The sequence below is a fragment of the Trachurus trachurus genome (genome assembly GCF_905171665.1).
Source record: "Trachurus trachurus genome assembly, chromosome: 12".
Taxonomy (NCBI): domain Eukaryota; kingdom Metazoa; phylum Chordata; class Actinopteri; order Carangiformes; family Carangidae; genus Trachurus; species Trachurus trachurus.
In genome coordinates, this window is record NC_139908.1 from 27886587 (window position 1) to 28030765 (window position 144179).

General features: G+C 43.0%; 4 protein-coding genes across 6 annotated transcripts in view; 2 read left to right on the forward strand and 2 right to left on the reverse strand.

Moving 5' to 3' along the window:
* The window catches only part of LOC310994877 (uncharacterized protein), a 21649-nt gene extending 6451 nt beyond the window's left edge, over positions 1–15198 (forward strand). The window contains exons 2-8 of one of the 2 annotated variants that reach the window (XM_083983760.1): positions 6590–7014; positions 11982–12198; positions 12302–13305; positions 13585–13654; positions 14192–14372; positions 14498–14664; positions 14770–15198. In XM_083983760.1, coding sequence (XP_083839886.1) covers positions 6590–7014; positions 11982–12198; positions 12302–13305; positions 13585–13654; positions 14192–14372; positions 14498–14660 — 2060 coding nt within the window. In that variant the 3' untranslated portion in view covers positions 14661–14664; positions 14770–15198. Of the gene's footprint in view, positions 1–6589; positions 7015–11981; positions 12199–12301; positions 13306–13584; positions 13655–14191; positions 14373–14497 lie in introns of both variants that reach the window. The other variant, XM_083983759.1, reaches the window with a different exon arrangement.
* Positions 15199–27476: 12278 nt separating this feature from the next.
* On the reverse strand, positions 27477–29385 carry LOC310994313 (E3 SUMO-protein ligase ZBED1; the record flags this gene model as incomplete). Its single annotated transcript, XM_083982955.1, has 2 exons — positions 27477–28379; positions 28966–29385. 2 exons carry the CDS (start codon positions 29383–29385, stop codon positions 27477–27479), a joined length of 1323 nt encoding a protein of 440 aa, XP_083839081.1.
* A 12914-nt stretch (positions 29386–42299) lies between these two features.
* Positions 42300–108460, forward strand: LOC310994891 (uncharacterized protein). Of its 2 annotated transcripts, XM_083983784.1 has the most exons (3): positions 42300–42540; positions 51436–51699; positions 108333–108460. In XM_083983784.1, coding segments are annotated over exons 1-3 (459 nt in total). In that variant the 5' UTR covers positions 42300–42347; the 3' UTR covers positions 108335–108460. The 2 variants fall into 2 exon arrangements, with proteins under 2 accessions (XP_083839910.1, XP_083839909.1); XM_083983783.1 differs by lacking the exon at positions 108333–108460 and having other exon boundaries at positions 51436–53070.
* A 4027-nt stretch (positions 108461–112487) lies between these two features.
* On the reverse strand, positions 112488–117381 carry spp1 (secreted phosphoprotein 1; the record flags this gene model as incomplete). The annotated part of the gene is made up of 6 exons (XM_083982956.1): positions 112488–112913; positions 113658–113996; positions 115004–115105; positions 115224–115283; positions 116591–116659; positions 117328–117381. 6 exons carry the CDS (start codon positions 117379–117381, stop codon positions 112488–112490), a joined length of 1050 nt encoding a protein of 349 aa, XP_083839082.1.
* Between the last annotated feature and the right edge of the window lie 26798 nt (positions 117382–144179).

A 144179-nucleotide genomic window follows, 5' to 3' on the forward strand; every position in this document is an offset into this window, starting at 1 on the left:
TATCGAAAATGGGCCCATTAACAAGTGTGGGTAGCGGAGATTCATCCACATTAACGTGAGACTTTTTTATAACCGAATAGAAACTCCTCGTTGTCCCTTTAAAAGAAAAAATAATACAAAATTAAAGCCGCAAGCGGCGATGACGGGCCCTCGCTCACCCATGCGACCGCGGGGCCTGAGGCATGCCTGGGCTGCAATGTTTTGTTCATCCACCAGGTGGCGCTAAGCAGTTGTGGGCGGGTGCGTTCAGGGGCGGCCCCTCATCACTCATGTGAAGTTTGGAGTGAATCGGACAAAGCATGAGGGAGTTATGAGCAGTTAATGGTTCGTCCACTAGGGGGCAGTAATGGGATGCGTGCAGGTGTGTTCAGGGTCAGCCCCTCATCACTCATGTGAAGTTTCGTGGATATCGGACAATGTTGATGTAAAATATGCCACTTCCTGTTTCCACTAGGGGGCGAATGAGTGAGATCGCCTATGAGCATATGGAGACGTTGAGGTCGTGACCCTGGACCTGTGTACCAATTTTCATGTTGATACGAGTTCATTAAAGCCATCAAAAAGCCAAACGTATGTTCATGGCGAGGAATCGTAGCCACGCCCCCACACGGACGCCATTACTCGTAGCTTCACAGCGTTCATGATGTAGCTTCACCACCTTAGTCTGCATGTTTTAGAAGTGGAATGAAGTTGATGGGGTCAACTATGTGCCATCAGTACACGTTAAGGTAAAACCTGGCCACTTCCTGTTACCACCGGGGGGCGCTATGAGTGACGTAGGAAATTAATATATGGGGACGTTCAGGGCGGAGCCGTCATCATGTCCAGCAAGTTTGAAGTTGATCAGATAAAGTATGTGGGCGTGAGAGCTGTTCGAAGGTGAAATGGCGAGCAAACGAAAAGTCGCCAAAATCCTCAAGGCCCCAGAAGCCACGCCCTTTGACCTAGAGACCTGCGGAGCACAACTTTTGATCAGAGTGGCATCTCGGTGGTCTCTAGCCAATTTGAAGTCAATCGGACAAAATCCCTAGGAGGAGATAGATCAAACAGGTCAAAAATTCAAATCAAAATGGCCGACTTCCTGTTGTGATTTCACCATGACATAAGAGGCTTTTTTGTGCGTCTTGCCATGTTCTATAAGCCCACCAAATTTCATGCGTCTAGGTGACACACAAAGGCGGGGCTGATGTTTTGAAATTTTCTAGGGGGCGCTATTTAGCCATTTGGCCACGCCCATTTCCAACGACTTTAAAATATCAAATTTTTCGCCAGTCCTGATGTGCATGCCAAAATTTACGCGTTTTGGGGCATGTTGAAGCCTCCAAAAATGCGATCCTTTTGAGAGAAAAAGAATGAAAGAAAGAAAGAAAGAATAATAATAAACATAGCAGAAACAATAGGGCTTTCGCTGGGCGACAGCAGTCGCCGCTCGGGCCCTAATAAAACAAGTGCATTAGGAGTGTTATAATGCCATTCATTAATTCTAGAGGAAAAAAAACGTGCACTTGACAACTGGCAACTATTATTCGAATTATTAAATTATTATTATTAAAAAATATTATTAAAAAAACAAAACAATAAACTGACATCAATGTTGGTTTACACAGTTAAATTAGACTAGCAGTTACTTTGGTGATGTTTCTGGTCCTGCCTGTGTTCATAAAACATATTAGGCAGCTACACGCACATCCCCCAAAAAACTGAAGACTAGGTGCTGGACCACCAAGAAAGACACAGGTAAGGAAAAAAGGAGACCGCACACTAGTTAAAAGCTCCCGTGACAGTTTAATGTCACTCACGTTTCAGGCGTCAGCCCTTCATCAGACAATGTGTCTGATTATATATAGTGTGCGGTCTCCTTTTCTCCTCACCTGTCTGTGTTCATGTCAAGAGGCTTAAAAGCTGCGGGATAAGTTGTTGCACACAACTAGTCTTTTTACTTGCACCAGTGATTGACATATCAGGGTGAACATGCGCTACGTGTTTGATGCGTTTCTAGCGACGCACCGCGCATCCGTGAAACATCGCCGACGGACTTTGTCCGGTGGACCAGTCGCGAGCATGGATGTATTAAGGGCCTTTCACACCGAACGCGGCAGGCGGCGGAAGGCGGCAGCAAACCCATTCATTGTGTACGTGCTACCGCGGCGCACGGGCGAATGGCTCTGCGCCGAGCTGAGCGGCACGCAAGGTGGGCGCGTGCCGCGGCGGCACGCTGCGCCCGAATTAAAAAAATTTTAATCCGGGCGCAGCGCGCTGTGACGACATCTCGGCGCGTCCAATAGGAGAGGATGTAGTGGAGTCTGAAAAAAAATCAGCCGCTTGCAGAGTGAAAACAAACGGCCAGACGTTCAGTTAAAGTGACGGATGCATGAAGTGAGTTGTCATCCTCCTGAGGATCAGACCAACTCTCTCTAACAGGCTGTTAAACTGCTCCCTGCTCAGCCTGACGCTAAAGTTCACCTGGAAGCAGTCGTTTTGTAGCTCCTGGCGAACATATCTTTGTATATACCCCCCCAAATCCTGTCTTGTTTGTTCGGTCGCTTAGCAACCTGCGCCATATGTGTGAGCGCTGCCGCCCTGCTCTGGGCGCAGCGCATACCGCGCTCGGTGTGAAAGGCCCTTTATGGTCGCGAGCCGCCGCCGTTTGTTTCATTGAGAAGCCACAGTGACATGAATGAAGCAGACAGCTCTCCTCCTCTATCATCACTTCTCTTCTTCGTCTGCTATGACGGCTGCAGGCAGCTTCGAGGCTCATTACCGCCACCTGGATTCGAGTGAGGACTCGACTTTTTTTTTTTAATATTCATTCAGACGTATTCGTCGTGTCACTGTGTGCACCGAACCGTGACCCCCGTACTGTGACGGCACGGGATGAATACATATACCGTTACACCCCTAGTGTTGCCCAAACGCAAATCTTGAATAAGTCTCCGCTGTTTTCACATTTAAAAAGGTCTTTGTTTATGAGATTTGCTTGTAGCTACAGCACCTAAAAAAACCCTCACTGTAACCTATCCAGCCTTGCTTCTAATAAAACACACACTCGCGTTATAATTGCGATCAGTGAAATATATAACAATAGGCTATAAAACCCAATTTAAAATGACAGTTGATGTTGCTCTAGTTTATATGGATAAAGCTTCATATTTAAAAGTAGCGCAAGAGCTGTCAGAAAAATTAAAAGCAGCCTCCTCTCTTGTCATATTTGCAGCAACACTGTTGCTTCAGGCTGTGATCGTGCTTTTTTTAAATATCGCTCATACTCTCTCCATTAAAACAATTGCACTCGTCTTGGCTGAAATCAGCCCGTTGTGGATCAATTTTGTGCGGAAGTAGAATAATATGACGTCAAATGCCCCCTTTTATGTGAACACGCGCAGAGCACAAAGCTGAGAACCAGACTTGACTGATTAAGTTGATAACCACCGTCACAGTACCGTTTAGCTCTGATTGCGGACTTGAGGGTTTGTTGAGCTGCATCTTGAGCACAAAGCCTAGGTATGTTGAGCCTCCTTCGCAGTACAGGCCTCTGGTCCCCATGTTATTATTTGGCAGACTCAAGAAATACTGGCTAGACATTTCTTATCGTACATTCACAGGCTAGCTACCTAACGCTGTCACTGTAACCGGATGTTTAGACTGTTGAAACAGTCTATAGCAGGGCTGCCCAATTTGGGGCCCACGAGACGATTATTTTTGGCCTGCGGCCCATGCTCGAATTATACATTTTTTAAATTTCTATAATTGTCCCACCGTGATGTATGTTGCATGTATAACTCTGAACACTAGGTGGAGTCTGTCACCAACGTGCTGGGAGTGTTCATAGAAGAAGAGACAGGAAGTAAACACACAAGTTATTCTGACTGTGTCCAGCCCAGAGCTACGAGCTCCAAAGAGATTTAGCACAGAGAGGTGGCGGCAACGGCAATGGTAGCAGCAACGACGACGGGGCTGTTGCCCCCATCGTCATCATTGCCGGTAACGCTACCCTTGCCGCCATTGGTACCATGCCGTTGCCGCTTTAGAACTTTCTCCAGAGCTCCGGCGGGCTCTGGAGGGGAGGCTGGCTGGCCGTGCAGCCCAGCACATGGCGCTGCGTGTGGGTGAGAGGAGCAGGGAGACTGGGCATTAGCAACGGCAACAAATTCACAGGCTACTGCTTTTCTGGGGACGGCACAGATAGCAGACAATGCCCTTCTCAACCAGAGTACCAGTGCCTTTGCTTTGTTTTAACAGCAGGGCTCCAGTCTATTATTTTTCACTAGGAGCACAGTGGGCCCGAACTTAAAATTTCAGGAGAGCAAGCATAAAATTTAGGGGCACACACTTGTAAATTGACTTAAATGAATAGTGTTATTTAGATTAGATTAGATTGTCTTTATTGTCATTGAAAAAAGAATTCCAACGAAATTCACGTTGCTTCTCCGCTGTGATACCACACAACACACACAAGACAGAATAAATACAAAACATAAAACCTATAAAAACATCATGAAATATTAGTATAAAAGCATATGGGAACATTAGTCCACACACAAAAAAAGAGATATTGCATATTGCCCGCAGGGGATTGCACAACCCATTGTTGCCTATCTGTTCTTTAGGCTGCTATTTAGTTCTTTAATGGCACAAGAATAAAAACTGTTCTGGAGTCTTGATGTGCGACTCTTCAGGCATCTGTAGCGCTTTCCAGACGGCAAAAGTGTGAAGTGGTGGTTTCCTGGATGTGAGGAGTCTTTTATTATGTTATTTGACCTGTAGATGTCTTCGAGGGCGGGGAGTTGTGTGTTGGTGATGGACTGTGCCGTCTTTATTACCCTCTGTAGCGCCTTCCTCTCGGCTTTCGTGCAGCTCCAGAACCACACAAGGATGCCATGGCAGAGGATGCTCTCCACAGAGCAGCGGTAGAAGGACAGCAGCAGCTCTTTTGAGAGGTGGACTTTCCTCAGAGTCCTCAGGAAATAGAGCCGCTGCTGAGCCTTCTTCACGAGGGCAGTGGTGTTGGTAGCCCATGAGAGGTCCTGTGACATGTATGTGCCCAGGAACCTGTATTCACCGACCCTCTCGACCTCCACACCCTTGAGGTACAGAGGTGCTGGTTCTGCCCTCCTCCTCCTGAAGTCCACAATCATTTCTTTTGTTTTGTTGGGGTTTAGTGCCAAGTTGTTGTTTGTGCACCAAACTATCAGATTGTGGACCTCGTCCCTGTATGCTGTCTCGTCACCGTTTTGAATCAGCCCCACCACTGTTGTATCATCAGCAAATTTTATTATTCTGTTTGTGTCATGGATTGTTGTACAGTCCGAAGTGTAGAGTGTGAAGAGGACAGGAGAAAGCACACACCCCTGGGGAACTCCAGTGCTGAGCGTCAGGACCGGGGAGTGGTAAGACCCCATCTTAACAGTCTGGGGGCGGTCTGTCAGGAAGTCTTTGATCCATCTGCACATGCTCTCAGCAACTCCAAGTTCAAGCAGTTTGTCTATTAGCCTGCTAGGGATGACAGTATTAAAGGCAGAGCTAAAATCCACAAACAAAATTCTTGCATATGAGCCTGGGTGTTCTAGGTGGGTCAAAACAGAGTGCAAGGTGGTGTTTGTGGCATCCTCTGTTGACCTGTTTGCTCTATATGTGAATTGATGCTGATCGAGGGAGGGTGGGAGTAATGATTTAATGTGTGCCAGGACCAGCTTCTCAAAACACTTCATCACTGTTGAAGTAAGAGCTATTGGTCTGTAATCATTTAGATTACTGATATATGTTTTCTTGGGGATGGGTACAACAGTGGTGGATTTGAGACATTTAGGGACAGTGCATGTTGCCAGGGAGAGGTTAAAGATGTTTGAAAATACCTCGGCCAGCTGGTTACTTTGTATGAGTGTTTATTTTGCACAATTATATTCAATCATATTTAATTTTAATGTTTAGTTTCGGCCCGTGACCATCCACCCCGATTCATTTTGGCCCTTCACTGAGAAGAATTTGGGCACCCCTGGTCTATAGCCTGTTTTATACAAACATCTGCACAGGAGTGATTAATCTGTCCATGAGGTACCTCCTCCTGGTGGGGGGTTAACAGATACTTCTAGAAGTAGATATTGTTACGTTGATGAAAAAAAAAAAAAAAAAAAGTAAAAGTACTGGTGTAGAAATTGAATTGAATTAAATTGAATTGAATACCTTTTTATTGTCACTCATACCAAGGTATAAACAATATTCAAATTGCAAACCTCCATGTGGTTTAAAACATCAGTGAAGATTAAAAAAAAGAAAAAGAAAGACACACAAGCAAAGTCAAAGTGTTCGCTGTCACAAAAGACACAGAAGAGAAGACGAACAAGACAAACACAAACCACCACGGGGAAAGCAAAGCCGCTGCATGCGTCTGCGCCGCCATCCACTCAAATCCAAAGTAAAAGTAATAAGTAGCTGCGAGACTCCTGACCAATCAGAGGCTCATAGCAGGAGCAAAATTCCTTGATCTCAGACTAGCGTCCACTGAGAAGGTCACTGGGGTTCATAGAGACAGCAGTTATGAGTGACAGTATGAAGACACTGTTGTTCATGATGTGTTTCATTGTTTCTGCAGGTGATCAGCAGCTGTTGGAGATTGAAGCAGAGGATCCACCTGAGTTGACCTCTAGTCTGGATCAGGAAAACCCAGAGAGTCTACATGTTAAAGAAGAAAAAGAGGAACTACCGACCACTCCAGAGTTCCCCCTCACTTCTGTTCATGTAAAGAGTGAAGATGAGGAGGAGAAACCTCAGTCCCTACAACCTCATCAAAGACAAACTGAGGCAGAGCCTCCATCCAGCAGCTCAGCTGAACAGATAGAGGCCGATGGAGACGACTGTGGAGGATCTGAACCAGCCAGGAACTCAGATCAACATGAAGATCTTCAACCAGATACAGATGATGAGGTCTCAGAGTCGATCTCTGAGACTGAAAACAGTGATGATGACTGGAGAGAAACCAGAGCACCTGAGTCCGGTTTGAACAGTGGAGTTGCTCATGTAAGTGATGAAGAATGTAACACTGGTAAGAAGTCTCATTGTAAAAAGTCTCGCCGCTGCGCAGAGTGTGGGAAAACATTTAGCAGAACCTCAGCTTTGAAGAAACACATGAGGATCCATACAGGAGAGAAACCATTTGACTGTGCTACCTGTGGTAAACAATTTAGTCAAAGATGGAATCTTAAAGAACACATGAGGATCCATACAGGAGAGAAACCATTTGACTGTGCTACTTGTGGGAAACAATTTAGTCACAGATGTCATCTTAAAGAACACATGAGAATCCATACAGGAGAGAAAACATTTGCCTGTGCTACATGTGCTAAACAATTTAGTTCAAGAGGGAGTCTTAAAGAACACATGAGGATCCATACAGGAGAAAAACCATTTGCCTGTGCTACCTGTGGTAAACAATTTAGTCAAAGAGGGAGTCTTAAAGACCACATGAGGATCCATACAGGAGAGAAACCATTTGACTGTGCTACCTGTGGTAAACAATTTGGTCAAAGAGGGAGTTTTAATTATCACTTGAGAATCCACACACAGGAGAAACCATTTGACTGTGCTACCTGTGGTAAACAATTTAGTCAAAGACGGTATCTTAAAGAACACATGAAAGTCCATACAGGAGATAAACCATTTGACTGTGCTACCTGTGGTAAAACATTTAGTTTAAGAGGGAGTCTTAGAGAGCACATGAGGATCCATACAGGAGAGAAACCATTTGAATGCCCTACATGTGGGAAACGTTTTTCACATCGAGCGTGTTTCAATAAGCACTTGAGACTCCACACACAGGAAGAAACCATTTAGTTATGCTATTTGTGGGAAAGGATATTTCACATTGAGGCACATGAAGTCTATACAAAAGTTAAACCTTTTTCTTGTAGTGTGTGTGGAGTACATGTAAGACAGTAGGTAGTCTTAAAGCCCCAGTATGTAACTTATTTGGCTTTTTATTAGCAAAATTCAAATATTGCTTTATACGTATTTCACTGAAGTCGAATCACACCCGCATACAAATGAAAGCTTTCTGGTACCTTAGAATGAGTTGTTACAAGTTGTTACAAATATACAAGGGGGGGTGCACCGAACCGCGGCCGCCATGTTGCATCGCCATTTTCACGTTCAGTGCCAGTGTGACCGTAGGTAACCACAGAAACTCACCGGAGCTGTCGGCTCGGGGAGAAAGTTTTCCAGGTAGCGCCTGTTAAAACTGTCACCACTGTGTAGTGTGAGGAAGGACGGAGGCACTGATGTTGCATTCAGGTGCAGTCAGACACCTGAATGGTGCCGTCGACAAACCAACCGGATGTCATTTTACTCAACGAGAGAAAGACGGTAAAACGTGGGTCAGGTAAACAATACGACATCACCATGACAACATATTCTCACGCCTGTATTGTTTTGCCTTGTGCTGGCGGACCACTTCTTTACATAGACGCTTGTTTATCCTGTTACGTGCAGCGTCTGTTGTCTGTCTGACGTCTGCCCGATTTCACGTGAACGCAACATCAAGAATACGTTCCGATATGCAACCGCACCACTAGATGGGGGTAATTCCTACATACTGGGGCTTTAAGACACCTTAAAACATTAGTTTTAACCCAGTTTCTTGTTTTTATATGATTAATCACTTGCTCCCAGCTTTTATTGTGTACACCTTTTAAAACATGGACTAAAGCTTTTAGTCATCGGGCTTGTGGTTGACTCATATTACACCGGAGATGTGAAGTGAACACAGAAGTTGTGACGCCAAACCGCATTAGCGAGGCGCCAATTAAAAAAAAGACTTTTAACTGTGTGGGATCTGCAACCAACGGGTGAAGTGGACTGTCTGCCCAGGAGTGGGGAAGGTCTCCCTGGACACTTCGGCACCAGGGCCAAAATCCTACTCACCTCACTGTTGTTGTAGCACTGTGTTGGGTGACTGATCCCCAGCACAGGCTGCAGGTATGATGGCAGTGTGCGAGTCCTGTCTCCCCACCCTCTCAAAACTGAGGGAGAGCGTCTCTGGCCTGAAGGCTGACCTCAAGGAGAGGGACAAAATCCTCATGGATTTCTCCACCGTCGCCACGACCCAGTCCAAGCTCATCGCCCACCTGAAAGCATGACCGAAGCATGACGACCACGGACAACACCACCCTGCCGTGGACTGGCTCCATCACCACTGGATCTCCGGCACCAGCACTTGCCGAGTCCCGCTGGCACCACCAGGGAGCCAAGCCCAAGGACCTTCTGCCGCCCTGAAGCCTGCGTCACTGAGGTGGAGTCCTCCGCCTGGAGGCCGGCATCAACAACATCAAAAACCAACAGTCGGAGGTCCTCAAGCAGGACTTCAGGTCCATGGTGGACCAGCCTGCTTCCCCCGCCGCGCTATGGTGACGTCACAACCAGTCGCCTTCACCAGCTGCACCTGTGGCTTAAGGGATACTGCCTGGGAAAAAGTATTCCATATGTGGACAATTTTATGGCTTTTTTAAACAGACCCCACCTTTTTAAACAAGGCGGCCTACACCCAAACCAGGAGGGGTCAAGGCTTTTATCAGTCAACATTGACATGACAGTCTGGTCCTGCACCACAACCACCTCCTGACTCACTGTTAACACACATGCACACAGACCCATCACCCCTCACTCACCCCCACCTTCCCCCACAACATGTTACACCCACACCATACACACCTTTCCCCTCCCTGCCACCAGAATCTCTGGGCTTTCATACCATCAAAACCATCATTTCTCACAGACAGTTGAAATCCAGGAATGTTTTTCAGGTGTGATGTGATTTTTAGACATGAAAATGCTACCTGCCTTTTTAGATCCAATTCCCACACCATTTTTTAAAACACTCTATGGATTCTTTGAGGAACAGCTCTTATGGTGAATTGCTCTCTTCAGACAGGTGTCTTCCCCACCTCCTTTAAAACGGCAGTGGTGAAGCCATAGTGCGAATTACAGGGGGTTTGGGGGGGTTTGACCCCCCTAATTACGACTTCAACCCCCCTAAAAGAGGTACAAATAACAGATAGGGGTGTTGAAACATTTATATTTCTTATTAGTAATCATAATTACTACAATATACAGTATTTCCATAGTCACGCCTGGAAGATGCTTGTAGTAAAATTTCAGACACCCCTAGTGGACTATACCATTTCATTGCCTGAATCTGCGTGTCACTGACTGGCTCACATCCAAGTTGGCGTGTACATTTAAAAAAAAAAAAAAAAAAAGACTTCACGCCGTGTCATGGAGTACTGTAAATTAATGTAAGTAGCTACCAAGCTATTTAATATACTTACTTACTAACTTTGAGAGTTTCAGAATTATATTGTGTCAGGTGTCTACAGCTCATCTTGTAGTATACCTCCTACCTTTAGTTTTTTGCTAGGAACAGCTGGCCCTTGCCTGCTCGTCCCTCTCTGGCGTCTTCCATGTTGATTTTCATATGCTGCTTCCTCTGACTCTTTAACGTCACTATTCCTTACCACGTCGCGTGTCTGTCCGTTTGATTAGAAATCGATCCATTTTGTGCCCTGTGCACGTCACTCTGGTTAGCGGAGCTATCGTAACCTGCTAGTCAGGTTGTAAACAAAGCCGCATGCTGCGTTGCCAAGTTTGACAGTTGCCCCCTTTTGGAAACAACCTAATTTAAGTGAATGAGAAGTTTAATGTGGATGTTTGCGTGTTTGTAGTGCAGTGTTAGGCTATTTGTGTAGCCTATATTTATGTAGCACATTTAAAAAAAATCTTTTATAATTTCATTTTAATAATCTTTGAGAGGTTTTAACACTGAAAAACATTGGTGACCTCAAAATCAAACTTTGTGAGCTGTTTTCTTAAAATAGTCTGATATGTTTCTCACTTGGTAAAGATAAGAGTCACTCTAGCTCAGGCTTTTGAGCCTATAGACTATAGGGTCCTATCTTATCCATTTGTTCCAATATTGGGACCAGTACAGGATGTGAATCTGTCTAGAGCATGTATGGTAACACATCTGCCATCATGTAGATCGATCCACACAATGCTGAACCAGAACCAAGTGTGTTTGGTTCTGGTTTAGCATTGTGTGGATCTCCAGAAATGAGGGTTTGCTAGGGTGTGTGTGCGTGGGTCTGAATTTCGGCAGTTTAGATCTAGAATATTTTGTTGGTGACTACAAAAGTTGTTTGTGTGGTACATTATGTGCCGCATGAACTGTAAAATTGTGTAAAATATGGTTTATCATCATCTACAGACTGTAGACATTTCATTGAACAAGCAAGATACCTGTTAACTCAAGCGCCAGTGCGGTACTGCGCTGTACTGCGCTGTACTTCAGAAAACAAGCATTTCCTGATAAACCACTGAAGCCAAAGCACCATTATGCCAGCCACTATCCAGAGCTCATAATCCACTTCGGACCACTTATTCATTAGTGGACATTGAGATTTGAGAACAAACACACTTTAAACAATGTGCGAGAAAACTGCACAATTTTAAAAACTTGTGCTCAACTCTTGCAGAGAGGCATCAGCTCCTCCAGGCATATCTTACGGCTGGAGATCTCTTCCCACCAACTGTTGTTGTGTAAAACGCAGCTGCATTTTTTCCAAACGACTACAATGATGCCATCAGGTAATTGGTATCGAGCTATGATTTTGGCCCTGAAAATACTTTGATTGCTCATGAGGCAACTGTGAAAGGAACAAAATACAAGAAAAACATGCATATCATCATAGATGAGAGTTCTAGGGGCCTTATGATTGGGAAGACCATTGTGATTCTTATCCACAATAATTCAGAGGTCTATTTTATCACTGAAAAATGTGAGGCCCTGCTTCTCCATGATTTAGGGGTTTATAGCTTCACGCCAATTCAGGGATGTTACTGTTGTGTTAACCAAGACAATCTGGCTTGCCCATTACCAGAGTACATTTTCTGTGACATGACAATAATTGTTCCACACCATTCTTTCCTCTCCATAGAGAGCAATGGAGGAGACAACCTTGGAAGGGGAGCTGAAGGAGACCCTCTCCAGTGCATTGCCAACCGTCTCTGAAGCAGTCCAACAGCTTGTGATTGGCAAGCTGATAAACTCTGGTGTAGAGTCCAAAGATGACCTCAAGTATATCAGGGTGGAGGACATTGAAGACGTACTTCCTGTCATTCAACAGCGTAAACTTTTGAATGCATTCAAACTGGGTATGTTTATTTACATTCACAATATTAGTATTTCACTACATAATATACTAATGCATTGATTAATTAAAATCTATGGCCTAATATCTCATATTTGTTTTGTCAGTTTTAGAGACAGAGACAGTTACATTAGACCTCCAGTTCCTCCCCTCTTCCATCACTGCAAACAACAGCAACTCTACACCATTCTCCAGTCCATCCAGCTCATCTTTGCTGTCCTGCTTGGCATCTAGTGGAAATGAAGACAGCCAGCCCTCCTCCCACACAAATAAGTCATGGCCAGAATCCTTTCAGGTACCATGGGACCTCATGCCTGTGGAGATTCGTTCAGCCATCTCAGATGGTAAGAGGCCTTCACCTGCCGCACGACGACAGATGGTGAGAGTGCTAGCGGATGAGATGAGGAAGCATGAGCCAAACCCGACACGCTCACAGTGCCTCACAGTTTGCCGGAACCTTGCTCTCCAATACCCAAATAGTTTTGCCGATCAACTTGACAACGGTCAACTTCTGGATAGCGGATATACATCACTCCTAATGCAAGTAAAAAATCGGATCGAAAACCTGAACCGCACCAGCAGCTTTCGACCACACCGTTCATCTGGCCATGGACAAAAGAGAGGACCTACAGACATGTATGGCTGTTCCAGGTTTCAGCCCAGCCTCCCACCAGATGAGACTGAAGACACAGTGGAGAGCAAACGTCAAAAACTGGAAGCGATTTACAGTCGGAATGGTATAAATGGGGCTGAGAGAGCAGAGGTTAAGCAGCTAATGGAAAAAACTTTCTATCTGCAGCGGTGCCACATAAATGTTCTACCAGCACCAAACATTGAGGATATAAGATCCAAGTGGCCATTCCTGCTCACCCAGAAAGGGCTTAGTTCTCACTTTGAGCTTCTCACTGATATCCCTCTGCTGCATACACTTGAGCTAGCCATGGAGGACTGTGGCAGAACCATTATGGAATTCTTCAAGACTAAACCCACCAATGCAGGAGTCAAGGAAATTCTCTGTCTGGATGAAGATGTCGAGCCGTCCTTTTTTGTCACCCAGCTTCTGATGGCTCATTTCTCAGAGAACATCTCAGGACTAGTTCTTCTTGCAAGTGTACGTTTCCATTAAAAAATACATTGTATGGGGAGGTGAGTGGCGCAGTGGGTGGAGCGGCCGCCCCATGTGGAGGCTGCGGGCGGTTCCGGTTTGAGTCCTGTGACGGGCGGCCCTTTCCTGCATGTCATTCCCCTTCTCTCTGCCTCCCCCTTTCCTGTCTATCTCTATTGTGTGCTATCAAATAAAGGCAAAAAAGCCACACAAAAAATACACTATATATATGCCATGTCACAATTTATCAAGAGTAAACTTTGTATTTTGCTTTCTTTGTGCCAGGCATCTGCCACTGCAGCTGACATTGAGAGGACAATCTCCATTCCTGCTACTCCTCGTCTGATACTGCTTGGTATGTTTACATCACTGAATAAGCAAGCAACAACATTCTCTGATTTCTTTTGTTATATGAATGCATTGTTTACATTTTTTTTTTTACACTTTCTCTTGGTTGGAGTAATAGTCAATACATTTTCACATTTGCTTAAAAAAAATAAATTAAAAAAAAGTTGCCTTTAGAGACATGTTTAGAATAATTAGCACAATTGGAGATACCTATTGTTTTATCAAAAGCACATCTGACTGTAACGTGGGTATAGGACCATAAAAAACAAAGCTTATCCTTTTGACAAAATGCACACATTTATATCACAATTACTGTTTTGTAACAATAAAGATTGTGCTACTATTGATATCGGGGGCAGTTTAAATGAGAGGCAGTAACTGTAACTAATCAATTATGAACAGAATGTAAAATGATTTTTTTTTCATCCAGTACTACACATGAAATTCTATTTTGCAACTCAACACAAATCATTTCAAACATGGACTGAAAATCTGTAAAGAAAAAAAAAGAAAAAGAAATTTAACAGGAGAATTCTTCGTCAAGTTTCAGGTGAAACAGCGGGAAGCTGTATTCAGCGCTGGATGGTCAGCCTCGAGGGCCGTGTCATATGTGAGGGAACCCAACCCACCTTCTTGACAGGGCTTGCTGCCTTATTTTCCACCTTCTACATCTTCAATCTCCGATACCAAGAAGAGGCGTCATGCACTCTTGAATTCATCCAAAGGTTAGGCTTTCTTATCTTTTCAATGGCATGCTAATTGTGAACTAAACATTTGCTGCTTTTTATTTTGTTGTTAATGTAAGTGAGTTACACAACTTGATTTTTACACTTTCACTATTATTTTTCAGGCGATTCATTGGTATAAACCCTGAGCGAGGCACCAAAGCTGCACGGGGCAAAGTCTTGTCAAAAAAAACTGGCAAAGCCACAAGCAAGAAGTTGACAGCGTTCAATCCGCATGTATCCACTCTGCTGAGGAGACTCATGGATTTTCAGTGGGACTTCATTTAAGATGGTGAGATTATTCAATCCCATCACACACACACACATAAAGACACCAGCTTGTTTCGTTGCTTTAATTCTCCCTCTCAATCACACCCTCTTTCTCTCTCCCTTACAGGGTTGAATGTCTGAATCCTTGTTATTCTCACTGAGTTATTTGTGTCCTGTTTCTGAACGTACACATACAACTGTTTGAATGTTTCATGCTGACATGATTTGACTGTCTCAGGGGTTAGGTCAGGACTTTAGATATTTTTTCAGGGCTTGTGATACCTTTCTTTGGATTTTTATGTTCATAGACCACATTACAATATATAGCAGATTGCAAGAAGATGGTTACAAGGGGTTTGTGAATTTATGATTTATTAATTGCTCAACTGTCTGCAACTGCCAGTACTGCACAAAGAAAGCAGTTTTCCAGGTGCTATAATTTCTGAAATGTATCTCGTTATTATGAACCTGAATTGTGAATCATATTCACTGAATTTTTTTTTCTTTTCACAAACACACAACCATGATTATGCAAAATGTTTACACTTATCTGGCTAACTTTCTAATCTGCTTTGTGGAACAGTCTCTTAGAGACGGCTTTACAGCAAATTATTTAAACAGTCCCATCCTGTTTTTTTCATTAACAGTAAAAAGCTGTAAAAAATGTTAATTTTAGATAGAATAGTAATGGTCTTTTTTATAAGCAACATGTTTCTTGAACAGTGATGTCACAGACAAAATGAGACTGCAGCATGTCATCTGCTGATGGGCTGCTTGTGGTTTTACCATAGACTGTAAAAAAATATGGACGTAGCATCCGTGACATCACCCATTGGTTTTGGGGAGTCGTTTTTGTGACTCAAATATGGCGGGCCTGAACAGCGCCATGTTGGATTTACCGGCCGAGAACCCGCCCACTGGCCTCGAAGCAGCTGTTCACGGACCGCTCCGGACCTGTCACTCAACGTTTCCGCGCCCTAATTGGCGAGAATTTTATGATAGTAAAATGGTAGAGTTAAAAATAAAATTCACCCCCCTCAGAGTGTGTGCGGGGGTAGAAACTATCGGTTGAGACCAAAATATGTGATGGCACCATGTAAAGTCGGCGATTTTAACATGGGGGTCTATGGAGATTGCTGCTTTCTGACACCAGCCCTCAGAGGAAGCCGAGGGGATTGCAGTTTTTTGACGCGGAAGTGAGCTTCACTTCTCAGACCGACAATATCTGACTTTTCAATAAAGTTTGCTTTAAAAATCATTTTTTCCCAGCCAACTATAATGGGAAAGCGAGGCATTTAAACATTTGTCTAAATGCTTGTCCGCTGTCTTGTTTTAGATTGATTCACTTGTCTGCTGACTAAGAGCTATATGACTCGGTACAGTCAGGGTCAACTGTTGTCCATACATTTAAAATACTGGGTCAATGATCTGCGTAGGTTGCCCCCTGGTGTGGGACTTTCTAGATACAGGCAGGCACATGCACAATATCCAGAAACAGGTTAGTGCTGGGAGGGGAGTCAGCAGAAGTGGGAGAGAAGAGGCAGTTATTACCCGACACACATGGCTAAATAAAACATTACATATGATAGGGAAATATCCCACAGGAGTTTGCAGAGATGGACAGAGCACTCGACCCCAGTACTTGAGTAAGAGTACAAATACTACTGGTCAAAATTTACTCCATTACAAGTAAAAGTAGCTCAGTCGACATGTTACTCGAGTAAGAGTAAAAAAGTACTTACTTTTAGGGGCGGTGCGTGGCGCAGTGGTTAAAGCGGCCGCCCCATGTAGAGGCTACAGTCCTCAACGCAGGCGTCCCCGGTTCGAATCCCGCGTCGGGCGGACCTTTCCTGCATGTCATTCCCCCTCTCTCTGCCTACCCCTTTCCTGTCTATCTCACTGTGCTATAATAAAAAAAAAGGCAAAATGGCCAAAAAATATACAAAAAAAAAAAAAAAAGTACTTGCTTTTAAAGGTACTTACGTATCCAAAAGTAGGCATGAAGAGTTAATTTGCAAAAGCAGATAACTCCGTTTTTAAAAAATTCTAGAATCTTCATTTTTAATTTACATAAGGTTATATCAGTCAAACCAAAGTTGAGTGACTTTGAGATGTTACAAAACAGACATATCTCAAAAAAATAAAATTTTATTGAAAAGAACACTATGCAAAGAATAATTACAAAGCCTCAGCTCATTTTTTTTCAAAATGGCACTTATCTGCTTTTGCAAATGAACTCTTCACATGCTTTTAAATGTAATTTCTTATTTTTCACATCAATGAATTACTATAATTTTTCCTCAATGAATTTAAGGACCTTTTAACTCTTGTTTCTGAGAATGAACTCTTTGAAAGCAGCTGCACTGATGTGCTGCCTTTAGGGGTTAGGGTTTCCTTCTTTGACAAACACAGCTTGTGTTCAATAGGATTTTAGAAAAAGCAAAGAGCAGACCTGAAAGTAACAAGTACTTTTCAGCCTTCCTACAAATTAACTCGAGTAAAAGTAAAAATATTTGTCTTGGAAATGTATTCAAGTAAGAGTAATAAGTACCAAAGAAATCTAATACTCGAGTAAAGTACAAATCCTCTGGATATGTAGCCTACTTAAGTACAGTACTCAAGTAAATTTACTCCGTTACTGTCCACCACTGGGAGTTTGTGAGTTTTGTGTGGAAAAAGAGTCAGTAGAACATAGCTATTAATTTTGTGTCCAGCCTATGAGGAGGAGAGGAAGAAAATAAGAGGCTGAGTGAGGCAAGCAAGGATATGTTCCTCTTTAGAGAGCATCCTGAGGCATCATCAAGAGAAAGGTATTGTTATTTCTAAAAGAGACAGGGCTGGAACAAAGGATTGAAACGGTATGGGGAGCCAGTGAGTTTGTGGGGCTGTCCCATTCCTCCACACTTGGCTCAGTGCGCTTGGTTACGCACACACTTTGGTGACGTTTTGCCGGCGGAACGTATATTTACATATAGTGTGCAAGCATGGATTAAGTGGCCAAGCGTGTGGGGGGATATTTAAAAGCAATCGGGACACACTTGACAAGTGCAGTCTGTGCCATTAGCACAACTAAGACACACACACACAGCACAGCAACAGTTTTAATAACCAGTGCTGCTGGATCAGTCTCATCTACTCCTAAAGTGTCTCCATGCGCAAGATTCAAATCATAAACATGTAAGCCCAACTCCGTGAGTAAATAAAACAAACAAGAAAAACGAAAAAAATAAAAACATGAACAGAGCATGATGAATATAAAATATGACATTAAAAAGTCATAATTATGAGATAGAAAGTTAATTTCATTTTATTGAGATTAATTCAATCGCATTTCCTGAACGTGACTTGTGGCTGCCGGTGACGGCGGACTTCACCGTGGTGCATTGTGGGATTTATACTTGGCCAAATACCGCTCGGATGCGGTCTTACCATAAGTGTGGGTAAAGTGCAAATCAAGCGCGCTGCACTTTCGGTCGTTGGAGAAATGGGACACACTTGCGCACTGACACTAAGAACATGAACGCGCACGCCAAGTGCCCAAGTGTGTAAGTGTGATCAAGTGTGCGTATTGGGACAGGCCCAGTGTCTGAGTGTGTAGCTGTAGATAGAAAGGCGAGACCTCCTTTACCTTTTCATATATTTTATTTCCTGTCATTCAGAGGGTGGCGACATGCTTCTGTAAGTTGGTTGCCAAACACCGTAAAACGAAACAGAAGAAGAAGAACCAGGAAACGGTTTGGCTCCTACCATGGATCTCATGGCTCTTACACGGATCCAGAGCGATAGATATAACATAGATATATGTTATATCTATCGCTCTGCACGGATCTATTAGCAAAGACGGTTTATAAACCATTTATTGAATATCTTTGCTATTAGTAGGGACAAGAGTTTGAGTCAAATGTCTGAGGTGGAGTTTCTGAGAGGATTCGTTACCGAGAGACTCACCGCCGTCTCCCAGGAAATCTTAGCGGCCGTGGACAGAGTCGTAGCCGGCTACGAGGCGGAGGCTTCGGGCTTCAGACAGGAGATCGAGCGGCAGAGGAACCTGCTGGATGTTCTCCTGCAGCCTCGAGTCGTTCTCAACAAAACCGGTTGGTGATTCACTTTTAAATCCATGGACCTCAAAGTTGTGGTTTGTAGAGTTTGGTTTTAGTTTACATTATTAATAGCAGGACAGCGTGCAGTGACATTATTCAAAGAAATATGTGCAGTCTGTGTCTGATGCTAGTTAAAGGCCTGGGTCATTCCAGAATTGGAGGACATTTAAGGACTGAAACACCTCAAAATTTTACTATTTATTTGATCATTTTCTGCTATATATTTAAGAAATACAGGTAATTAATCATCAAATAATTATGTTTGGCCAGCTCAGGACTCAAAGTGACACTTTTTATTAGATATTTTATATATTGTGTGTGCTGCTTGGTGCAACCCTGTTACCAATACTCAGGAACCTGTAAAGGTATTATATAAGTATTTATCTATAAATATTTGCCAAAATACATAATGAATATAATCATACACACTACCAAAATGACAATAGGATAAACCCTCATGAGCTGATACAGTCATTTAAGATAATTTTAAGATAAATTACACAGTAACAGGGTTGAAATTAGAGTAACAGGGTTGAACAAAGTAACAGGGTTGAATAGATTAATTACTTTTGATTGTAGATTATGACATAACAGGGTTGCAAATCAATGCTTATGTCAGCTGTTTAGCAGAAGAAAGATGCTAGCTATGGAATGTAATGTTACTGTAAGGTTGAGAACAAACTTAGTTATTTAAAGGAACAAAGAAAACTTTGAAAATATTTTTGCCTTATTCTGGTAATATGAGTAACAGGGTTGCATTGGTTAGAGTGACGCACTCAATCAGGGCAGACGAAATATGAAAAATATGAAAAATGGAAGAGAGGACTTACCTTGTGTCTACCCATGCTATTATCTAACAGTTTGATAATACAAATTATTTTGTGTCATGTGTCTCATACTTCTTTTTCTTCTTCTTCTCTGCTAAAAAGGTTTTGGTAACAGGGTTGCGTGGATGTTGTGGGACACAACTTTAGTGCAAAATTACTTTTATTTAAAATATGTTTATGATTAAACTAAGTGTTTTTACACTTACAAAAGACATAAATCAACAAAATCATACAAAAAAAATAAAATTTTAAACTTATTTTAACCGCTTTATTTGACATGCATGTTGGCCATCAAGAGGGTGGGACAAGAGAAAAAGGCCATTTTAGGGGGTGCTTAGAGTTATTTTGTATTTTAAATAATATTTTGGAACCAGTTTTTGTATAACTATATTTATATTTTGTCTCAGAGTAATTATAATTTTCACCACAAATGCAAGTTTTGGAATTTCATGCATGATTTATTGAAAATGAATGGGTGGGACATGAAATGTCCTCCAATTCAGAGTGAATAACACATGGTTTGTTATTACTGCAGGGCTCTCAAGTTTTGAAGTGAGTTCAGAGTGAGATTTTACCAGCGGCAGCGGGGATTTGGTTGAGCTGGGGATGGATGTCTGACAAATGACGCATAAATTCATTCAAATTCAAATTCAAAAATATTTATTGACTTCAGATTAAACTTTGTGAGCATTTTACTGCGTGTGTGTGTGTGTGTGTGTGTGTGTGTGTGTGTGTGTGTGTGTGTGTGTGTGTGTGTGTGTGTGTGTGTGTGTGTGTGTGTGTGTGTGTGTGTGTGTGTGTGTGTGTGTGTGTGTGTGTGTGTGTGTGTGTGTGTGTGTGTGTTACAGGGATGTCACGGTTATAAATCTTCTTGGCACACTTATTGTCAAAGAAATAATCACGGTGTTAAGATTATCACAATTATTATGCATTAATTAATTTCACAACAGTATGAATGCGTAAAATCAAATATAGCCTTACATTAGCCTACTATGACCAATTCTTAATCCCCAGGGGAAATGTTTGAAATATTCAGATCATAAATTGTCATCTATACCAAATGTTTGCATTTATTTTAATCGTTTTTTGTTTTGCTTTTTTTTAAATTAATAAATGACACGTTAACATTTAAATTCCCACCAATTCAATGCTACGTTAGTTAAATGGACCAGTATCTGTCAGATATTGTGCATTTACCTTTATTTTTGCACACATCTGCCGATATGGTTCCAACATCATCTTTTTGTGAAAGTAACAGTATTTCCCTATCTTTACGATTAATTAATTGTGACGTTTAATACCACAATTAATTGTGAAGACAAGTAATCGTGACATCTCTAGTGTGTTATTTTAGTGCATGTGTGCGTGTGTGTGTTGTTTATTGTATGTGTTTGTGGCTTTCTTTGAGGCCTTCAGGACGGGGGTTGGTGGCTCCCACTTGAAACATTGTGGTTCCAAACCAGCCATTTTTACTGTCATGATTGATGACAGAGTGCCATCAAGTGCCAGACTGTTTCTTGTTTTGGTCTTGTTTAGTCCAACCATGGAAAACACCCTCTCAGCGTCAGCGTTTGAATGTGGGAGCACAAGCACTAATGCAGCTATCGTTGACAGCCTCCCAAACTGCCTCAAACCGGTCACCTTTGAAAAAAGAAACCGAGAGTGTCTATTACTCTAATGCTTAGCTTTTATTATTTCATATTAATTATATATGTCATGTGGTGCAAACTATTTCTTACCTTGCTCTTTGTTGAGGACATACTCCCCCAAAACTCCTCAACATTAAAGGTGGTGGGATCTTGGGGCATGGGGATGTCCATGAGTTGGTAGTCCAGGAACTCTTCACTTACTTTATCCTGTTCCTGCGGCCCATGGAATGGAAGTAGTTCCTGAAATCTAAAAAAAAAAAAAGCACCATGTGTGAAGAACAAATTAAGGATTTGTTTTGTGACCATGATCAAAACTGAACTTAATACTTAAAGTATTGAATATGTGAAATCCTGGAAAATGTGGAAACCCTTGCCTGTCTACAAAGTATAGGGCGTCTTCCACCCCACACTCAGCCCTCTGCTGGACATCCACAAATCTAGCCCGTTTCAGAAGGGCCTCATTGAAGGGGAGGGTCTTGAGCCCATACTCCACTGCCCTGACCAGAAATGCCCATGCTGCCTGCTGGAATAGCTCCACCTCCTGAGCTGTGATGTCTCCAGCCTCAAGGAACCTGTTGAGGGTACCTCTGGTTGTGAAGCCAACATTTAGCCTTTCTTCTACCAGACAGAAAACAGAAAGAGATAAAGATAATTAAGTACATAAAACAATATCCCAGAAACAAAATCACATTTTATTCATTAAATGCATCAGGGTAGACACAAAGGAATTTGACTTTGCAATCAGCATTTTAATGCAAGACTAGACAGACATACAGTGAGGGCACAGATTCAGCAAGATATGCACAATAAGTGCAAGTGATTCCTCTGTAAGCATGCAATTTTACCCATCGACTATATACATTTTATGGCTTTTCCATCACATCAGATATATCACCCAACTCATAACAACAGTCTTCCCAAAAAGTATTTGAGGTCAATGAAACATTTATCTCCTAATTTCTTCTCGGCCCTGGAGTGCTGCTGGCTTCAGGAACCTCGCACACAGTTTTTTGATGAACTTTGTCATCTGCAAATTTGTAGTTAATGACTTACATGAATTACTGAAAAGGGGACTTATCAGCCAATCAAACATAAGCAGACATATTTGGCAGCAGAGTATGCCAACCCTTGCATTTTACCTCTCCGTGGAGAAGGAAGATAGAAGACCTTTCTCTCTGGAGAAGGAGGTTCAGTGTGGAGAACACAGGCAGCACTGATTGGAAGAAGAGGAGGTAGACTTCCGTCATCGGGCTCGAGAATGCATCCACCAGTCTTCTAAACCTTGGTTGACTCTGATCTGTAAATAAAAAGAGGTTTTGCTTAAAATTATGTATTTAGTCTGCTGTAATGCAGCTGCACTACTGTCAATGAAATAAACAACATACTTAAAGACTTAAAATAGCTGGTAAGTGGCCCAAACTGCCGCAGAATCCGTGTGATGCACATCTCTAGGCTTAACCATCGCACTGAAATGTGCAGCAGAATCTCCATATACTCGCTCCCATGGAAGTCACAAAATTCTGGAATAGATAAGATATATATATATACATAACATCAATAGCAAGGCAAGGCAATTTTATTTGTATAGCCAATTTTTACAAACAGTTTGTCTCAAAGGGCTTTACATGGCATCGTAGCAACATCCTCTGTCCTTAGACCCTCACATCGACTGAGGAAAAACTCCATGGAAAACCCTTTTAACAGGGAAAACCAGGAGAAACCTCAGGGTGAGCAACAGAGGAGGGATCCCTCACCCAGGACGGACAGACGTGCAATAGATGTTGTTACAGACAAGACAGTTTACAGCAAATAAATAAAAAAATGTTTGTATTTGTTGTACAACAATAGAGCTGGTTGAATCACAAACCTGCAAGGTAACCTTTACGGTTGGTGCTTCCCTTAAACCAGTACCCCACATCCACAATCAGATCCTCTGGATCAAATCCGGATATCTGCAATATATTAAAGATTTATTACAACACTATACAGCAAACAGTTTCACTTGGCATTGGGCTTGACAGACTGGGAATGTAAAGAGTAGATATTTGAACTTACCTCCAAAAACTTCTGCCCTGCATGCTTGGCAGTGTTGTGTACAATATGACAGGGGCATCCATGTATGTAAATGCTGCCATTTTCTCTCAGCATTCGGGCTGCAATTGAATATTTTGCGCCTGTGTTTACAGGAGCATTGTCGATGGAGAGACATACACAATTTATCCAAGGGATATTATTTTCCTGCAAGGTGTCATTGATTTTTTTATAAATCACTTCTGCAGTGCCACAGCTCTTTCCACTGGTGGTGCACATATCCAGGAATCTGTGCACAACGTTGTTGTTGTCGAATATTCTCACTGTGAGGGGATTCATCTTCTCTAGACCTGTAACAATAACGTGCATAACTAAACTTACATCTTGTTCGAAACTTGTATGAGTGTGCATGAAGAAATGGATACAAACTTAAAGGTACAGTATGTAAGAAATCTAAAGCAACTGGCTGTAAAATCGTCCTAATATGTAACAGAGACTCAGGAATAATGTTCATATAACATACTGAACTCACCAACAACAATCCTACAGCCAAGATATTCACATTAAAAAATTTGTTTTGCAGACCGCAAATCATATTTATGTTTTAAATTTCTATGGTTGGCTTGTGTCGCCACCCAGCGCTCTCTCCCTGTCACAGCGTATGTGGCATTTCAGACTCCGGGTTGCCAGTTAGCTTCCACTGAGCTGCAAATACGGCTGGGAGATAAAACGAGATTGTGAATAAAAAGATTGTGTTCTATTATCGGTTATTATGGTCATATTTGCTTGATATCACACGGTAGAAATAAGCGGCTTGTCGTTTAATAGGCTACAGCTTGCTGTTGTGAGCATTAGCCTAGTTAGTTTGAGCTGCTGCTGAAGCTAAAGCTAAAGGGAAGAATTACAAAGTTACTGTGTGTGTGTGTGTGTGTGTGTGTGTGTGTGTGTGTGTGTGTGTGTGTGTGTGTGTGTGTGTGTGTGTGTGTGTGTGTGTGTGTGTGTGTGTGTGTGTGTGTGTGTGCGCTGCACACAGAGACACAGCGTCGGAGCAGTGAATGTAACAATAACTTGCAGATCACAGAGTGACATGAACTCCGCTCGTAGTTACTGTGAGTCAGAGCAATAATAATAATGTTGATGAATATTTAGCTTTTTACTCTGCTTTGAGACTGACTGAGTGAGCAGAGCAGGTTAGTGCGTTGCTGTCTGGCAACCTGGAGTCTGGTGGGTAGGGGAGGGGGGACAACGCGCTGCTGTGTTTTGAATTTGACTGCAGCAACAATTTTGGCCACATTCTTACATATCGTACCTTTAAATTACTGCTAGTTGTTAAACTCTTACCAGTATCGTTTGAGCCATCTGTGACAAGTGTGAAAGGTTTCTCTCTCATCTTCATCACCAGTTCCTTCTTGAAATGTGGTGCCACTGCTTCATTTATGATGCACGTTGTTTTGGTACTTGCGCTCTTAAAGCTCTGAGCCGTGGGGGAGTCTCCAAAACATTCCTTGTACAAGGGGCTGAAATGGTCAGCAACAGAAAATTGAATATTGTGCTGCACCATTGCAACAGCAACCTTCACCTCAGCTCTCCTTGTCTGCAGTAGTAACAACTGATTAATAATCATACACATTAGATACGTTTTTATGGAAATACAACAATTTGATGGACACTGCAATTAATCAAACATCAGCCATTTGGTTTTCCTGTGCTATGTACCTTGGCCTCTTGTACACTCATGCCTCCAACAGAAGTTGCTGATGTGTAGAACTGTTTAACACTGCTGGCTGAGTTAGAGCCTGTTTTTTGGCACGATGTCCCTTGCCTTCTACATGCCTGCTTATGTCCCTCACGCCTTGATGGGCACAGGAGTTTTCTTGTCTGCAGACTGAGCACCAGTAGAAGGAGCTAGTGGTTCCCATTGTGATGAATGGCCATCGGGTTGACCATTCCTTCTTAAAGGTACACCTATAGGTGGCTGCTCCACTTAATCCTCTGTTCTTTCTTGTTTCCAGTGGCTTTTCCACTGTCTCATCTATGGTGTCCTCCACAGTTTCTTCCACTGACTCATTCTCTACTGACACCATAGCTGTCTTCTTCACTGCCTCCTCTACAGCCTCTTCTACAGTGTCCTCCTCAGTTTCTTCCACTGACTCATTCTCTACTGACACCATAGCTGTCTTCTTCACTGCCTCCTCTACAGCCTCTTCTACAGTGTCCTCCTCAGTTTCTTCCACTGACTCATTCTCTACTGACACCATAGCTGTCTTCTTCACTGCCTCCTCTACAGCCTCTTCTACAGTGTCCTCCACTACTTCCCTCTCCACAGTCTCCTTTTCTTGGCCTAATCTGGCCACCTTTTTAGGGAGCTGGGAGAAGCATGAAAGGATGCTTTTTTGCCTCTTCCCTGACATCTTTGAAGGCAAATGCAATACTTACTACTATGCATTGTCTGGATAAAATACAATGAAATATTTGTGTCACACACACACACACACACACACACACACACACACACACACACACACACACACACACACACACACACACACACACACACACACACACACACACACACACACACACCAGAGATGGAAATTAACTTGTTTGTAAATTTAAAAATCTACCTTCCACTACCAGCCACTTTTATACTCAAGGATTGATGTGTGCATAACAACCTAGAAACTTTTTTTTGTGCAAGACATGAACATAGTATTCCCCCATCAGTACTTGTTACCATAACGTTAGCTCATTATTATGCCATACCAATAAGGCTAGGGGGGATCTTAATCTTGCCTTGACTTTAGTTCATGTAAACTCCGACAAAAAACTAGCTCCTGCCTATCTTTCTTCTTGCACCAGAAAAATACTTTGACTGGATCTAAATAGATTTGTAGAACCCAGATCTGACTGGAATAAGTTAACCTAATCTGCTGCTAGCTGCTAACTGCTAACTTCCATCCCTGACACACACACACACACACACACACACTCGCTCCCACTGCTCTGGAACAGAATATTCATAGACAGTATAAAAGAGACTAATCCACAGCAACAAATAAATGATGACGTGACTTACTGTAATCATTGGGTCTTTCTGTCCTTATGAAACCACCTGCTTCATTTCGGCGAGTGTCTGGATGTGTTTAGTCCGTCTCTCTTTTTTTTTTACCGCGGAATATCAAAATACAGCAGTGCTACTTTCTGATTGGCTGTTCCGTAGATATACTTTATTTGATTGGCTTGCGCGTGGCACGCAGCTTCTGATCTCTCGGGGGAACCATAGACTGTGGGGGGGGGGGAGCTTGGTTCCTACCTGTTCCACTGTTAAAGCGGTGCAACTTGGTGGACGTCACCGTGATAATTTAAATGCGTGAGAAATACAATGTGTGGCGTGTGAGCATGTGAACTGGTGGGAATGCGTGTGTCACACGCCAAATGCGTGAGACTTGAGAGCCCTGTTACTGATGAGAATGCGCACAACGTGTGGATATGTTTTGTACTGTTGTTGGAAGAAAGGGAGATGCATTCTTTTGAATGTTTGTGGAGGTGTAACGGTCAGTTTGTTGAAAATAAATTTGGCACACCCAGTCTTTGCTGGTGCACACCCAATGTCTTTTTTCTGGCTATGCCACTGGTACTGTTGTCAGAGTTTCAATTGGATCATGTTAGGCCTGGGACGATAACAAATTTTGCTGGACGATATATTGTCCCACAAATAATTGACGATAAACGATATTATTGTCGACATTATCGAGACCAAAATAAGCACTTATGTAATGTTAATATATCATAATAATGCAAGTACACCCTTTCAAATGCAACAATTAAACCTTTATTTCACATTGGAATGTCCAGAACCAGAACTTTTAAATATCCTCAATAAATAAAACAAACAAAAAACTATAAAAATAAAATAAAAAAAAGGACTCTCAGTCTCTGTTAGCAAAAATTGCACCAAAAACAAAAAAATAGACCCTGTCTCTCCAAAACAATAAATAAAATGGCCTATCCAGTCTCAACAAACAAACCTGCACTTCAATAATGATAATAAATAATAATAATAATAATAATAATAACAGAGTTGTAACTTGTACATTCCTTATCCTTCCTTCCTTTCCTTACCTTAACATGTAACACTGCAAATCCAGTTAAAAGAGGTAGAGGTAACAACATAAACACTTCCATATTTAGATGTCTTAACAGACAATATGCAAATCTGTAGCTACTTTAGTTTGGCAGATTCCGAGCAAGGAACACCAACATGTTGACCTTGTGTGGCTTAAGGCAGGATCTCTCTGGAGTAGCAATGTTGCCAGCTGTGCTAAACATTCTCTCTGAGCTGGTGCTTGTTGCACATATGCACATGTATTTTTGTGCCAACTTGGCCATCAGAGGGTATCTTCTTTGATTGTCACGCCACCATATTAAGGGATCAGAGGATGCATCAAGTGTATCTTCCTGGAAGAACTTGGTCAGTTCTGCATCAGCCCGCACTCTTTTTGGAACTGCAGCCTGGGACTGACCTGTGAGGTGAGCTCGTCTGTTTTGAAGAAGGTCACTCAGCTTCTTCTTCTTAGTGTGTGCAGGAGGTTCATCCTCATTTCCTCCAGCAGCAGCTGTGCTGCAGCTCTCACCACTGGTACCTTCTCCACTTACTTCTGGCTCTTTTAAGTCCAGCAGCTCTTGCACAAGCTGATGTTTGACATCATCCAATGCCTCTGCCTCCTCCATGGTGCCACGGTATCTTGGATCCAAGACAGTGGCCTTTCTCAGGAGGACTTGGATAGTAGGTGAGTTGTATTTTTCAGTCAGTACCCTGCACATGTTTTGTTTAACATTGACTGTCAGTGCAGTGTCATTGGGCCCTGGAGAGAGAAGGTCTCCTTTAAGCAGTTCCAGTACAGGCTTAACTGAGGACACTGTGACGTATTTTTCCCCTGAGAGGACGTCTGTGAAGTCGGCCAGTGGCTTCATTGCTGCGTTGATGGATTCCAACACAGAAACATCCTGCCAGGTTGGGTTGAGGTGGCCATGCTTTCTGTCCTGAACCAGGACACGTCTAATGGCTGGGAGCTGCTCCAGCACCCTCTCTACCATCTTCTGCTTAGTGCCCCATCGTGTGGCGACATCCTGTGGGAAATATAATATTTGTAATTTTTCATTAGTTTGTCTATATCAACAGTCTTCAACTACTTTTTACATCTCCATTATTTATCATTAATAATTTGTACATTTTATTAATATGCAACACTATGTGCTCTGCACTATACATAGAGAGAGAGAGAGAGCTTTAGAAGCAGCAAAATATGTTTGTGCCTGTCACAAAAAGAGAGAAGAGCTGCTCAACATGAGCTCCTCTATATGAGCAGCTGCTGCTGCTCCTGTTGAGTTTTACCTGCTAAATGATATCTACACTGTTTGTTCATTAGTATCATCTGTATTATTATATTATCTGTTTATTTATTTATATTGTATGTGTTATTTTACCATTTTTGTAATGCTTTGGCAATATTGTAATGACAGTCATGCCAATAAAGCTTGGAGAGAGAAAGAAAGCGAATTTGAATTTGAGAGAGAGAGAGAGAGTGAGAGAGAGAGAGAGAGAGAGAGAGAGAGAGAGAGAGAGCGCCACTAGACTATGTTGGGGGAGACTGGCCTCATTCTGTGCCTTCCTGAGGTCCCTCTTTTTGATCCAGCTCAGGTGAAATATGTTCACCAATCCTCTGCAGAGTCCTATGGCACGAGCTGTCCGATCTTTCTCACTGTCCAGACCATGGGACACAGCCAGGTGGAGATTGTGGCCAAAGCAATTAAGCCATGGCCAGCCAAGATTTCTTATTGCAGCCACAATGTTTGGACCATTGTCCGTCGTGATGCAGGCGAGTTTATTCTCATCTAGTCCCCAGTCTGCTAACGCTGCCTGCAGGTTTTCCTCCAGGGTGGCAGCAGTATGATTGTCAGGGACATACCTGGTCTCTAAACATTTCGAGTTGAGGGTCCAGTCGTCTGTGATGTAGTGTATGGTCAGGCTCATGTAGGGGGTCATGTTTGAACTGGACCACATGTCTGTGGTGGCGGCGTAAAATTTGATGTCTTTTATTTCTTTTAGTATGACATCTTTCACCCCGTTGTACATCTCGGGAATTGCCGTTTGTGAAATATATTTTCGGGAGGGCAATTCGTATTGCCGGTCAAAAGTTTTTATCATTTCTCGAAATGCTGGCTTTTCAACCGTACTAAATGGGAGCATTTCTTTGGCAATGTAGCGAACTACACTTTCAGTGAGCGCACCCCATTTTACGCTGCTCCGACTGTACTTGCTTTGTCGACCAAACGCTTCAGCAAGCGTTGACTGTCGAGCCGGCGGCTCTGCATCTCGGGGTGCAGTTTTTTTCCCCAGCTGGGAAAACTCGACCGGGTGATTGTGTTTGAGGTGGGCATGCAAGTTCGTTGTGTTGGCTTTTTTTGTCGCTACCATTTTTAAACAAAGTCGGCATACTGGCTTGTCTGTGTTGATGTTCCCACCTTGCTCACTGGGCTTGAAGCCAAAATATTCCCACACCGGGGCTGTAGCATTTGGCTTTGCAACAAGATCTTCCATGCTCTTCACTTGCTGCGGTCTGTGTGTGTGTGCTTGCGGCTCCGCCTCCTCCCACAGGTACAAAGATCCTGAATGACTGACAAGATGGTTCACTCCTTTCATTTCATTCCGCTAAGCCACAAATGCGCCCAGGTGCTGAGACCAATGTACAGAGTGAACCCTCTTGTCATCCAGCGTGTTTAGAGGCGAGAGACGAGGAAAACCCTTTACAGTCTATGAGGAAAACAAATACACGCATGCACATAGCGATTTATCGAGGCCGGAAAAGTTACCGACTTCATTTTTATTTATCGTGCGATTAATTGATTTATTGATTATCGTCCCAGGACTAGATCATGTAAACAGGACGCACCACGCATCTTTTCCTGGTCAGTTATTCGAGTTCTCCTTCACATTTTCTTCCGAGGCAAAACTCTTTTTTTTTTTTTTTTTGTACCAGTGGTGTCCCTCTGCTGATGTGCACCGCTGCAGCAGCCCAAACATAGCCACGTGTTGACATGTTGTGGCCCATTGTCTAAAAGGTATAGTACACTGCACAGTGCTTAAAGGGATAGTTCACCCAAAATTGAAACATGAAACCCTCATGTGGACTAAGGGCTGGGAGAAGTTTCAGAGTCCTCCGTGGCTTCTCTGAGTTACAGGGGGTCTCGGCATAGCAGTGTCCATATAACAGTTGCAAATGGATACCAACTGTCTTCGTAACAAAAAGACACACCAAAAAACATCCAAATATCCTACCTCCATGCTGCTCATGTCCGTCTTGTATTGAAGCCCCGAAATGCGAAATTCCATCCATCCATCCATCCATTGTCCGCCGCATTATCCGAGTCCGGGTCGCGGGGGCAGCAGTCGGAGCAGGGATCCCCAGACTTCCCTCTCCCCCGGACACTTCCTCCAGCTCTTCCGGGGGGACCCCAAGGCGTTCCCAGGCCAGCCGAGTGACGTAGTCACTCCAGCGTGTCCTGGGTCTTCCTCGGGGCCTCCTCCCGGTGGGACATGCCCGGAACACCTCACAAGGGAGGCGTCCAGGGGGCATCCTATACAGGTGCCCGAGCCACCTCAGCTGGCTCCTCTCGATGTGGAGGAGCAGCGGCTCTACTCCGAGCTCCTCCCGGGTGACAGAGCTCCTCACCCTATCTCTAAGGGAGCGCCCCGCCACCCTGCGGAGGAAACTCATTTCGGCCGCTTGTATCCGGGATCCCGTTCTTTCGGTCATGACCCAGAGTTCATGACCATAGGTGAGGGTGGGAACGTAGATCGACCGGTAAATCGAGAGCTTTGCCTTTCGGCTCAGCTCCTTCTTCACCACGACGGACCGATACAATGACCGCATTACTGCGGCCGCCGCACCGATCCGCCTGTCGATCTCGCGCTCCGTTCTCCCCTCACTCGTGAACAAGACCCCAAGATACTTAAACTCCTCCACCTGAGGCAGGAACTCTCCCCCGACCTGGAGGGTGCAAGCCACCTTTTTCCGGTCGAGAACCATGGCCTCGGACTTAGAGGTGCTGATTCTCATCCCAGCTGCTTCACACTCGGCTGCAAACCGCCCCAGTGCATGCTGAAGGTCCTGGCTCGAGGGAGCCAACAAGACCACATCATCTGCAAAAAGCAGAGATGAAATCAAGTGGCTCCCAAACCGTACCCCCTCCGGCACTTGGCTGCGCCTAGAAATTCTGTCCATAAAAATAATGAACAGAACCGGTGACAAAGGGCAGCCCTGCCGGAGTCCAACACGCACCGGGAACAGGTCTGATTTACTGCCGGCAATGCGAACCAAGCTCCTGCTCCGGTCATACAGGGACCGTACAGCCCTCAGCAGAGGGCCTCCGACCCCATAATCTCGGAGCACCTCCCACAGGATGCCACGTGGGACACGGTCGAAAGCCTTCTCCAAGTCCACAAAACACATGTGGACTGGTTGGGCAAATTCCCATGCGCCCTCGAGCACCCTGCGGAGGGTGTAGAGCTGGTCCAGTGTTCCACGGCCAGGGCGAAAACCGCATTGTTCCTCCTGAATCCGAGGTTCGACTATCGGCCGAATTCTCCTCTCCAGCACCCTGGAATAGACTTTCCCCGGGAGGCTGAGGAGTGTGATCCCCCGGTAGTTGGAACACACCCTCCGGTCCCCCTTTTTGAAGAGAGGGACCACCACCCCGGTCTGCCAGTCCAGAGGCACTGTCCCCGACCGCCACGCGATGCTGCAGAGGCGTGTCAGCCACGACAGCCCCGCAACATCCAGAGACTTGAGGTACTCAGGGCGGATCTCATCCACCCCCGGTGCCTTGCCACTGAGGAGCTTCCGGACTACCTCAGTGACTTCAGCTTGGGTGATGAATGAATCAACCTCTGAATCCTCAGCCTCTGCTTCCTCGACGGAAGGCGTTTCAGTGGGATTGAGGAGATCCTCGAAGTATTCCTTCCACCGCCCGACGATATCCCCAGTCGAGGTCAACAGCTCCCGTCCTCCACTGTAAACAGTGTTGGCGGAGCACTGCTTCCCCCTCCTGAGGGGCCGGATGGTTTGCCAGAATTCCCTCGAGGCTGACCGGTAGTCCTCCTCCATGGCCTCCCCGAACTTTTCCCAGACCCGAGTTTTTGATTCCGTGACCGCCTGGGCTGCAGTCCGCTTGGCCTGCCGGTACCCGTCAGCTGCCTCGGGGGTCCCCCGAGGTAGGACTCCTTCTTCAGCTTGACGGCATCCCTTACTTCCAGTGTCCACCACCGGGTTCGGGGATTGCCGCCGCGACAGGCGCCGGAGACCTTACGGCTGCAGCTCCGGACGAAATGCGAAATTGTTCCTGAAAAAATTAAATAAGTCTATATTTCAAGCTTGTTTTGTAGCAGAGCCACACGAGCCATACGAGTAAGACAGTGGTAATCAGAGATGTTTTTAAGATGCTCTGGGAGCCTGTCCCATTCACCGATAGTTTTGTAAGAGAATGCTGATAGGAAAAGGCAGTTAGAGGACATGTTGTAGCCTACTACATTTATCTTTTAATTTTTATGTGGCTATCAACAATTGTACTACAGGAATTCACAAAATCTAAGAAGGTCTTTTACTTAAGGCAACTTACTCTGTAAATTGACTTAGCTATTATTGACTTGCAAGTTAACAATTTATCTTTTTTATTTGAATTTATAGTCCTGTCGAAAATTGACCCTAACAAGTGTGGGTAACGTAGATTCATCCACATTAATATGAGACTATTTTAGAACCAAAAGCAAGCTCCTTGGGGTCTCTTTAAAGTTTAGGAATAGTTGTAAATTATATGATTGGAGTATTGCAATTCAGGATTTAACCACTGGTAACCTTACAACAGGACATGTTGGACACACTCCACAAGTTCTACAAAAGAGTAGCAATGGTATTGTAGTAGCCATTTGTCAAAAAACAAAGAAAAGTTCCAAATCGGATTTCAGATCATAAAATTTAAAGGGGCACTGCTGCACCATGGGTTGTGGTGTACATGAAACCATGATGTCCAAACAAATTTCACATTTCAGGTTTATTTGACCAAAAAAGTGAGCAAATAAGGAAATTCCTCTGTGCCTCTCATGCTCCGGTAAAAACCCATTTGCCCACCCAGGTGCATGCTGGTCCCTTACCGTAACACCGTGTCCTAACTGGATGCGACGCGAGCGAGCGTCCGACAATCGCATCACATCTGACGCTCTCTGTCCACACTGAATCCGTGCGTCTGTTGGAATGGAAGCACATCAGCTGTGCGCTCGCCCACTCGTCACATGGATGTATTATCAGACTGGAGACGTAACTACCCGGTTAAAAGATGGGAGAATAGCCTACTACGTTTGTGTCTTTTAAACAAAAAACACGTTTCTTGAAATACTATACAGCCAACGGCAAGTTGTCTCTATAGTGTAGGAACAGGAGTAGCAAAAACATAATGCAGGGTTTGATGTAACATTATAAGGCAGCGCACCGCCCCCTGCCCAAGATGAATGAGGCTATGAGGCTATTAAAAAAAAAAAAAAAAAGTCCGCTAGTCTCCTAGAAGCTTATGTGTTATGTTATGTGTCGCACACATGGGGTGAGCAGCAGAGCGGCCGCACCGTGACCGCGGTCCGCTCCAACTGCCTGGTGTCCCCATTGCACACCACGCGTCTTTTCAGTCACTTGTCCAAGTTCTCCTTTACTTTTTTTTTTCGAGACAACACTCATTCTCTCTCTCTCTCTTTTTTTTTTTTTTTTACCGGCGGTGTCTGCTGATGTGCACATTCTGCAGCAACCCAAACAAATACACGTGTTACTGTTGACTGGCTCTATTCCAGCCACATGATTGGTTCGGAAATCTCAATATCATTGGCTATTTGTATTGTCTGCCAAAACATGGATGAATGAAAACTATTGACCACATCTCATATTTCTATCCAAGAAAAGTTATTTTACAATTTATACTGTTTTATCGCCCAGCCCTGGGTGGGCTACTGTCCCTCCTACCTGGGAAACAGGAGGGAGACACAACTCTAGCTACACAACACCGACAAGCACTCAGAGCCGCATGTTGCAGTGACGTTAATATATGTATATAAAAACGCAAATAAGCCGACGAAAAGATGCAACTTGCCACTTAACTTCTTGTCGATGTATTATTTGCGGGGGCTTTGGGGGATCTGGTGACGGTGGAGAATCCAGACTGATTCACTGTGGACCACCACCAGTCTGATCAGGTCCATCACAGCACAGCAGCTGCAGCTGCAGCACTGCCCCGCTGTCTGTCACATGACTCTCCGTATCAGTGCAATCTCGTTTACATTACATTAAGACAACATCAGGAGAATAATGACACGTGACGGTAAATTAATGAAAATTAAAGTATGATAACGTACAGATATAAATATATTTGTTAGGGGTGCACCGAATGGCATTTTTTGGCCGAAGCCGAATACCGAATAAAATCAAAACGCTTGGCTGAATAACCAAATAATACCGAATACCGAAAGTGGTTATAAAGTTTTTAAATAAAATATTTTTTTAAACTTAATTTTCAAAGAAAGTAAAAGTTTATTGACTATTCTGACAGTTTTTGAATATTCCAGTTGCCGTTGCTCATCAAAGAAGCACAACAAGTTACATAAAGTTTTTCATTTAGGCCTATATCGGCCCATTGTGAGTGCTGAAAGATCTATGCAAGTACATTCCAAAAAAACCCAAGTGTCTTTTAAAACAGTGGTTCCTAACCTTTCTTGGTCATATTTTTTTTAATTCATCAATTAGGCTACTAGACATTTCAGGCGACCTCATTTGAATTTCAGGTGACCCCACGTGGGGTCCCGACCCCAAGGTTGGGAAACTCTGTTTTAAAAGCTGTCGGCCATGGACGGAGTGGGCGACATGCTGGGACGAGGAACTTTCGTTTTAACTGCTGCAGCCATCTCTCCCTTTCGTAGCCTACTCAGCATGCTGTTCAGGGTGTTTGGTTGTTAAATGATACATTAAAAGGCGCGTTCCTACAGGAACGGTCCCCTCACTCAGTCCTCTCAGTGGCCGTGTCTCCGCTGCAGACAGGACGCACCGGGCTCTTGGAGCGACGTGCAACGGTGCGCGCGGTCGCTGTGCAGCTTTCCCCCCCCCACTGCTCTTGTTGCTGTTGTTTTCCCAGCAGTAGGAGTCACTTACTAATAAAGCTGGGGTTTAAGCTGCCGTTTCGATCGTCGCGCGATCGCGTATTTATCAGACTTTTTAAAAAAAAAAATATTCGGCCTTGCTTTGCGTTCATTCCACCGAAGGCCGAATGTTGCTTTTTTTGCAATATTCGGCCGAATATATTCGGTTACCGAATATTCGGTGCATCCCTAATATTTGTTTCTGAAAAAACTATCATGATTTTTGGGGGCATTCTTGGTCAAATTGAGGGCCAAATGGCCCGTGGCCGCCACTAATTTCCGACGCTGAATGCGACGCGAGCGACAGAAATAGAAACCGGGCGTCGGGCTCTAAATGGCGCATCGCATCGCGCTGCGTCGCTCGCGGCCAGTTAGGACATTACAATAGGAAACCATTAATTTAGCAGCTGTCGCTCGCTCGCGTCGCATCCAGTTAGGACACGGTGTAAGTCTACCTATAGAATCTCAGGTGCCCCTAACGTGCCAAAAAGAAACAAAAACACAAATAATAAACAATAAAACACATCTTAAACAAATAACAGAATACTAACAGAGATCTCATCATAATGAAATCAAATAAATTGATTCAGAATAATCAAATCTAAATACTAACTAAAAATAAGTACCATTATATTAGTGATGCACCATATGAAAAATGTCTACCGATAATTTCCTAGAGACAGCAGTTATGAGTGACAGTATGAAGACACTGTTGTTCATGATGTGTTTCATTGTTTCTGCAGGTGACCAGCACCTGTTGAAGATTGAAGCAGAGGATCCTCCTGAGTTGACCTCTAGTCTGGATCAGGAGAACCCAGAGATTCTACATGTTAAAGAAGAAAAGGAGGAACTACCGACCACTCCAGAGTTCCCCCTCACTTCTGTTCATGTAAAGAGTGAGGATGAGGAGGAGAAACCTCAGTCCCTACAACCTAATCAAAGACAAACTGAGGCAGAGCCTCCATCCAGCAGCTCAGCTGAACAGATAGAGGCCGATGGAGACGACTGTGGAGGATCTGAACCAGCCAGGAACTCAGATCAACATGAAGATCTTCAACCAGATACAGATGATGAGGTCTCAGAGTCGTCCTCTGAGACTGATGACAGTGATGATTACTGGAGAGAAACCAGAGCACCTGAGTCCAGTTTAAACAGTGAAGCTGTTCACGTAAGTGATGAAGAATGTAACACTGGTAAGACGTCTCACTGTAAGAAGTCTCCCCGCTGCTCAGAGTGTGGGAAAACATTTAGCAAAACCTCGGTTTTGAAGATACACATGAGGATCCATACAGGAGAGAAACCATTTGTCTGTCCTACCTGTGGTAAGCAATTTAGTCAAAGAGGGAGTCTTACAGACCACATGAGGATCCATACAGGAGAGAAACCATTTGACTGTGCTTCCTGTGGTAAACAATTTAGTCAGAGAAGGAAACTTACACAGCACATGAGAGTCCATACAGGAGAGAAACCATTTCCCTGTCCTACCTGTGGTAAACAGTTTAGATACAGACACATTCCTAAAGGCCACATGAGGATCCATACAGGAGAGAAACCATTTGCCTGTGCTACCTGTGGTAAACAATTTAGTCACAGAGGTCCTCTTACAGAACACATGAAAGTCCATACAGGAGAAAGATAAACCATTTGACTGTGCTACCTGTGGTAAACAATTTATTAAAATAGGGAAACTTACACAGCACATGAGAGTCCATACAGGAGAGAAAACATTTAACTGTGCTACCTGTGGTAAACAATTTTGTCAAAGAACACATGAAAATCCATACAGAAGAGAAATTATTTCCAGTGGGAAACATTTTAGACATCGAGTGAGTTTTAATAATCACTTGAGACTCCACACACAGGAAGAAACAATTTAGGAGTGTATGTAAACTCACTGAGGGCAGCAGCAGTGTGTGTGAGGCTGCAGTTATTGAAATGTAACAGGCTCAAGACATCGTGAAAATGAATTTCACATGTAAAATATTTTTGTTAAAGTTCATGATTTTTAAATTGTATGAAATGGATTGTTCATGAAATTAATGCTACAAATAAATGAGAGCAGTAAGTGAGGCTGCAGAGTTGTTGGTTGAGCTGAACTCAACTACATAGCAGTGTGTGGCAGTGGCTCTGACGCAATTTACGCTTGGTGAGAACATCTCATTTGTCAGTGTTACAATGCCATAAATAATGTGTTGTGTATAGTTGTAAGAGGAGCAGCTGGGCAAAAAGAATATGCTGGGATTACTGGGATAACTACTGCTAACAATTTGATTTGGTTATTTTATGGAATTTTGAAAATATATGGTTGTGCATTGCTATGTCTGTCATTATTATTATTATTATTTTTAATGCTACAGTAATAAAAGAACAATAAGGTATGGAAGATGTCTGCATTTCTACAAAGTGAAATAACAAAAAATATTATAGCTGCTGCGCAGCCCTGGGTCGGGTCCGGGCTTTTTTTGGCAAATTTAGGCAAATTCTGAGCAACAAACAGGAGAATAGGAAGACAAGCCAGTTGACCTTATAATGTTCATAGGAAATGCACTGCTGCCCAGACCCCCCCCTGTAACTCCAAAAAGGCACGAATGACTCTGAAACTTCTCCCAACCCTTAGTCGACATGAGGGTAAGTAGAAAATGAGTGAAATTTGAATTTTGGGTGAATTATCCCTTTAACCAATGGAAGAACTCGGTCACTGGTTCAGTGTCTGAACCTAAAGTGGTAACCGGAGAGAAATTCGATAAGCAAACCAGAGGAAGAGTGAGAGGACGTAAAATTTCTCAGCTTCGCGTCGCCGTTTATTAATTGGTAATTAATTAATAATCATTTATTTATGTGGTTAAACATAGAACCTACCCTCATGTGAGAGAGGGAGGAGATGACATGTTAGAGAGGGAGGAGAGCATGTAGGAAGCGCACGCTGTTGTCTCGCTCCCGCTAACTTACCCATCAACAACTAACAAATGCTACCAGAGCACATCTAAACATTGTAAGTTACCAAGCGGCTTTACCGATACCCTGCCGGGTGACTGGACTTTAATATGCCTCCAAAGCCAGTGAAAAACAAACTTGAAGAGTTACAGTTACCTGGCGAACCCAGTGGTACCTTAACGATAGCATCAATAGTAAGCCTTCTGGAGGAAGACAGGCTAGCTCTTACTGCTGAGTTCCGGGCATCCATGAAAAAGATCGAAAACAAACTTGATCGCCTTCAAGCCACGGCAGACAACCACTCGATAATGATTAAAGATCTTGAGGAGAATGCAAACGTGCAGGATACCCATATACAAGCACTGGAAGCTACCTGCGCAAAGCTAACAGAGACGTGTGCTAATAATCGTGGGCCTTCCAGAATCGGTGGAGAATTCCGACCCACTCTTCTTCCCCAAGATGCTGAAAGAGCTCTTCGGTGAGATCCTGAATGCCCCCCCGGAGTGTGACAGATGCCACCAAGTCCAAAGAGCCAAACCTCTGCCAGGTGAGCAGCCCAGACCTGATCCGACTGCATGACTTCCATTCAAAGGAGAAGATAATCAGGGCCGCATGGATCAAAAGAGGGAAGCTCTGGTACCAACATTATCCCATTGTCATCTACGAGGATTACCCGACAGAAATACTGGATGAACACAAAGTTTATAGCAACGTGATGTCGGCGCTATATAGACCTTTTCAGAGAGTATAAACAAACTATAAACATAAAATACTAATTAAGGCTCCATTCCATTTAGTGTACCAGAGCGTTTTCTAATGAGCCACACCTGTCTTTGTTTATACTCTCTGAAAAGGTCTATAAACTTGGCCTGAAGCCAGCCCTGCGCTTCCCGGCGAGACTCACCATCAAGACCAAGGAGGGAGGTAGGCTACACCTAACCTCAGTTGATGAGGCGGAGAAATATATAAAAACAGTCGCTAAAGATTGACAATGTAACGTTACGCCACCTCTCACAACAGAGTTAAAGCAGAAGTAAGTGATATATTTGTGTTAATATAAGTCTTAAATAGTTATATCTTCCGACAGCAATCACTTACATAGAGTGTTTGGACCGAAACACGGGTCTCTCAGTCACTCTGCTCTGCTCTGAGCCGAGGAGAAAACATTTATCGTATCCTACAGTTTTTATCCAATGAGGAGAGAGAACGGCATGCAGGGCTGTGTGTGCAGCCAAGGGACGCCGTGAATGTGGTGACGTAGGGACGAGGACTGTTATGGTGCGTTCAAGGAAACTCGTAACTCGTGTTTTTCCGACCTGTGAAGTCATACCAGTTCAATCTGGTACGAGTTCACGGGTCGGAAGTTACGAGTGGCCGTTATAGTGACTTTCACAGGTAAAACAGGTCGGAAAAACACGAGTGGGTTGCCTGAAACGCTACAAAGTCGTAAGATGTGACTTGAAGCTGTAATTTACGGTTTCAAAAGCCTACCTGGAACGCAGCATTAGCCAAAATGACCGGATCGCTTACTTCTGCTTTAACTAAGTTAACATGGCTAACCTGCAGTGCTAGCATTGACATTAACTAGCTCCTGCCAGCTGATCTGAAGTGCTTTGGATAGCATCCGCTTTTTGTTCATCAAGTGTGCAAACTGGACCTTAACTGACTTGGACTGAACTTTTAATTTACCTCGCACCTTGACCAACCTTGACCTCCCTATTTGTTTTTTGTTAAACTTGTATTATGGAATTTATTAAACATGAAAAGGGAAAAATCCTTGCACAGATAGCTTTTCACCAAATATCCCAGTGGAGGCGTGATTTGTAGTTGAAGGAAACAGTATTTGTGACTCGTGGGGAAGATTCAAGCAGTTGTAATTATCGATTTGTATTTGTGTTTTAAATAAACATATTGAGAAATTATTTTTTAAGTACATTGAACTTTTTTTTTTTTTGCACAAATTCAAATTTTGTCCACAACTTCACATTGTTTGATACAGGTGCACAAATATATTTTGCACCAAATATACTGAAACAATTGGAGAAAAAGTGTGTGCAGGCCTGTTTTTTAATCTGTGACTTGTATAATAGTATTTGTGCACCTGTGATTACGAATTTGTGCATGTGTAACCCCTTGGTCGCACTGCACACGGAAGCTGCGTGTGTGCACTGCGTGTGCCTTCTCGGGCACTTGGGTGGTCGCACTGGGAGCGTACTTCTCCTCCTCTCTCCGCGCCCGTCAGACATCGACTGCAGTCGCCCATACTCGTATTCACTCGGTTTTCCACACATACATGTCATTTTAAACATGCGTGTGTGTGTGTGTGTGTGTGTGTCTCGTGTGCAGACCCAACTGACAAATATTTAGGCTATAGACGGACAAGCAACAACTTAATTAATCATCATTTTATTTATTTCATTTTGAAAATTGACCGTATTCTCTCGCCTTTTCTGTGCCCGACTTCCTGTCTGGTACGATCTGGTCTCTCCAGCTCGCGTGAAAAATAGAACTGAACCGATCTGAAGCGCTGCAGGCATGCGCACTGCGCTCCAGAGCGGGTGATGTGCGACCAGGCAGACCGGTTAACATGTGCGCCTATCTGAAACTGCCTCCACTCCGCTTCGGTTCCGCGTGCAGTGTCAACAGGCTGTAAGTGTTGTGTTTTATTTGTGGAGAGAGAAAAAAATCTACAAGTACACAACTCGTTCTGACACACTTACAAATCACTGTACAAGTAGTACACAACTCATACTGTACATACAAATCACTGTACAAGTACACAACTCATGCTTACACACATAAAAATCACTGTACACAAGCACAAATTCTACCGTTACAGATGCTCAAACATTTTCCCCCAGTAATACCTCCAGGTGTGTGGCTTCTCAAACAGACTCAGGGAGTCACTTTTTGGGCAGATTTCAAAAATGGTCAAAATTTCAGAAATTCTGTTATCTAAACAAAAATCTGTTAATACATAAATTGCATCTAGACAGCATGGAAATGTTGATGATTTGTTTTTAACTAAAAGTGTTTATTTTACTTTGTAACTATATCTAACATTGAAAAAATCCCCTTAAAGCTGTCTAATTTCCAAAAACAACTACTTCTTCCTTGGACTTAAATTTATAGGCACAATTTCTCACCTCACAGATACTACATCTGGAATAACAGAGACATACCTTATTATACAAACAGAAATCTTTATTTTTGGAAAACTGGTTTGACCATGGAATCTATTTAGTCAAGCAGCTTTTCAATTCTAATGGTGTTTTAATGTCTTAGGGCGCACTCACACTATAGTGCCAGTTGCACTCACACTGCCTCGAACCCAAGCGTGATCTGCGCCATATGGATCTGTGCACGTTAGAGCACTGGAAAAGAGAGTAACGACACGCATTGGTTCAATGGAAGCGCCTCCTGATGGCGGAATGTGGGTATTGCAAAAGCGCCCAAGAAATGACATCTCTGCATTGTTGGTGAATGAGCAAGTGTGGTATTTTCAATAATTTAAGGACATTTATAGATCACCCACGTTAATAGCATCATTGAGGACCCTTTACAGATAAATATGAACACAGGCGAGTAAAAAAATAGTTGTCTACATTAATGTTTCAATCTACATTTTGTAATAAACAAATTATAAGTATAATTTGATATGACCAAGACAACAAAAACACGGCCGTTTTCATCAATTTACAAGCAAGTGGGCAACACACATACATTGGAGTGAATGAGTTTTCTGGGCGCTTTTGCAATACCCATATCCTGCCACTCGGGGCGCAAAACCCTTACCACGGGAGTCAATGGTGGTGTCGTTACTCTCTTTTCCAGTGCTCTAGATCTGTGCACGTGACGTGCCCAAACGGGAAGAGAGTCCAGCAGCAGGAAACGGATCGGCTCTCCTCCAGGAACAACAAAGACTTTTGAGTAAAATGTCTGAGGTCGAGTTTCTGAGAGATATCGTTACCCAGAGACTCACCGCCGTCTCCCAGGAAATCTTAGCGGCCGTGGACAGAGTCGTAGCCGACTACGAGGCGGAGGCTTCGGGCTTCAGACAGGAGATCGAGCGGCAGAGGAACCTGCTGGATGTTCTCCTGCAGCCTCGAGTCGTTCTCAACAAAACCGGTTGGTGATTCACATTTAAATCCATGGACCTCAAAGTTGTGGTTTGCAGAGTTTAGTTTCACTTTAGATTATTTAGTCTATAGCAGGACAGCGTGTAGTGACATTAATTATTCAAAGAAATAAAAAGATGGCTGCGCCATATTTGGCTAATTTCCATCGGTAGTAGCTTCTTGACATAAAGCCAGGTCTACGGGGGCAGGACTAGAGAGGCTTTTCCTTCTCCTGCTTTCCCTGTCAGCCATGTTGCTGTATTACTTAAACTGAGATGATGTGTGATAAAGTCTGTTTTAAAACAGACTTTATGTGTGATAAAGTAAAACAGACTTTATCACACAACATCTCAGTTTAAGGACATGTTAGTTAAAGAACTAACATGTCCGAAATGAATAAATAAATTAAATAAATACATATTTAATTATAGGAAGTTACCTTGGGAATTATTTTGTTCATCTTAAGCGTCTCTCATCATGGTTTAATATAATTGGCTGTTCTGTTCATCATGAGTTTAAGTTTAAGTTTAATAAGTTTATTTGTATCAGGGACAATGTACAAAATAACATTAGTCTCGAGATGAGACGAGATGCCTTGTACCGGATTTAGCTTACTAGCTACTTTCCATCCGTAGTCCCTGGGCAGGTGAATAAGAACAATAGAAAGATAAGAAATATCAATTTACATAGCATTCTAAACATCCATACACATATGCATATACACCCTCTCACACATCACACTCAGGACATAGTCCTATTTCATATCAGTTAACAAAACATACAGTTATTAAAATACTTCACACTTTGCCAAGGTTAAGAATAATTTAGGCTCATGATTAATGCTTAATGTGTGTGTGCACTGTGCATCATGCATGAGGGGCCATTGAGATGAAGCGTGTTTTGCGCACGCTCAAACCCATTCAATGTAGACGCGCGTCATGCACGCTCCCAACTCAAAAGCCGTAGCGGTGCGCGGTTGTTTTTCCGTGCATGTCCGTGGCGCACAGCTGCACGCACGGACCTGCTTCTCCCCCGGTGTTGTGTCCCACTGCCTTCGGCCTGTGTCTCTCTTGATCGACCCTATATCACTCAGGGTCAATCAAAAATATGCAGGGGGTCCCGGACCCCAAAAAGGTTGAGAACCACTGGTCTAAACCATGTCCTGCATCAACTAGCATTAAAGGTGCAGAGATTGAGCTGGTGGACAGTTATAAATATTTGGGAGTGGTCGTTGACAATAAATTGTGTTTTGATGCTCACGTTGCCTCCACAACAAAGAAAGTAGGTACAGCAACGGCTCTATTTTCTGAGAAAAATGTATTCTGTAGAAGTAAGTGATATTTTTGTTAATATAAGTCTTAAATAGTTATATCTTCCGACAGCAATCACTTACATAGAGTGTTTGGTCTGAAACACGGGTCTGTCAGTCACTCTGCTCTGAGCCGAGGAGAAAACATTTCTCGTATCCTACAGTTTTTATCCAATGAGGAGAGGGAACGGCATGCAGGGCTGTGTGTGCAGCCAAGGGACGCCGTGAATGTGGTGACGTAGGGATGAGGACTGTTATGGTGCGTTCAAGGCAACCCGTAACTTGTGTTTTTCCGACCTGTGAAGTCGTACCAGTTCGATCTGGTACGAGTTCACGGGTCGGAAGTTACGAGTGGCCGTTATAGTGACTTTCACCGGTAAAACAGGTCGGAAAAACACGAGTGGGTTGCCTGGAACGCTACAAAGTCGTAAGTTGTGACTTGAAGCTGTAATTTACGGTTTCAAAAGCCTGCCTGGAACGCAGCATTAGCCAAAACGACCGGATCGCTTACTTCTGCTTTAAAGGTACAGTATGTAAGAAATCTAAAGCAACTGGCTGTAAAATCGTCCTAATATGTAATAGAGACTCAGGAATAATGTTCATATAACATACTGAACTCACCAACAACAATCCTACAGCCAAGATATTTGCATTAAAAAAAATGTTTTGCGGACCGCAAATCATGTTTATGTTTTGAATTTCTATGGTTGGCTTGTGTCGCCACCCAGCGCTTTCTCCCTGTCACAGCGTCTGTGGCATTTCAGCCTCCGGGTTGCCAGTTAGCTTCCACTGAGCTGCAAATACGGCTGGGAGATAAAACGAGATCATGAAAAAAAAAGATTGTGTTCTATTATCGGTTATTGGTAATATTTGCTTGATATCACACGGTAGAAATAAGCGGCTTGTCGCTCTGTCGTTTAATAGGCTACACAGCTTGCTGTTGTGAGCATGTAGCCTAGTTAGTTTGAGCTGCTGCTGAAGCTAAAGCTAAAGGGAAGAATTACAGAGTGAAAGTTAGAAAAGAGGGAGGAAATGTGGCGAAATGGAGCCGATGGTAAATGAAGTGATTGTGAACGTGTGGAGTGGTTCATGAGAGGAGTCTGTCCCGGTCAGGTCGCCTGTCTCCGGTCCTCATGTTTTATGATCCGACATCAGAAAGTGGAGGAGAACCGGAGCGGCTCGCGTCGTTTATTCTGTGGTAAGACGTCTCATATGTTGGCTCATCTACGGCGTGATTAACACGCACTACGGCTCCGGTAGATGCGTGGTTACAGTGTGTGTGTGTCTGTGTGTGCGTGTCTGTGCGTGTGTGTGTGTGTGTCAGCGCTGCAGACACAGCGTCGGAGCGGTGAATGTAACAAAACTTGCAGATCACCTGAGTGACGTGAACTCCGCTCGTAGTTACTGAGTCAGAGCAATAAAACAGTGAGGTTGTTGATGAATATTTAGCTTTTTACTCTGCTTTGAGACTGACTGAGTGAGCAGAGCGGAGGTTAGCGCGTCGCTGTCTGGCAACCTGGAGTCTGGTGGGTAGGGGAGGGGGGACAACGCGCTGCTGTGTTTTGAATTTGACTGCAGCAACAATTTTGGCCACATTCTTACATATCGTACCTTTAATGTTTGTTCTGAGATGATGACTCTCTTTTATAGAAGTTTCATTGAATCTGTTCTTATGTTCTGTGCGACATGGTGACACGGACGCTCGTCTCTCTCACTCTTAGAAGCCTGTCATTTCATATCGTTACATGTCCGTGGCAATATCGATTTTTTTTAACCCGCTACATTGGCTTGTGGAATATGTTTCCTCACAGATCCGTCCTCAAATCATTCGCAATTAAAAGAGCAAAAAAAAAGAAAGAGGGAATGCCACGGAATTAAATTGTCCCGTTAATAGGCTAAACATTTTTCTTATAATGGCAGCGCACACTTCAATAAAGGAACCATTAACATTTCAGCCTAAATAAACAATAAAATATTGGCGGACACATTTTTTAACACAGAACGAGATTGGTTGGTTTTATCATCACTGAGTTTAAAGTGTTCCCACACTGTAGGGCTGACCCAAAAAATTCGAAGCTTCGTTCGTTGCCATGGTAATCGATCATGAAAGTCTGTGATTGATTTTTTTTTTTTCCTCCTTTTTCCCTTTTCGACACCGGTTCTCATCGGCAATTGTTACATTAAAATGAGTAGGCTACTTGGCATCCTGAGAATCCAGTTTCTAGCCATAATGAGTTAAACAGTGGTAATCAGAGATGTTTATAAGCTTAATGCTCTGGGAGCCTGTCCTATTCACCGATTTTGTAAGACAATGCTGATTGGGAAAAGGCAGTTAGACATGTTGTAGGCTACTACATTTATGTTTTAATTTTTATGTGGCTGTCAACAATTGTACTACAGGAATTCACAAAATCTAAGAGGGTCTTTTACTTAAGTTAACTTAAATTGACGTAGCTATTATTGACTTGAAAGTTAACAATTTTTCTTTTTTATTTGAATTTATAGTCCTGTCCTGTCGAAAACTGACCCTAACAAGTTGTGGGTAACGTAGATTCATTCACATTAATATGAGACTCTTTTATAACCAAAAGCAAGCTCCTTGGGGTCTCTTTAAAGTTTAGGAATAGTTGTAAATTGTATGATTGGAGTATTGCAATTCAGGATTTAACCACTGCTAACCAGGGTCCAAAACTAACACTCGCCACTCGCCAATTACGGGTAGATTTTGTCTCTGGCTGGTAAATTTTTAAGACTACTCGCCACTCTCACGTTTTTCTACTGGCAAAAACTGAACCGAGCCGATAAGAAATCAAGAGAGGAAAAACAATGTACACAAATGTGTCCAAGAGGCTTTGTCATATTTCAGAAAAGCTCCCATTTGTGTTTGTTTAGCTAACTGCTTGTTAAGAGTTAAGCCCCACCCCGTCCTCTGTCTAACATCACCTGAATGTAGTGAACAACAACAGCAACAGGAGGAATCACTCACTCAGCTTGATTTCACTGACTATTTGAATTTGTTTCCAGATATTGAGTTACTGGTAATTGTGACTTTGCTGTTGTAAATATTGTTGCTGTTCTGAAATATGCACAGTAGCAGTCACAGTCATTTCTTGGTTTTGTGTTGTAGCCTGTAGGATTAGCCTACTTCTATTTTGCACTTGCACTCACATGATTTTTTTTTCTGCAAGCCATGTTAATGTGCACCTGTTACGACTGCCGTCGTTATCTGTTAAATGTGTGCAGGTGTGTATGTGGTGTGTTGTCTCTGTCTCTCATCCCAGGTGGTGCTTGTTAGCCTCCAATTCCTCCCACTCCCGAGCGATTGGTGCCTGGTCCTCAGCCTGGTCGGGGATTGGCGCGTGGGTCTGGGGGCTTGGCATTTAAACTCCAGCTGAGCAGTCGGCGTGGGGCAGAGCACGGCAGAAGACTCCTTTCCTCAACCCAACCAGCCACTTTTAGTTGTGTTGTTCTTTTGTAGGGGTGGACCGCCATTTCAGTTATCAGTTTTCTCATGTTTTGTGGTTAGCCAGGGAGGGCAGTTGATCTTTCCTTTTCTTTTCTTTGCAGGTCAGTTTGCCACTTTGAGTTAGATTCCCCTTTTGTTTGTTATGTTGGCCTGGGTCCACCCTGAAGTCCTCTTATTTACTTATATTTACCTTATCTATTTTGTACACCAATAAATTATGGGTTATTTACCATTTGAATCCTGGTGGCTGTTTTGAGTTCTGGGAAGAGGGTCTCGTATTCATGTTGCTCCTCAGAGACCCCTAGCTGGGGCATAACAGCACCCAATACCATATTAGCCTTAGCCTACCAGTTCAGAAGTAATGACTGTTTCGGGAAGTTGGGAAATTGGTCCAGCATGTTGACTGCAGTCCCGAAGGCGTGCAGGCTTTCTCTACCGACTAAATAGTAACTGTAATTTATTTTAATTTATTTATTTTGATATTAAGGCCTGAAAAAATTGTAGATACTGCCCTTTTCTGATGTTGAGCCCCTGCCCCTCTATAGTCATGTGCACGTCCCTGACGCCGTCATTCACAGCGTCGAGGTGGAGATGTTGCTGTCATACCCGTCTGTGTTGTGAAAAAAATGCTCTCATTGCTTATAGGGCAGTGATCAGCACCGGTGACCGCGACGCTGACTGTTTATCCCCGTATTAAAGCAGATATCAGTGGAATGTTTTTGTTAATATAAGTCCTAAATAGTCCTATTTTCCGTCAGCAATCACTTACATGAAGTATTTCAGCCTAAACACGAGTCTCTCCGTCACTCTGCTCTGCTGTAACCCGAGGAGAAAATTTTCCTTGTGGGATACAAGTGTTATCCAATGAGGAGAGAGAACGGCATGAAGGGCTGTGTGTGCAGCCAAGGGATGCGCGTGAATGTGGTGACGTAGCACGAGGACCAATTGATGCCTGACAAGGGCGGGGGCTGCTAACTCATGGTGCGTTCAAAGAAACTCGTACTTTGTGTTTTTCCTTCCTGTGAAGTCATACCAGTTCGATCTGGTACGAGTTCACGGGTCGGAAGTTACGAGTGGCCGTTATAGGGAACTTTCACAGACAACAGGATGGTAAAAACACGAGCTACGGGTTACCTGGAACGCTACCAAGTCGTAGTTGTGACTTGAAGCTGTAACTTACGGTTTCAAAAGCCTGCCTTGAACGCAGCATTAGCCGAAACGGCCGTGAAGCTGATATCTGCTTTAATTAAAACCAGACGCGGCCCGACACACGGGTGCTGAAGCACGGACCAGCGCGGTCCAATTTTTTATTCTCGGTCCGGACTCTGAACCCGCGCGTCTGATTGGGTTGGTTGGACACATGTCAATCACTCTGGTCGGACCTCACCGCTGAGAACATGTGTGCGCGCGCGCCTGTTTGTTTGTGTGCGCACGTGTGTGTGTGTGTGAGAGAGAGAGAATCAACACTACATTACCGCCCCCCCCCCCCCCCCCCCCCCCCCCCCCCCACACACACACACAAACACACTCTGAGAGCAGACAGGAAAGACAGTAGAGCAATGTTTTTCAACCTTGGGATCAGGACCCCATGTGGGGTCGCCTGGAATTCAGATGGGGTCGCCTTAAATGTCTAGTAAAAAATTACTGATAAAAATATTTTTTTAACTAATTATTATTCTCTAAAAAAATATGATTAAAAACACCACACACAATCCTAAACAACTGTAAGAGAGAGAGAGATTTTTGAAGTAATGATAGTTCATTTGTTTATATTCTGTCTGTTCAGCAGGTGGTGGTGGGATTAGAATTAGAAGTGTATCTAAAAAAAACTGGATTTTTACACCTACTTTGAATTTTACTCGAACACAAATACAAATAGAAATACTTCCCCCCCCCTCAACAAATACAAATACCAGATGCTTTGCCCACCCCTAATTACTAGTATTAGTGCATAGGCTACTACTAAAATATTGATTGAGAATCGCATAAGACCCACATGACACGTTAAATAATACTGATAGCAATATACAGCACTTACAGTGGGTACGGAAAGTATTCAGACCCCTTTAAATTTTTCACTCTTTGTTTCATTGCAGCCATTTGCTAAAATCAAAAAAGTTCATTTTATTTCTCATTAATGTACACTCAGCACCCCATCTTGACAGAAAAAAACAGAAATGTAGATTTTTTTGCAAATTTATTAAAAAAGAAAAACTGAAATATCTCATGGTCATAAGTAACCCTTTGCTGTGACACTCATATTTAACTCGCATGCTGTCCATTTCTTCTGATCCTCCTTGAGATGGTTCTACTCCTTCATTGGAGGTTACAAAAAAAGTTCTGCAGCACTCAAGGTTCCTAAGAGCACAGTGGCCTCCATAATCCTTAAATGGAAGAAGTTTGGGACGACCAGAACTCTTCCTACACCTGGCCGTCCAGCCAAACTGAGCAATCGTGGGAGAAGAGCCTTGGTGAGAGAGGTAAAGAAGAACCCAAAGATCACTGTGGCTGAGCCCCAGAGATGCAGTGGGGAGATGGGAGAAAGTTCCACAAAGTCAACTATCACTGCAGCCCTTTGTATTGGACAGGTGATGAGCAGTGCCTGGTTTTCTCCACACATACCGCTTAGAATTAATGCCAAAAAGTTCAATCTTCGTCTCATCAGACCAGAGAATCCTATTTCTCATAGTCTGGGAGTCCTTCATGTGTTTTTTGGCAAACTCTATGCGGGCTTTCATATGTCTTGCACTGAGGAGAGGCTTCCGTCGGGCCACTCTGCCATAAAGCCCCGACTGGTGGAGGGCTGCAGTGATAGTTGACTTTGTGGAACTTTCTCCCATCTCCCCACTGCATCTCTGGAGCTCAGCCACAGTGATCTTTGGGTTCTTCTTTACCTCTCTCACCAAGGCTCTTCTCCCACGGTTGCTCAGTTTGGCTGGACGGCCAGGTCTAGGAAGAGTTCTGGTCGTCCCAAACTTCTTCCATTTAAGGATTATGGAGGCCACTGTGCTCTTAGGAACCTTGAGTGCTGCAAAACATTTTTTTGTAACCTCCAATGAAGGAGTAGAACCATCTCAAGGAGGATCAGAAGAAATGGACAGCATGCAAGTTAAATATGAGTGTCACAGCAAAGGGTTACTTATGACCATGTGATATTTCAGTTTTTCTTTTTTAATACATTTCTGTTTTTTTCTGTCAAGATGGGGTGCTGAGTGTACATTAGAAATAAAATGAACTTTTTTGATTTTAGCAAATGGCTGCAATGAAATAAAGAGTGAAACATTTAAAGGGGTCTGAATACTTAAGACCATGTGATATTTCAGTTTTTCTTTTTTAATAAATTTGCAAACATTTCTACATTTCTGTTTTTTTCTGTCAAGATGGGGTGCTGAGTGTACATTAATGAGAAATAAAATGAACTTTTTTGATTTTAGCAAATGGCTGCAATGAAACAAAGAGTGAAAAATTTAAAGGGGTCTGAATACTTTACGTACCCACTGTAAACGCAATTTTTAGTTGGCTGGTAAAATATCTGCCTGGCTGGTAAAAAAAAACAAAAGTTAGTTTTTGACCCTGCTGCTAACCTTACAACCAGACATGTTGGACACACTCCACAAGTTCTACAAAAGAGTAGCAATGGTATTGTAGTAGCCATTTGTCAAAAAAAACAAAAGAAAAGTTCCAAATCCAATTTCAGATCATAAAATTTAAAGGGCCACTGCTGCACCATGCACCAGAAAAGTGAGCAAATAAGGAAATTCCTCTGTGCCTCTCATGCTCCGGTAAAAACCCATTTGCCCACCCAGGTGCATGCTGGACACTTACCGTAAGTCTACCTACGGTATATAATCTCAGGTGCCCCCTAACGTGCCAAAAAGAAACAAAAACACAAATAATAAACAATAAAACACATCTTAAACAAATAACAGAATACTAACAGAGATCTAATCATAAAGAAATCAAATAAGTTGATTCAGAATAATCAAATCTAAATACTAACTAAAAATAAGTACCATTATATTAGTGATGCACGATATGAAAAATTTCCACCAATAATTTCCTAGAGACAGCAGTTATGAGTGACAGTATGAAGACACTGTTGTTCATGATGTGTTTCATTGTTTCTGCAGGTGATCAGCACCTGTTGAAGATTGAAGCAGAGGATCCACCTGAGTTGACCTCTAGTCTGGATCAGGAGAACCCAGAGATTCTACATGTTAAAGAAGAAAAGGAGGAACTATCAACCACTCCAGAGTTCCCCCTCACTTCTGTTCATGTAAAGAGTGAAGATGAGGAGGAGAAACCTCAGTCCCTACAACCTCATCAAAGACAAACTGAGGCAGAGCCTCCATCCAGCAGCTCAGCTGAACAGATAGAGGCTGATGGAGACGAATGTGGAGGATCTGAACCAGCCAGGAACTCAGATCAACATGAAGATCTTCAACCAGATACAGATGATGAGGTCCCAGAGACGTCCACTGAGACTGAAGACAGTGATGATTACTGGAGAGAAACCAGAGTACCTGAGTCCAGTTTGAACAGTGAAGCTGTTCATGTAAGTGATGAAGAATGTAACACTGGTAAGAAGTCTCGCTGCTGCTCAAAGTGTGGGAAAACATTTAGTAGAACCATGGGTTTGAAGATGCACATGAGGATCCATACAGGAGAGAAACCATTTGACTGTGCTACCTGTGGTAAACAATTTAGTCAAAGAGTTCATCTTCAACAACACATGAAAGTCCATACAGGAGAGAAACCATTTGACTGTGCTACCTGTGGTAAACAATTTAGTCACAGAGGGAGTCTTACAGAGCACACGAAAGTCCATACAGGAGAGAAACCATTTGACTGTGCTACCTGTGGTAAACAATTTAGTCAGAAAAGGAGACTTACACAGCACATGAGAGTCCATACAGGAGAGAAACCATTTCCCTGTCCTACCTGTGGTAAACAATTTAGTCAAAGAGGGAGTCTTACAGAGCACATGAGGATCCATACAGGAGAGAAACCATTTGACTGTGCTACCTGTGGTAAACAATTTAGTCACAGAAACATTCTTAAAGACCACATGAAAATCCATACAGGAGAGAAACCATTTCCCTGTCCTACATGTGGTAAACTATTTAGTCAAAGAGGTCATCTTAAAGAACACATGAAAGTCCATACAGGAGAGAAACCATTTGACTGTGCTACCTGTGGTAAACAATATCGTTACAAAGGGAATCTTACAGAGCACATGAAAGTCCATACAGGAGATAAACCATTTGAATGTGCTACCTGTGGTAAAAAATTTATTCAAAGAGGGAAACTTACACAGCACATCAGAGTACATACAGGAGAGAAACCATTTGACTGTGCTACCTGTGGTAAAAAATTTAGTCAAAGACAGAATCTTAAAGAACACATGAAAATCCATACAGGAGAGAAATAATTTCCTGTGGGGAACATTTTAGACACCGAGTGAGTTTTAATAATCACTTGAGACTCCACACACAGGAAGAAACCATTTAGGAGTGTGTGTAAACTCACTGAAGGCAGCAGCAGTGTGTGTGAGGCTGCAGTTATTGAACTGTAACAGGCTCAAGACATCGTGAAAATGAATTTCACATGTAAAATATTTTTGTTAAAGTTCATGATTTTAAAATTGTATGAAATGGATTGTTCATGAAATTAATGCTACAAATAAATGAGAGCAGTAAGTGAGGCTGCAGAGTTGTTGTTTGAGCTGAACTATAACACTTAATTCTAATTAAATTCAAATCAGCCCCAACTTGTAAGCACTTTTAAATCCAGGTTAAAAACATTTCTCTTTTCACGTGCTAATAGCTGAGCTCTTTTTAAGAACTTTAAAATGTATCTATTTTCTTTTATTTTACTTTTATTTGCTCTTGCTTTTAACTCTGTTTTTAGTGTTTGTTTTTATTCTGTTTTATGCTTCTCTTTTTAAAAAAATGTTTTGTCTTTATGTAAGGCACATTGAGTTGCCTTGGTATGAAATGCGCTATATAAATAAAGATGCCTTGCCCTGCTTTGCCTTGCCTAACACAAGAACCATTGTTATTGTTTTTATCAAATTGTTGAAAATTCTGTAAAAAATCACTTTCTGCTATAGTTGAACTTGGTGGAAACATCTTTTTTTTTCTTCTTTTTTTTTACTAAAGAAACTGATTTATTTTAACTCATTGAGTGCCAACCACGTAATTTCTAGTTTTTCGTTCCCATGCAGTGCCAAAAACGAGATTTTACGTTTTTTGCTTCTTTTTTTTTAAATTATGAAAATAGACACTTTAACACACCTTTATGTGTAAATTTGGGGACTCTACGACGAGCAGAACTGAAATAGATGACGATCAAAAACTCATGACAGCTCACGATCTGGAAGTTTTTATCATAACTCGGCTTTTGCAAACCGAGTTATGCATGTGGATGCAGCAGCTGCTCTGCTCCAGCAGCTCGGAGCCGAAACAAGAAGCTCTCAGCCGACAGTCCCGCCCGGTCTTCATCTGGAGCAACACCGTGTCCTCCCGCGATAAAATGTGATGGTCTCTCGGCCAAAGCAGGCCGGCACCACCGACCCGTACCACAGAAGGACCGAGACCACCGGTGGGGCTGGTGTTCCCGACCTGCTTTGGCCGAGAGACCATCACATTCCGCGGCGAGAGGCTGTGACACGGCACGATGCGTCTGTGTTATTGTTGTTTAGTGGCGCCCCCCCCTCCCCCGATGGTGGTTTTGTGAATAGAACAACAATTGTTGTATATATTTATCTTACATGAGCCCTTTGATCCAGAAATGCAAGTGTCAGAAGAGCGACAGGCACAAACAGAGCACCTTTCATAAAAGACGCTCTATCTCCTTTTCTAGAAAAAAAGGAGGGATTTTGATGAAACCCAGCCATGTTTAGCTTGAGATTTTTCAGGAACGCAGGCACGTAGAAACAAACGGTTTGTTGCCCTTTGAAGCATAAAGTTTCACCTTTCTATATTATTGCCACCAACACATACTGTGGCTCTACAAAAATCGTCAAAAATGGTCTAAATTGCCGGTACACTTGACTAAAACTTTGGAAAGGAGCGCGGCACTCAATGAGTTAAATTGGAATACAATTTTTTTCTGAAGTTTTGGGTTTAATGTTTAAAGGAGCTGTATGTAAGAATGTGGCCCAAACCGTTGCTGCAGTCAAATTCAAAACACAGTAGTGTGTGGCAGTGGCTCTTGACGCAACTTACACATGGTGAGTCCACCTCATTTGTCAGTGTTACAGTGCAGTAAATAATGTGTTGTGTGTTGTGTTTTATTTGTGGAGAGAGAAAAAAATCTACAAGTACACAACTCATTCTGACACACATAAAAATCACTGTACACAAGCACAAATTCTACCGTTACAGTTGCTCAAACATTTTTCCCCAATAATACCTCCAGGTGTGTGGCTTCTCAAACAGACTCAGGGAGTCACTGTCCGGGCAGCAGTTGATAAAGCAGACTTCAAAAATTGTCAAAATGTCAGAAATTCTTATCTAAACAAAAATCTGTAATACATAAATTGCATCTGGACAGCATGGAAATAATGGTGATTTATTTTTTAACTAAAAGTATTTATTTTACCTATAACATTGAAAAAATCCCCTTAAAGCTGTCTAATTTCCATAAACAACTGCTTCTTCCTTGGACTTTATAGGCACAATTTCTCACCTCCCAGATACTACATATGAAATAACAACAGAGACATACCTTATTATGTAAACATAAATCTTTATTTCTGGAAAACTGGTTTGACCATGGAATCTATTTAGTCAAGCAGCTTTTCAATTCTGTTTTAATGTCTTACTCTGAACTTCTAAATAAGTATGGTATTCCCAACTGTAATATAGATGCTTTATTTCAAAAGGACATAATCTCTATTCCAAATGTTATCTCTTACTAGAATAGCTTCACTCCAGACTTGAACTGGAAAAAAAATCTGGTGCCTTCCCTCTAAATATCTGATTATAAATAAGATTAAAGACGTGTCTTTTACAATGATTCACTGGTTTTATCCCTGGAAGTTATTTCTACATAGCCTACAAAAAGGATGTGGACTGCTCATTCTGCACATAATCTGGAGAGGATCTTTGTCATTTGTTCTGGTCCTGTCCTTTTTCATATTCTTTCTGGCAAGATGTCTGTAATCATTTTCCAGAATACCCCTCCACCTCCCCCTCCTGCTCTTACCGGAAGTGACGTTTTGTGGGCGTTCTCTTTGTTGCCGACTGGTGGATCTGTGCGCGTGACGTGCCCAAACGGGAAGGGAGTCCAGCAGCAGGAAACGGTTCGGCTCTCCTCCAGGAACAACAAAGAGTTATAGTAAAATGTCTGAGGTGGAGTTTCTGAGAGGATTCGTTACCGAGAGACTCACCGCCGTCTCCCAGGAAATCTTAGCGGCCGTGGACAGAGTCGTAGCCGGCTACGAGGCGGAGGCTTCGGGCTTCAGACAGGAGATCGAGCGGCAGAGGAACCTGCTGGATGTTCTCCTGCAGCCTCGAGTCGTTCTCGACAAAACCGGTTGGTGATTCACTTCTAAATCCATGGAAAGCGTGCAGTGACATTAATTATTCAAAGAAATAAAAAGATGGCTGCGCCATATTTGGCTAATTTCCATCGGTAGTAGCTTCTTGACATAAAGCCAGGTCTACGGGGGCAGGACTAGAGAGGCTTTTCCTTCTCCTGCTTTCCCTGTCAGCCATGTTGCTGTATTACTTAAACTGAGATGATGTGTGATAAAGTCTGTTTTAACTAACATGTCCGAAATGAATATTTAATTATAGGAAGTTATCTTGGGAATTATTTGCGTCTCTCATGGTTCAATTGGCTGCTGCTGACCTGACATGCTGACCATGTCATTTGATAGTCAACAAAACAGTGAATCAAACTGGGTTTAGATTAATTCATACAAAAGGTCAGGACAGTATGACAGCTCATGAAAAAAGCTACTTTCATACCCTTAAAGGGATAGTTCACCCAAAATTCAAATTTCACTCATTATCTATACCCTCATGTCGACTAACTGTACGTTCACACCAAAAGCTTCCAAAGCGTCAAAAACGCTCGAGGGTGGGCGTCAGACAAGACAGCTCCCAAAACTGCAAATATTTTCAGCCGCTTTGGCCGCTCGTCAGGTGACTGACGTCAAAGTTCGATCGCACTGGTCATTGGGAAGCCGAAATACAAAAAAAAGAAAAAAAAGGCAGCCAACGGACATCTCTATTCTGACAGGCTGCCGCCGGTTGCCGCTTAACCGCGTCATAGCTAATTACCCTAAAGTTAAACCTGGCTCAACTTCTCATCTGGTGACGCTTTGGACGCTTTGGAAGCGCGGCAACGCCTGTTGACGCTTTGGACGCTCAGTGTCGCCGGGCTCTCATTGAAAATGAATTGACATCCGGCGGTTTTGACGCTTTGGAAGCTTTTGGTGTGAACGTACAGTAAAGCCTGCCACACACATAAAGATAATCGGGCTGATTTTGCCCCGATTTTCCCCCTTCCACCAAAGACAAAAATCGGCTGATTATCCTAAGGTTTTAAGATTATCTTATAAGATTATCTTGTAGTGTGTGGTGTGTTAAGAGTCAAAATTCTCACAACAATCGCCTCGGGAAACGTTCGGCGCCGATAATCGTAAATATTAAACATAGCCGTGTTTCCACTGCAGGAGTTCCTGGTAAAGGGAGGGGGTAGGAACTTCTACAGGAACCGTCCTCTCTCTCGGCCCTCTCAGTGGCCGTGTCTCCACTGCAGAGTCGGACCCCGCGGCGACGTCATGAGTTTCGATCGCCGCTTAATCGTTGTGCGACAGTTTCGACCGTGACGTCACCCAGGCAGGTCACAAGCACATGCACAAAAATCATAACAACAACAAAGAAGGATGGAAGGAGCTGAGGCGGTAGCCGCGTTTCTGGTTTGTGTGTTTGTGCACATGGCGGCTGACTGTAATACTGCTTGAGTTTTTTTTTTTTTTTTTTTTTTTTTTTTACTTTTCACGGCATTGTTTTGTGGCGTGATGGATCCCCAGTGTGTCGAGGTGCGCTGATATTTTCATTTCGCCGCGATGACTCAAACCCTCTGAATCTCCTCGGTGCTGTAGACTGCAATCAATGTCTGCACCTCACCGTCGGTCCATTTGTGTACATCTTCCTGCTGTTTTCTTGTTGTTTACAGCGGTGTCTGCTAGGCTAATGCTCCCCTTCTGCTCCCCCTTTTAAAGATGCCGGTTGTTTTGGTGCTTTCTGGTAGCGTCAGAGCCTGCTCTAGCTTTAGCCAATCAGTGCCGTGTTAACCTCGAGCCCCACCCAGGAGCTTTTCAGGGCCGAACGGAGTACCTACCCTGGAGTAGGTACTCCGTTGGCCCCCGTAAAAGTTCCTGTAAATGGCCCTGTGGGGGAGATTCCTGCAGTGGAAACACGCACCTACGGGGCTGGCCCCGTAAAATTACCCCGAAGTTCCTGCAGTGGAAACACGGCTCATGTTCAATATTTACGATTATCGGCCCCGACAACCGTGGCCGTTTCAATCAAAAGTCATCTTGTGTGTGGAAAGCCGGTGTTGTGCCGCCGTGCGGAGAAGCGCCTGCTTGCCGAGCTCTGCATGCTGCTCGCGGCAACCACTTCTCGACACAACACCGGCAATCCCACAGAGAGCCATGGTGCAGCCCTGGCATTACATGAGGTTCACACAGACATTCATGCATACACGGGAGATTTCCTGATAGCTGATAGCAAAGACGGTAGCGATCATAGCCAGCAACAGCCGGCAATAGAGCAACCATGTTTAAACGATCATGTGACGCCGCTCACAGCCCGTCATGTGACAGCGCACGGCTCCCTATTGATAGCTTTCATGTGACGTCACGGCCCGTATGGAACGCCCCCCTGGCGGTCAAAACAATCCACTTCCCCGCTGTCTGCGGCTTAGGACAAGGCAGAAAAACACACACTGCTCCCTGCTGCTTCAAAAATACCGGTGTTATGGCCCAACTGGTGTCTGATTTAACTGGTTACCGTACCGAACAACAGCTGTGCTGCACTTCCGTCCGCAGATTTGTCACAAATTCACAAATCAAGCCGCAGTTCACATGTTACTGCAGCCAATATGCGTCTGTGAGTGAACCTGTTTCGCCAATCTACGGACAGTCAGCGCCACACTTCTCTCACTCTGCACAACACTGCACAGTATGACAAAGCCTGTCATGTTAAAGTTACGAACTAACACGAACACTCTGAAAATACGCTAAACAATACCGGTCATCCTCCTCGCCGCGCCGCGGTCGGTCCCGACCCTCGTTACCGTGTCGCTGATGCCGCGGGCGGTGCTGTTGCCGTGTCCGGTGGCGGCGGTCCCGCCGGGTTACCATCGCCGCCGGTCCCGCTGCTGTCGGACCGCCGTCATCGTTGCCGTCGGTAGCGGTGCGTAGCAAAGCTCCGGGGGGAAGGGGGGGGAAGCTGGTCACCGTGCAGCCCAGCTAAGGGCTCTGGTTTGTGGGTGAGAGGAGCAGGGAGCCTGGGCTCAGTGGGCTGGAGCTCAGACTGTGGAGCTCAGCTGTGGAGCTCAGCGGAGCTGCGGTACCAGGACGGTGTTCCCGCACATGAAAGTTACAGGTAGCCTACATTTCTACCACTTCAATGAGTTCAGAAACATTATTTTAAGATCAAAAAACTACAAAATGGGGCTTTTAATCAGACACCAGTTGAGCCATAACACCGGAAATATTGGTTGCAAGCGGTGGAGGATGATGGATTCTCCGCCAGGTAAATGTAAACATCGCCCAACTCGAGCTTCGGCAGGGAACTGGTCATTTTAAACAGCTGGTATACAGCAGCTGGTGTTGAATATGGGCCACAAGTGCCCAAAACTTCAAAGTTGTTTTTATATCTTTCTTTCTCGGCCGCTGGCAGATGATTTAAGTCATTACTCGGTTGTTTGTCCATAGAAAGTCCATTGCGGGGCCACTTTGGAATGTTGCTTTTGACCGCCAGGGCCCTGGGAAGTGACGTCACTGAAAGCTATCAATTGGACAGCCGCTTGACTGCCCGGCGTCCGGAGCAACAGACACACCGATGGGATTTTTGTAAAGGCTGAAGTGTCCCGCTTTCATAAAAAAAAATAACGTTGCTCTCATTGTCCAATTCCGGAAATAGACCCGAAAGAGTAGCTACAACAATACGGATCTCTTTCTGAGTTTTCTGACCGGAGGGTCTAGATTCTGAAAAATCTTAATGTGTGTGGTGTGCTATGTTTGGAATATTGCAGCACACCACACACAATACGATCAAAACTGTTCAATCACAGATTTTTTATCTTCATGTGTGGGGTCTCTCACAGATAAAAAAATCGGTTGAGATTTAGAAAATCTTTATGTGTGTACCAGGCATAAGGGCTGGGAGAATTTTCAGAGTCCTGGTCCGTGCAGCAGTATTTGTCCATATGATGGTTGTGAATGGGGCTTACTTTTCTTCGTCCAAAAAGACACACCAAAAAACATCTAAATACCTCCATACTGCTCGTCTGTAATGTCCCTCTTGTATTGAAGCCCCGACATGAGACATTTTTCCGCGAGCAGTGAACTGAGACCCTGCTGCAGCCGCCACTCGTGCAGACAGCTGACTGACGCCAAGTTCACACCAGACGCTGATTTCTCCGCGGCGGTCGCAAGCGCCTCTGCTCCTCAGCTGTTGTTTACTCACATTCAGAGCTGTTTTTTTACATCATGGATAAGTAAATAACTTCATATAATTATAACACCGTGTGCTGTGGGTCAAACAACTCCCTGTACTTCTCCACTTCCAAGATTAATTTCACGTCGTCCTTCACTTGACAACAACTCGTCTCTGCCTCTCTCTCGCTCTTTCCCTGTTTGTTTGTGTGTTTTGACCCCCCCCCTCCTCCCTGCAGCCAGCCCACTCCGTGTCTCCCTATCCTGTGTGTGTGTGTGTGTTTTCATCTCTCTCGCTCTCTGTTGAGAGTCTGACAAATATTAATCGCATTTGTCAATCACTGTATTTTATTTTGAAAAGTGTTTTATTTTGTAAATTGACCGGATTCTCTCGTTGTTTCATGTGTGACTTCCTGCCAAGATTGACGCGATTGCTCGCGGCTCGCGCACAAAATAGAACAGACGCCGAAACGATAACTGCACGGCGCGAGCAATCGCGGCGCTTCGCGGCGCGTCGCGTCTGATCTGAACTACACAACCTGTTAACTTGGGCGCCGAAGGGAAGCGGTCTCCGTTCCGCGGCTATTCGCGGCGCTTCAGCGTCCGGTGTGAACCCGGCGTGAGGGAGATGCTTTGGTTGGGCTTAGGCAATGACGAAAGGAGTTGGTTAAAGCAGATATCAGTGGAATGTTTTTGTTAATATAAGTCCTAAATAGTCCTATTTTCCGTCAGCAATCACTTACATGAAGTATTTCAGCCTAAACACGAGTCTCTCCGTCACTCTGCTCTGCTGTAACCCGAGGAGAAAATTTTCCTTGTGGGATACAAGTGTTATCCAATGAGGAGAGAGAACGGCATGAAGGGCTGTGTGTGCAGCCAAGGGATGCGCGTGAATGTGGTGACGTAGCACGAGGACCAATTGATGCCTGACAAGGGCGGGGGCTGCTAACTCATGGTGCGTTCAAAGAAACTCGTACTTTGTGTTTGTCCTTCCTGTGAAGTCATACCAGTTCGATCTGGTACGAGTTCACGGGTCGGAAGTTACGAGTGGCCGTTATAGGGAACTTTCACAGACAACAGGATGGTAAAAACACGAGCTACGGGTTACCTGGAACGCTACCAAGTCGTAGTTGTGACTTGAAGCTGTAACTTACGGTTTCAAAAGCCTGCCTTGAACGCAGCATTAGCCGAAACGGCCGTGAAGCTGATATCTGCTTTAAGTTTAGTAAAGGTGGTGGTGCACGCCGCGGTGAATCTGATTCGTGGCGCTTCCTCGCCCGGTGTACCCGGCGTGAGCGCTGGTATTTAAAAATCAGATGGCAGAGTCGATTTTTTTTTTTCAGGAGGGGTGGGGGCCCGTGCAGGCGGGGCGGGCCGAAACAAAATAAAAAGAGGAAGAGTCCTGGACCTGATAACATTTGTGTCCATGTCCTCGCAACTTGTGCTGAACAGCTGAGCAGCATCTTTCATTTTATTTTCACACTATCCCTCCAGCAACAAAGGGTCCCTAAGTTATGGAAACATTCCACTATTGTCCCTGTTGCAAAGATAAAAAAAAGCCCTCAACATTAAATGATTTCAGGCCTGTGGCGTTGACATCTCTAGTCATGAAGACCTTGGAGAAGCTCATCAAAAATGAAATATTCAGGGATGCAAACAGCGCGCCTAAAAGCGAAACTCGTTTTTTTCATGACCAATTAGGTGACTTGTGTGAATCGTTCAGATCCGAAGAGTTTTTGTTTTGGGGGGGGGGGGGGGGGTCTCGTGGTCTCAGCTGGGGTCAGTAAAATGTTTTTCTAACAGGCCGACAGTGACAATCACGTGAAACTGAGGCGAACTCATTCATGGTTGTCTCTGATTATACTGATAACAGCCTCTTCCAATGTAGACGCGCGACATGCGGCGTCGCAGTCGGTGCGACGGCGACGCCGTTCTTTTCCCCGTGCATGTCCGTGGAGCTGTGATGTCCGTGGAGCTGTGCGCCGCGGATATGCACGGTTCCCTACGTTGCTGTGTCAGGCAGGTGTCTCCCTCGGAGCTCTGCCCCGTTTCAGAGGTGAAGGAAGCCCTAAGTGGAAAGATGTCGCCTCCGCCATGTAGAATGTGTTCAATTCAAAAAGTGAAACTGACACATTATATAGGCCTATATGTCCATTACACACTGAATGAAACATCCCATGTCTTTATTTATTCAGTTTATTTTAATAGTAATAATTATGACTAACATTCAGTGAAGACCTAAAAATCAGTATCTCCAAAATGGAAATATTGCAAAGGAATTTTTTTTTTTAAAGCATTTTTAATATAGAAATGTTGGCCTTCTGAAAACTATGTCCATCTATATGCACTCAATACTTGGTTGGGGTTGAACTACTGGAAATTGACTTTTCCGTGATATTGTAATGTACTCATTTGTTAATGGTGAACACCAAATCTTGTTGGCTGGATAATAGACTTTTTGCCAAACCGTTCCCAGTATGTGAGGGTAAAGACAAGCTCCTTTCAAATCAGCTGCAGTCCTCCACTGGATCTCCTCAAGGATGCTGTCTCTCCCCTTTATTAAACATACTGTACACTAATGATTGTCGCAGCAACTACGCTAATAGTCACATTATTAAATTTGCTGACAACTCGACTTGCTGTCATTGTGAGTCTTCTTGTAGAGGATCAGCTACTTCATGGGCCCGTCATAGATGATTTTGTATCATGGTGTGATGAATCCTTTCTCCAAATTAATGTGTCTAAGACGAAGGACATGATGATCAGTTTTAGGAAGTCCAAACCTTGTCCTGCATTAACTAGCATTAAAGGTGCAGAGATTGAGCTGGTGGACAGTTATAAATATTTGGGAGTGGTCGTTGACAATAAATTGTGTTTTGACGCTCACGTTGCCTCCACAACAAAGAAAGTAGGTACAGCAATGGCTCTATTTTCTGAGAAAAATGTAGGCTATTCTTTTAATGTTTGTTCTGAGATGATGACTCTCTTTTATAGAAGTTTCATTGAATCTGTTCTTATGTTCTGTGCGGTTGCCTGGTACGGAAACCTAACATTGTTAAAGTGGCCAGTAAGGTTACAGGGAGGAGTCAAATGCAGCTTGCTGATATGCAGTGTTGTGCTAGTTACTGAAAAATAGTAACTGGTTACAGTTACTAGATACTTCATTAAAAAAGTAACTCAGTTAGTAACTCAGTTACTTAAGCCAAAAAGTCATGCGTTACTGAGAAAGTAACTTTTTTGTTACTTTAAAACGTTTTTTTCCCCCAATGCTCCCAATAAATAAAGGTTGATTTAATTCCCCTCTGACCGTCATTTCAGTTCTGTACTGATTCTGATTAAAACACAGGTGTTTTTATCTGTAAAATTTTACCATCATCATCCTCATCATCATCATGCTGCATGATGTCAGCAGCAGCTTGACCTAACAGAACTGCAAAAAAATCTTGAGGATACGTCTTGACCGAGTTACATTCAAGAAGCTGTTTTCATGACGGAAGTAAATTCACTCCAGCGGTAATTTTTATCGATCGATCAGCTGTGTTTACCCAGAGTGATCACTCTGTGTTTACCGTTTCAGGCGTCATAATTGGAGTCCGTCTGTTGGACTCATACCGCTGCTGCTCGGTGGAGTGGGTGCTTGTGTGTCTCGCTGTGACTCTCGAGCTGTGTCCCAGTTGAGGGGCTGCAGCCTGAACTGACACACAGCTTCGGTCTCGGATGCTGCATTAGCAAACGTTACCTTAGCTCGCCGTCATGCCGTGTCCTGACCTGTCCAGTCCTCAGTCTTCATGGAGCGTGTTAGATTACGTGTGGGACGCTAGAGGGCGGCCACCAAGCGCTTTGTTTTTCAGTGGTGTCACACAGTGCTCTGTCTTTCTTTCAATTCAATGAAACTTTATTGATCGCTAAAATGTTATGGGAAGTGTGTGCTGCTGTAAAACCTCACCAAAAAGAACGGAAAGGAACGGAGTAACGCAGCGTTTGGTAACGGTAACGGAGTTACTGATTTTAAAAAAACAACGTGTTACGTTATTAGTTACTGAAAAAAGTAACGGCGTTACGTAACGGCGTTACTAATCCGTCCTCAAATCACTCGCAAGAGAGCAAAGAGCAAGAGCAAAAAAAAAAAAAAAAGAGGGAATGCCACGGAATTAAATTGTCCCGTTAATAGGCTAAACATTTTTCTTAAAATGGCAGCGCACACTTAAAAAAGGAACCATTAACATTTCAGCCTAAATAAACAATAAGATATTGGCGGACACATTTTTTAACACAGAACGAGATTGGTTGGTTTTATCATCACTGAGGCCTTGTCCCGGGTATTTTTGAAACCGTGAACATATGTTCCCGGTTGTATGTTCTGTCCACACGCAACCGTGCTTTTGGAAACCTGAAACCGTGGTTTTTTGAAACTGGAGTCCAGGGTGGGGTTTTCGGCCGGGGTGCGTGTGGACACTGCAACCACGATTGTTTTTCTCGTTTACGTCATAGCTGCACACGTGCTGATGTAAACACTGCCAACCCACAGAGGTTGTTTGCAGCGGTTTGCAGGAGTTGACGTGAGCTCGCAAAAATGGGGGTGATAAAGTGGATTTTTATCACTTTTTTTTTTTTTTTTTTTACATCATCTCAATGCTATTTAGTTTTTCGATGAGAAAAATATAACGAAACGGTCGTCAGGCGATCCTCTTGTCAGCTCCAAACTCACCCTCAATCACAGAGTACAGCTGGTTTTCCACACAGCATCACCTAACAAGTGACGCTACAGATCAGCTGGGCCGCTGCCGGTGTGTTTTTTAATTACAGAACTACTACAGTAGCGCCGCAGTTTCTTATTCCCCACCTTGTTTAATTGAGAGTTTTTCGGGATGATTTTCATGAATGAACAGGCAATAGCCTATGTCACTGTCAGACCGGGTACGACGGGAGGGGGGGTCGCACTGCTGTCATGCAGTGATAAAAAGAGCCTATGCGGCGATGAATGGAACGAACCAAAAGCCGAAAATGTATTTGTGACGTCCGCGGTCGATATAAAGTGGATATGTTTCATTCATCCATGTTTTGACAGACAACACAACAGCCAGTGATAATGAGTTGTGCCGAGTACACAGAGTACAACAACATAGCGCACAACAACACACAGCACAAGAATCAAGACACAGCGCAGCAACATGTGCAGGCTGCTGCAGCAGTGCACGTCAAAGGGACACCGCCGAAAATAAAATAAATAGGCTACACGTAGTTTTGAAATTGTTTTTGCGCATATTTTCATCCATAAAATTACCAAAAATTAACACTATAAGCGGATATCTTGATAACGAATTATTTAAACAGCATTTGTATAGAAATGATTCCGTCCCAAGCCTTTTGATCCATAAGCGGTTTCCACTGTATTTGGATTGGTTAAAACAGCCTTCCACACGTGCATTGTGTCACTTTGTAGCGGATTCCACGGTTGTGTGTGTACGGAGTGTTTTTATTAGGGCTGGGACTCAATTAAAAAAATTAATCGAATTAATCAGAGGCTTTGTAATTAATTAATCGCCTTTTAATCGCATATATATTTGACCTGAGAACAGTGAGAAGCATTTTTTTTCCACATGGATTTTAGTATACCATTGAATGACTGAATACAGCTTAAGCATTCAAGGTGGTACTTAACCAAGACCAACAGACTAGTGATTTGATTTGGTATACAGATTAAATGGTCTTTCCTTCCAATACACTATGATGATTACTGTAGTATTTAACTAAGCTACTTAAATCACAGTAGCATAAACTGATTTGTTGAACTCAGCCTGATGTAAACATTAATAAAACTCAGTAACCAATCACACAGGCAGCTCCATGTTGTCTCTGTGTGATGTTCAGGGACAGGTCAGGACAGTCTGAAGACAGAGCTCTGAGGGTGAAGTCCTATCATAATGAGATGAGATGCACCTGTGACAGTGACAGGTCATAGATATAGCTAGCGCTATATAGCGCATTTAGCGTGCGCCCGTGTCTGTGTATCTATGTGCAGGCAGAGATCAGAGATGGTGTTTTAAATAACAATGCTAGCGTTTCACCAGCTCTCATCCCTGCCAGTCAGCCTCTCAAACTGCCGCCTCTCTCGCGTGCGGGCGCACCGCACGTAGAAACATGTGAGAAAAAATAAAAATAAAAAAATTGAAAAAATAAAAAAATTTAATAAGTGCGATTAAACTGCGTTAATTTCTTTAACGCGTTAATTTTTGTGTAATTAATTAATCGTAATTAACGCGTTAAAGTCCCGGCCCTAGTTTTTATTACACCACTCGTGTGGACGCGGAGCAAAACTCCGGTTTCAAAAATACCAGGGCTCGTGTGGACAAGGCCTGAGTTTAAAGTGTTCCCACACTGCTGAGGTCAGTAGTACAATTCAGGATTTAACCACTGCTAACCTTACAACCAGACATGTTGGACACACTCCACAAGTTCTACAAAAGAGTAGCAATGGTATTGTAGTAGCCATTTGTCAAAAAAACAAAAGAAAAGTTCCAAATCCAATTTCAGATCATAAAATTTAAAGGGCCACTGCTTCACCATGGGTTGTGGTGTACATGGAAAACATGATGTCCAAACAAATTTAACATTTCAGCAAAAACGTGGTTTATTAGGGAGCGTGCCTATGTTCCCTCAGCCCTATGTTCCCTCTGGACTCTCTCTACCTATCTGGACTCTGTCTATCTGGCCTGTCTAGCCTCTACCTGGTCTTCTTACTAAACTTAACCAACTCCTTTCTTCATTGCCTAAACCCAACCAATGGTGGGACCAAAGGGCTGTGGGAATAGGGCCTAATTTTCAGTGACAACAAAAGTTAGAAATGAGGGAACATAGGGCTGAGGGAACATAGGGCCTAATTTTCAGTGACGACAAAAGTTAGAAATGAGGGAACATAGGGCTGAGGGAACATAGAGCTGTGGGAACATAGGGATGACCCCGTTTATTTGACCAGAAAAGTGAGCAAATAAGGAAATTCCTCTGTGCCCCTCATGCTCCGGTAAAAACCCATTTGCCGCCCAGGTGCATGCTGGACCCTTACCGTAAGTCTACCTACGGTATATAATCTCAGGTGCCCCTAACGTGCCAAAAGGAAACAAAAACACAAATAATAAACAATAAAACACATCTTAAACAAATAACAGAATACTAACAGAGATCTAATTATAATGAAATCAAATAAATTGATTCAGAATAATCAAATCTAAATACTAAAATTACTACTATACAAAATTTTAGGGATGCAACGGTTCTCGGTAAAATACCGAACCGTTCGGTACGGCCTGCACGGTGCAATACGCTCTTGGACCGCGGTATTTTAGATTCAGCTTGCATCAGCTCTTACTGCTTTACAGGCAGCTGTGCCGTGTATGTGTGTGCCTGGCCGTTTAAGGCGAAAGCCCGCCCCCGCGAGTTGATGTCCAATCACTGTTGAGCCTCCACACACTCACAGTGACTCCCCCCCCCTGCAACTGAAAGTGCAGCTCACACACAGAAGAGGGGGAAAAAAAAAACAGGCGGCAGCATGAGCGGTCTCTGATCGCAATCGCGGGGGAAATTAATTAGTTATTAGCGCGATTTAGCACATTTAGCTAGCTTAGTGTGTGTGTGTGTGTGTGAGTGAGTGAGAGTGTGAGAGATAGAGAGGAGAGCTATATTAGAAATATTATAAATTATAAACATTATTTTGGGAGAAAAAAAAAGTTCTCTGCACAAAACACATACCGAAACCATACCGAGAACCGTGGCCAAAAACCGAGGTACGTATTGTACCATGGTCTACCTGTACCGTTGCACCCCTACTAAATTTCCACCGATAATTTCCTAGAGACAGCAGTTATGAGTGACAGTATGAAGACACTGTTGTTCATGATGTGTTTCATTGTTTCTGCAGGTGATCAGCACCTGTTGAAGATTGAAGCAGAGGATCCTCCTGAGTTGACCTCTAGTCTGGATCAGGAGAACCCAGAGAGTCTACATGTTAAAGAAGAAAAGGAGGAACTATCGACCACTCCAGAGTTCCCCCTCACTTCTGTTCATGTAAAGAGTGAAGATGAGGAGCAGAAACTTCAGTCCCTACAACCTCATCAAAGACAAACTGAGGCAGAGCCTCCATCCAGCAGCTCAGCTGAACAGATAGAGGCCGATGGAGACGACTGTGGAGGATCTGAACCAGCCAGGAACTCAGATCAACATGAAGATCTTCAACCAGATACAGATGATGAGGTCCCAGAGACTGATGACAGTGGTGATTACTGGAGAGAAACCAGAGCACCTGAGTCAGGTCTGAACAGTGAAGCTGTTCATGTAAGTGATGAAGAATGTAACACTGGTAAGAAGTCTCACTGTAAGAAGTCTCCCCGCTGCTCAGAGTGTGGGAAAACATTTAGCACAACCTCGGGTTTGAAGATACACATGAGGATCCATACAGGAGAGAAACCATTTGCCTGTGCTACCTGTGGTAAACAATTTAGTCGAAGATGTCATCTTAAAGACCACATGAGGATCCATACAGGAGAGAAACCATTTGACTGTGCTACCTGTGGGAAACAATTTAGTTACAGACACACTCTTATAGAACACATGAGAATCCATACAGGAGAGAGACCATTTGACTGTGCTACCTGTGGGAAACAATTTAGTTACAGACACACTCTTATAGAACACATGAGAATCCATACAGGAGAGAAACCATTTGACTGTGCTACCTGTGGTAAACAATTTAGTCACAGAGGGAATCTTAAAAAGCACATGAGAGTCCATACAGGAGAGAAACCATTTGACTGTTCTACCTGTGGTAAACAATTTAGTTACAGACAGACTCTTATAGAACACTCGAGGATCCATACAGGAGAGAAACCATTTGACTGTGCTACCTGTGGTAAACAATTTAGTCAAAGAGGGAATCTTAAAGAACACATGAGAGTCCATACAGGAGAGAAACCATTTGGCTGTGCTACCTGTGGTAAACAATATAGTCACAGACAGACTCTTACAGAACACATGAGGGTCCATACAGGAGAGAAACCATTTGAATGTCCTACCTGTGGTAAACAATTTGGACATCCAAGGTGTTTTAATAATCACTTGAGACTCCACACACAGGAGAAACCATTTAGTTGTGCTATTTGTGGGAAAGGATTTACCCAGAAGAAAAAGCTTTCGTTTCACGCAAGAGTCCATTCAAAAGCGAAGCCATTTGGTTGCAGCGTTTGTGGGAAAACATTTATGGAGCTGGAGAATTTGGCTGCACATGGATGCACATAAAATCCCATCAAGGATGGAAACTTCAGTTGTTGTCTTGAGAGGCACATGAAAGTCCATACAGAAGTTAAACCATTTTCTTGTAGTGTGTGTGGAGTACATGTAAGGCAGTAGGTTGTCTTAAGACACCTTAAATCATTTAGTTGCAGTTTTGTGATGAGACATTTTGTCAACAGGTAGATCTTTACGTGTACACAAGAATCAATGTAGGAGAGTATACGTACAGTTTAAGTTTTTGTGGCCGTCAATTCTTTGATGTTTCTGGCAAGAAGAGACATAGGAGCCATTTGTATAGGAGTCATAGTGCATGTAAACTCCATGTAAAAAATTAATTTCACATGTAAAATACTTTGTTAAAGTTTATGATTTTAAAATTGTATTGGTTGTTATGTTACAAATGTTACAAATGAATGACAGCAGTAAGTGAGGCTGCAGAGTTGTTGGTTGAGCTGAATTATAACAGCTCATTTTGGTACCGGTATCGGTACCAACATGTTTTTCGATACTTTTCGGTACTTTTCCAAATAAAAATAGAACACAAAAAATGTCATTATTTACTTTATGTTTTCTTTGCATTATTTAAGGTCTGAAAACACTGCATCTATTTTTGTAATTTTCACCTGTTGTAATTTTTGGGAGAAATTGTTATCAGTTTATAGAATGAAACACAAACCCATACATAATCAAGACCAAGCCACAAATTGATTATGCTTCTTTTTCTTTTTTTTTCCATCAACGCAATATCGTTCCGTTAATTCATCTCTGCGTAGTGCTCTTTAGCTGTGTTCACTCACACTCACAGAGAGAGAGAGTGCTCTTTCACTCTGTTCATACACACAGAGAGAGAGAGAGAGAGAGCGAGCATGCATGCCAGTGGTGCGCGGTAAAAACGAAACTTATCAACCAGCAGTGTTTGCATTAATTAACGAGTCTGTGGCGGCCCGTTTCGCTCGCGCATGCTGGCGCACACACACACACACACACACACACACAAAGACAGGCACATGGACGGGTGGCGCTGGAACGGTAATAAAAAAAAAAACACCTTGCTTCCTTTGTGGCTCGCTCACTCGCTTGCCTCGGCTCAAATTACAATGCAGCGACGTCACCGCTGCCGGCGGCGTAAATTGCAAGTACCGGTCTCATCTAAACGCAGTATAGTACCTTTTTAAATGCCTCAGTACCCCGGTACCAATTTAGTACCGGTATACCGAACAACCCTGATTCCAACACAAAAAAAAAATCTTTGTTTTTATTAGAGTAGCAAATTCTGTAAAAATCTCTTTCTGGTCTTGTACTTGGTTGAAACATTTTATTATTATTTTTTTTTTACCAAAGAAACTGAGGTTTCATTCATTTTAAAGACTGGGTAAAACAAGATAGATAGATAGATAGATAGATAGATAGATAGATAGATAGATAGATAGATAGATTGGCTGTCACGAGTGACATAAATCCGTCTTTGACAGGCTCGTATGAAAACACGGCTGTACAGTTCTGAGAGGGGGGTTTGTGGTACTCCAATGATTTTGCTGGCCTGGTTAACTGTGCGGGAAAGTTTGGTCTTGTGTTTAGATGAGAGGAGGCTGTACCAGGAAGAAGATGTTGAAGGTGAGTATGGATTCAATGTGCTGACACTGAAAGTCCTTCATTTCCTCAGCAGGTAGAGGCGCTGTTGTGATTTTTTTGAAAATGGTGTCTGCATGCTGAGAGAAGGAGAGGCAGTTGTCCAGGTCAGTTCCAAGGTATTTAAACACTCAACCTGCTCCACCAGCTGACCCTGGATGCTGAGTGGTTTAAAAAGAGCGGTTGCTGACTCTCTTCTGACCCCACAACACAGCTCTTTGGTTTTCTGGACATTTAGCTCAAGACAGAGCTGGTTCAAAGTCTGTGCCAGGTTTTCAACAGCCTGCTGATACCGGTCCAGAGCAGTGGTGTCAGTCAGGTGAGCCACCAAGGCCATGTCATCAGGCTCATTCCCTCATTTATACAGGTGGTGTTGTTTGTGTACACAGAGAAGAGAACGGGAGATAAAACACAACTCTGGGGAACACCTGTGTTTAAAATCACCTTCTTTGATTTAAAGGGATAGTTCACCCAAAATTCAAATTTCTACTCACCCTCATATCTACTCACCCTCATGTCGACTAAGGGCTGGGAGAATTTTCAGAGTCCTCCGTGCCTTCTCTGAGTTACGGGGGGTCCGCGCAGCAGTATTTGTCCATATGATGGTTGTGAATGGGGCTCACTTTTCTTCGTCCAAAAAGACACACCAAAAAACATCCAAATACCTCCATACTGCTCGTCTGTAATGTCCCTCTTGTATTGAAGCACCGACATGAGAAATTGTTCCGCCAGTCAGTGCAAATCTCGCGTGATTTGCACTGACACAGGCAGAGCAGTGAACTGAGACACTGGGAGCTTCCGCTACAAACAAGCTTAAAATATAGACTTATTTAATTTTTTTCGGAACAATTTCTCATGTTGGGGCTTCAATACAAGAGGGACATTACAGACGAGCAGTATGGAGGTATTTGGATGTTTTCTGGTGTGTCTTTTTGGACGAAGAAAAGTGAGCACCATTCACAACCATGATATGGACAAATACAGCTGCGCGGAGCCCCCCGTAACTCAGAGAAGGCACGGAGGACTCTGAAAATTCTCCCAGCCCTTAGTCGACATGAGGGTGAGTAGATAATGAATGAAATTTGAATTTTGGGTGAACTATCCCTTTAAAACCATTTAAAAGCACCTATTGTGGGGGGGCAGGAGGGAGGCCATGGCTGTCAAACTATCAATATCAGCCAATCATATCAATTACATCCGGTTTGCCTCCACCTGCTGGCTTATACCAACATCCCCTGCTTTCTTTTAGTTTTTAGTATGTTTTTATTTGTACTTGTATTATAAGTTTTTTACTCTATTTATTGCACCCTGCACTTTCTTTCTTGCTCTCCTCTTGAGTATGTTTGCCTTGTTTTTTAATTGTATATTATGTAACTGTGTATGGATGTTTTACATGTACACGGCAGCTGTCACAACTCCCTTGCCCAAGACAAATTTCCCCCTGGTGGGACAAATAAAGTTTATTTGATTTGATATTCTTGCTGGCAAGATGTCTGGAGATTCATTTTCCAGAATACCCCTCCACCTCCCCCTCCTGCTCTCACCGGAAGTGACGTTTTGTGGGCGTTCTCTTTGTTGCCGACTGGTGGATCTGTGCACGTGACGTGCCCAAACCATGGATGTATTATATTAGGCCCAAACGGGAAGAGAGTCCAGCAGCAGGAAACGGTTCGGGTCTCCTCCAGGAACAACAGAGAGTTTGAGTAAAATGTCTGAGGTGGAGTTTCTGAGAGGATTCGTTACCCAGAGACTCACCGCCGTCTCCCAGGAAATCTTAGCGGCCGTGGACAGAGTCGTAGCCGGCTACGAGGCGGAGGCTTCGGGCTTCAGACAGGAGATCGAGCGGCAGAGGAACCTGCTGGATGTTCTCCTGCAGCCTCGAGTCGTTCTCAACAAAACCGGTTGGTGATTCACTTTTAAATCCATGGACCTCAAAGTTGTGGTTTGTAGAGAGAGTTTAGTTTCACTTTAGATTATTTAGTCTATAGCAGGACAGCGTGCAGTGACATTAATTATTCAAAGAAATAAAAAGATGGCTGCGCAAGATTTGGCGAAAACGCTAATTTCCTCGGTAGTAGCCTCTTGACATAAAGCCAGGTCTAATAGACTGCAGCCTAAGTAGCTACAAGTTAAAATCATAGACTGTAAGGTTGAAATTAATAACAGCAGTCATAAAACTATTGGTTTATTTTAAGGAAGGAAAAACAAACAAAAAAAACAAAACAAAAATTCAAACAGTCAAACATCGACTCCACTCGCATCTCTACCCGTCTGTACTCGATTTTCCACACACACAGGTGTCTCGCGTGCAGACGCAACTGACAAATAGACGGACAAGCAACAACTTAATTAATCATCATTTAATTATTTTTATTTTGAAGATTGACCGGATTCTCTTGTCTTTTCTGAGCCCGACTTCCTGTCTGGTACGTCTATCCAGCTTGACAACAGCGCTCGTGGCTCGTGTGATAAAATAGAACAGACGCCGAACTGAAGCGCTGCAGCGGCGCCTCGCAACCCGAGATGTGCAGCCAGTCAGAGAGAGATGCCGAAGCGCTGCAAAGCGGAGCGGCCGCGGAAATCGCGCGCGAGCCTCGTCCCTCCAGTTCACACCAGACGCTGATTTCTCCGCGGCGGTCGCAAGCGCCTCTGCTCTTCAGCTGTTGTTTACTCACATAGAGCTGTTTTTTTTTTTACATCATGGATAAGTAGCCTAAATAACCTAATATAATTATAATGCCGTGTGCTGTGGGTCAAACAACTCCCTCCACATCGTCTCTGCCACTTCGTCACTCGTCTCTGCCTCTCTCTCTCGCTCTTTCCCTGTTTGTTTGTGTGTTTTGTGTGTGTGATTTGAAACTGCCTCCGCTCCAGAGCGCTGCGCTTCGGTTCCTCACCTGACCTAATGGGCTCTATGCACAGCTCCAGCACTTCCTGAGGCAGGTCCTTCATTTCCTGTCTTACATTATTGGACAAACTGATTAATCCAGGTGTGTCTGACCATTGTGACTACTCAGACACACCTGGTGTTGTTTGTGTACACAGAGAAGAGAACGGGAGATAAAACACAACTCTGGGGAACACCTGTGTTTAAAATCACCTTCTTTGATTTAAAGGGATAGTTCACCCAAAATTCAAATTTCTACTCACCCTCATGTCAACTAAGGGCTGGGAGAATTTTCAGAGTCCTCCGTGCCTTCTCTGAGTTACAGGGGGGTCCGCGCAGCAGTATTTGTCCATATCATGGTTGTGAATGGGGCTCACTTTTCTTCATCCAAAAAGACACACCAAAAAACATCCAAATACCTCCATACTGCTCGTCTGTAATGTCCCTCTTGTATTGAAGCCAATACAAGAGTGCAAATCTCGCGTGATTTGGACTGACACAGGCAGAGCAGTGAACTGAGACACTGGGAGCTTCCGCTACAAACAAGCTTAAAAGACTTATTTAATTTTTTTCGAAACAATTTCTCATGTCGGGGCTTCAATACAAGAGGGACATTATAGACGAGCTGTGTGGAGGTATTTGGATGTTTTTTGGTGTGTCTTTTTGGACAAAGAAAAGTGAGCCCCATTCACAACCATGATATGGACAAATACTGCTGCGCGGACCCCCCCGTAACTCAGAGAAGCCACGGAGGACTCTGAAAATTCTCCCGGCCCTTAGTCGACATGAGGGTGAGTAGATAATGAGTGAAATTTGAATTTGAATTATCCCTTTAAAGCCATTTAAAAGCACCTATTGTTGCCTGTCATTAAAAAAATTCCTGATCCATAAAACCAGTGTGGGGTGAATTTGGAGGTCTAAAAGAGCATACAGCAGGGTGTCTGTGTGCACAGTGTTAAAAGCAGGAGAAGTCCATAAATAAGATCCTAGTGTGAGGGTGTGGAATGTTTAATGACGGTATTCAGCAATATGAGACTTGCGTCCTCGACACCCCTTTTTGCCCTGTAGGCAAACTGAAAAGGATCCATTTTGTGTGACAGGCAGCATTTTAGCCAGGAGGTCACACAGGACTCTCTCCATGCACTGGCACAGCACGGACGTCAGGGCCACTGGCCAAGAATAAATATGTATTTCAAAGCCCCAGTAAGCAACTTATTTGGTTTTTTATTAGCAAAAATCAAATATTGCTTTCATAAATACGTATTTCACTATAGTCGAATCACACCCACATACAAACGAAAGCTTTCTCGTACCTTAGAATGAGTTGTTACAAGTCGTTACAAATATACAAGGGGGGGGGGGGGGGGGCGATGTTGCATCGCCATTTTTTACGTTGAGTGTTACCCTAGCCCCCTCCCACCCCACCATCTGACCTCGGTCGGGTGGAGGGGATGGTTCCACTCTGGTAACCCTTCCCCTATGGGGGCAGGGGGGAGGCCATGGCTGTGGATCCCCTGCCCATCAACCCATCAAACTATCAATCAGCCAATCATATCAATTACATCCGGTTTGCCTCCACCTGCTGGCTTATACCAACATCCCCTGCTCTTTCTTTTAGTTTTTAGTATGTTTTTATTTGTACTTGTATTATAAGTGTTTTACTCTATTTATTGCACCCTGCACTTTCTTTCTTGCTCTCCTCTTGAGTATGTTTGCCTTGTTATTGTTTTGTTTTTATTGTATATTATGTACTGTGATGTTTTACATGTACACGGCAGCTGTCACAACTCCCTTGCCCAAGACAAATTTCCCCCTGGTGGGACAAATAAAGTTTATTTGATTTGATATTCTTGCTGGCAAGATGTCTGGAGATTCATTTTCCAGAATACCCCTCCACCTCCCCCTCCTGCTCTTACCGGAAGTGACGTTTTGTGGGCGTTCTCTTTGTTGCCGACTGGTGGATCTGTGCACGTGACGTGCCCAAACTGGAAGAGAGTCTAGCAGCAGGAAACGGTTCGGGTCTCCTCCAGGAACAACAAAGAGTTTGAGTAAAATGTCTGAGGTGGAGTTTCTGAGAGGATTCGTTACCGAGAGACTCACCGCCGTCTCCCAGGAAATCTTAGCGGCCGTGGACAGAGTCGTAGCCGGCTACGAGGCGGAGGCTTCGGGCTTCAGACAGGAGATCGAGCGGCAGAGGAACCTGCTGGATGTTCTCCTGCAGCCTCGAGTCGTTCTCAACAAAACTGGTTGGTGATTCACTTTTAAATCCATGGACCTCAAAGTTGTGGTTTGAAGAGAGAGTTTAGTTTCACTTTAGATTATTTAGTCTATAGCAGGACAGCGTGCAGTGACATTAATTATTCAAAGAAATAAAAAGATGGCTGCGCCAGATTTGGCAAAAACGCTAATTTCCGTCGGTAGGCTAGTGGCCTCTTGATATTTTAAAGACAGGTCTAATAGAGTGCAGCCTAAGTAGCTACAAGTTGAAATCATAGACTGTAAAGTTGAAATAAACAATTCAGGGTACATTAATAACAGCAGTCATAAAACCATTGGTTTATTTTAAGGAAGGAAAAACAAACAAAAAAACAAAACAAAAGGACAGTCATCATGATTAAATTACAAAGTGTATGTCAAAGTATGAGGTCCACACTGTATGATGTATTCAATCTAACAGATTTCCGCTACGGTTTCCTTGTGGAGGTACATTAATAAATACATGAGCCTCACATTTAGAAAATCTACATAAGATGCGCAGTAATGTTCAAAGTAGGCTATTCAAAATAGTATGACTTTGCATAAAGTGCTCATATTATAAACACAGGTGCCCATCATATAAAAAACGAGAGACAGCAAGCTCAATTTGCGGCATCGGCACCTGGCTGCGGCATCTCTGGTGGCAACCACAGGTGCCGCGACGAGTCACTACATGCCGGGAGGTGCCAGTGCATGTGTCGGTACATGCCGAGAGATGCCGGGGCTTGCCGGTGCATGCCGAGAGGTGCCAGTGCTTGTGCCGTTACATGCCGAGAGATGCCGGTGCTTGCCGGTGCATGCCGAGAGGTGCCAGTGCTTGTGCCGTTACATGCCGAGAGATGCCGGTGCTTGCCGGTACATGCCGAGAGGTGCCAGTGCTTGTGCTGGGGGAAATGCCGCGACAAGCGCCCAGCATCTGCCGGAAACTGTCGCGGCAACTGGCCGCGGCATCTGCCGGAAACTGCCGGCAACTGTCGCGGCATAATATGAGCACTTTATGCAAAGTCAGGCAACTGCCTGCCGGCACTGAAAATAAACCAATACAAATCTCTCCTGTACTCTCATCAAAGACGCGTGGTGTAACCAAGGGGGCAGTTGTGGGTCTGAGAAGTGAAGCTCACTTCCGCGTTCAAAAAACTGCAATCCCCCCGGCTTCCTCTGGGGGCTGGTGTCAGAAGGGAGCATTCCCCATAGACCCCCATGTTAAAATCGCCGATTTTACATCCTCAATAAACATGTTAAAAGCCTGGTGTCAGAACGTTTTTTTTTCTCAATCGATAGTTTCTACCCCCGCACACACTCTGAGGGGGGTGAATTTTTTTTTAACTCTACCATTTTACTGTTATTAGGTTTAAACTCTGGCCAATTAGGGCGCGGAAACGTTGAGTGACAGGTCCGAGCAGCTCCGGAGACAGGCTGCTTCGAGGCCAGTGGGCGGGTTCTCGGCCGGCCAATCCAACATGGCGCTGTCCAGGCCGCCATATTTGAGTCACAAAAACAACTCCCCAAAACCAATGGGTGACGTCACGGACGCTACGTCCATTCTTTTTACAGTCTATGGGTGTAACGTTAATAGTTGTATGCAATGCGGAGGTTCGTGTTAGATCCCTTCCTCATGAATCATGATCAACAGATGATATAGGAAAGTTTTATTATTTGAATCTTATACCGGCCTATTTATGGTGTGGCGCTACCCCTGGCTGCCATCTGCCGGCATCTCACCCAAACAGCGACAGTTACCACGGCAAATTCCGGCACCTTGAGTAGGATAGGCTACTCTCCAATCATACAAATCTCACTTTAATTGACATCCCAGAGACTTGGCGTAATGGTTAGCGTCGCCGTCTACTGTTCAGATTCCCCGTGTTCGGTTCCCACCACAGACGTGGTTTTTTAAAATTTTTTTAATAAAATATTTAGATTCCAAATTTGTGTCGCTACCCCTGACATCTGCTTTTTTTTTTTTTTTTTACCCCCGACATCTGCTGTGATACAGTCGGCGAGCATAATAACGTCACTTCCGGTCAGAGTTCTGAGGGTTTATTACTTTAACAACAATAACAAAAATAAATAAAATAAAATAAAATGAGAGAAAAGGAGGAAAGTATATAGGCATATATAACAACAAATAATCAAGTAAAAATTTTTTTAAAGGATATTGTCATTTCCTGTTGTAAAGATAGGGTAATTAGGGCAGTCTATATTGATCAATGCACCGTTCAACATGGACAGATAAAAGTAAACAGATTGAATAAAAGGTGCTGTGTATGTGTGTGTGCATGTCTGTGTACAAGGATCACTCCTCCTCAGTTCTGGATAACACTTTTAAGTTTCTTTTGTCGAACATCTCTTCGTTGAACTTTTCAAAGTCTGCCTTGTTTTGGAAAACAAAAGTCAGCGCTTCTGCTGGAGATGACTCGTCATGTTCATCCTCCCAGGCTTCCAGTTCCTTCAGCAGTTCCTTTTTCTCCTCTTCATCCATGGAAAGGACAGCAGGGAGTTTGAGTGCCCCCTCAAATTGTGTCTGGCCGCACCAGTCAGCTGCAACCTCGACATCTCTCAAAAACGCGCTTTCCTGCAGTTACAATGAAAACATGGTCCAGCCAGGTAAGATAATGATGTCATTCCCAACTAATCTTTAATTGTTAAATAATGTTTACTGTACACCATTACAAGTATCATATTTTACAAGTAGCCTAGAATTCAGAGAAAAAAGCAATGGGCATGTGATTGAATGAACACAAACCTGACATAGGCAACTTCAAAATAATGAAACGTATCTCTAGTCTGAGCTTGATCACTATGCATCATTTAGTTTCGTACTTCTGTTATATTGTGAGTGCGCAAAAGCTGCCTCATTCCACAGTAGTGAAGTGATGCTGTATAATGGAAGGTTATGAGATTCATGAGGTTAATGTTAAAATTGTTGTATTTTTTGTATCCCTCAGGAGGACCTGGCTGAGGGTGTTGCAGCACAAGATGGATGGACTTTATCGAAAAGGTTTATATTCAGCTCCACTGTTATGTCTTTACACAATGAATCTGGCAATGTGTTCAGCTGTTTAATAAGGATGAATGTGCTGTATAGCTTCTGCCATCCATCCAGTGTCTCCATTGAGCAAGTCAAGTGTGCTATACATAAAAACTGTAATACAAGAATATGTTGTATTTTCTGACTGCCAATATATAGGTTACATTTTTTTGTTAAATGCAGAAATTATAACTTGTTACCTCTTTCGTGGTCTCTGTGTCCCCTGACACAGGTCCCTGTGTCTCCTGACACATCTCCTCAGCACTGGAAAATAAAAAAAATGAAATTGTATGTGAATGGACTGGCGCAAAACCACTAAGCCTCAACTGGCATAATGGGTTGTTTAATGTTACACATTGGCATGCACACCCACAATGCAAATAATGTTGTGTACCTCTTGTCTTTCTTGGCAGATGTGCTCTCCAGAAGCGTTGATTCAGCTCGATATCGGCACATGTTGCTCTTGGTTTGCAACCACCGACTCAAGACCTAAAGAACAAAAAAACTAATGTAAATAATCACAAAAAGTATGTAAAACAGTAATCAAATTAATTGATCCTTGTATACATGTAATTAACAGCGAGAAGGTATGCTTCTATTTTCTGGTAGTGATGGTACTTATGAATATGACATTAGTCATTCACTCACCTTTGCTGTCAATGTAAATTCTTGTCTTAATTACTTTTGTGCCTGTCCTCATTAGCTCACATGAAACTGTATAACAAGCTAATAATTCTAGAATTCAAGGCTCAATGTCATTACTATACTAGCCTATTACTTTGACATTCTTTTTGAACACTTAATTATCACTAAAACTGCCTGATCCATGTGCTGTTATCTTTCCCCCTGCTTCTTTCCTTTTTTTCTTAACAGATTTGTGTATGTGTATGACCAATGTGTTCCTTAAGTCATACATGACTATGAAACAACTGTAATTTCTTCCCATTCATAAACCATAATATTAAATTAATTAAATACCCTTATCTCTGCAGTTTTACTTCTTATAGTAGAATATTGTGTGATATCATGTCATCCTTGTTTATGTGTGTTTAATTTTAGCTCAAAAATCAGAATTTAATGACAATAAAATGCTCTGTATTTTATATAAAGCACTTTTACTATACCTGTAACAATACCGAAAGTGCTTTACATTATATACATACATACATACATACATACATACATACATACATACATACATACATACATACAGTAGTCTATACACATTATCACATTCACCCGTTGACAGACACACATTCATAATACAAACAGACAACATTACTAACCTTCATGTCATCAAATACAGTGAGATGTTCACTGTACAACTTTTTTACGGCATGATCAAACCCCCTGTGTGTCCACAGATACATTCTGTTGGAGAGAACCTGTCCACTCAGTAGGTTTCTCTCCAAATCCTGTAGAATATCAGACGTTACATTTACAATTAGATTAAGGTTTCACCAGCTGCAATGGTATGTACAATCAGGGAATGGCATTTATGAGACAAAACATAGTACAGCTCATTGGAGAGAGTTCACAGTAGGCCAGGCCTATTAGTTAATTACCTTTATCTCTTCATCAGACAGAATGTCATCGGCTTCAACAGACTTCATGATGTTGTCTCTGTTTTAGACCAAACATTGCCAAAATTAGACCAAAATCTTTACATGTTTTTACTTTGACATCATACACTTCAAATTACCAAATATACTACTAAATATACTACTCTATAACATTAATCAATGATATTGTGTAAGTAGCTTGATGTCTTTTTATTATAACATATAAAGGAACTGAAAATGACTAGACATATTAAGGTTAATTCATCCGTAATCCTCCTTTTCAAACTAATACTGTAACCATGTTGATAACGGTGGCTGCCATGGTTCTGACATGAGATTATTCTTACAAATCTTACAAAATGTTGCATCCACAAAAGAAATCTTTGGCCGTCCAGTCACCCTCCACACCAGCACACTGAAAATGCAGCCAGTTTTTACAAACTGTGCATTGCACCCATGCGTATGTCTTGATGTGGTCATGGAAAACACTGGTAAAAACAAATGGGAAAGCGTTACAAATATTCCACAAACAACATGTACAATTAACTTTGTCCATTTCAAATTATCCACAAAAGTGTTAGTGTTACATATAAACATAAGTGACCTTGTCAACCGTGCTGTGTGTAAAATGCTATAAATGAACTACAGATGAGTTGTGATGTTTTTTATCTGCACACCTTGTTGAACCAGTTGCTCGCTGGAATAGGCATGACTTTATTTTCCACGCCAGGCAATGGCTGCAGGAATCTTTCTGTTTTGCATCTGCTTCCTGAAGCTTTGCCTCCTTTTCTTGTACTTTTAACAGGTCTTCCTTTGGCAGTGGGAAGTCCTGTATAACAGAGACAAGAGGCAAGGTTCGCACTGAGACCGACTCGAGTCTCAGTCGGTCTCAGTATCAGTGCGAACCTTGCGCATGCGCGCTGGCAGCGGAAGACCGGACAACAAACACTAGGAGCTAATGCTACAAACATGCTTGGAATGTGGACTTATTTAATTTTTTTCGGGACAATTACGCAATTTGGGGCTTCAGCACAAGACGGACATTACATACGAGCATCATGGAGGTATTTGGATGTTTTTTTGTGTGTGTTTTTTTACGAAGAGCTCTGGTCCCTTTGCAACCGTTGCATTGAAATGCACTTGTGGCAGGTCGGGTGTTGCTCTGCTCCACCCCCTCCCACTCAATCGACCGGTGCTTGATTGCACATTGCCAGCACCTGTTAATCATTGCGCTCCTGCGGGGCGCATTCTCTCCCTGGCACTGACCTGGAAAGGCCCTGTGTCGGCGTGCTCCGGCTGTTTGCCGTGCTCTGTTCGCTTGGTGTTGGCGTGATTGTGTGGTTGTTCGCAAGTGTTGGCCGTGTCAGTTGGGTTGCAGCTGGAGGAAGTGTGGTGTCCCCTCTCTGCCGTTTTGCAGACTGGGACATGATCGTGAGTGTTAAAGCTCTCTTTATCGCTGCGGTATCTGCAGCGGTTTCGTCTCTCCTCCTGCGCTCCGAGGATGTATTGCACCGCCTATTGCTGACCATCACGGCCATCTAAGTGTAACATCTGCGGCCTCCAGCCCTGGTGCAGCCGCTCCGTTTTCACTCTGTCGTCCACGCCATTGTTTTGTTTTTGGTTGCAGCTCTCCACGCAGCAACAGACTGAAGCCCCACCGCAATTGTTTTTGTTTCTTTGTTTGTTGGTTTATTTGGTTATTTCTTTGTTTATTTTTGGTTAATAATTTATTTGTTTTTTCTGGTTCCTTGTTAGGCCAGCTGTTTAGAGCATTTTCTTTCTGTTTATCCATTTTCTTTAAGTCACATATGGTTATTTTGTTTAGTTTTATTTTGGTTATATTTTTGATTTTGTTTATTTAGCTATGGGTAGGCTCTAACGCAACACCTGATTGCCACCCATAGCTGAGTTATTATTTAAGTTATAATTTAAGTATTTGTACTCACTTTAAAACAAATAATTTGTATTCTTTATGTTGGTGTGCATGTGGGTGTGAATGTTGTGTGTGAGTGTTTTAGGATAGGCCATTTTAACTAATTGTCTAACCCAACCCTTGAGTGTCGCTCACCTAATTTTGTTTCTTTTCTCCCTGGACAGGAGCTGGGTAGTGCGTGGCAGACTCCCTGGTGGTGGTCCCCATCTCACATCCCTTAAGTTTGCTGTGGCACGTGGTGGTTTGGTTTGTAGTATTTTTGTGTGTTTTAAGTTTCTTTAGTCTGTCCGCCTCCCTGAGTTTGGCCCTGTTCCCCTTTTTTGTTTATTTCCCCCTTAACTTACCGTGGTGAAGCAGACACTCGGGTCCCCAAAGAACATGTTCATTTTAAATCTAATAAACCATTGTTAAATAAAAATAATTTATATATTTTTGGAAGTCCGTCTCATGTCCTCTTTAAAACTTTGTGTAACGAACCTGTGTGACCTCATAGTAGTCTTAGTACCGGGTCAAGTTTATTTCCTGGGGTGCAATTCCCCAGGTGGCGTTGTTGGACAACTTCCCCCTCTGCACCACATCGCGCCACACACTGCTACGCCGAGACCCCCTGTAACTCAGAGAAGGGACGGTGGACTCTGATAATTCTTCCAGCCCTTAGTCAACATGAGGGTGAGTAGATAATGAGCGAAATATCATTCTAGGGTAAACTATCCCTTTAAGGTTATAAGGACTGTAAACACTGCATGAAGGACAATCTTTATATAGATAGTGTACTAACACAAATAAATTACCACAATCTATACCTTCTTGGAGTCAATAAGTTCGAGTATTATGTCCTCATTTATCTTTTTGTTTGTGAGCTTAGGGTCATCTGTCCTTTTTAGGGCCTTTTTGACCTCTGTTTTGGGGAGAATGTTTCCCACTCTTGTGTTCTCTCCCATCCATGGTGCCAAGGTGGAGTGGCCAACAGATGAGGAGAACGGATTTGTCACAGATGTTCCTATAAGTGAAATATATAACATTGTAGGATCATTTTTAGAATACTTACATTTACCCAAAGCTTTATTCTACCTTTTTTGATTATCTACAGCACCAATAAGTCCTAACCTGATATGAGGCCTTCTGCTATTAGTGACCTGTCCAGATCCGACCATGCCTTCACGATGTCCACTTCCAGATCTTTCTCAGAAATGGTGTCAGGATCAGGTCGTTTAAATGTCCCAACTACAAGTGGATTACAAAGGCATGACAACCACACAATCTCTCAAAAACAATCATATTCATTGCGATCAATATGTCGAAGTTGCAAAGTATTCCACAGCAACAACATTCAGAAGTAAAGTTATCACAATCAACATCATTAACTGACTTTTAAAATACATCAATTACTGTACATAAAATTAATACTTACGTGGAACATCAAAGGCCAACTTCCAGTTCGCATCTGCTATCACCACAGCTGGGTGGTATCCACACTGGTAACAGTAAAAGTCAAACTGGAAATCTGTGAGGGACAAATAGTGATGGAATGCTCTCCTCACTAGCTGATGGTGGTAGCGGTGGTCATTGAAAAATGACAGGGTGTCCAGCATTCGTCCACTGGTTGTTTTGTTCTGTAATTAAAGCAAAAAAGGTCCTTATACGCACATCATAAGTCTTCTTATAGGTGCAGGGCAGTGTAAAATTAGCATAGAAAAGAGGTCTGCCCGCACACTAATAGTCACAAGGATTTATTTTAACACACACACAACATTTCAACCAGGTGCTATGATGTTCTGCAATAAAACATATTAATGTACGGTATATACTGGTTGTATTGTTGTGTCGTTAAACATGTTCAAGTGATAATATATTATATAGCCTATAATTTTTAGTTCGATGGGAACTGTAATACACAAAGGTTTTATGGCTGCCTTACCGCCAGTCCTGACAACAGAAGCGCACACAGTGGCATTGTTAGGAACACACGATTGTTGAAGTTGTGGAATCCAGATGAATACTCTTGGAACCTCACAACGTTCGAACATACTGGGCACTCTTTTATAGAGACAGAGACTCCTGTTAAAAGACAGAAATGTGAGAATTCATTACATAAACACAAAATCTTCAGTTGATGCCAGTGATGATAAAGTTATTTTTTTTGCTGGAGGGGTGGGACCTGGACAATAGGGGCAGGTGTTTTCATACGGCACAAAACATGGTGGTGGTTGGTCCTCCTGAGTCCTCAGTTTCAGTGGGAGGTCGTGCAGGCCTGGGATGCGCTTTTTTTCTCTCAGGAAATCTGTCATTGCACAGATTTTTTGTGCATTTATTTTGTGTGGCTCACAGGTGATGGTGCTTTCCAGAATATGACTTTCCACTTGGATGTCAGTGGTGGCTGCTAGAGTGGCGGGGACTCCTGAAAGATCCACCACATTCCCATCATACAATGGATGCAACGATGAGATCTTCCGGTTCCTCGACACGGGCAATTCCACTGTCCAGCCACTGAGTCGAATGTGACCCTGGTCCGTCCAAATTGACACCAATTGTCAATTTCATTTGTGAAAACAGAGAAAAAGTGCCAGCGTTGGGAGTGTTCATCATTTTCCACAAAAACTGGGAAAACACAATCAACTCCAGAATTTGTAGCAGCAGCATTCAGTTCCTCACATTTGTTGCCCCACTCAGAGGACATCAGCCCTTTGTTAAGCATGTCTTTTAGTGATGAGCTTGTGAGAACTGCAGGCTTCTTGTATGGTGTTGCCTTGGATGTCCTTTCAAGATGGGAGCACTCCTTACCAGGATTTCCGGAGGACCAAGCTATCTGCATGAATTTTCTACACTTCTGCACCTCACAGTCTATTTTTTGTAAAGTTGTAGATTTTATAACATGAATGGGGAGCACAGGACTATGGTCGTATTTGGGGGTGACATAAATTCCATTTTTGACATCAACACATACCATGGGTGTGGTGTCAATGTCGTGCACATCTCTGATGTGACGCTTGAGGTTTTTTTGTGCAGTTAAAACAGCTGTGCAGTGTGGACAGGTAAAATGTCCAGGCTTGGACTTCACAAAGGGCTCATCTGTTGACTCATCTGGCTCTATGTTCTCCGCTTTTCTTTTGGTAGTAGTGTTACCCTTCTCTGCAAAAGCAAAAAAAAAAAAACAGTAAAACAGTGGTAAGAGTTACAGCCATACTCAACCAACAGTACCTCTGGCCTGCCCAAATGGCATTAGGGTCAGTTCTGTAGGTGTGGGTTATGGGTTAGTGACAATTGACTTTGCATTTGACGTTGCAGGTGAAAACACAACACTATTTCACGCAAAATTCAAGACCTTTTAGGACAGTTCTTGAGAATCAAAACACAAAGAGCAAAATTGAAACATTAATAATTAGGGTCATGTATTACCTTTTCTCTTCAATACCTGCAGGAGATAAGCATTGTGAAAATAGATAACACATTAGGATTAGATTATACAATCAAATTTTACATTTCTAAAACTATAACATGCACCCTTAAGTCAGAAAAACATAATGAACTCATCAATATTAATAGAAAACAGACCTCCCCCCCGTTTTAAGAATAAGTAGCATTCCACTGAGAACTGCTCCTCTCAACTGTATGGGCTCACATTCACAATCACCTGTTATTTAGAAAGAAGATTTGATGTTCTGCCTCTCATCACATGAACAAAGACTTTACTCCACCCTAGTGTTCACAGTGAGCCATATACAAACACATTTAATAGTCAAATTCAGATGGCCTATACAGTGCTTGATTTCCTAAATAGAACACTTGGTAATAATATGTATTATTATCATTGCCTGTTAATTTCACATGGTCTTTTATTTCTATTGTTTTTCTGAATGCTCAATAAAATTACATTATTATTATTTCATTATTTATGTTGCATCTACCCTACCAGTTTGCTTGGTTTTACTCTAAACTAAACTATTTACTATAAACATCATCCCTGCTTGTCCACCTGACTGCTAACTCTGATTTTTGAGGATTTGCCTACATTTCAGAATAAGATGGTGATGTTGTTTGTAGATGCCACAGCAGAACACCTACCATGCATGCTCTTTAAATGCTTTATAAATACAGTTGCCCGTGAAAAAGCTCTAAATTCACATAATGGGCAATGGAAGTGGCTTCTGTCTTTTTGCTTGCTGTCCTTGCAGGAGCAGGCCACCACAAATTTCTCTGAAAAACAAATTCAAGACATTGATAAAATGCTTTACTTTGTCCAAATTAAAACAGATTAATTACATCATCTGCCCTTCAATACCTCAAACTCATACCTTCATCATTCAACTGCATCTTTGAGATGCTTTTTCAGGAGGTGTTCCTTATTTGCCAGTTCCTTCTTTTCACAGAACACACATTCAGGACCGGCACAGGCCAACAAGGAGGGAACATCAGAGAATGCCTGAAGAACAGTGTTGGTTACTAAACCACCCCTCCCCCATCACTTCAGCCTTACAACGTTAGAGTTACCATTTAGAGTTTAGATTGCTGATAAATCGACTAGAATAGACCTATTTACACATACCATTTCATAGCCTTTTAAATTTTTTTGATTTATGCTGCATCAGAATGAAAAATTAAGCGTAGCGTTAGTTCTGGCAGGCCATGACGTCAAGCTCTTAATCAGCGCAGCGTAACTGTCTTCACCTGTGCAGAACAGCTGATGGCTCAGCTGACTCCCCGTGGCTGCTTCCTATTGGGGAATTGCATTCAGAGCACGCTACTTAAACTGCTCTAGTCCGACGTCACCTCCCTTGCTGCTGCTTCCTCTGCCGGCTTTTTTCAGAACAGTACCATACCGCCAAATTAAACTGTGCAAGTAAATAAATATTATTTTGACATAGTGGTCCTGACAGAACTAGATTTTTTTTCTCACCTTCCATTGTCATTGGTCTAATTGTGAGAGGATGAAAACACACGGAGCAGCAACTGAAGTCTCTGTGGATATATTAAAGTGAATGGTCAACAAGAAATAACAATAAATGAATGAATATAATTGTCATTTGTGCAAGTTATATTTTTCAAATGACAAATTAGAGTACAACAAATTTATCATATCAAATGTTTGTCACGTTGAAATTTAAATTAGAATTATAGGAACACATTTTATAAAAGGGTTTGAAGTATTCCATTACGTTTCTCTGCACAAATGTAGCTGCTTCTGTTATATTCTAACATGGCCTATATTTTCCCGAACCTCTACAGAGACGGTAGCTATGACATAGACTAATGGCGAATACCTGTTACATATAAGCTATTAACGGTCCTTAACCCCCTAGGCTACCTTTCTATGCCTATTAAATATAAAAATTGATATTGAAGTTAGCTGCTTGCATACAATTGTTGTTACAACTGAAAACGACTGTTTTCCACGAACAACTGAGTCAACACTGTAATAGGCCTGTAATAGGCCTGTAGCCTAAGGCCTATACCTGGGGTGGGGGAGGGGGCCTTTGCTGCAGGCATAGTTGTTAAGTTGTATCCTAGCTGTCATTTCAATAGGAAAAAATAAAACAACAAAACACATGCTTGAAATATATAAATAAACCAAGGCACACATTTTAATAGATTTACAGTAATCACCTACCAACCTTTCTCAAGTCGTCAGGATGTCTTTGAGTGTACAGATCCACAGGACGCGCAAGTGTCGTAACTCGATGTGACAAATACATGGGCGTTCATCACTCTGATTTGACCCCCCCATCGGGTTGCCAGGTGTGCAAAGTAATTTTAAGTAATCCAAAACTGGGTTCTGTTATTTAGCCTACATCGTGATGTGGTTAACTTCACGATGTGGTTTTGAAAGCAGTTCTGCGGACTAATTAAATAGGCTACCTTGCCTTTTATAGCTATCAGCTTCCCTGCCGCATCTCTTTCAGATAACAAAATACAGTTTTAACAACCCTGACATATTTCCTCTGTATACGTGCGAACTTTCAAATATGATGATTTTTAGTAGAAACCAAGCACGCACATCCCAAAAACATGTAAAACTGGGTGATGGAGAGAAACAATCTGCACAGCTCCTGTAAGTTTTACTAAATGTGTCACGTTTAAGTCCCCAGCCCTCCATCAAACATCAAAGATAAAATGAAGACGCACTCAAAAAGCTGTGTACGGACTTCCTCTCTTATTAGGCGTAGATGATTTATTGTAACACAACTGAAAATTGATGTACAGTAGACCTATGTGTGGCACAGCAGGCCAACACAATCAGTTATGCATTAAACAAACGTAAATACCGGTATGCAATCAAAAGATTTGGTAGGCTATAGGCTATTATATATATATAGGCTATATATATATAGATATATTCATGAAGATTTATTGCAATAGCCTACAATCCTCTTTGAAAATAAACAATATCAGAGACATCAACATCATCAAAGTGCATGCTGGTTAACATGGATACAAAAGGATTACCAAAAAGAAGTGCGTCTTTAACAGTCAAATTAAATCAATGTGTAGCTAATACTGTAGTAGGCTAAAGCTTCATCTTCAAATCCAGAGGATAAACAGATTGAGTAAGTGGGTCAAGTTCAGTAGCCTATGTCTCTGGATCATGTCCCTTCAAGATATTTTGGCAGCATATCAAAATCTGGGGTGTGAAAGTAGCCTAGGTTACATAACTGAAATAAACGATGCAAGAAAATATAATCTGACAGTGGAAGCAGTAAAAAAAACTATGTGAAGATGGAAAACCTAGCATTTTTAATACAGCCAAAACATTACCTAATTTTCTTTCTTTACACAGCATGACAGCATAACCTATCAACTATTTTTCCCATCTAATAAAACGAAATAAAATTAGGGTAGGCCTTTGGGAATGGAATGAGCAAACGATTAGTGAATCACTCCGAAATATTGAGAAATGAAATCAATTAAACCTTGAACGCAAAATGCTACCGTATTCAACTTTTACATACTGCAGGCTAAACATTGGCATCTCAATAGCGACATCTGCCGGCATCTGTCCCAAACAGCGTCATCTGTCATCTCTGGCACTTGTAGCGTAACTGCTGTGATAATCACAACAGTAAGCTACACAGGCACAGGCACGTACAGAGACCTTTGGAGGGGTAGGCTATGTGCTCAAAAATAAATAAATAAATAAATAGGCCTATATTTAACGGCACAATCTTGGAATATAAATAGGCTAATAGTAGCCTAAATATTTTTTTCAAAAACCTAAACACTCTCAAAATGGGATTCGAATTCAGAACCAGCGCATCACAAACAGCGACACTAACCATTACACCAAGCATCAACCATATGGTTGTGGATGAGATGTGTATCAGTTCTAATTCAGGCTACTTTTAGTGCATCTGCCAATTGTCGCTGTTTGTGTTTGGGCGAGATGGCAGCGGGGCAGATGTCGGCAGAGATGACAGGGCTAGCAGCACAAACTTGGAATATAACTATAAGATTAAAATGATAATTATTTCAAAAGTCGATCTATTCCGAGACGGGGATCGAACTCGGTAACAGCGAATTATGGGGCATATGACACTGACCACTAATCCACGGAGGCCTATTGCACATGCCGTCAGAGAAGAGATTTGTATTAGGGACTGTTCGTTATTTAAAGCAGATATCAGTGGAATGTTTTTGTTAATATAAGTCCTAAATAGTCCTATTTTCCGTCAGCAATCACTTACATGAAGTATTTCAGCCTAAACACGAGTCTCTCCGTCACTCTGCTCTGCTGTAACCCGAGGAGAAAATTTTCCTTGTGGGATACAAGTGTTATCCAATGAGGAGAGAGAACGGCATGAAGGGCTGTGTGTGCAGCCAAGGGATGCGCGTGAATGTGGTGACGTAGCACGAGGACCAATTGATGCCTGACAAGGGCGGGGGCTGCTAACTCATGGTGCGTTCAAAGAAACTCGTACTTTGTGTTTTTCCTTCCTGTGAAGTCATACCAGTTCGATCTGGTACGAGTTCACGGGTCGGAAGTTACGAGTGGCCGTTATAGGGAACTTTCACAGACAACAGGATGGTAAAAACACGAGCTACGGGTTACCTGGAACGCTACCAAGTCGTAGTTGTGACTTGAAGCTGTAACTTACGGTTTCAAAAGCCTGCCTTGAACGCAGCATTAGCCGAAACGGCCGTGAAGCTGATATCTGCTTTAAGTTTAGTAAAAAGACCAGGTAGAGGCTAGACAGGCCAGATAGACAGAGTCCAGATAGGTAGAGAGAGTCCAGAGGGAACATAGGGCTGAGGGAACATAGGCACGCTCCCGCCCGCCCGGGCAAGTCTGAACAGGTTCTACCTGCCCGCCGGTTATTTTTACTTGCCCCGGGCAATCGGGCAACCGTTAATGTCGAACCCTGCCATATGAGTTCAGTGTAGGGTTGTATATCTCCACCCGGAGGCCGATTCGATACGCATCTCGATACGCTGCCACCGATACGATACATTAACGATACACTGAAGCTCCCGTCGATACTGTTCACTCCTGTTCACGATGCGATGCGATTCAAATGCGATTTGATAACGATATGACTTAATTACAAAGAGATTCGGTTTGATATGATGTTTGATACAGTTGTGATATGAGAGTTTCTTCCCACATCAAGTTTATTACCTCAATACCATTCTGCTTTACTCTCTGTATCAATTTGAGGGATGTAGCCTATATTTGGTTAATTTGTGCGGGGTCATCCCTATGTTCCCACAGCCCTATGTTCCCTCAGCCCTATGTTCCCTCATTTCTAACTTTTGTCGTCACTGAAAATTAGGCCCTATGTTCCCTCAGCCCTATGTTCCCTCATTTCTAACTTTTGTTGTCACTGAAAATTAGGCCCTATTCCCACAGCCCTTTGGTCCCACCATTGGTTGGGTTTAGGCAATGAAGAAAGGAGTTGGTTAAGTTTAGTAAAAAGACCAGGTAGAGGCTAGACAGAGTCCAGATAGGTAGAGAGAGTCCAGAGGGAACATAGGGCTGAGGGAACAGAGGGCTGAGGGAACATAGGCACGCTCCCAATTTTTACAGGGCAAACCAATAAATCATATTTGAAAGGTACAGTCTAGAGGAAATAAATGGTAGAAATGAAATCCAGCTTAATCATATGGGCTAGTCTTGTGTGGTGGCACCTCTGCAGTTTGGTCTTTTGCTATATTATAATAATAATAATAACTTTATTTATATAGCACCTTTAAAAACACAAGTTTACAAAGTGCTTCACAAAACAACTTAAAAGAGACAAGTCACAGATGTTTTGTTGTGCACAGGATATTTCTGGGTGAAGAGTCTGTGTTTTCTCTCCAGCCAGTGACAGAGCTCAGTGGTGTAGGTCCGTGCAGCAGAGTAGGAGAGCTACTGTACTAGCCCTGCTAGCTGTCCGGATGCTAACCGCTACCGCTAACTAGCGGTTAGCATCCGCGGCTACCACCGCTTCCCAGCTCACTACAACCAGAACATCTACCACGGCCCTCCTCCTAGTTACAGCCGGTGACGGCCGAGTATTGACCCGCCGCTTCACTCTGACTGTTTACTTTTCTTGGCGGCTCTGACTACAGCTGCTGCTGCTGTCAGAGCCTGGGCAGGAGCAGGGCAGGAGGCTGCGCACGGTAGTGATGCGCGGGCCGGGTTTTTTTCCAACCCGCGGGTCCCGCATCTATGAAGTATTTTGACCCGCCCCAGCCCGCCCCGCACCACCGCATCTATTTTCACAACCCGCCCCGACCCGTCAACGTCAGACAGCGGCCTTTTTTACTTTGAAAGGGCAGACAGAGGTGCTGTGTTGCCGGTAGCAGGTCAGTGTGGACTGTGGAGCTCATGAGGAGTGAGAGAGTCACAGTGCAGCGTGCAGCAGCCGCGGCGGCCGCCGCCTCTCATCCTCCCCAGTCCCTGCTCTCTGCGAAAGCAACCCCGCTCTGCTGATGCGCCCAGCCGCCGTCTCATCCGGTTCCCTCACACCTTTCGCTTTCCCGTCAACATCAGCGCGGCCCTGATAACACACTCTGGACTTCATCATCAGTTTTTTTAATGACCCGCCCCGACCCGCACCGCAAATAAAGTAAAGATTTCTTGACCCGCACCGCGGGTTGACCGCGGGACCCGCGGGCTACGGGTCAGCCCGCGCATCACTAGCGCATGGGCACGGCTTTCACGATGGTGCGTTCAGGTTGCCTCGGAAAATGAAATGATCGATTTAACCATGGAATTTACCGATGTAGAAGGCTAGAAGAGATGCATCGCAAATTCAACCATAAATTATGTCCGATGTACCCTGAATCTGCCGGTGCAGTCGCATCGCACACGTTTATATCGGACCACCGATATGAATCGGTGAATCTCCACATCCCTAGTTCAGTGGTGTGTCATAAGGATTCGAGTCATGTACCATAGATATTTGATTGTTTTTTGAGTGTTTGTTGTGGTTGAAAAAATTGCCCCCATAGGTTAGCGTTGTCGCTATCCCTAGCACCGGGTAGCCATGGTGTAACTCCGGTTTGCCTGCATCAATTTTAGTTGCGTTTTTTCCTCCCCCCAACACTGGGTGACCATTAGGACAACGATTTAGGGATCAAAAATGACCGGAATTCTCCTTTAACTTGACAATCCCGGTCAGACCAGAAGATCTGGTCCCTGTGTGATTATTTGGAAGACCCAAGAAGTACTGGCTAGTCATTTCTTGTCGTGCATCCACGGGCCAGCTAGCTAGTACTGTTACTGTAACCAGATGTTTTGACTGTTGAAACAGTCTATAGCCTGTTTTATACAAACATCAGCGCAGTAGTGATTAATCTGTCCATGAGGAGGTAGTCAAAGTAGAAGTACTGTTACGTTGATGAAATTTTACTTGAGTAAAAGTAAAAGTAGGGGAGACTACCAGTGTGCGAAATACCCATCAATATTCGGGGGGGTCCCTAACTCGCGATTGTTGCGCAATACCGTTTTTTTTTTCTTTTTATAAAGTAGGACTATAACATTACAATAAGCCAAGAAAATTAGCCTAGCCTAAAAAGGAGAGGCAAAGTTGTGCATTACAATGCAGAAAGTAATTGATAATAAATAGACGATAATTCAATAAATAAAAGACAATAATTCTTGTGCGCCACACTGGCGCACTTGAACAATGAATAAATGCCAGGTATAGGAGACTGGCGCGATCAGGGCAATGCAGAAACGAATAGACAATAAATAAAATACAATAATTAAAATGAATGAAAGACACCAAACTCGTGCACTCAAATAACAACTGTATAAATCTGGAGATCAGAGACTGGCGTGCAATTATGTGCACGAGATCCTCAGCCTGCAACTATGACCGATCATGTAACCTTATCTAACCATCCATCTGGCAAATACGTTTAAACACAGCATTGAACACATCCACAAATCACATTCGTATAACGGGCCATCATGAAAATTGAAAAAGCACAGACAAATAGCTCACAACAGGCGCCTAGCCAAACAACACCACTGGGGGTTCAGGCCATAGTATGCTGAAGCAGGCTAGCCTCTTACCTCAAGTTATTTTCCTGCCTTAAAGCAGAAGTAAGTGATATATTTGTATATATATAAGTCTTAAATAGTTATATCTTCCGACAGCAATCACTTACATAGAGTGTTTGGACCGAAACACAGGTCTGTCAGTCACTCTGCTCTGCTCTGAGCCGAGGAGAAAACATTTATCGTATCCTACAGTTTTTATCCAATGGGGAGAGAGAACGGCATGCAGGGCTGTATGTGCAGCCAAGGGACGCCGTGAATGTGGTGACGTCGGGACGAGGACTGTTATGGTGCGTTCAAGGAAACTCGTAACTCGTGTTTTTCCGACCTGTGAAGTTGTACCAGTTCGATCTGGTGCGAGTTCACGGGTTGGAAGTTACGAGTGGCTGTTATATTTCACTTTCACCGGTAAAACAGGTCGGAAAAACACGAGTGGGTTGCCTGGAACGCTACAAAGTCGTAAGTTGTGACTTGAAGCTGTAATTTACGGTTTCAAAAGCCTACCTCGAATGCAGCATTAGCCAAAACGACCGGATCACTCACTTCTGCTTTAATGTCAAGCCAAGGGTTGCGGTATTTCCATTACCCCACCTGCTTAGGTGTAAAAAAAGAAAAGAAAGAAATAAAAGCAGCCAATCACCAGTGCTAGCAGCAGGGGCTGCGGCTACGTCTTCAGAGCACTCGGCCTCAACTTCACTTTCTTCGGCAGAGGGTGGAGAGGAACGGGATCCTCTGTTCTGATAGCGAGTGGGCTCCACTCTTGCGCTGGGCTGGCGCACATGGCTAATTTGCATAATGCGCAGGTGACACGGTTCAGCTTAATGTTAAACGAATAAATGTTTTGAATTATGAATACTGGACATGGTGATCTTAAACACATTTAATTGACCACAATAAAATTATTATATTATATAATATAATTTATTTTTTGACAAGATTGAGACCCCCCTCAGATTTTGCTTTTGAGTCTTTCAGGGGGTCTCAAGGGGTTAATCGGGGGGGTCCGACCCCCCCAAACCCCCCCGTATTTCGCACTATGGTTGCAACACTTTTTACATTACTCTCAGTAACTTAGAGATTATTTGGACTAGGCTCACCAAATCTTTACATGTTAAGCCTACATCTGTCTGCTAAATGCCCACACCATTTAAAGATGGCTACATATAACATATTAATCACAATATTTATTTGAATAGAGGAATTCAGACGTTGCAACTGACCCCAAACCTGGGGACAGTTGCAACACGGATCAGGGACGGTTGCAACATATAAAAAAACATTAAAATTTTACTTCATTATCCTCTGCATTTTGTCTAAATAAGCACAATATACAATATTAAGGTATTTAATGAGTTTTGTTTTGTTTAAAACATGGGCCTACCTTGAGTCAATGTGCAGATGTTACCGAAGCTATAAAAACTCAATATTTCATTTTGGGACAAAAAGAATGGAATAATTTGCAATACAAAGAACATTTATTAAACATGTGAACAAACTGTGAACTGTTTTAGTGAACAAAATTTACATTGTTTTAAAACTCCAGTGAATAGCTTACAAACTTTGACTTTAAGTTTTATTAAAGGCACACAAATGTTTAAAAACAAAATAAGAGAGCAACACTCGCCCCTCCCCAACAAATTTGCTGCCTTGTGAACAATTCCACCAGCTCCTGAACAATTTTGTAGAACACAAAACATTTCTGCTGGCTCACAGAGAGAATCAAAAAGAATGGGAATTCAGTCATTCAGAGTCACAGTTGTGACATGTGTAGATATCAGCCCCAGGTGTGCAATCTTTATGTGCCCAGGACTTGCACATCCAGCACTGCAGCCACACTTCTCTGGATTTGGAGAAACTTTCCAGGCAGACGATGCAGACATCTTCTTCCTCTTCAGAGTCTGATTCTTTTCTCTTCTTTTTTTGGTTTTTCTTCACTCTTTTCTTTGTGGTTTGCTTTACTTTTATTCGTTTTTTTGCCTTCCTCTGTACAGATTTGTTTTTTTCTTCTTCCAATGCTTTCTTCACAGGCGTGTCTGTGAGTATGGCAGTGGAGCGCCGTTTTCTGCCTTTTGCAGACTCTTTTCTCGGTCCTGCTTTGGGATGAGGCCGGACAGTCTCTGGTGTGAAACTTTGTGTTGATGTTGATGGTCTTGGGGATGCATCCAAGGATGATGGTGACTCTGTCGGAGGGGGCACACTTGAAGTTGGCCCTGTTGGAGGAACAGCAGGAGATGGAGACGATGGCACTGTCGGAGGGGGCACACTTGAAGTTGGCCCTGTTGGAGGACTAGCAGGAGATGGAGACGATGGCACTGTTGGAGGAGGCACACTGGAAGGTGGAAGAGGACGGTCAGTGACCAGGGATGGTGCAAAGTCACTTTCCTGGAATATCTCCCTATTAAATGGCCAAATCCCTGTGCATTTAAACCCTGCTTGCCCATTTGTGGGTGTTGCTGCCAGTGGCAGAGAAGCATTCACCATGCTTGGGATGTCATAAATTGACATTGTGGTCCCTGGATGAGTTTTCAACCAGGAGTCGCAGGCAGAGTTGACAACTCTCTTAAGCGGCCCAAACACACTTCTGTCAAGTGGCTGTAACTTGTGAGAGCAGTGGGGAGGAAAAGATAACAGGACAATGCCATGGCTGCAGCAGAAGTTGATGCCTTCCAAGGAGAGGTGCGAGGGGTGGTTGTCTAGACTTAAAATAACTTTAGACTGTGGGGAGCTTTTTGTATGAAGCTGGAAGTGCTTCAGATATGCCACAAAATCAGCCTCTTGCATCCACCCTGATGGGTTGGCTGTGCCAATGCATCCAGGTGGGCCATCTCGGATGAAATGTGATTTAAAATGCACACGGGGGAAAACAAACAAAATAGGTGGGATGGTGTTTCCCAGTGCATTGATTGAACAGGCCAGTGTGACAAGTGTGCCCCTTTCTGCTGAGGTGACTGCACCAACCTGCCTTTCACCACGCCTTGCCACAATCCTTTCGGGAGTTTGAACTGTTGTTATCCCAGTTTCGTCCATGTTCCACACATTTTGTGGTTCAAACTTGTGCTTTTCCAAAACCTTGCTCAGGTTGTCAAAGAACTTGTCGACATTGGCTCTATTAAAGCTGGTTGCTCTCGAAAGGCTTGTGGCCTGGGGACGCCTGATCGAGAGATTGGGGTTCCTCTTTAGAAAACCATTGAACCAGTCAACACCGGCCATACTGGTCTCACTCCACTTTGGGGGAAATTTGCACTTGTAGTGAGAAGCCAGCTGAAAGGCAAACTTCCGAACCTGAAATAAAATGAAACAAAATGTAAATAAATTGTTATATTCTTTTCTCTCTCGCTCCCTCCCTCCCTCACTCTCACCCTCTCTCTCTCTGATATGCATCATTATCTTGTTAAAAGAGATTTTTCTTATAAATTAATCTTACCTCTCTGGGACTCAACCCATAGTACAAATCAGCTGCCCTTTGTAAATATTCATTGAGGCTCTTCTCCTGGTCCTCTGAGAATACTTTTCTGCTGGTCCAGTACCCTGCAAGCGGCTTATTTTTTGATGCCGTGCTTGCAAGATTCTTTTTTTTCTTGTGGAACCTGAACAGCGTGGTGTGGCATATGTCAAAGGCCTTGGCCACTGCCCTCACTGATTTGCCCTCATCTGTAATTATATCTGAGGCTCGTTCCAAAATACTGAGGGGAACCCCTCTGTTAGTGACTCTCTTCCTCACTCTTGGCATACTGAAAATAAACAGAATCCAATTTCAGTATTTAGATGATTCATTCACTATATGACAAGTTTATATGACACATACAACATACAACAATAACCAATTGCTCATTTTTGCTCAACAAGTTATTTGGGAAATTATTCTGTTTATCATTAGCGTTAGTTTCTCCATGCTTCATCATTCATCATGAGCAATAAAATATATTAATTTTGCCTATTTTGAACTAAAAATCTTAAAAAATATGGTTGTGTGGTCTCTTCTAATATGACTAACCTAATAGCATGGGGACAGTTGCAACTGTCCCCATGGTATCAGTCATGACAAAACACCATGTGCTAGCATTGACATTGACACATGTAAACCATGTCATTTAATAGTCAACAAAACAGTGATTCAAACTAGGTAGGTTTGGATTAATTCATACATAAGATCAGGACAGTATGACAAAAAAACAGCTCATGAAAAAAGTTACTTTCATACCTCCAAAACAACTTTGCCTTGATAGAAGCAGGACCAGATGCTCAATATGGCCTCTCTCTTCTTGGTGGGTAGAGGGTCTAACTGAGCATGTGCAGTGTGAGTGTCATCACTCTAGCATGTTCCTGATTGGAGAAATAAGGCTTGTTGCAACCGTCCCTTGTTGCAACTGTCCCCAGTCTCCCCTACTGGTGTAAAAATCCACTCAAGTAAAAGTAAAAAGTAGCTCCGAGGCTTCCGGCTAGGCTTGGGCGATAGGTTAAAAATTTCCAATCGGCCACCGTACCCCTTAAAATCGGCGGTTGACGATATATTCGGCAGTTATGACACGTGTGCGGAGTGCAGGTGTTTATGTAGATAAATAATTTCAACAGAATAATTATATTTTATTGCATAAAACATTTTATTTAAACGGAATGTGCACATATCAAATCGAAAATTATGAAAGTATGAAATTAAAAGGCATGGTAAAGTTATGTGTGGACTGTGCACCTATGCTGACCACTGAGCCAGCTGCGCCGAGGGCAGAGGCCTGTACCACGAAGCGAGCTCAACCTACCCAGGGTTACTGTCAGCCTATCCAGCTGAACCACTCCGGATCAGCGGTACCACGACGCTGGTTATCAACTCGGTAACTCAACCCCGGCTTGTCTTGCTGTGAATCTGTGAACACGCACGTACAGTATAAAGGGCGGATTCAAGGCAGCGGATCAATCACAACCAGAGCACCGACGCGTCAGAGAGAAGCGAGGTAAGCGCAGCGCACGCCTTATTTCTCCTGTGAGGAAAAAAAAAAAAAAAGAAGAAGCCTGCGGTCTGACTCCGACCTGACCCGAGTTATTAAATGTTTACGTAGCTATATTTAGAAGAAGTTTAATTGGTGCTGATTAAACTTGTAAATGAATGCTGCTCTGGATCCAAAGTATCCAAAGAACAGAACTATTTTATTATATTAGATAGGGCTGTCAGTTTAACGCGTTAATTAGATTAATTAATTACACTGCAAATTAGCGCGTTAGAAAAATTAACGCAATTAATTCTGAGTGGCAATTCAATGCGCGAGCACTTTAAATTTGGCCCATTGAATGACCCTGGTAGCATAGCACCGAGGAACTTGTCCGGACGTGTTGGTCACGGTTACATGCTGCCATTCCGACATGCTGCCACTCCGACATATCGCCATTCCGACATTCTACTATTCAGACATGTCACCATTCAGACATACCACCATTCCGACATGCAAACGTCCTGCCATTCCGACAGTTTCGTCCCGCCATTCCGACAAGGCTTTTTTTTCTTCTTCATGTTTTAAGACATGTGTACGGATGCGATACAGTCAGTGGAAGCTTAATAAATAAACACAAACACAAAGTCTCGCCATTTACAATCACACACTCCGATTTCAGTTTGTAACAATTTCCCTTACAATAAGGATATAAGGGGAACTGGCAACGCAGTCCTGCTGCAGGCGGACCTAGGCTCGGCTACTGGTGCGTCCAGGGAAGCAATAATCAAAGTCGCTACTTAGTCTGAGTCTCTGTATTTCACTGAACTCAAAACGCGCCCATCACAGGCGGCATATAATAAACAATTACACACAGATCAACAGAACCCGAAAGCCCTCCCCCTCCCACTGTCCATTAAGTCCGAGTGGGAATGAGTGTGTGTGTGGGTGCGCAAGCGCACTGTCACTGTCCGTGCCGGACATGTGTGTGTGTGTGTGTGTGTGTGTGTGTGTGTGTGTGTGTGTGTGTGTGTGTGAGTTGACACGTGGTGAGGGTGAGTGAGAGAGAGTTTGTTTGTCCTACTGTCCACACGGGCGAGACGCCGCGGCTCCGCCGAGGTGACCACCAGTCCTCTCCCTCGTCCCGCTTGGCTGAGAACGTGCCCGGCCGTGCGGTGTCCAAACGGGCCTTTATTATCCACAGGGTAATCCACCAGGAAAAATAATCACTCTCCTCCCCTCTCACCACGTCACTTCTCCATTTAAACCCTCGGTCCCACTAATGCACTTTTACGCATTACGCACACAACTTACAGCAAAAAAGAAACATTCATTCATTCATTAAAGGTCCGCACGTCCCAGTGCGCAAACCGTAAGGATAATTGATCATTTCCCTGGCCTAATACACAAGGAAAAAAACCTGGGGAGCAAACCTGCAAATCAACTACCCCAGCTGGCCTGGCAAAACCCAGTGTATCACTACAAGTTGTTGCAACTTTTGGGAATTTACTCCTGGTAAAAAGGCTTACAAATATGGACCAGGACGGCTCCATAATACGCACAAAAATCAAAAGGAAACGAAAGGTAACTTTAAAAAAAATAGCAACAGCACGAAGTAGTCAAAATGTGTTTTACGCATGCCTCTGTGCGTCTGCAGATCAAATTGTCTATAATTAAACTTGGAGCCAGACCCGGCCAGGCTACAGGAGAAATCAAAAATATGCAGGGGTCCAGGACCCCCATGAGAACCACTGATTCTGTTGAACGTACTGTAACCACTGTGATACAATAAAAAACAACATCACTGATCTGATTCACCGGGGTAGCGGTCCCTCTCTCCATTAACTCTCTAGCTCTCTCGACCACAGCTGCAAATTAAGTAGCACAGCGCCAATAATAATAATAATAATAATAATAATAATGCATTTTATAATCGAGATGGATGTGACAAGGGCGTTGACCAGAGTCAAAGTGCTGTTAGAGGAGAGAGATGGGCGGAGGCGGTGATCATTATTAACCTACACATTTAATGACCTTATGTCGGAATGGCGGAACGTTTCCAAAAAAGGAAAGTACCGCCATTCCGACAATGGAAACAAAAATTGTCGGAGTGGTGGGACGTTTTCAATCAATGGAAGTGCCGCCATTGCGACAATAGACGTCAATGTCGGAGTGGCGGTATGTCGGAATGACCCGCGGATACAGTTGGTCACTTCCCACCTGCGTCGCTAGTCAAAGCAGGTGACAACAGACTGACCGACATGGACGAGATTCACAGCCTGGACACTGCCCGTGGAAGCGGAGCGGGAGCAGCGCGTCCTCTAGGGGTGTCAACATCTACACGTGTAAACGGATACACGGATAACAAATCATAACCGTTTAGAAAAATCAATAATCGTTTACACGCCTTTTTTCCCTCCTCCTCCTTCATTTCTCACCAAGATAGTATTTTTAGGGGTGATAACGTTGCCTGAAAGCTTCAGATAATAATGGAACTGCGTGTCAATCCCCCCTCACTTTATCTCGGGCGCATGACGTCCGTCCGACTACCCATTTCTCCGACCATACATTTCTTTATTTTTGCGTCCATTAGTCCGACCTCCCATTTCTCCGACTTAAGTAGCCCTAACCCTTTACCTTACCCTAAACCTAACCTTAACACTGTAGAATGAGTAGTCGGAGAAATGAGCCGTCGGACTTTTGGGCAGTCGGACTGATGTATGCTCCCCCTTTATCTCCGCGTAGCCGGCCCATCTCTACGAAGGAGTATTAGGACCAGCCCAAAAAAAAAAAAAACAGCCCAAAAAAAAAAAAAAAATCCGGCGCAAGGGGGAAAAAAAAGTCAGGTGAAAAAAAAAAAAATCCGGCACAAGAAAAAAAAAAAAGTCAGGCAAAGAAAAAAGAAAAATCCGGCACAAGAAAAAAAAAAAAAGCCAGGCAAAAAAACAAACAAACTGCTGGCTATGTCTATGGCTACCACAACAAAGCGACAAGCCACTGACTGCTCCATGACAGCAGCAGAGTGACAGACAGGCTCTTGTAGTAGTATTTGTAAATACTACAAATACTACAGGAGAGGAGGAGAGGAGATAGGCCTATCCTGTATAGTATTTGTATTTGTAAATACTACAGGAGGAGGCAGAGACCTGGATCGCGGTGGTCTAGTCACGGAGGTGTCTCCAGTCACGTTTAGTCACGCTAAACGTTAGCTCATATAACGTGTGTTTGTTTTTTTTGGGGGGGGGCAGCCATAGATATGGGGGACAGCAATGAAGAACATGCATTGCTGATTGCTATACGTTAGCAGCAGGGGTTGGACACAGAAGTGATTCGTGTTTTCATTGTCATACTCCGGCATTGAGTCAAAGTTAATCGGCTTTATTGTTCACTTTTATGGCGCTGCAGAGTTTGGCAGCCTGTCTGTCACTCTGCTGCTGTCATTGAGCCGACAGTCGCTTAATGTCGCTTTGTTGTGGTAGGCTACGTGATCAAGCCTCTGCAGTTTTTTTTTTTTTTTTTTTCTTTTTGCCTGACTTTTTTTTTTTTTTTTTTACTTGACTTTTTTTTTTCTTGTGCCGGATTTTTTTTTTTTTTGCTTACTTTTTTCCCTTCCGCTGGATTTTTTTTTTTTTTTTGGCTGTTTTTTTTTTTTTTTTGGGCTGGCCCTAATACTCCTTCGTACATCTCTCTCCAGCTGTCCTTTCAAAATAAAGGCCGAGGGGAGAAAAAAAAACACAGACTCCTCCGGCCTGTAGCTACTGCGAAGGAGGCTCAACATAGCCAAGCTTTGTGTTCATGTTCCTGCTCCACAAAACCTCTAGCCCCGCGGTCCCCCTGGAGTTAACACGGTAGGCTACTACGAAGCTGGTTATCAACTTGCTCCTGACACTCGGCTCAACAGCTGAGCAGCGTCTTCCCTCAGCTGAACATCTGCAGGCAGAGACGCTCAGAGAGAAAGTAAACAGCAGTGGATCAGTGTGATCTCTCCCTCCGTACAAACGCTCTGTTCTGATCCAGATCCACTGTCAAAGTAAAGGTGATGCAGCTGTAAGCAGCTGTAACGCAGCTTTGGTTCCTAACCTGGCCTAATTGGTTTGCTGGGATGTGCTTGACCATTTTCTTTTAAGTTTAATTTTCAAATCTTCTCTTTAAGTGTATTCAATTGATTAGTCATGCAATACAATTTTGTAACGTCCTAGAATTTGAATTATTTATTTGGGTACCTTTAGCAGATATAAGATTAAAATGCGATTAATTAGATTAATTAATTACAAATTTTATAATTAATTAGATTTTTTTTTTTTTATCGCCTGACAGCCCTAATATTAGACTATTTTCCATCTTTGCTGAGCATAAGGTTTGTTCTAAATTAAATAAAAGCCTGTCCCAAAGACACGTGTCTCTATAACGCCGGGTTCACACCGGACGCCGAAGCGCCGCGAATAGCCGCGGAGCGGAGTCCGCTTCCATTCGGCGCCCTCGTTAACTGGTGTTGTAGTTCAGACTAGACGCGGAGCGTCGCGGTCCTCCGCGGTCGGCTCGCGCCGTGGAGCGCCAGTTTCGGCGTCTGCTCTATTTTGTGCGCGAGCCGCGAGCAATCGCGTCAATCTTGGCAGGAAGTCACACATGAAACAACGAGAGAATCCGGTCAATTTTCAAAATAAAACACTTTTCAAAATAAAATACAGCGATTGACAAATGCGACCGTATTTATATTTGTCAGACTCTCAACAGAGAGCAAGAGAGATGAAAACACACACACAGGATAGGGAGACACGGTGGGCTGGCTGCAGGAGGGAGGAGGGGAGTGGGGAGGGGGGGGGGTCAAAACACACAAACAAACAGGGAAAGAGAGAGAGAGAGAGAGAGAGAGAGAGAGAGAGGCAGAGACGAGTTGTTGTAAAGTGAAGGAGGACGTGAAATTAATCTTGGAAGTGAAGTACAGGGAGTTGTGTGACCCACAGCACATGGTGTTATAATTATATGAGGTTATTTACTTATCCATGATGTAAAAAACACAGCTCTGAATGTGAGTGAACAACAGCTGAGGAGCAGAGGCGCTCGCGACCGCCGCGGAGAAATCAGCGTCTGGTGTGAACTGGGGGGACGCGGCTCGCGCGCGATTTCCGCGGCGCTTCGGCGTCCGGTGTGAACCCGGCGTAAGACGGGTCCGCTCGGCACACACACACTCACACACACCCTCAAAAAAAAAAAACTATCGGCAGAAGTCCGGGCCGTGAGAACTGGCAGCCTACCTTTCGTATGGATAATCATCTTGATAATCCGTTGTTGTGATAGACACATGTGTTTTCATAAAGTGGATACAATCGCCGCAACTCTGTCCGGAGCTTCGCTACTTTTATTTCCGTATCCTTGGTAACAGTAACCCCAGTACAAGGATTTCAAAATAAGGGCACACTGAATATTATAAAACATTGCAGCCGTAACGCTCTTCTAAAAAATAATTCAGACTCGTTGGAAATCAGTGTGAATAACATACATATTCAGGGTTTTTTCTGGCCAAAATTTGGGCTCAGGCGGCCTCCCCCCCCCCGCACACACACACACACACACACACGCAGTGGGCCTGTCCCAATATGCACACTCGATCACACTTACACACTTGGGCACTTGGCGTGCGCGTTCATGGGCTTAGTGTCATTCATCATGCTCTGTTCATGTTTTTATTTTTTCGTTTTTCTTGTTTGTTTTATTTACTTACGGAGTTGGGCTTACACATTTATGATCTGAATCTTGCACATAGAGACACTTTAGGAGTAGATGAGACTGATCCAGCAGCACTGTTTATTAAAACTGTTGCTGTGCTGTGTGTGTCGTAGTTGTGCTACTGTGCGCAATGGCACAGCTGCACTTGTCAAGTGTGTCCCGATTGCTTTTAAATCTCCCCCCACACGCTTGGCCACTTAATCCATGCTTGCACATATGTAAATATACGTTCCGCCGGCAAAACATCACCAAAGTGTGTGCGTAACCAAGCGCACTGAGCCAAGTGTGGAGGAATGGGACAGACCCACATACACTCACTTTATCTCCGCGTACCCATCTCTCTCTAGCTGTCCTTTCAAAATAAAGGCCGAGGAGGAAAAAAACCCGACTCCTGAGCTCCTGTACTACGAAGGAGACAACAGATCCAGGCTTTGTGTTCATGCTGCAGCTCAACTAAGCCCCGGTTCAAGTTAACACGGTACTACGAAGCTGGTTATCAGCTTGGTTTGTCAAGTCCGGCTCTCAGCTTCATGCTCTGTGCGCGTTCACATCAATTAAGGCGTTTGGCGTCATATTATTCTACTTCCTCACTAAATGGAGCGACAACGGGCTGATTTCAGCCAAGAGCAGCAGGTTGTTTTGATGGAGAGAGAGAGTATGAGCGATACAAAAAAGCTTGGTCGCAGCCTGAAGCAACAGTGTTGCTGCAAATATGATGAGAGAGGAGGCTGCTTTTAATTTCTGACAGCTCTACATTGCGCTACTTTTAAATGCTAAAAATGCTAACGGACTTCGGGGTTTACTGACAGACATTTCACTGCACAAATCGTAGGAAAATAGACATCTCAATACAGAATATTTCTGGAATAAATACTACCAGCCGACTTTGATTAATATTTTATTTTGAAAACGCTTTTTTTAAACTCCTCCCTACGGCAAGCGAGGAGGGACAAACTTGATGCTGTAACGCAAAATACTGGTGTAGATCGCCATCCACTGGCTAAACATATTGTGACAGTTGGCATTCACAGGCCATCACTGTAAATAAGATAATGATCTGCCCTGGTTAAATAAAATAAATTAAAAACATTATCAAATCAAATCAAATCAAAATTAAAAACATTATAAAAATAAAATATTTGCTAATAAGTAACTTCTCCTGACAGCAACTAACTTTACACATAAACTGGCACATCAAAATGCACCCAGATAAACAGGCTAGGAAAGGTATAAACACAGGAGACTTTTTTAAGGTGACACAAAGGGCAAACACATTACACCAGGCTGACTTTTGAAAACAAAAAGTGGACAAAAGTGGACATAACCTAACTAGGTAGCTCTCAAAGCTAACGGCACAGTTCACAGCCTGCTGTTGAACACTTCACACGTCTACTCTTTGTCTTGTAGAACCTTCTCAGGCACTCCTTGTAGTTGAATGCATCCTGGTCCGGTCCATCAATGGCCACCTTGCAACACACGTCAAGGTGCCTCCCCTTGAGCCGGTTGCGCAAGGGTGTCTTCACCTTTTGAAAAACAATTCATGCATTAAAACTGCATACATATGATACTAAAATGAACTGTGAATATTTAGATACCACTTACTGTGCGTTCAGACCGAAAGCGTCGAGAGCGTCGCGGTGGCCGGAAGTCATTCATTTTCAATGAGAACCAGCGTCGAGGAGCGTTGAAGAGCGTCAAAGGCGTTGGCGTCGCGTTTTGGCGGCGAGAGCGTCAGGAGAAAGTTGAAATCTCCTGAACTTTATGCTAATGAGCGATGATGCGGAGCAGCGGCAACCAATCAGAGTGTAGATGTCCCCCACTCAACCAACCACAACCGACGTCAACTTCTTTGACGCGCGTCAAAAACGCCAGGGTGTTCAGACCACCAGCGTCGCGGAAAAGCGTCAAGAGCGTCTTTTGACCCTTTTGACGCTTTTGGTCTGAACGACCCATTACAATCTTGAGAGCCGAAAACAGCCTCTCCACATCAGCAGTCTGGACAGGAGCTGTGAGGGCAGTTGCAGCTGCCAGGCTCAGGGCTGGATAGAGCTCACAAGGCTCTGGAGACACCAGCCAGAGGAGCACCTCCTCCAGGGATTTTGTCTTAAGGAAGACAGAGTAAGAACACAGGTAGATTTAAAAACAATAAATAATAATAATGGTGGTGGTGCTGAGAATGCAGTTAATACTGGTACCTTCAGATCAGGGTTCTTGACCCGAAGTTTGAAGCTGCCCCACTCAAACAGCAGGTCAGCCTCCTTCAGCCTTGGGAACTGCTCTGCCAGCCTGCTCATCTCTGCCTCCCCAAAGTCAGCCGCATCCGTCATGAGAATGTGTCTGGGAGAGAACACCCTGAAGAGAGACAGGCTGCTGGTGTTTGGGAAGCGAGTCTCAATGTTTTCCACAAGCTCAGTCAAGAACGGCTCCTTCACCTGTAAAATAGTTGAATACATTTTAAATGTAAAGCAGAGGAGAGAAGCAAGTCTGTTTGGAATGTAGTATTCCAAAAATGAGATGCTCTTTGGAGAGAGGTGCTTGGATGTTATTGGGACCATATTAAAGTTCATACTCACAGTGGCATTGAATCTGTCCCAGACATTATCAGCAAAGTAGCCTACGCCGGAATCTCCTCCTGCAGTGGCTTCAGGCCCTTCTCATCGTTGAGCCATGCCTGCCAGCGGTTCTTCACTTTGCTGCCCTCCTTCAGCTCTGTGAGAGACTGTTTCAGCACGGTGACCTGAGAGCAAACATGACAGTTAGTTAGGGAAATCATTTGGACTCAAAGGAGATAATGAAGGACTATAATATTATAATATGGCATTGATACCATACCTCCTGCTCACCTGAAAAAAGAAAAGATTTCTTTTTTGAAAAATCATAAACTGCCGGTGCAGCTTCTCGTGTACAAGCTGCATAAGGCACAGTGCAGGGGGAAAGAAAGAATCCTTTACGAAGGCGTAGAACCCTACTGCAGTAGGCTCAGACCGGGCCTGGCGGGAGAGGTCCGCAATAAGCGCTGGAAGGATTCGGCGCATTACGTTGGTGGCCTCCATGTTTGACTCCCACCTGGTGGCATTTCCTCCCTACAAAATAAATTGGTCACACTTGAATAAATGATTTTTCAATGAGCTCAACAAGTATCTCTAAATATTATAATAGCACTGACCTGGAGTTTGAGTTCTGGGAGATCAAACAGCCTCTCCAATTCTCTCAAACTGCTTGTTCGATTGCTGGATGCCTGATAAAACCAGAAGACTGTGCCCATTGTTCTGGTGTACTTTAACAGGTACGGGACCCCCTCCCTGGCCTTGATGCAGTCAGAGACCGCCAGGTTGAGGCAATGAGCCACAGTGGATGGTTATTAAACCAGGGAATGACTCCTGAAGTCTCTTCCCCACTCCAGACTTTTAACCTAACAATACAAGTTGAAAATTTAAATTTAAGTAAAATAAAAACCAATGCAAGAGAGACAACTTACCAGTAAAGGAGGAACTACAGACCACTCCAGAGTTCCCCCTAACTTCTGTTCATGTAAAGAGTGAGGATGAGGAGGAGAAACCTCAGTCCCTACAACCTCATCAAAGACAAACTGAGGCAGAGCCTCCATCCAGCAGCTCAGCTGAACAGATAGAGGCCGATGGAGACGACTGTGGAGGATCTGAACCAGCCAGGAACTCAGATCAACATGAAGATCTTCAACCAGATACAGATGATGAGGTCTCAGAGTCGTCCTCTGAGACTGATGACAGTGATGATGACTGGAGAGAAACCAGAGCACCTGAGTCAGGTCTGAACAGTGAAGCTGTTCATGTAAGTGATGAAGAATGTAACACTGGTAAGAAGTCTCACTGTAAGAAGTCTCCCCGCTGCTCAGAGTGTGGGAAAACATTTAGCACAACCTCGGGTTTGAAGATACACATGAGGATCCATACAGGAGAGAAACCATTTGCCTGTGCTACCTGTGGGAAACAATTTAGTCACAGACACACTCTTAAAGAACACATGAGAATCCATACAGGAGAGAAACCATTTGACTGTGCTACCTGTGGGAAACAATTTAGTCACAGACAGAGTTTTATAGACCACATGATGATCCATACAGGAGAGAAACCATTTGAATGTCCTACCTGTGGTAAACAATTTGGACATCCAAGGTGTTTTAATAATCACTTGAGACTCCACACACAGGGGAAACCATTTAGTTGTGCTATTTGTGGGAAAACATTTATGGAGCTGGAGAATTTGGCTGCACATGGATGCACATAAAATCCCATCAAGGAGAGAAACTTCAGTTGTTGTCTTGAGAGGCACATGAAAGTCCACACAGAAGTTAAACCATTTTCTTGTAGTGTGTGTGGAGTACATGTAAGGCAATAGGTAGTCTTAAGACACCTTAAATCACTTAGTTGCAGTTTTGTGATGAGACATTTTGTCAACAGGAAGATCTTTACGTGTACACAAGAATCAATGTAGGAGATTAAACGTACAGTTGAAGTTTTTGTGGCCGTCAATTCTCTGATGTTTCTGGCAAGAAGAAACGTAGGAGCGTTATGTAAACTCAGGACTGTATCAAAGTGTAGCAAACTCTGTAAAAATCTCTTTCTGGTTGTACTTGGTGGAAACATCTTTTGTTTTTATTTGTTTTTTTACTAAAGAAATTGAGGGTCCATTCATTTTAAATTGGAATACCATTTTCTGTGAACTTTTGGGTTTAATGTTTAAAGGAGCTGTATGTAAGAATGTGGCCCAAACTGTTGCTGCAGTCAAAAATAATGTGTAGTGTATAGTTGTAAGAGGAGTAGCAGGGCAACAAGAATATGCTGGGATTTTCTGATAACTACTGCTAACAATTTGATTTGGTTATTTTATGGAATTTTGAAATATACTGTACGATTGTGCGTTGCTATGTCTGTCATCATTTTTAAAAATGCTCCAGTAATAAAAGAACAATAAGATGGCAGATGTCTCTTAGCTTTCAACAAAGGTAAATAGGTTACAAAAAATATTAACTATCCCGTTTTAAACTACCTGCCTATCATTCAAGTATAAGATAGATTTCTGAGGTTTACGAGGTGCACTTGAGACTGAGACAGTGAGACTGACCACGATTGGTGGTGGTGGTGGTGGGTTAACATTTGCGATAGTGCTAGTGTAACGGATGTGCACTCACTCCACCCATAAAAGACCAACCTGCCAAGTGGTTGTCAACCTCTTGGCGAAGAGGTTAGCATCATCGCCTCCGGTGCGGGAGCTCGTGGGATCGACCCCACCTAGGGCAGGCCGTGAGAAACACAACAAATTTGCCTTTTCGCTCTGATGACGTCATTCAAGCGATTCCAGTGAATTTCACCTCGCTCAGAGGCGCTCTTTTCTTCCTGTTTGTATTGGTCCAGTATGGCTGGCATTGTACCCGTTTACCTCCAACGTCAACCCGGCTTTGCTCTTTCGGACCGGTGGAGTTGTATTACGTTTCCATGGTTTCAGTAGTTGTCATAGTTACGCATAGATTACGACAGCCAATCAGCGCTGAGCGACAAGCGACTGACGGCCAGAGACTTGAGATTTCTCATCTCGAGCGACAGAGCGAGTTTGGAGCCCCAGCGATTTTTTCGCCTGAGCGATTAATTGCTCAGGCGAACAATCAACCTTAACCTTAAAGGGACAACGAGGAGTTTCTAATCGGTTATAAAAAAAGTCTCACGTTAATGTGGATGAATCTCCGCTACCCACACTTGTTAATGGGCCCATTTTCGATAAATATATTGTTCTGTCTCTATCGTTATTTTGTTATTATTAGTGGTGGCGGAGATGCTGGTCGAGCCGACCAGCGTTTTTTACTTTAGGTTTCGCAACGAGTCATGAGAATAACGCAGCTGAATCGCCGTTTATGGTCGGAACTCCGACGGTATGTGAACCTCTTTGAACCTCTGACTATAATCTTGATGAATGAAAACATGAGTCCGTCTTGCGCCGGTCAAAAGAATTTTACGGTGCGCGCGGAGGCTCATAAATGTAGTGTGAAAACGCTTCGCTTTTCCAAAACTCCTCGTTGTCCCTTTAACAATCACCTTAACCATAACAATCAAAAAAAGTGAAAATGAATCATATTTCATGGGAAAAGAACGATAATATCATAATTCATGATCAAACAGCTAACATGATTGTTTAAAAGTACTCCATTTGAGATTAGTAAATTATACGTGTGTGGGCCAACGTGTTCATAAAATATAAAATGTCATGCTTTTGTGGAAACGTTGGCCCACGCACTTCATTTTATTTCTGTTTAATTTAAGCACACAGTATTAAAGATAGATAGATAGATAGATAAATAGATAGTATAGGTTGAAAGTGTGCCCCCCTGAAAAAATGTAACTATTATATTTTCTATATTTGTGCTGTTGAACGTAACCGCTGTGAAACAATCAGAAAAATAACGTTTTATTTATCTGATTCAGCAGTTCCTCTCCATTCACTCTCTAGCTCTCTCGACCACAGCTGCAAATGATGTACCTGTAGCCTAGAATAAACAGCGCCACTCTCTATTGCAGCTACATTGTGGTCAAACATGGAATTGTCCCAAAATCTTTTGAGCTGCATTTGAGTATTATGCTTCCACCTAGTGGCTACAGTTGTAACTTAAATTTCACGCAATTCGTGAATCTCACCCCCCGTGAGTGAAACGTCCATTAGTACCCACTGTATATATGAAGAGTTCATTTGCAAAAGCAGATAAGTGCCATTTTGAAAAAAAATGAGCTGAGGCTTTGTAATTATTCTTTGAATAGGGTTGCTTTCAATAAAACTTTTTTTTTTTTTTTAAATATGTCTGTTTTGTTACATCTCAAAGTCACTCAACTTTGGTTTGACTGATATCACCTTATGTAAATAAAAAATAAAAAATGAAGATTCTAGAATTTTTTAAAGAGTTATCTGCTTTTGCAAATGAACTCTTCATATATTCCAGAGCCTCAGCCTATAACAAATAGGCAAATGATGCTCCCACTGAATAAGTGAGAGAAGTTGTGCTCCCTCAGGGTATGAAACTTGAGGTGTATCTCAGGCAAACACTCAAACAATTGTTAAATGAGATTTCTATGAAATGTCACCTTTTCCCCCCACTTTATTTCTATTGAGCAGCGTTGCTGTAGTCACTGGTCTCCTGGCTTCATTATGTATCACACAGACATGACAGGGTAATCTTCTCAATTTATTTTTGACAAGAAGTGTAGCAAAGTCACTCCATTGAAACTCTTTATGAGCAGTTATAGCTCTTTTATTCTTCTCTTAGTTTTTACAATATGTGGATATTTACAACAGACACCCATGATCTCTTTTTATGAAAAAGAACTTTACTAATGTGGTACAATATTACAGTTACATTACAATAAACAACATGAGACAAACAACATGTAGTGTAGGTAGGAACTGTGATTAAATTGGTCTGTGTTGATTGTATGTGTGCACTGCATCAATACCCTGTCAACCTCCTGATTCGGGTAGCAGTCATAGCTGCAACATCTGTTAAAGTTGCATCAAGCACTTCTCCCTAGAAGGGTCAAATATGTGGTGTATCAATGTGACTAAACTGCAGGTTGTATACTGGTTTATTTTAAAATAACAGGTCAGAGAAAAACATTTGTGCACAGTATTGGCAGAACACATTAAAACAACAATAATAAACCTTATCTGTCCCTGTTTGACCCCATGGTGGAAACGGCTTGAGAGGGGGCTTTTTGCCCTTGAATTCAGCATGCACTCTGCAAGTGGATGTAGCATGTAGTGGGGCTTATTTGGCAGTAATAACCACTGGCATGTTAGTGGTGGTGTCAGGTCCTGCTCCCTGCTCATCTGAATCATCACTTTCATTGCTGTCACTCTCATCTGAGTCACTGTCAGCTGCTCCGGGTGAAGCTGTGGCCTCCTCACTGCTTTGACTCTTTTCATCCTCAGACTCCTGGCTAGTGCTGGCGCTATCGCTCGCAGCACTGGCACTCTCATCTTCCTCCTCCTCTTCTTGGGGGGTGCTGGAGCTTTCACTTTCACTGGCGGTGGCGTCGCTCGCGCTCGCTTCAACGGCGCTCGCGCTCTCCTCTGGAAGGGGCGCCTGGCGAGGGGTGATGTCCTGGTCCTGAGAGGCGGCATCAAGGCCCTGGTTCTCTAATTCTGGGGTGCTGGTGTCCTCCTCCAGGATGTCAGAGTGAACCTGAAGTGCCTGGAGACAAGGCAGAGGAGGGATGAGAGAACTTGAACTTGAAATTTTAATTGCAGAGAATACATTTACACTCTTGAATGAAATGAAATAGTCCCTGAAGTTGAGTTCAGTGAAGTAAAAGAAGTGAAAGCTGCAATTGAAAGTGCTGAAAAGAACTGAAACTGAGTTTAGGTGAGACTGAAAGCTGTTGAATTTTCACATGAAGTATATATGAATAAAATGTAAGCTCAGGCACATGAGAATAGCATTTGTTTATAGTTAATTTATATGTTGATAATATATTCAAGTTTTGCAGAATTGAGTGAGAACAAACACACAAACTTGTCAATTCATGGATTGAGGGTACATGTGCAATATATTTTCTTGTTTAACATTTTAATTTTCACATTCTCTAGTTCCACTAATTCCAGTGTAACTGGATGTTTACTTTTTGTTTTTACTGACAAGCAACTCCTGGTCTGACAAAAGTTAATCGTCCTGCTGCCTGTTTTTCCATTCCATCGTATTTTTGATCTGAGCCTAAAATTGAAATATGAAAAACCAGACATTTTTTCATTTTTTGTGTTAGATTAAAACAAATTACAATTAATTAAAACAAAAATCAAAATAATCTGTCACTTTTTCATGTTTTGATTTTTGATTGCCAATTGAAAATAGAAAGAAAGAGTGATACACGGATTAAAAGTGAATGCCAGAATGCCACAATTTATTTCTGACTCAACAGATGACTACTAACTAACCTACCTTGTACACCGTTAGTGACTTGTCCACTTCGTTGACATCAGTCATGTCATAAGCCATCTTCTTTCCTGTGGCAACAAACTCATAGGACTTGTAGGGAGCAGGAACCTTGTGGTAGGATTTGTCCTCCACATAGACGATGGATTTGTAGTCACCGGGGTAGCCCCCCAAACTGTCACCACGGGCTGTATCAGTGTCAGTGACAATGGTCGGCTCGATGGGAGCTACAGTGGTCTCGATCACAGGCTCCTCTGTGACAATTACTGGGGTGACGGTCGTAGGAGCTGGGGTGGAGGACTCGCCGGACTCTGAGCTGTTGCTGGATCCATCCTCATCAGTATCCTGTCACAGAGGTAAGAGGATCAGAGAAGTATTAAAGGGATAGTTCACCCAAAATTCAAATTTCACTCATTATCTACTCACCCTCATGTGGACTAAGGGCTGGGAGAATTTTCAGAGTCCTCCGTTCCTTCTCTGAGTTACGGGGGGGAGGGGGTCCGCGCAGCAGTATTTGTCCGTATAATGGTTGTCAATGGATACCAACTTTCTTCGTCCAAAAAGACACACCAAAAAACATCCAAATACCTGCTCGTCTATGTCCCTCTTGTATTGAAGCCCCGACATGAGAAATTGTTCCGCCGGTCAGTGCAAATCACGCGAGATTTGCACTGACACAGGAAGAGCAGTGAACTGAGACACTGGGAGCTTCCGCTACAAACAAACTTAAAATATAGACTTTTTTTTATTTTTTGGGAACAATTTCTCATATCGGGGCTTCAATACAAGAGGGGCATTACAGATGAGCAGTATGGAGGTATTTGGATGTTTTTTGGTGTGTCTTTTTGGACGAAGAAAGTTGGTATTCACAACCATTATATGGACAAATACTGCTGCGCGGACCCCCCCCCCGTAACTCAGAGAAGCCATGGAGGACTCTGAAAATTCTCACAGCTCTTAGTTGACATGAGGGTGAGTAGATAATGAGTGAAATTTGAATTTTCCATGAACTATCCCTTTAACACATTAGAAGGTTTAGAATTCTGTTGGAAAATAGACACATATGGTCTCAAAAGTTAGCATGTCACATGCACATAAACCATTTTATAGACATGTGTCTCCACTCCTACACATGTGACTTATTTCTAAAAATAATTTACAAACAATAAAAATGCAGTCTCAAAGGTTTGCATCTAGCAGTAATATAATAATCACAGAAAGATATATATATTTTTTATACCTATCTTACATTGAATTTCCCTTGTTGCACTATAGACCAGTCATAACTCATTTTTATTCTACAGTTTCAGCTGCCACCTCTCAGCAGCCAGACATGTCATTGCTTTACTTACTGTCTCCTCTGCTTCATCATCGTCGTCGTCGTCGCTGTCATCACTGTCTTTGCTGTCGACAGAGGCTGTATCTGAAGCTGAGGTTGTTTCTGCTGCCGCCTGCTGTGAAAAATATTGATAGATAGGGAATCAAGAACGTATTCACAAGTGTGGTAAAGGTAAACTGTTATGATAAATTGATAAATGATTTGACTTTGATTGTTGATAAGTCATTTCTCACCTCATCCTCATCTGAACTCTCTGTGCTCTCATCTGAGCTGGCAGCTGTTGCCACGATGCTCTGTAACATCAGGAACAGGCATTAAAAGTTAGTGTGCAGACGTTTGATCCCCACCTTCTCTACGGCTCAACCTTTTATTTCTAGCCTTTCATTCCCCCACAACACAGTTCCTTTGACTCTAAGACAGGAATGACTCTAAAGAGGTGATGAGTGAGTCCAAAGATGAGTGACAAGGAATCATGGAAAACCAGCTTTGAGCTGGGGAGTCAAATATAGGCTGTTAAAAATGGTAAATACGGTCAGAGATAGCACTGATGTGTTTGCATATCCTTAAAGGGATAGTTCACCCAAAATTGAAATTTCAACTCATTATCTCCTCCCCCTCATGTGGACTAAGGGCTGGGAGAAGTTTCAGAGTCCTCCGTGTCTTCTCTGAGTTACAGGGGGTCTCGACGTAGCAGTGCATATCCGTCCATATAACGGTTGCAAATGGATACCAACTGTCTTCATAACAAAAAGACACACCAAAAAACATCCAAATACCTCCATGCTGCTCGTATGTAATGTCCGTCTTGTATTGAAGCCCCGAAATGTGAAATTGTCCCGAAAAAAATTAAATAAGTCTATATTTCAAGCTTGTTTTGTAGCGGAAGCTTCTCGAAGCTCATCTTCCCAGTTCATCCAAATTTGACGAACCGGGAAGAGAAGCTTTGAGAAGCTTCCGCTACAAAACAAGCTTGAAATACAGACTTATTTCATTTTTTCGGGACAATTTCGCATTTTGGGGCTTCAATACAAGACGGACATTACATACGAGCAGCATGGAGGTATTTGGATGTTTTTTGGTGTGTCTTTTTGTTACGAAGACAGTTGGTATCCATTTGCAACCGTTATATGGACATGCACTGCTACGTCGAGACCCCCTGTAACTCAGAGAAGACACGGAGGATTCCGAAACTTCTCCCAGCCCTTAGTCCACATGAGGGTGAGTAGATAATGAGTGAAATTTCAATTTTGGGTGAACTATCCCTTTAATCTAGGTAGGTTTCTTTTGTGTGTCTCTGGAGATCTAGGCTCTAGGCTCTCAGGACAGTTGCCTGATGGGTAATGCTTTGAGAGAATCGGCAGTAGAAGAAAGTCATTAGGTAAGGGATGAAATGAAAAGAAGCAATAAGAGGAGGAAATGTGACAGAAAGAGAGGTGAGTGGAGGAGAAAAAGGTCAGAGGAAAATTGCAGATGGAAAACTGAAAACTGAGATTTCACCTGTGCAGGTGCTGCTGCTGCTGCCTCGATGGCTGGAGCTGCTGGTCGTCTCACCTGTGAAAGAACATCAGTCAGCATGGATGTCTCACTCTTCCTCTCATACCTGCCCTTCTCTCTGGATACTCACTTGTTCCTCAGAGCTGTCCGAACTGCTGTCAGAAACCTTTTTTGCCTAAAAAGCAAAGATGAAGATCAAAACCAGGTCATTCAGGTAAATAAAGCAAAAATGAATATTATAACAAATTCAGACTTAAAGCAGAAGTAAGCGATCCGGTCGTTTTGGCTAATGCTGCGTTCCAGGCAGGCTTTTGAAACCGTTACGACTTTGTAGCGTTCCAGACCTGTTGCCTGTGAAAGTCACTATAACGGCCACTCGTAACTTACGACCCGTGAACTCGTACCAGATCGAACTGGTACGAGTTCACAGGTCGGAAAAACACGAGTTACGCACCATAACACCATAACACCATAACTTGTCAGCCGATGGAGTTAGCAGCCCCCGCCCTCGTCATGGATCTATTGGTCCTCGTCCCTACGTCACCACATTCAGGCGCATCCCTTGGCTGCACACACAGCCCTTCATGCCGTTCTCTCTCCTCATTGGATAAAACTTGTAGGATATGAGAAAAGTTTTCTCCTCGGCTCAGAGCAGAGCAGAGTGACTGACAGACCCGTGTTTCGGTCCAAAGACTCTATGTAAGTGATTGCTGTCGGAAGATAGAACTATTTAAGACTTATATTAACACAAAAATATCGCTTACTTCTGCTTTAATTAACTGGTAATAATTTATTTGTAAATAAGTTGGGGAAATTTTTTCTCTGTCAGAGAAAATGACTCACCGGCCGACAGAGGGCGGTGGCGAAGAGCAGAACGAAAACAACAGTAACTTTCATTGTGGCACAGCTTTGGTGTCTGTGTGGGAAGGAGAACAGAAACACACAGGTTGGCATTACATGATTTAACATCTCAGTATATAAAACAACAACACAATAAAACATAATCATGTTACTCCAAGATTGTCCAGCAGCAAAATACTTGTGTGGAGGGCTATAACTTCACAGGAAACACAATGAGTTGTAAAAGAGAAAACAAGCTGTCAGCAAAACCTCTGGCCTAGATTCCTTCCTAAAATGGAGGCAGTGTTGTTACAAGACTACTTAACTAGTAGTGGCATTTCCTGGGGCCTCAGTATATGTCAAAGAAAGTCATTAAGGCCTTAATTACAGAGTTAAATGTGTCCTTCATGGCTCTGTTTCATTTCAGTTTAGTAAAACATCTTCTCTGTCATCAGCTCAAGAAAATCACATCACTCACATGGTTGTTTCAGACAGGATGTTTCTGGCTGACTCTGGTCCAGCACATGTAAGAAAATAACAGGTATGATTTACAAAGATAACACGACGGTGTGGGTGTATGCGCCAAAAGATTAAAGGGAGAAAACCATCATGTATAGTTAACTTCAGTCTGAGTCTAGTTTGTTTCTTCGACTCAGTAAAACAGTGTTTTACTTCTTTTCAGCGATAGTCCAGGTTCAAAATAAAAAAGTGTTAAATGTTGATCTGAAATGAGGCAAAAATAACTTGATCTTCGCACCTTTGTTTCAGAATATTACACATTGTAAATTCAAACAACAGAAAATAAGGGAGACTACTAAATTAGTATCAAGGAAAAGGGCACATGAAAGATATCCAGCTATAATCTGTAATTTTCCATTTTCATTGAAAATCCTGGAATGAACAGTATTTGACTTTCTGTTAAAGGTTCAGTATTTCCTAATATAGCCTCACTGGGGTTATTTATAAGCACTTCCCAGAAAGAAATGAATATTGTTGGAAAATATATCTCTTACTGTGGCTCTGCTTTTGGTGTGTGCTGTGGGAGGATACATGTAAGTGTCTGAGTCTGTCTTTAATGATGGACTCCTCCTGTACTATGTAATTCACAGGTTATAACTGGAAAGCCACAGTACAGCAGAAACATGACAGACCACCTCTTGACTCTATGTGTGTGCGTGTGTGTGTGTGTGTGTGTGTGTGTGTGTGTGTGTGTGTGTGTGTGTGTGTGTGTGTGTGTGTGTGTGTGTGTGTGTGTGTGTGTGTGTGTAATTTCGGTACATCTATCTTTGTGAGGATAAGTTTAAGTTTTACACACAATTCTGAGTAGGATTTAAGACTGAGATTTGGTTTTCGAGTTGGGATTAGAGTAGCGAGGGAATGTTTTATTTGAATGAAGGGCCCACAAAAGCAAGGCAGCAAGAACCATCACAGTGTGCACATGTGCAGTCTTAAAGTAAATCTATCATATGAGGACCAGATTAAGTTTCCAGAGTAAGGACACAGGTTCGTGCTCCCAGGGAAAAACCAACTCCTGGCACCACATAGCTGTAGGCTATAACCTATGAGGGGTTGCCAACAGAAATAGCTTTTTAATGAAAACATTTTGGAACCAATGCACTGCTAAAACTCCCATTCTATATATGGAATATAACATTTTTGATTATTTTGATAGTTGAGATTATAACTCAAGTATCTGGTGACAGAAAAACACAACTGTCTGTGTGACACCAAAGTCTTTCTGTGCCCTGCTGTCACTGTGACAGTAATCAGCCAATCAAATACAACCAAATCAGTTCCCATGAACTGTAAAATCTTTTTTTTTTTTAAGTAACAACAATGAACTGCAGCATACTTCTCGCAGATGGGTTTAATGTAAGTTTGCTTGACAAAAACTTTTAATTTCTTACGGTACATGTCGTATCCACTTAAGAAACTATTTACATACCGTGTACTGTAAAAAAAAAAATTCAACTTGATCCACTTTTGATTTGGATTTTCTAAAGATGAGAGTCAGAATCTAGAAACCACATTATAAAAAGCAGATCACAGCGCTAGAGTCAAGTAACATCTAGTGTTGAAAACGTTTTAAACAACTTGATTTATACTGGATTTGTGTTTACCTACAGTAATCACAAGCACTTTTTTCACCTGTTTTGAGGTTTTGGTGTTTCTTGAGAGAGATTTAAAAAAAGAAGCAATGTTTGTACTTTGTAGCACTGGACTCAAAACTTCTACTTTCTACTTACACCCACAATTCCACAAGGATAAAATCCATAAATATGGACAGCTGGCATGTTTACTGTGTGTGTGATTACTGGACCACAGACACACCCTTCTGGGAAAACTTCCCACAAGATGTTGGAACCAGGCTGCAGGTTTTAGCCACAAGAGCAAGAGTGGGGTTCAGCACTGATGTTGGATGACAAGGCCTCACTCACAGTCAGTGGTTCAGTTCATCCCAAAGATGGAGAGCTATAAGAACTCTATACATTCAAGCTCAATTCTTCTATGCCAAAGTTGTTGTTTTTTGTTGTTGTTTGAGCCAAATTGTCATTTTGAAACACAAATCACTACTACAAATCTGGATGTACGTTATTGTTTAACATATGACAGTATGCTGCGTTATTAATATAACAACCCCAGACCTAAAATACACAAAAGTATGTTCACAGGGATCGTTTCCTATGAATGAAAGACGTTTTAATACCTAAATACTGCACAACCTAACTATAACAGAGCATTTCCAGCAACATGGCCAACCTGAACACCCACCATGCCACAAAAAAGAGTAGACACAGTGAATATAACGGTTTCATAAATACACATTCTGACCTTGTTTGCCGATGGAGGAAGCTTCAGGAGTTCAGCTGCAGAAACTGACAGAGTTGCTTTGTCTTTAGTTTGTCTCCTGATGTTGTGTGCTGGTCGGTGTCGGTGCTGCTGCAACTGAGGCAAGGATTATAAACCTTCCAGCCTCTGGAAGCAGCCAATCAGCTCTGAGCTTGTGATGTCATGAGGTTAACCACCGGTCCACCTCTTCTCTCCCTCTCCCACTCTTCCTGTGGTTAGTTCTGCGGTGGTGTGGGGGCAAACACGCACACACACACACACACACACACGTATGGCTGCATACACACACACACACACACAATGCAAATATAGATACATGGATAAAGACGTGCAGAGGCTTACAGCCCCAGACAGAGGCATGTTAATGTACTTTTTCTGACACACACGCACGAACACACACATTCTTGGAGTGTATGAAGTTAATTTAAGGACATGTAGTGACAGGCTCTGGGAAAAACAGCAGCATATAGTGACGGTTGGTATGGCAGTGATTCAGCTTCCTCACAGACAGAGGAAAACCATCTGACTGAGGTCTCTCTGGATAATTGAGAATTTGTCTGAGACACCAGACTGATTTGTCTTAAACTGTCGAACAGGGGGAGGGGAAGATTTTTCTGTGTCTATGTATAACTTTTTATGATAGAACCACACCAAATAAAAAATGATAGAGCAGAGCCAAGGAAATAAGAGAAAATCAATCTAAGACAATGTAATCCAAAAGTATACACACACACAAAAAAGTTTAAAATATGATGCCTCCATTACTTTTTTTTTTGACATTGTTCATTTTGGTCATTAAAGTAATCATATGAGATTAAACAGTAGAAACGGGCAACATCAGCCCCCTGGGAACATCAGGGTAAAGGTGATTGATGGAAAATGGAATGGGTGCCATCTAATGGCGCTTTTCCACTACACAGTCACGGCACGGTACTCTTCACTAACTAGGGAGTCCAATTTAACTTTTTTTTATTGTTTTTATTTTCCATATTCCATGTTGTAAACTGTTTTCTTGTCTGTATACAACATCTATTGCATGTCTGCCAGTCTTGGGTGAGAGATCCCTCCTTTGTTGCTCATCCTGAGGTTTCTCCTGTTTTTTCCCTGTTAACTCTTTCGCGACCACACTAATTCCTCAGCACATCCGCTCCGGACCACATGTTTTTGGCTATTTGTTTACCTTTTTTCTCACGTCGAACTGAACTCTGTACATCACCTCGAAACAAACGGTTTTCACGTGGTTGAAGAGTGACTTTCCAATGTGCTCCTTGAAAAAACTGCGAGTTTTTCCGCCGTTTCCTTTAGTGAGTACGAAGGAGAAGAAGAGAGCTGGGTTTCTCCAAAAACGGAGCTCCCGCTCTAGTTTCAGAGAAAAATGCACTTTTGTGTCAAGTGGCAATCGGCTCATTTTACCGGTACTCTGCAGTGTGGCATGTCTCCCAAATCATTTCTACGGCTAAATAAATATACTTGTAGGCAAATCTGGGGGGTGTGGCAGCGTGGAGAGCAGCGGTGCAGCGGTGTGGGTCTCTGGCTGCAGCGCAGCAGCTCCGTGACACTGCTGTGTGACTGGCCGGCGATGAGTGCTCTGGGGCGGGGGTGGCTGGTCACAGCACCCGCTGCAGAGCGCCCGCTGCTCAGCGCCCGCTCCGCTGCACGGTGAAAACAGCAGTGATAACCGGCTTTCAGATCCGAGTCTCCAAACCAGAAACGTTTGTAAACAACACCGGAAAAAGTCAAAAAAGGAGAGGGTTTGGAAAGTCACCAGATTTAGTGAGGAAGTCGCAACACTGTAGCCGACAGCCATAGCACACTGCACGCTGTCCCCAGAGCAGCATTCAAGGAGACCGATTACTCAAACAAAACCAAGATTACACAGTTTATAAAAAAACATTAGGTTTTGATTGTAGTTTAAAACAGTTTTACATATCAGAGGACTACCATATTCACACACAGGGTACCTGAGAGTGTCTATTATCATAATCTGTAAAAAGAAAAAACGGTTTTGACAAGTTAACTTGTCAATGGTCGCGAAAGAGTTAAGGGTTTTTCTATGGAGTTTTTCCTCAGTCATTGAGGGTCTAAGGGCAGAGAATGTTGTTATGATGCTGTGTAAAGCCCTTTGAGAAGAAACAAGAAAACAGTTTGTAAAAATTGGCTATACAAATAAACTTCTTTGCCTTGCCTAAATACTGAAACAATTGGAAAAAAAAAAAAAAAAAAAGAAAGACTTTGGGACAATCCTCAGGTCTTTTTCTACACACTGCTTTCAGCATGTGTGCAGTGCAAGATATTATGTATTGATTTGTGTGAAGTACTGCACTACTTTTCATAATGCCATATGGGATATTATGAGGACACTATATAAAGTATAATCATTTTCACTATATATTCAGACAGCACTACAAAATGGCAAACTCACTAGGTGGGTGGGGTGGCAAAAACAGCAAAAAAAAAAACCAAACATCCAGACATAGAGTAGAGGCCACTGATATCAAGACAAGGAAACTCCTCACAGTGCACGGAGGGTTTCAAATCCAACACACAGGACAAATGACTGGCAACAACTGGTATGGCGTTGATAAAACTGGCGGCTGAAAATGAAAGTAATTAATGTCATGCCCCGATATATTCCTGCTTTAGAGGCCTCGATCTTCCTGCCCCCTTTAGGACATGGAGACACTGAAGACAGCCAAGAAAAGGGACTTTACTGACATTACCACAGTCAATACAGAGTGGGCGACACCATGAATTATCTGTACATTAAAGTAAAAGTAAGCTATCCGGTGGTTTTGGCTAACTTCTTGTCAGCCAATGGAGTTAGCAGTCCCCGCCCTCGTCCCTACGTCACCACATTCAGGCGCATCCCTTGGCTGCACACACAGAGAGGACCGCCCCTTTATGCCGTTCTCTCTCCTCATTGGATAAAGGTTGTAGGATACAAGGAAAGTTTTCTCCTCGGCTTACAGCAGAGCAGAGTGACTGACAGACCTGTGTTTCAGACCAAACACTCTATAGAAATAATTGCTGTCGGAAGATAGAACTATTTAAGACTTATATTAACACAAACATTCCACTTACTTCTGCTTTAATAGAAATATACTTTTTGTGATTGATAAAAGTGTACTCATTGGTGGACGGAGGCTTCAATATACATGTATACAATCAACACGGACTTGATGGCTGATGACTGGCCACAACTATAGAAACGCGCCTATTTATGTGTATTCACTATCAGTGCGTTCTATGAATGTCAGTAAACCTGCATTAATTGATTTTCTCTTTTGCCATATAAGCTGGAAACATGTCTGAGGCTAAATTGCATATGACAACTTGTACTAGTAGGCTATGAGATCTCATAGTTCTGTGTTGTCAAGTTGTCATAAATGAAAAGTGCTGTGTTTATGTAGACTGCGTATAAGTACTCCAGCTATGTCAGTGTGTTAGACATCAACATGGACAGACTCAGACATTTTTCCAAAATTGCAGGTTCAATTGAAGAGAAACCGCATGAGCCGATCAGGTTTAATTCCTCTCTGAACGTGAAAAATCAATCTGTCTGTCTAACCTGACATTAACTGCTGTTTGTAATACATACTGATGGGACACACACGGCAGACACCCTTTTTCAGTTTATCTGCCAACATTAGTCAGTCAACACTGACAGTCTGATTACAGTAATGCAGTATGTCATGACTGTGATGGTTCAGACATGTTGAGCTCCGACAGCTTGATGAGTTTTGAGGCTTCGAGAGTCCCAAACATATAATTATACAAACCAAAACTTTCTTCTTCTGCCGACACACTGAGGTATGTCACAAATGAACACAGTAGCAGCATCCTGTTCAGTCTTGTGGGACTCTGGAGAGGTGTTATATAAGTTAGGTTACAGATGAAATTTAGTTTTTAAAGAAATCTGTATGTAGGTTTGTTCGTTGCAGTTTGTCAGCACATCATTCAATTTGGGCCCCTCCTCGATTGTGCGCCTCCTGCCCCTGACAGTGGTTGTCAGGACTGACCCATGTTCAACTGCTGTTCACATGGAACCCTCATTACTGTAGGGGAGAGTGGGGTAAAGTGATGATGATTTATCAGTCAAATTTACACATTTCCCATTAATTCAGGATGTTTCCTAGCAATGGAAATGATCAGAATGTATTTAGAACGAAGGACAGTGAAAATATGATTGTTTTTTAAAAAAGTGGTCTTGTGTCTCACTTTACCCCAGCTCAGGGGTAAAGTGAGACAGACTAGAGAAATCAATGGGGTAAACTGATCCACTTACTTGTTCCACTCTGAAACTACCATAACAACACATGTTGTAACAGTTAGAATCCTGACAGCTAGCTTGACAACCACACTCCCCAAAACTAATGTCAGACTAGTAGCAGAATCATGGGGATTGGTCAATTAAGCACTCACACAAAGTGACTCAAGAACAAAATCAAAGACAACACAAAATGTTTTAATTAACATTCAAATGACAGATAGAACCAGTTAGATAGTCTGGGTCAGGTTGTAGGCCCCGACAATGTGACCATTTTGATCAAAAGTCCTCTTGTGTGTGGGGGGAGCCGACAAAGTGGAATGTGACTAAAATTGAGTTAATTAACCAATAAAGAAGTGAGCTGACTGAAGAGCACATCATAACAAAGCAGTGTGGCTACAGATCATGTTTGATCACGCCAGATTACTGGCTTGGGGGACGAGATTCTAGTGTAAATCTTTGTGTGTGGTGTGCTCACAGTGTCTCACTCATGGATTTATTATAATACATCCATGCTCTCACTTTCCCCCGCAGCATTTGTCTCACTTTACCCCAACACCCCCATTTTAGAAAAGACAACCTCTCTTAGAAATTCAGGCAAATTTTCAGCCAGCATCATCACATGGTTTTATGTGTTGGTAGTTCATCATCATGTATCATATTTCTACCTGAATCAATTTGCTTTGGCACAACAGTTGATTAAGTTGAAAATTTACTTTTACATGCAAAAATTACATTTTTGTGAGAGAAAAAAACATGCTTTCCACAGCATCATGAGGTCCTCTCCTTCATGACCATGGTGAAATGGGAGGTGCTGGCAAACTCACATAATGGTCACATGACCAAAAATGTGTTCCATTTTCTAGATACAGGGGGTGTCTCACATTACCCCACTCTCCCCTACTCCCATCCATCCCAGCCATGCCATAATTAAATTCGCGAATGACACCAACCTGGTGGGGCTTATTACTGAGGATGACGGCCAGTGTTGGGGTGTTGTCTGTAACGAAGTAATGTAACGCATTACTGTTGATAACGTCAGTAATCACATTACAGTTACGAAAAACTGACTCTTGTTACTGGCGCCTCTTTACATGAGGACAGAAAACACAAATCAAATGTCCCTTTCTATGCTTGTCCACTGCAGTCAGAGACCCACACCGCTCTATGCCGCTGACCCCCCCACCCCACCCGTCTTACAGAGCCTCAGCTCAGTCACTTACTCACTTCATCTACTGTGTTTATTGGTGATGACACACAGGCATACTGCCTGTATTATGATTTCTGGGAATTAAACCGGACTTAGCAGCATTAATTCTCAGCAGAAAGTAACAAAGATCGGTTTAAATTGCTGTTAAAACAGTATCTCTTAGAATAGAGTGGAAATATGTGTATGAGTAGTTGAAGTGCATGGTTGCAGTCACTTCAGACAGTCAATGCTTATTTATGTGATTTATTTATTTACTTTGTGGGTGTATTATATTAGATTACTCGAGGTATTGAAGTATAGAATGGAATCTGAGTAGAGAAATAGTGATGTCTTTTTTGTGTCTGTCAAATGTCTGTCAGATTTTTTCTGTGGTTTGTTCATTATTAGGGAGCTTTTGTTGTTTGTTCTTGTTGTGTCATGTATAAATGTATGTTTCTTATGTGTATATGTGAATGTTTATGTGTATATGTTGTGTGTATGTCGGACCCCAGGAAGAATAGCCGATGCTGCTGCGGGTGCTAATGGGGATCCTAATAAAGAAAAGAAAAGAAAAAGCCTGACCACAGCAAAAAAAAAAAGAGGAAGGAAGCCAACAGCTCGATCCATTATATTTTCGACTCGAACGTGTCAGGTCGGGCCGCCCCGATGAGAACTCCGACTGACCCAAGGAAAGAGTCGGAGCCCTGTATGTCTGTGGCCGAAGCACACGTTTATTTATTTTTTTAAGTATATTTTTGGGTGCTTTTTAGCCTTTAATTGAAAGCACAGCGCCCAGCTTACAGGGAGGAGGTGCAGTAGCCGATAGAGTGGCTTCAAGAGGCACAAAACCGACCCTTTCCCCATTCACATTAAAGGAGACTGTGTGGAGAGGGTCAGAGGACCTTACATGGTCAGCTAACACCACCACGCTCGTGAAGAAGGCCCAGCAATGGCTCCACTCCACATATGTTTTCTCAGGAAAGCTTGAAGTGTTCCACGCATCACTGCTGAAGTACACAGAGAAGAGACTTCACTTCCACTACTCCACATTGAGAGTGCGCACCCAGCTTGTCGTTATGGACCACAATGAAAATGTTCAGTGGGAACAGGCTTCCACCACCACAGGTAATATACCAGCAAAGAAAGTAGCTACTTCTCCAACAAAAACGCTCTATATTATGTGTATAATCTTTTTTTTGGTCCCTTTGCACATACCTAGTGGGCCTTTGTTAATTGCTCACTGTCATATATTGATTCATGTCCACTTCTATTGGCAAAAATAACATTACATGTGACCTTTTAATGGGAGCCACACCTGTAAGCCTAAACAAATCAGGCCCACTGCACGAAGACATCGATCTACTGTAGTTATTTGTGGTTTTAGTTAGAGTATTACACAATCGAAAATACATTTCTCACAAAAGAAATGTTATGTTCCAAATCACAAGTACATACTTATGTGGATATAATTTTTTGGTTTATTCCTTGAAACATAAATTTAGTAAATACTTTGAATGGACGATTATATGTATATGTTGTATCATTAATGTTTTCTATGTGTCAATTGTTTTATTGTTTTTCAGGAAAAACAAAATTTAATGTGGTTTACCCAAAACAAACCAAAGAGTGGGTCGCCAAAAAGATCTATGTGCCAACTATACAAACATTCTGGCAAAATCTGGTAGTGCAAGTTCTGCGTAGACACCACATCAAGTTAAAAGACCCACAGTCCCATGTTTCTATTCCCCCACTACCAGCAAACATAGCCGAAGAACCAAAACCTGCAAAAGAGGAAGCCATACAAACACGTTTCACGGCATAGCAGTTAGCATGAGGGGTGTAAATTGTTTCCTACATCAACATGTGATTTGTCAAGTCAGACAAACACAAACATGCCATGCTAATTTTTGCTATTTTTATTTTGTTATTATCTTCTTTTTTGTTTTTTCAAAATGAGGTGAGCTGAGATTTATATAAAAAAGAACGTTTTTTTTTTTTTTTTGAACAAAATATGTAAAGGTCCTCATCTTACATAAACCACCTGAAAAGTACTGCTGATGGCATTTTATTTCAGAATTACTGGATACAGAGTCGGGTCAGGGGTGCAACTTCATTAGTTTATGAAACGACCAAAGTTGCCCTTATATCTATACATAAATGATGTGTTACTATTCACAATGAGGCAGTATTTATTGTGATGCATTTAAAACCGTTCCAGATGAAAATCTATGAATCAATACCAAAATTTAGTGAGAGTGTTTTCAGATCGCTTGATTGTCCTTAGATCTGTTCAAAAGCCTCCTCTGCCTCTTTGAATCCGGTATATATTCCGTTTGGAGAAAGGTAGCTGCTACGGATGCTCGCAACAACACAGGCAGGTAAAACTTTTCTGCTGTCCTTGCCAAGTCTCTCGCCACATAGACCTTGTTTGCAAAAGATTAACAAAGATGATGGGCATATTAAGAAAAGTGTGCCCATTCATTCATCCTTCTGCCCATTTAACGTCATATTATAGTTTTTTATTTCCTTATTTGAACTACTGTAACATGGTCTGGGCAGCTACATCTCCTACACATCTCAAGAAATTATGTACTATTCAGAAGAGATTCATAAGATTAATCTCACATTCAAACAGATATGCTCTGTCAGCACCACTATTCACTAAGTAGAGAATACTTCTATCAATTCACAAACTGAATAACTATCAGATTTCTTTGTTTATTCACAAGTTTATTTACAGGAACCAAGATCTCCCTGTCACTTTTCAAAATGTCTTTACCTTCACTTATAATGTACATTCTCACCGCACTAGACACAGTAATAATCTTACTTTATATTTACCCTTCACCCGCACATCACACCATCAGTTTAATATGACTTACAGAGGTCCTATGTTTTAGAATGGACTACCTCCATTAAGATCCATTTCTTCTTATTCACTTTTTAAAAAGCAGCTAAAAATACACCTCAACTTCTCTTGAATTTCTCTCTCTTTCCTCTCTCTCTCTCTCCATATCCCACATCCTTACTTTGTCTTTTATGTTTTCAATTAATGAATTTTTTGTACCTTATTTCTATTGTCTCTATTTGTTACTGAATCACTTTGCTCTTTATCTCTCCATTTTTTCCCCTAATTTTTGTTCATTTTGCTCATATAACGTTGATTATGTATGCACTTTATCTCCTTTTTTTTCCTATGTTTATTTGTTAGCCATAGAAATTTGTCTTATTGTAATTTGTTATAGGGGTGGAACTTATGTACAAGCCAACCGGCTTCGTTCCCTCTGTGCACCATTGAATTTAAATGTGTGCTAAATAAATGAACTCTAAACACTCCAGTACCACTCGGTATGCCACCAACCTGTACTGACTGTGGAATAAGTAAATAAAGAAATAGTTTAGCACTGGGCACAGCACAAAATAAAAAAAATATTGTAAATGGAATAGCATAAAAAAAAAAAGATATATTACGCATTTATTTATTTATTCATTCATTTCGGACATGTTGGTTAAATCAGACTTCATCACACATCATCTCAGTTGAAGTAATACAGCAACATGGCTGACAGGGAAAGCGGGAGAAGCAAGAGCCTATCTAGTCCCGCCCCCGGTACCCTCAGAATACATTCTCTTCATCAAAATTTTGCATCAGGTCATGTAACAATTCTGTTTTCTTTATTATGCAGATGGTGTACAAGGTTCATTTTATCAGTACGAGTACCAATGTTTTTGTTGTTTAAGTTTAACCTAAAATATAAAACTCCTGGAAACATTTTAGATGCTCTATTTTCAAACACCCACATGACATCCTATGACTTACTCACAAAATCCTAAAAATGTAATCGCCATGAAACTGTCTGGTTCCAGGAAGTGAGACACCAGACCTGTGGCCAAAGCAGATACAGAAAGCGCACAGCCATTCAGTCACGCTGAAAACAGAGGGTGGAAACTAAGTCAATTGCAGAACTACAGTGTTTGCGCTTGTGTGTGCATGTGTGCATGATTTGCGAATATGTGTTCCCTTTTCTGTTGTTTAAAAACATAATACATAGAGCTTTTTTTTGTTTTGTTTTGTTGCTTTTATTATTCTATTTAATATTCATTTGGAAAATGTAAACCATGTCTGCTTTAAAATCAGCAATAACAATGGATGATTTATGTCTTTGGTTGCCAGGTTTGTTCCTCATTTTGGAGGAGACTGTTTTCATTTAAGGGTTTTCCACCAAATTAACGGTATTATTCTTCCTGAGCTCTGTGTTTATGTTGTCGACGTCCAATGGCTGGCTATAATACTCGGTGAATAGGCAACCTCAACCACAAGAAGCTTTGTCAGTTTCACAGTGTATTTATTTTCCACCTTAACAACTGTGGCTTATCCAGACTTTGTTTATGGAAGATGCAAAACTCAGACAGAAAAGAGCCATACTGTGGTTGGCTGGTTTTACCATCATTTCAGTTGAACATAAACAAATTAGGTTTGATGCACTCTGTTATGTGACTGTAAAGATGGAAGAGATCATATTGGTTATTGTGTTTGAGCTTTATTTCACTGCTTCCTTTCTTGATCCGTTTCTGTCTTAGTTTCTCTCATTGTTTCACTTCCTATTTGTCTCTCAGTCATCCTCTAGGGCTGCAGTAACGAAATAATGATCACGAATAACGAAATATGATTTCCCACCCCTCACACTCCCTCTTCAGCCTCCTGCTGTCAGAGAAAAGGGTACTGGAGCCTCCCTGCCCGCTCCACAAGAATGTCAACAGCTTCTTCCACCATGCTGCCCCCTGCCCCCAGACTTTAAAGACCCCCTCCCATGAAAATCGTGTTTTTCGTGCTTTTCACATGTTCCTGTGACATTTTTCTTATGTTAGAGGACATATCAGCAGAAAAGGAAGTGCAAAATTGCATTTCTGAGTTTTTCTGCCTTCAAATTGCTGTGAACCAATGGCAGACGCAAACTGGCCGTTTCAGGGAGACTGGAGCTGACGTGTCACAGCTCCAGGGGAGGGCACTAGTGCTACAAGCTCCCGCCCCGCTCTGCATCTGGCTCAGAGGTGAAAGGCTTGACAGCTCGGTGTAGCTGTCAAGGAATAATAGGTATAGCTCACCTGGTAGAGCAGCTTGCACCGTGAGCAAGGACTATGTTCCAGTCTGGGATCTAATCCCAGTGTGTAGGTTTACGCTAAACGCGCTGAATCGGTAATTGTACATGTCAAGCTGTCAGTGAGCGGGTGGGGGTGGCTGGGCAGTGGCTGGGTAGTGGCTGGGCAGGGCAGTGCAGTCTCCGCCCACCCTCCAGAGGTGCATTGCTAATGAGCTGCTGGTGCTGTGCAGAAGAAGAGCCCTGGGAAATGGCACAGGTTTTGTTATTTTGGCTAAAAACTTCATAAATCACAATTTAAAGACCACAGAGAATGTTTTAAAATAACCATAAAGTTGTCACGGGAGGGGGACTTTAACATTAGCCACCATATGCACTATACTTTGCACTGCAGCCAGTGATGTGCTGAAGTGATTTTATATATTATTTTCTATAACATATCATTTATATCTACAATATTTATCTTAGACGAGAAAGAAAGGCCGAATTCCGATTCTCCCCTTAGCCCTAGCCCGTGGCCCTAACCCTTCGTTTTGCGCGTTCACGTGAAGTGGTAGGGGTGTCCCAATTCTGGGTTCAGACGAGGGTTAGGGGGAAGGGGTAGGGCTATCTCGCCCTCGAAACGGAGATTTTTCAGGGGCACTCTACGGACCGAGGGCTATGGCAAGTTTCCCAGAATGCATCTTGCAGCAACCAGCAGCTGATTTATTTCTCACTGTAGCGCTGTTATTACGTCATTTTGTTAAGTTTTAATATTTTTTCATGCGAGAAAGTAGCTGTTTAGATCCCCAATGTGCGGTCGGTTTATCCACATGAGGCTGTTTAGACGTTTGCTCCGATGTTTTTGGGAGAAGTGAAGCTCCACGTTGGAGCCTCCACCTGTGGAGCAGATCAACGGCTCCTCACAGAGACACCACCCCGTCCGGAGAGCTTGTCAGCCGGCCAACCTCCCGACCTCGTCCCGGTAGAAAAGACGACCGCTAATTAACTTACCCGCAGGGTTTTAAAGGTTTACCGCCGCGTAGTTACATTCTTTTTAGAAGATAAATGCTCGTCTCATTGATGAAATGTAACAATTGTCGCATTAATTTGTTTGAATTAAAAGTGAAGCTTCATGTGTTTTGGACACAGGAGCAGCACTGCCTGGGGGCTCTGTAGCCTACGTACAGAAATCACCACATTTACATCAATAAATAAATGTTTTACAATGAACCGATCAGTCTTCATTAAATTTTATTTTATTTTATTAAGTTAACGTGGTTTTGAATAGAGGATTTGTGGCTAAAGCTCGTCACGTCTGCTTATGTGAAAGCCAGCAGAGACGACTGATGACGTATGTGATTGTTGAAGTGGTGTCCCAATTCCTAGGGGTTGACTTTCAACCCTACTCCTTGTAGCTCCGTTTCAAGGGCAAGGGTTAAGGGCTAGGGGTAGGGATGAAAAATAGAATCGGAATTGGGCCAAAGACTTTACGATCCTTCTGTATGTCTTGAGGCCGCCCACATAGTCGGAAGTACTGTGCGCAATGTCCACGTTCGTTTGAGGTTTCATAGTCGAGTGTACTACCGTGAACCAATTTCCTACATTTCTCATGCCAGTTCCTACATTTCTCACAATCTTTGTGCCTTCTATCATGGAGTCATCATGGAGTATGCGTATGTGGAGTACGTGCGGTCATAAAAATTGTGCTTTGCGCAGATGTCCGCCTTAAGTGCGATTTGAGTCCGCTCTGCATACGGCAAACAAACTCCATTGTTGCACCTTTTTCTTGTCCTCTGATCTTCCTTCACGGGGAATGCGGCGCATCACTGGCACATACATAAGTCCTCCTGTAACTTTTTGCTGCGAAATATGACTGATGGCGCGAGTGGAAGTCCGCACATGTTAAAAAAAAAAAAAAAAAAAAAAAAAGGTTGAGCGAGCGCTGCAAAAGAGAGAGGGGGAGGAGACGGTCCCGCAGCTGCATCAGCTACATTAAACCGATTTATAACTTTGTTAATCGGCCGGTTCAAGCTAATTTGAGACCGATTCATTAGTCGGTCACATAAGGACTCTATAGTTATAGAGTTATAGACCTGTGCCATTTCCTAGGGCTCTCCTTCTGCAGAGCACCAGTACCTCATTAGCAATGCACCTCTGAGTGGTGGGCAGAGAGACTACCAACCCCCCCCCCCGAGCTGCGTATGTGTCTGTCTGTCTGTGCGTGTGTGTGCGCAAGTCCGAGTCCAGCTGAACGAGGGGCTGACTAACAGAGATGAAAGATGGTGAAACGCTGTTTGTTTGTTTTTTCTCGGTGAGAAACTGTGGCGGACCCATATGAGACTGTTGCGGCCGCCTTACACCGAGCTGTCAAGAGCCAGTCAAAAGCCAGTCACTTTTGAGCCAGATGCAGAGCGGGACGGGAGCTTGTAAGCAGCTTGCCCCGCCCTGGGGCTATGATGCCGTCAACACCAGTCTGCCTGAAACCGCCAGTTTGCGTTCACAGCAATTTGAAGGTAGAAAAACTCAGAAATGCAATTTTGCACTTGGGTTTCTGCTGATATGTCCTCTTACATCAGAAAAATGCCACAGGAACATGTGAAAAGCACAAAAAACACGATTTTCATCTTTAAAGGTACATTGTGTAAGTTCTCCTGTTGTCTATTCATGAAAATCGATTATTTGGTTCAAAAGTCTGTTTTTCATTCATCAGTAATCCCCCCCATCATCAAAGTGAAGTGTTCCTTTCAGCTCTGAATGATCCGTTCATATCATTCATATCTACATGGAGCGGGTAAGCTCGGTGCTGCTGCCATGTGGTGTCTCCATGTTTTTACGTTCAGTGGCAGCGTGGCGGTAGGAAACCACGGAAACTCAGCGGAGACACCGGAGCTGTCGGCTCAGGTGGAGGTGGCGTCTGTGAAAAGTCACCACAGTAACGCAGTGAGGACTGTGAAGTCGGGAAAACGGCCGTCGGTAACAAACCAGATGTCATTTTAGTCACAGAAGTCCAGAGAAAGCCGGTAAAACGTGGGTCAGGTAAACAATACGACATCGCCATGACAACTTATTGTCACGTGTATTGTTTTGCCTCGTGCTGACGGACCACTTGTTTACATAGAGGCTTGTTTATGCCGTTACGTGCAGCGGCTGTTGTCCATCTGCCATCTAACCGATTTCACGTGAATGCAGCATGAAAAATACGACTGAGTTGCTTGCGATCTACAACCGCACCGCTAGATGGGAGTAATTCTTACACAATAAAGAGGGGAGTCACCTGTTGAGTAATGCACATTTCCTTGTCGGAATGGTGGGACGTTTGCATGTCAGAATGGTGGTATGTCTAAATGGTGAGATGTCGGAATGACAGCATGTAACCTTCCGAAAGTGTGGCTGAAACCCAGGCACACAGCCACGACCAGTTTTCCCCGTCGGAGTGAGGGTGGTCCGGTATCAGCCGCCCTTCCCCTGCTCCGGCACACAGAGCGCCGTCGAACCCCACGCAGCCGCTCAGGCTCACGTTGGACATGATCTTCGCACTGGGCGGCCACAGTGAGTGCACTGATTAGTAGCTAACATGTCATTTCCATTTCTTTTTTAAACGTGTACTTGAAAAAGATTTGACTGACAAGTGTTTCTCCAAGCCCTGCAGCACTTGTTGCTTTAAAAGAAATGGTGACTGAGAGGAAAAAAGTCAAACCAAGCACTAGTGTGTTTTGTTGGGGGGTACCAAAACTTTATGTCTCAGTTCAAAGGGGGGGTGGAGTTAGGAAATAACAAGGAAAAAAAAAAAGTTTGGTCAGGCTTTGCTCCACTGTGTGGCAGGCAGGGCCGTTGTTAAGAATTCTGGGCCCCCTGAAAGAATACTAAAGCACACAATGCTGTTTTCAGCAATGGGGAGAGAGGATGGATCTCTGACGCATACTTGCAAGTATAGTTCTCACTAAAATCTATATGGATCAGACAGTCATTAGTCAGGTTTTCTCGGAGGGTCCGGTAGATGATGTAGATGAGGTAGATGAATTTAAAGAGTCTATCTTCAAATTCGATCATCAGATCTTCTTCTGTGAGGGCTATATCTATTTTTTTTTTTACAGTGATGAAGCTGCCTTTCTCTTCTTCACCTGCTCTGTCTGTCTTCTCCAGGCTCCGCTGCGTGAGAGACACCTCTGTGTTGGACTGGCATCTGGTCAGTGGCACAGTGGTGGTTTCACAGTCTTTACATTCACCATAGGCACATGCTTTTGAATTGTTGCAGACTGTGCTATCCGCCATCTCCTCAAGATTGTTGGAAGCTAAAAGACCAAGTTTGTGCATTTTGTACCGAACTGCAAGTTCCCGTGAGTCTTGCATTGGCAAATTTCTCTGTCTCTCTCCTTTGGTTTCACAACCCAGAATGGTTTCTCCCTGCAGAAGAAGGAATAGGAGACTTGCCCATGCTTGGCAACAAATCTCCTGTGGAGGTTTTTCCGGGTATCACAAAGTAGCCTGTGCTGTTTCTTGATTTTCCTCAGTGTGATGGTATTTTTCTTGCCATCTCTGAGGTAGACAGGTACACAGGTACACAGATCATGACAGACACAGAACTTCAAAATAATACAGGAACTAAAGAAAAGGTAATTAGAAATAAAGGCCTGCCTCAAATAAAAGCCTGCCTCCAATAATGGCCGGGTATCCTGGGCGCAAGGGTAAAAGTAAGCCGGTATGGTCCGGTACTGCGTACCACTAAAAGATTCTGAGGCGGTACTCAGTACCAGGAAGATCATGAGAGAGATAAAAAAAATAAAAAAATAAATAAATAAATAAAAAGATAAGTAAAAAATGTAATAAATCTAATTTCACATGAATTCCCTGTGGTTTGAAATTATTTCTGTGAAATCGTTTCGGTAATTACCGCTAACACATAGTGTTACGAGATCCCAACCCGATCAAAGACAGAGACATCTAGGCCAACTTTCTGAAAAAAATGAAACAATGAGTCAGTTTTGCACCAGTCTGTGGAAACAGCCTAAAAGTGAATGAATGAGAACAACAGTTATATCACTGAACTACTGGAAGATAAAAGTAATGACTACATGACTTTCCGTTTGTGTTGAGGCATATTTACCATTTTAACTCTGTTTTTACTTCATGGTTAAATCACAGTGGAGCTTAAATAGGCTACAAGTTTGATATGAAACAGTTATTTATTTATTTATTAAATAAAGTAGCCTAATGGATTTAGAAGCACATGTTTTTTTTCTCTTAAATGGTGGTATCAAATAACTATCGAGAATCGTGGAAATTTACTAGTATTTGTAGGCCTATCAGTATATACAGTGGGTACTAGTTTCATTTGGACGGTTTCACGCGAGATTCTCGCGTGAGTCACGTGAGAGTCACGCAGATTTTTTATGGAGGAGTAATTGTGTTTTCATCAGAAGCTGCAATGTGCCCAAACATCCGCCAGGTGGCATCTGTGAGCAGGAGCGCCTCCATAAGACAGCAGCACGGAGCGGTGAACACGGAATGATAATGATAATACAGTATAGTTTTTCAATGAGAAAAATGTAACGACGGCAGCTATAGGCTACGTCTCACTCTCTTTTATCGATCCTCTTGTCAGCTCCAAACACACCCGTCTGCACCGCGATTACGCACCACAGCGTGGTTTTCTACACAGCAGTTAATTAACTCAGTGGGTGATGCTGCCGGTGTGTTTTTAAAATGAGCCAACTACTGTACAGTAGTGTTCATTCCCCACCTTGTTTGATTGAGAGTGTAGCTGGATGATTTCTCATGAATGAACGGGCAATAGCCTATGTCACTTTCGGGCTGGGCGATAAAACAGGATATCCTAAATTAACTTTCCCTCGATAGAAATAGGCTACAAGACGTGTGGATATAGGTTTCATTCATCCATGTTTTGACAGAAAACACAAACAACCAGTGACAGGGACGGACTGGCCATAGGGCAATGTGGGCAAATGCCACAACAGCTGCGACCGAGGCAGCCGCGTGAAGATGCAGCCGTGCTGATGTGACCGCAAAAAAACAAAAACAAAAGTCAGTCGGGGTCAGCTGGTTTACAGCCGGCCGACTTTGAAACACTCGAGACACAATAACATTAGTAACGCAAGAAAGGCATAGCTCACATAGTAGAGCATCTCTCACTGTAAGCAAAGATTTTATTTCAGTCTGGGATCGAATCCCAACGTGCAGTTTTAGTGAACAATGCATTTTCTCTTGTCATCATTATTATGATCACTGATATAGCCTATATGTGCGTAGGATATAGCCTACCGTATGTGTGTGTTTGTGTAATGTACTGTAAGAAAGCTCCAGCCTCGATGGCGAGACCGCAGGAATTGGATGGGATATTTTCGTTATTATGGGGATTAATACCTGACATTGTCCTGGGCCAGTGGTTAGAATCCTCAAAATTCCCCTTATTGTCTACCCCTGACCCAGCCTTCGAAACGTGTACCACACATTTAACATTCATGATGCAAAATGTCAGAGAATGCAGAGAAAAATAACTTTTGGTAATAGTACCGGCAAGAATTTAAACTACTTTCACCCTTGCCTGGGCGGCTGAGTAAATAAAGGCCCCGGCCACTATTGTGGAAATATGGTACATGATGCATTTCACCTGTGCATTATGGTCACTTGTAATGACGGTCCACTAAATATAGAAACCTACTCCACTCTATTTTAGCTGCCTAGAGAGAGCTTAAGCCAAAAACATTTTTCCCGAGAATCTTAGAAAGAAAGTCAACCCCAGCAGAAGGCGCAAATTGGAGTAGTATGTTTTCTGTGTTTTTATGGAAATATGCTGTTTTGCTAACCCTCCTCCTGGCCACGTGCATTTGTTTTCAATAAAGCCGACAAGAAAGCAATCCATGGAGTGGTGGATAATGTTATGTATGATAAGCACATTACGACATGTATATTTATGTTGTCTTATCTGTCTTATGCTTGGAAACCGGGTTGGAGGCTTTGATCTTGCAAGGTTGGTTTATAGCCAAGAGATGCTAAGTGGAAAGCAGAGAGCCTCCGTTCTCCCTGTAACAAGTTACAAGTGATTTATTTGACCATCACAAGTACTCCAAAGTTGTTTAATTAAGGTAAAAATGTTGCATAGTTGAGTTAAAAAATCCTGCATAGTTCCTCTTTAAAGAGAGCACAGAGATGGAGCTGAGAGGTTGGAAAGCACAATAAACTCTGCCCACATGTAAAGCTCTAGAATGACTGATGCATTGCTCTCTCATGTCTAGTCAGTTTGCATTATGTTTGAATAATATTTGGAGTTCGGGGTAGTGTGCTTGTATCTCCGCTGTGTGCATGAGAGTATGGGTGGAAAATTTGCACTTGTCTGACTCTTACTGTAGTGTATTTCTACAGTGGTGGGTGGCAACACACCAAATGGTTGTATGGCCAGGAAAGTTCTGACTGATTTTTAGCTCATGCATCAACAGGCTTGGGGCCAGTGTTTTCTGGTCATGTTGGCTGCTGCTTTGCAGGGTGTTATTCTTTGTTTTGGGGTACTTTGCTCACCAATAATATTTAACAAGCCACATGGTAAAACAAGCCATAAATCTAAGCAGTGACATTGTTTTGTTGCACTAAAACAAGGGAAAACAGTGTGGTATCATTAAAACAAAAAAAAATATGTTGGTTAGGATGTTATGGTCCTCCTGTTATGTAACTGTGCTTGCTTTTAAGGATTTTTTTTTTTTTTTACGCTGGCACACATCTTTCTTTTTACCAATTCATTTTCAGATAAGGCTGATACAAGGTCAAATAGTTTTGTCATTACGTCTTTGAGATTTAGGTCCATATGGTATATACTTTGCACTGATTTGTGCAAGGGTTTGGTTATAGAGGGGTTGCATGGGGTATTTTTGTGTGTGTTCAATTGACCGTTATGAACATGTTGTGGTCAAACTCTCCAGTCACACCAGACAATTCATTACTGGCAAGGAGAGGAAAAGAGAGGAGCCAGTGAAGTGAAGTGGAAATTGAGGTCAAGGATGAGAGAAGGAGTGAGATGAAGAAAACACACTTTTAAGTCTTAATCAAGAAGCTTCTAATTGAACTCGTACGTACACATGTTCCACATTCAAACAATTTACTCAGCCTGGGGCCTCATGTACTAAGAATTGCGTGGATTTCCTACTGAAACATGGCATACGCTAGAATCCAGAAACTGTCGTACGCACAAAAAAAATCTGATGTATGAAAGTGTGCGTACGCATGGATCCAAGCACTTTTCTTTTGTTCATCCCAATCAACTTGGAATTGAGCACACATGTAGAAGTGCCAAACTCCTCCCTGTTCACGCCTCATTTAAATATGCAAATCGATAAATAGGGCCTGCACTAAAGTTTCCCTTCTCTTCACGGTCAGATAACACCATGAAAAATGTGAGGAAGAGCAATTTAACCAAATTTGAGTTGCAGGTGCTGCTCAATGAAGCTGAGCCGCGTAAACTTTTTTTTTTTTTTTTTGCTGTCCTCCAGCACCATCACAAACGGCAATGGGAGAGTGTGTGTGAGGCGGTCTGTCAGGACAGAGCGGCATGCACACACTAAAGTTAAAAAGAAGTGGTCAGATATAAAGGTGAACGTGAAGTGGAGGACCGCTGTCATCCCAAATGAAAGCAGACAGTGTTACTCGATAATTATATTATGTGAAATGGATTTACGATTTTCATTTGCTTTTTATATATACATGGATCACGTATTAAATAAATGCAGAAGTGTGCGGGGGAGGCTGATAAAGACACATTTCCAACTTTACGCATGTGTTTATTGACATTAAAGCCCCAGTATGTAACTTATTTGGCTTTTTATTAGCAAAAATCAAATATGTCTTTCATAAATACGAATCACACCCGCATACAAATGAAAGCTTTCTGGTACCTTAGAATGAGTTGTTACAAGTCGTTACAAATACATAAGTGGGCGACGCACCGAACCGAGGCGGCCATGTTGCATCGCCATTCTTTATGCTGAGTGGCAGCGTGGCCGTAGGTAACCACGGAAACTCAGCGGAGCTGTCGGCTCGGCCTGTTAAAACTGTCACCACTGTGTAGTGTGAGGAAGGACGGAGGCACTGGTGTTGCATTCAGGTGCAGTCAGGCAGACGCCCGTCGGCAAACCAACCGGATGTAATTTTACTCCACCAGAGAAAGACGGTAAACAATACCACATCACCATGACAACATATTGTCACGCCTGTATTGTTTTGCCTCGTGCTGGTGGACCACTTGTTTACATAGATGCTTGTTTATCCTGTTACATGCAGCGTCTGTTGTCTGTCTGACGTCTGCCCCATTTCATGGGAATGCAACATCAAGAATACGTTCAGATATGCAACCGCAGATACGCAAGTCACCGACAGTATGATATTTGGAGGGACATGCTCAATGTGCATCGGGGGGTTACATAGGACAATTAAACAACAAATACATTTACATTGCGCACGTACAGTGCCAGACAAGTCTACTCCCAACCATGCTGTTAGTTAGAATGAATGAATCATGCGCTGAACCAGGCCATCTCACCCCAACAGGTGCGTTTACATGGGTCCAAAAATCCTATTTACAATCAGATTAAGAGGTCAATCAGATTCTAAATGTCTCATGTAAACACCGTACCGGTGATACTGATTGTATTTCGGATCGGATTAAAAGAGGTAGCCTATGCCGATTGATAATCAGCTTCATGCCGCATGTAAACGGAGATTCGGTTGATAGAGTGGATTATTCATTCTGCGCATGCGCGCCATAGTACGTAGGCGTCACGTATTGACGTTTACATTCGGACGCAATCAGGAAAGACCGTCTTATTTACCAACGGTTGACGCAGCCTCCGCCCGGAGGAGCCTCCGGAGGCAATTCCGAAGCTGTTGCCTCCGGAGACGGCGTAGGCTTGGTCCTCCGAAGGCTGCAGCCGCTGAATTGAGACACAGTTAAAGCAGAAGTAAGCGATCCGGTCGTTTTCGCTAATGCTGCGTTCCAGGCAGGCTTTTGAAATCGTAAATTACAGCTTCAAGTCACAACTTACGACTTTGTAGCGTTTCAGGCAACCCACTCGTGTCTTTCCGACCTGTTTTACCTGTGAAAGTCACTATAACGGCCACTCGTAACTTCTGACCCGTGAACTCGTACCAGATTGAACTGGTACGACTTCACACAGGTCGGAAAAACAGGAGTTACGAGTTTCCTGGAACGCACCATAACAGTCCTCGTCCCTACGTCGCCACATTCACGGCGTCCCTTGGCTGCACACACAGCCCTGCATGCCGTTCTCTCTCCTCATTGGATAAAAACTGTAGGATACGATAAATGTTTTCTCCTCGGCTCAGAGCAGAGTGACTGAGAGACCCGTGTTTCAGTCCAAACACTCTATGTAAGTGATTGCTGTCGGAAGATATAACTATTTAAGACTTATATTAACACAAATATATCACTTACTTCTGCTTTAATAATCGGCTTCAGCTGGGTCCATGTATACGCGGATTGAATGTGGATCCCTTTATTTAGTGTTCATGTAAACAGGTCGAATAAGATTCATTTAATACAATTGTTTACAATCAGATTGAAGAAAACACTGCATGTAAACGCACCTAATGTTTGTTAATATGGGATGCATTTACACATCACATATGATCTGTACATTTAGGGCCGGATTTACTAAAGGTTTGCGTGTATTAAAACGTGTGCAAACGTGATTGCACGCGCAAACGCATGTGGAACCTGATCTACTAACCGGACGCACCGAGGATTGCGTCTCTCAAATGGGCAAAATAGCACGTGTGATCCATAGCGTGTTTGCCTTGATGAATATGTAAATATGGGAGCGTGCCTATGTTCCGACAGCCCTATGTTCCCTCAGCCCTATGTTCCCTCTGGACTCTCTCTACCTATCTGGACTCTACCAATCTGGCCTGTCTAGCCTCTACCTGGTCTTTTTACTAAACTTAACCAACTCCTTTCTTCATTGCCTAAACCCAACCAATGGTGGGACCTAAGGGCTGAGGGAACATAGGGCCTAATTTTCAGTGACAACAAAAGTTAGAAATGAGGGAACATAGGGCTGAGGGAACATAGGGCTGTGGGAACATAGGCATGACCCCGTAAATATGGGCGTTTCTGCCAAAACACGCAAAATACTGGGAGGAGTAGATGCAAATCTATTTATTTAGCGCATGCAATGTGATTTACCAAACCAGGAAGAGATTGCGGTGGCTGTTTTTGCGTCTTTATCTACCACGTCTGAAACCCATGTACCTAACGGATACAACTTTGCCAAAACGTATGCGTTTATTGGTTTGATACCTGTCAGAGCCCCGTGATCTTACATCTCTGCATTTCCTCACGTCTGGGTTCTGTAACAGTTTTTCAGCCGTGTTAAAAGTATTTTACGCGCCGTTACGCACGGGGCACGTCTGTCCTGCAGTGCGCTCCTCTCCTCTCCTCTCACCTGGCTGCTCAGCTCCGTCTCTCAGTCCCGGTCCCGGACTGAGACACGTCACCGCTGCCTTCACCCGTCTTTGATCCCTCTGGTCAGTGGTCAGAGCGTTTAGATCCGTGTGTCCCACCTGAGCTCTCTATTAATCCACTCGATCATAGGCGGCACACACACACACATATTCTAGGTGTGTGACTGTCGCTGCAGCTGCTGCCTGTTCGTCACTATATGACGAGTTGGGCCCTGTAGCGATTTGTTTGTTTATTTATCTAAACAGAGCGCGAGAGAGATGAACACACATGCTGTCATTGTATGCATCAAATGTCCCTTCGTCCGTCCAGCTCTGTCCACTCTCTCCATGGCGGAAACGATTACCACGCGCAAAACCCTCATTTACATATTGCGGTTTGCACGTGTTTTCATTTAGCGGGTTTCTCTTAGTAGATCACCTGTTTTGCGTGCACTAACCAAACATGCAATATTTTAGCGGGCGCAAACAATAAAGCGCCCGTTATCTGGGACCTTAGTAAATCCGGCCCTTACAGTATAAAAATGCTTCCTGTTCACACAATCAAATCCATCCCATGATGACGTTTTTTAAGGCAATGTGTGTGAATAAGCTAGGCAAGGCAATTTTATTTGTATAGCCCTCTGCGTACAGTTCCAAGAGAATTGTCCTTGGAAACCAAAAGAGTCATCATGTGCAAAAATAAATAAATAACAGGACTCATGTGCACTTCACACTGCAGCATCTGCAATATCTTAAAACTAAAGCTGACGGTAGTTTCTGCACCACTTTGCGCTTTTGTATCCACCCATCTAATTGCAACACATGGATGGGTTAGTTGTTCATAAATGTGTCTCTGATGTGGATATTACTCTGAGGACTAATTTTGTATTAACAGTTTCCCAGCATCACCTCTAGGTGTCACCAAAGGAACAACAGCTGTAGAAACGTGCATATGGCAGCCATGAAGTTGGCGTGGGGCACCGCACATTTCCACGGTCATTTCACTTTTGATACATCTCCATCCCAGGTGAGCCTCATTCTGCTGATCAGAGCCTGGCTGGAGCTCTGGGGGAGCAAAGAGAGAGACAGACACAAGGCCAAACCCCTTTCGGCCGTAACACCCCTACTCTGGATGTGAAATGAGACAGTGGTCAATAGCATTAAATGTACACTTCAATGGAATACATGCAAGGCCCCTTTTTTACAAACAGTTCGTCTCAAAAGGGCTTTACACAACATCGTAATAACATCCTCTGCCCTTAGACCCTCACATCGAATGATTAAACTCCCAAGAAAAAACAGGAGAAACCTCAAGGTGAGCAACAGAGGAGGGATCCCTCACCCAGGACGGACAGACGTGCAATAGATGTTGTAAGAAAACAGTTTACAACATGGAATATGGAAAAACAACTATGATTGTTAAGTCAAGGCAGAGCTGATGAAGGCAGCTTCTGGTGCGCAGGCTGAGGACATACACAGGGAGAGCAGGCATTTATAGGGGTGGGAATCGAGAACCGGTTCCTCAAGCACATGCACACGTAGGACCCAAGGGATGCTTGAGCCCCTGCTCTTTTTATGTGTTTTTTTTTTTTTTTTTCAATAAATTCTTGTTGTCCATGGGGATGTAAACAACAACGTTGTAAAAATGCCACGGTTATCTACTGTACGCATTAATATACACTGTATTGTGTGTCTGTGTTGAGCCCAACGCTGCCTCTCTGTCCGCTGCTGCTCTGCTCTGTCTCTCACTGAGGGGCGGGGCTGCCCCGCGCTGCACACTCTCTCACATGCACGCCCAGAGAGAGAGAGAGAGAGGTACAAGCTGCTGACTCGGAGTGTTGCACATAGATGAGACATGACAGTGGAGCGACTTAAACCATTGTGAGTTATAAATCCATCAACATAACTTACTTGTGGGGGGTGACAAGTCGCCTTCGACTTTTCAATGCGCTTAAATATGAGTCATATTCAGAAAAGAGCCCATTTGTGTTTTTGTTTTTTTAGC

Bases quoted from the DNA above. Each gene is read 5' to 3' on its own strand.
- LOC310994891 (XM_083983783.1), top strand. From the start codon at position 42,348: ATGTCTGAGGTCGAGTTTCTGAGAGATATCGTTACCCAGAGACTCACC. The intron at 42,541-51,435 runs GTTGGTGATTCA...TTGTTTCTGCAG, and splicing joins AGTCGTTCTCAACAAAACCG to GTGATCAGCACCTGTTGAAG.